At 43.5% G+C, this 102,371-nt stretch overlaps 2 protein-coding genes and 1 long non-coding RNA gene across 11 annotated transcripts; 1 reads left to right on the top strand and 2 right to left on the bottom strand.

The window, feature by feature from the left end:
• Nucleotides 1-33,741: 33,741 nt before the first annotated feature.
• On the bottom strand, nt 33,742-37,615 carry LOC140913929 (uncharacterized). The gene is made up of 3 exons (XR_012159698.1): nt 37,383-37,615; nt 34,914-36,605; nt 33,742-34,198 (listed from the first exon to the last, which is right to left on the bottom strand). It is a non-coding gene; the product is annotated as an uncharacterized lncRNA (long non-coding RNA).
• Nucleotides 37,616-38,017: 402 nt separating this feature from the next.
• On the top strand, nt 38,018-73,558 carry DHRS7 (dehydrogenase/reductase 7). Of its 2 annotated transcripts, none has more exons than XM_073349950.1 (7): nt 38,018-38,322; nt 54,803-54,955; nt 60,757-60,863; nt 62,020-62,259; nt 69,562-69,684; nt 72,452-72,667; nt 73,327-73,558. In XM_073349950.1, exons 1-7 carry the CDS (start codon nt 38,184-38,186, stop codon nt 73,363-73,365), a joined length of 1,017 nt encoding a protein of 338 aa, XP_073206051.1. In that variant the 5' UTR covers nt 38,018-38,183; the 3' UTR covers nt 73,366-73,558. The 2 variants fall into 2 exon arrangements, with proteins under 2 accessions (XP_073206051.1, XP_073206052.1); XM_073349951.1 differs by lacking the exon at nt 38,018-38,322 and adding an exon at nt 52,246-52,745.
• On the bottom strand, nt 73,516-91,832 carry PCNX4 (pecanex 4). Of its 8 annotated transcripts, none has more exons than XM_073349942.1 (12): nt 91,725-91,832; nt 90,578-90,697; nt 84,730-85,456; nt 83,847-84,026; nt 83,234-83,751; nt 82,263-82,363; nt 81,994-82,116; nt 81,382-81,745; nt 78,009-78,112; nt 76,346-77,397; nt 75,821-76,007; nt 73,516-75,280 (listed from the first exon to the last, which is right to left on the bottom strand). In XM_073349942.1, the coding sequence occupies exons 3-12, from the start codon at nt 85,416-85,418 to the stop codon at nt 75,029-75,031; spliced, it is 3,570 nt and encodes a 1,189-aa protein (XP_073206043.1). In that variant the 5' UTR covers nt 85,419-85,456; nt 90,578-90,697; nt 91,725-91,832; the 3' UTR covers nt 73,516-75,028. The 8 variants fall into 8 exon arrangements, with proteins under 8 accessions (XP_073206043.1, XP_073206047.1, XP_073206042.1 ...); XM_073349946.1 differs by lacking the exon at nt 91,725-91,832 and adding an exon at nt 91,344-91,640 and having other exon boundaries at nt 83,633-83,751; XM_073349941.1 differs by lacking the exon at nt 91,725-91,832 and adding an exon at nt 91,344-91,640.
• Nucleotides 91,833-102,371: the final 10,539 nt, after the last annotated feature.

Here is a 102,371-nt window from a genome sequence, read left to right on the forward strand (position 1 = left end):
GAGGAACAAACTCCTAGAACAGATAATGTTGTACAGTATATACTAAAGCTCCAGGAGAGGCTCAAGACCCTAGGGACCTTCACCAAAAAAACCCCTCCTTGGTGCTCAGCAGTCTCAGGAGTGAGCCAATATCAAAGCTACTCTCTAAATGGCAAGGACCATATGAAGTAGTCCATCACATAGGGCTAGTTAATTATGAGATCTGATAACCTGACAAGAGGATCTACCATATTAACCTCCTGAAACCCTGGAAGGAGCAGGAGAGCTCATTTATCACTCCTTATTCCTCTGAGCCAGAGCAGTGGCCCCAAGCATCCGCCTCCCCAAACCCTGACCCCATGCAGTTGGGGAGAGAACCTAGACCTGGAGCCAAGGGCCTAAGTGAGACACCTATTGAATGGCTTCACAATGATGTGTTCATCACAGCCAAGATAGATTCATCATGTTCAACACCATGTCCAGATGAAGCCAGGGTAAAATATCAGGGAGAACCCTTAGCCACTCTCCAAAAAAATGCAGGATGCAGTGAAACAGGAGCTCTGTGCCATTGGAACTAGGGTCATCGAAGAATCCCAAACCAACTGGCGAAACCCAGTGGTACTGATCCCTAAACTGGGTGGTGCTATGTAGTTCTGCATAGATTGGAGAAAAATCATTGCTATCTCCAAATCTGATTCCTAGCCCATGCCCCAAGTGGATAAATTACTAGCCTGGCTGGGTGCGGCCCAGTATATTATAATATTAGAGCTTCCAAGGGATACTGGCAGATTCTACTCACACTGGAATCACATAAGAACTGTTTTTGCTCCTCTGTTTGGCATATATCACTTTAGGACTATGCTCTTTGGCTTCCATGGCATCGTAGTGATGTTCCAACAGCTCATAGACTAAGTCCTCCAACCACATGGTTCGTATGCTGGAGCTTATTTAGATGTTGTGGTTATCTATAGTCGAGACAGGGAGGCCCACCTAGAGCAGGCTGCCACTGTCCTTTGATCCCTGTGGGAGGCTGGCCTAACTGCAAACCTACCAAAGTGTAAAATCAGGAAGGAAAAAACCCCTCACCTGGGGTATATTTTGGGGAAGGGCCTGATTCAGCCCCTACTGGACTAAGTACAGGCCATGAAAGCATGCCCAGCCCTAAGAACAAAGAAACAGCTCCAAAGGGCTTGGGTGGCTCACAGGTTATGACCACTGATTCATGGCAGGGTTTTCTATGATAGCAACCCCTCCCATGGACCTGAAAGTGCAAAGCTGGCAATTCAGCTGTGGATCGCCAGCAACAAGTATGGGTTGGACTATCCTGTGGCTTTTGAATCCTTTGAAAAATTGATCATTGTCAAAGGGAAGCCGAACAGGTTCAATAGAGCACAAGGAGCACTTTCCTCCAACTCTGTAGCTGACATCCTTATGGAGCCAGCAGGAACCCCCCAGTGCTTTCTCTACAAATATTCATTCCCAGTCTCCACCAATACTCCCATCATCCCCCCACACTAGTCTAAAATGGATCACCAGATGCAAGCAGCACTTTGTCAATCCTCCTGTAGATCATCAAACTGGTACCTGTAGCTAGGAAGCTACAGCTGGACTGGCATTGCATTGTCAGGGCTGAAACCTGGGGTTTTAACTTAGTAGGGTTTTAACTTAGTAGGGGTGGGCAGGGGACTTTTCAAGGAGGCTGTCATGGGAATGGGGCATGGCTAGAGGGTTACTGGGGAGTGGTGTGGGGGTAGCGTGTGTAGTTTTCTCTGTGCCCCCAGCTGGAGCACAGGCTGAGGACTTTCAGGACTGGGGTGGGTCTAGAAGGGGAGCATTTCTCGGGGGAGAATAAGAGGGATAATGGAGCTGGGACTGTGGCTGGAGGGTTGGAGCAGGAGAGATACTGTGGAGGGCTGAGAAGTATAGGATGGGGACTCAGCTGGAGGACTAAGGAGGTTCTCTGGTTGAGGCAGCTGTCATCTTTGAGAGCCATCAGAGATGGTGCTCATGACAGCCACACACATCTTAAATCAGATTAAGGTTGCCCTAATGTGAAAGCTGGGAAAGCCTTAAATTGAATGCAGATGACTAGTGTGGACACACTCAATTCATGAGGCTTCAGCCTGTGCATACCATAACCTGAAACCCCACTGACTGACTGCTCTAATGTAAATAAGGCCTATCATAAAACATAGAGCAAAATAATTCTGCCCTTTTCAATTCCCAGAGATAGGTAGAGCTATTGTAACACATACAGCAAAATCTCATCCCCATAGAGCTTTTTTGCACTAGAAAAGTTTACTGTGTTTAAATGCAATTGCAAAGAATTGAGTTAGCTGGCATTGCGGACCATGACTGATGAGTGCGTGTAGACCAGACCAAATTGTGTTCAGCATTGCATCAGCTAATTGTTACTACTAACATGATACTGAACACAATTTGCCCTCATTTACGTAGACCAGTAAGTCATGTCAATGAGCAATGTGTCAGCTAACTCAGCTCTTCACAATCATGTTCATATACAATAAAATTTTCTAGTGAAGCCAAACCAATAGAGGAGGTATAGCACACATTCGTCTGAAAATCTATCCGCAGGCAGAGTCTTCGCTGTACCCCACAACGAATGAGACTTTGACAGGTCAGCACCTAACTCACCATGTCCCCATCTATGAGACATGAGGTCTTCTGCAGTACCCAGACAATTTATAAACATTTTTGAATCAGCTCAAGCTTTAGAAAGTGTATTTAATTTTCTAAAGGTTCTTGAATAAAAGGAATGATCCTCTATGCCCATGTTTTCAAAAGGGAGAGCTTATGCATATCTGTAGAAACGTTGGCCCTGAAACTACACACACATTTCTCCAAATGAAGGCTCCAAATCAACACACAGAAAATTCTTTGGCCTCGATTCCTCTCATGAACACACACAATACTTTGCTGAATCTGTTTTAATTCCTTGAATTATATATCATCATGATGAATGTTTAGATTTGAATTAGTATTATTTACTGCTTTTGGTTGTATTTTTTTTAAATGCGACGGCAAATGTTAAGAAGCTGAACAAAAGTATGGTTTAGCTTTTTCAGTGCTGCCCTAGGTTTAAGCTGCAGGAATGCATGGGTACAGAGTTTTGCTGTTGTCATTTTCTATTTATATGTTTTTATCTGCAAATGGGATAGAGTCAAATAACCAAAGTACATTCTTAAAGGGTAACTTTGACTTTGTCAGACCTAGTTTATTGGCATTGGCAACAGTTTACCAGAAACTCAAGGACCACAAATAATTTGAATAAAATAGAGCTATGTAGCTACGTTCTTCTTTACTACATATTTGTAGCCTGAAGAGACTACAACTCCCAGCACACAATTCTCTATGTAGGCCCAGAGCAAGATAAGGTATTGACTGGGGGGACCTATAGACTTTGGAGGCAGAACCTCCACATTAAGGAGGACAGCCCAGGCCTCAGTGTAGAACTTCCACAGTACTATGTGTCATATGACAAAAGTGAATTCAGAGAGTCCTGTTCCATGGCACTGAATAAGGAAAAAGGAAAACATCCCTAAAGCTGCTATATGTGTCTGTCTCTCCGCTTCATTGTAGAATTTCTCCTTAGAGCCTTTTCTAGTCCTACTCCTGTCTAGCTTCCTACTAAAGTTTTAAAGGAACTATCTTCTATATATGATATTTAACAAGAATATTTAATAAGTTAAAGTTCAAGACAAGTTGTCAGCTTCACCATCATTCCACAATGAATTATCTATTAGCAATGAGGTGGGTTTTGTCCAGTTGATTCATTTGGATTGTCAGATTGCAAAGGTGGAAAAACATGTTCATTAGGTTTAGGATTTTTCTCAACAAGACTATCTCCCTTCACGAAGAGTGTGTTTGAATACCATTGATACTAGGATCATGTAGCAATTCAGCTGGGTTTTTGGAACCAGCAGGAGATTCCACTTCTTTCCTTTGTAATGACTATTTTGATCAGTGTTAACCAGGTAGAATCTGTGTGTGTTGGTGGTTTCCAGTATTTTTTCTCATCCAGTCTTAGCTAGACTTGGTGTCCTGGTCAAAGTATGGGTAAATTTTAGGCTGCATTCCAATTGTTAAGAAGAAAGCCTTAAATTTGGTTTCATGTTACTTAAGGAGGGCCAAATTTACCTATAACATTGGCATCATTCTGATATATTGATCCAAAAGTAGCTAAACTGGATTTACTCCAGTGACTACAGGTCAGCAAATCAAATAAACAGTCTTTTTGTTGTAGATTTCTCCTAGTAATCTGAATTGGTATCTCCTCCAATCTGTCAGTAGTGGATGATGGGAACTGGAAGTAATATGCTTGAAATTACACCATATCCCAAAACCTTAAAATTAAAAGATGACAAACTCTGGCCTATAGTCAGTGACTATTAGTTCTGGGTGCCAGAATGAGACAAGATATATTTTAACTTCCCTGTGAGCTGTTGGTTCTAGTGAGAACTAGAATATATATTTTTATAAGAAAAATAGTTAATGGCTAGTAATTAAGTATATTCCTTTCTTTAGACAGACCTAGTGCTCTTCTTTTCCAAGGGTAATGCTTTGGGCATGAGAGGTTTTTAGAATGTGTCTTTCTGGTCATTCTGCCACACTGCAATTTGGATTCTTGACACTTGGTGAGGCCACAGTGTCCCTTATGTATCCTTTTCAATGTCATCTTTGTGGGACTACAGTGTAATCTATATATGGCAATCAGTCCTCCAGTTTTGGAGAGTTGCCCTGTCATTGCATGGAAGTCACAGACTAGATGTGAGACTTACTGCTAAGTAATTGTGCTATGTTATAAATTGAGATGCATTTTGCAGTTGTGTACCATCACTGGTGATCATTTTAACCAGTTCTGATTTTCAGGATGAGGCTGGAAGGCCACTAAAAATGGCACCCATGTGTGCTTCTAGATCATCTCAAGCTTCTAGAAAACATGAATGATTAACAGGGTTCTTGGTAAGATGTCAACCACCACTAAAAATTTCCCAGATGCATACTCTGCTGTAAGTATAAATCTCATCAAACACATGAGTAATCGCTTGGCACTTCAGGGATAACATGTCTAAAACTTTTTACTAATGACACCCAGGGCTTGCGATCTCATGATCTTGACATTGCTAAGACCCTACAAATATCTTGTGAAGCCGTCATACCCTTAAGATTGCAAAATATTCTCTATAGGGGAATACCTAGTCTTGGAATCTAAAAGCCATCTGGAACAAAATACTACATGCTTCCAATCATCTCAGTGTAAATTCAGTAACACCCGGGCAAGTTTATATCTGCAGGCATCTGCTGAAACAGCTGTACACTTGGAAACTTCATAAAATGCCAGTAGTGAAGAAGTAGTCATTAGATGGTTTAGATTGCATGCCTGTGCTTTATCCACACCCAAACTGATTCTCCTTTAAGCATTTCATAAAGAGCTTGGCCTTTTGAGAAAAGGTTGGGTATACATTTTCTTCGTTCTTGAAATGTACCAGCTCCATTACAATTTGTCTTCCTGATACAGTTTTATAAGAAACACTACACACAACCTCACACTCTGGCCACTCTGGGTCAAGCTTTGTGTTTTACTAGTATTTTTTAAAAACAAATACCTTGTTGTGCAGAGTGGTAGTGACTTTTTTTATGAATAGCAGTCACTAACCTAAGACTCTTTAAGTCTGACTAATTAGGCACAAATTCAGTAGGAGGTTCACAAAGCAATTTTCCTATTTCATCTTTAGTTGTGAATGAGAGAAAGTAATTATCGAAGTATGAATTTCTCTAGTGAAAATTTTCTGCTGGAAGTAAGCAACAGTTCAGAAAAATCAAGAAAATTAAAATGTAATAAGCACCTACATTTCGAAAGGATGGAAAACCCTTTACTTTGAAGACTTGTACCAGCAGAGGGTTTATGCTAGAATGGTGATGATGGTGAGGGGGGTTGTTTGGTTTGGTTTTATTCCTTACAATATTTATATTTTATATGTAGGTTTTTCAGTTGTTAATAACCATTACTTACCATGTTTATCACTCACATTCATATATCTAAATGAGAAGCAGTAACGTATAGTAAGAACATCTTGGATGTTCTCCATGCATCCAATACTGCCTTTGATAGGGGATCTTTGTTTAAAGCTACAGGGAATCAGAATTCAGGTTTGGTATGTGCTAACTCTAGACCCCATTTTCCAAACTCACAATTGTTATTAGCCAGTATTTGGCAACTGCTCAGGAATATCAGATTCAAAAGTGAGGTAGTGATAGCAAAACTAGAACATCATTTTCCTTTTTTGAAAATTAAGCTGATACTTGGTAAAGATGCTGGATTGATAGCTCTGGAAATGGAAGTCCTACAAAAGGTACAGGAGGGGCAAACTTCCCCACACTGCTCTGCCAATGAGCTTTTACTATATTCTGGAGGGTCCACTTTTAGAGTATGTTTTCACTGCAGTGTTAGCTTGGGCTAGCCTAGCATGAGTGGAGCATCCCCACTGCAAAGCCCTACCTGTGCCAGATCCATGGGATTGTGTCCACAATGGTGCAGAACTTGCTGGGCTGGATTTCTAGCAGAATGACTCACAGTTCTTAGTAGTACATTTAATTGGGCCACTCTATGTATTCATTCGCAGTGTGTCATGGGACAACTTGTCTGTCCTTCTTGGGGTCCTGCGGAAGTGCTCTTGTGGGTCTTATTGATGTCACGCCACAGCTTTACCACATGGTTGGTGTCAGCTTCTGGCCAACTGACAGCACAGGAGAGGGATTTATTGAATGGCATCTCTGTAAATGCTGTGGAAGTGCAACAGAAATGGCGCAGGCAAATTTAGGTTTAAAACATAGTGCAGAATAAGGGAGGAGTTAGACAAGAAATACAGCCCAGGTGGAATTGTGGGATAGGACAGGAGGACTAACAGCACCCCAGCTTGATTAGCCTGCGTCCACACAACAAAGTTGGTGGTTTGCCTGCTCAGGCTGAAGCGAAACCCAAGTTTGAGCCTATACCCTCAGCCATGCCTGCTAGCCCAGGCTTAAAGCACTCTCAAGCTCAGGGTAGAAGTTTTTTTGTGTGGCTGGGAAGGGGTTAAAGTGAAACACATGGGCTAGAGCTTGGGCAAACCCAACACTGAAGCCTCACCCTTTGTGGGCGAGGTGGCAGCTAGTTCAGTCTGTGGAGCTTTTGAATTATTTTCTAACAATAAAGGAGCCCTTGCCGTGGGATTTTTTTTGGTGTGATTGGGTCTTGTGTAGGAAAAGGACGGAGAGTTATAATTTATTTCAGAGAGGCCACACTAAATAGCTGTCAAATGACTTCTGGTCACTATTATTAGCCTGCACCAGGTGATCTAGAGGGGAAAAAGTGCTGTCTTCTTCCCATTCAGTTTTCCAGGTAAGAATTCTAAAGCTGAACCCAAGAGGCACAGATAATATGGCTCAAATTCAGACAGTGCAGGGTGAATACCATTTGACAACAGCGTTTTGACAGCTCACCAACATCTGCAAAACACCGTCTATTCAGAGGGTTCCTTTTGATAGTAATAAAAGGTTACTGAAGAGTTGAATGTCCAGAAATATTTGTTTCTTTCCCCTAAATATAAAGGAATATCAAAAATAGCACCAATAACATTTCCAAAAATCAAACATTTCTCAAATCTTTTTTTTCCATGAGATATGTGGCATATACAAAATACACAATAACAATGGTTTTTACTGTTTTTAATTGGATCTCATATGAGAATTCTGCATGACATGTTCCACCAATGGGGTGGAGCATGGCAGCTATCTAACATCTTAAAGCAACACTATTCAACAGTTTAGGTGGATTTAGAAGTACAGTTCCATAAAGGCTGGGATAAACTCAGTGCACGATACTACTTTTTTGACCTGCTGTCTTTCTGATTCTCGTTCAGATACAAAAGGATGTATACTATTTTCCAGAATTGTCAAAATGCTGAACTCTCATTGATGAGCATTTGTAATGCCTGGATGCACAATTGCTGGAAGTTTTATTCTGGTCAGAAGATTTTTCCACTTCCCAGGAAGAGTTATGCAGCACGGAACAACTCACATGTTTTACCAGTTAGAGCTTTAGTCTTTACTTAATTTATCTGATAGTGTCTCTGTCATCAAAATGAGGGTTTATATAAGTCACTGATTTTGCTTACTGTCTGCTATCAGCAGTCTGTGCATGGGGGCCTGGATCCTACACTCAGTAAAAAAGTGTCCATTGCTTTCAATGGTGCAGTATCAACCCCATAGTCACTAAGATGTTTGAGGGTGTAAAATGTCTGTAGTCCCAACCAGTTTTATAACCCGTCATAGGATTGTCTCAAGGGATTTTATTTAGCCTAAAATAACTCAGATTCTAGTTCAATCATAGCTGTATAAACCTGCTGGCCCATGAAGATACCTCAGATTGAGTCATTGAGAGCCTTGCAACCTTCTCAGGTTTTTTGGAGATAAGATAATATTAAAGCAAGAAACTTCAAAATTTTATAAAGATAAGAATTCCCAAAAGTACAGCAGATTAGTTCAGACTAGAGGGTGAGATTTCTGCTTACTAAAGTTAAGCCTCTTGTATGACTAGTTTTCTCCTTTAAGTACCTGAATCTGGTTCGCATCTTTGTACATTCAAACACTTATTTTTTTGCCACATTCATTAATGTAAATCTAATCAATCACTGCTCTCGTTTAGCAAGCCTCTTAGCTACAACACAACTAATAAGACCTTTTTGCATAAATTAACAGTTACAACTAGAGATGGGCTGGAATCAAAATGTTGGATTCAAACACTCAATATATGGAGATATTTGAAATCTGAACCTTGATCAATATTTTGCAAACAGCCCCTGTGTTTACAAGGGACTGTACCAAAACTCCTTAATAGTCTTGAATTGGGGGGTGTTCATAATATTCCACTGGATTTTTGCCATCTAAGTCCTTCTCTAGTGACAACACTGCTGAGGTTAAATTTAGTCTAATTATTTTTGTGCTGGTGTGGTGTGACTGCTGCCAAAAATAAAAACATTGTTAATGCCTGCTGGGCAGAAGAGGACTGTGGACAGAAAATGGCTTTGGGATCAAATTGACTCCTTAGAGAAGAACTGCAGTTGCCAGGAATTTGGGTTCTTAGCATTTTTATGCTTCTCTCTGTTTTTCTAAGTAATAAATATGCTATGTAACCCACATCAGTATGTGTTTCTTTGGGGATGGAGTGAAACAAAACATTAGTCAAGCACTAAGGGCTGTTATTAAGAGAAAGTGCTTAAGGCAGCTGTATAAACTCAGTATACCAGGAGCAGGTGACCTATCAGAAGAGGAAACACTCATATCCCAAGACATGCTATTCTTGTACGTGAGTCAAAACATTTCACGTTTCACAAAAACAGACAAATTATAATGCAGTGCAGCTCTGTAAAAAAACCAAAAACCACAGACCCTGTTTGTTTGTAGCCAAGAGAGCTATCCTCACCCTTAGAAATAATCTGATTCTCCGTACAGAACTGATAGTGGCTGGCGCTCCTCAGGAAAATAAAAATGTCCGTTAGTCCCATACACATAGAGACCAAAAAACCCAGAGAGGCTTGGGACTATGGCTTCTCTAAGGATTTAAAAATGTATTTTCTTTGTCTCCTTTTATTAAAGTTTATTATTTACCAGTCATATGTTTATTAAATAAGGTTTATCAATCCTTACTTCCATTATATACATACCATGTTTATTTCTCTTTTGCATACCTCTACCTTTTTTACCTTTGCATGGTACCTCAATGTAACTTTGTTTGCTGATACCCGACACTTGTCATGATGTATTCTAACTGCCCCTTTGTAATGTTTTATTCTGTGTTCAAAACCTAGAACATAATCTTTTTTTAAAAGAAACAAATTAGAAAAAAAATAGTTCTGCCCTATAATATGTGGGGAAAACAAACAAACAATTACGTTAGAAAAGTGAGGTGGTAAAGTGGACATCCATCCATGATAACTGGACTGAAACCATTATTAAATCATTTCATGGAGGTCATAAAACTGTCATTGGATGATACAATTTTTGCTTACTACAGACAATGTCTGGACTTGAAATTGATCTGGGTTGGACCCAGTCTCGAGATGAAAGGCTCCTTACTGATAACGGATAGAAAATAATGGACATTTTAATAGATGCGCACTCATAACAGCAAATTAATTCATATCCTTGAAACATGAAGCAGAATCTTACACCATTATGTCAGCTACTGTTTAGTTAAAGTTTGTGAAAATTTAGTTTTTGTGGATACAGACTAACACGGCTACCCCCTGATACTTGACACCATGAAAATTTAGAGGTATTGTTAATGGAGACTTCCATTTTGTCTTCTGACTGCAAAAGTAACCTGAGAATTACACGAGGAAAAAAACCTAATACATTTTAATAATGCAGGCTAGAAAAAGAAGATTTCATTTTCTCATTTGAAAGCCATTCTTAAACGGCATGATCCACATCTGCTGGAATCAAAGACTTCTGTTGACTTCACTGGAGTTGGATCAGGCCTATATTTCATATTAGCGCAGGGAAAACAGCAGCAGTGACAAGGTGACTTTCATCACTATAGCCTGAGTCACTTGTAGGATGATCATGTAGATAATTAGCAAGTGATAACAGGATGCTGACTAAATTAAGTTTTTATTTAAACACTTGGGACTAGTATGATTAAACTCTTATTTTTTTGTGAAATGAATAAACTGCTTTTTCACATCATTAAAAAACGCTAACAGATCTTCTGCTCAAGTCATACAAAGCAAAACCTTATTCTTTTGTGCAACTTTACTGAACCCATAGAGGTTATGACACAGGCAGTTGTAGACACAAAGTTGATAGTAATGAAGTAGATCACTGGGCTGCTTGTAATGGTTCCAATAACAATAATCCATCCCAACACTAAGTACTCCATAAAGTCAACTGGAGTTGTACAGGTGGAATACTTGCAGGATTGGGCTCACAATTTGGGACTCTGTCACTTCAGGTGATGGGTCAAAACCTCAGATCCACCTAATCTGTGCTTAGCATACCTGAGAAGAAGGGCATACCTGACTCTGCCATCTTTCTCTCCATTGATCCTCAGGAAATAGGGAGTCAGTTGTGGCTCCTGGTTCAAGTTATAGCCTCAGGGTTGCTTTAACTTGGGAGCCATTCCCACTGACACGACAGGCCATGCTACCCGCAAGAATGCTGGTATGCCAGGTACTCCAGCCACACCCTCCCATCCTCACACATTCCATACTTCAGAGCGGCCAAGAGCACATGTTGTACCACTGTCTATGCCTGTTCTATGCCACTCAGGGATTTCCCCAGCTGGCTATTTAAGCCAACTTTCTGCTTTTTTGTGGAGCTGGAATGGTGCTAATATCTGTCCATCATATCAGAGTTTCCTTTCTTGTCTACCACCTTCAAAGTACTTACTGGGATTTATATTGGTCTACCCATCCTACAAATACTACTGTTTTTAGTTGGGATATACAGAGAAAAACAGCAATCTTTGATAACCTGAAAAAGAATCCCTACAATATATGCTTCTGGAGTTTCATTCATGACCTCTTCATTAAAATGACAGTTCTAGAACTCTGTTAAGAGTCCATTCAGCTTTTCTCAGCTTTTCAGACTATATCCATTCTTTGATGTCTTGTCTCAAACGTCAACAAGCTCACTTGTAGGACCAAACAATTATTTTCTGAGTTCATTACACCATTAAGTATTATTTTTTAAAAGGCCAGTTCAGACCTCAAATTTGATCTTCCTTATAATTCATAATCTGGTGATGAAACTCTTATAGATTCAAAATATGGATTTTTCTGTTAAAATCCAATCACATTATTGTCACTATATATGAAGGATCTATGATGCTTTGTGCTCTGTGATGGAAGAGCCAGCAGAGGGTGCACAAGTTAACTAACAAACCATATACCCAGATTTATGCTGGCATTCTTGACGATACTGGTTCACAAAAAAGGAAGTACACAGGAAAGCCACTTTAATTTAGTGTTCCAGTAGAAACAAAAGGGAATATATAATTGAAAACTAAAGGAAAAAAATTGGGCACGAGAGACATTTTTTAATAGGCTTTCAGAAGGGCATTGCTAACAATGAAGATTAAAATATATAATACATAAAAGTATAATACATGTTAGGGATGAAAAAGACATTTTGAGTCATCTAATTCCAGCCATGCCTCCCCTACCCAGTACAGGATTGGTCCCCTAAAGTATCATTTCATGCGATTTAGTTTTAAATGTCTCAAGAGGAGGCTTCAACTTGAGAAATTTCCCTTGAGAAATTATTGACAATCTTGGCACTATCAGATATTGTGCCTTTAACCATATGTATACTCAGAATCAAATTGCATAACAGTATCCTCCCCAATACTTATGAAATGGGCAAGATTAGGAGAGCTGGTGAGAACTCCAGTCAGTGTGCCTTCTGAATGTTATGATTAACTTTGAGCTGCGTTAATCATTGTTATATTCATTTTGTGGATAGGAAAATTGATGCACAAGAAAGACTTTCCACTGACTTCACTGGGCTTTGGATCAAGCCCATAACAATTTGCCCAGAGTCACATAGCGTTTCCTCATCAGTCCTGGGAATCAAATATACAAATCTTAATTCCCAGTTTTTGATTATTATTATTTATTTATATAACACAACTCTCCCAGACCTAGAAAACAAGAACGTTTTATGAGAGGAGGGCAAATATTGTTTTCTCCCATCATTCCAGATATGGTCTAGACTAATTTCTTTTAGTTATACCTGTGAGAAAAAAAGGGACAATTCTCATATTAAGAAAAAGTCCATCACGCTTTTGTATCTTGACCTATTTAAATATTTCATTGACGGAGTCATAAACAATTCTATTGCCATATTGTGACACAAGCAAAATGCTATCAGAATCAGGTGAAGTTTTATACAATAAACTGAATATGTTCTGTATTTTTAGCATTTATATAAACACAGATGGTTTAGTCAGAGCCTTACGTAAACTGATGACAGTATGTTATGACAAGCAAATGCATGATATAACTTTAGAACTCCTGGTTTCCATCACTCTTATGTATCCTAAACAAAACTGATCTTTACATAAATTACCCATCCCTTGTAAAAATGCTTGGACTTTTCCTAGGCATTGTTATTTTTTTCATAACCAAGGGCAAGAGTTTATGGAATGTCAATAAACTAGGAACAAAGTGGAAGGCACTGGAGTCTGGAGAAATGAGCATAGGCTAGTGAGTCAAAAGAGCCTGAGCTTTAAACTTCACCTTGAGGTGAAATTCACTCTGGTGCAGAGGGCCTGCACAAAGCATACCCGTGCACTACATGAGTCCCACTTAACCCCTCAAAATAGGGTTTAAGGCAGACTGGAGCAGTATATAAGCCTTGTTTGGTCCCTCTGCATGGGAGTGAATTTCACTCTTCAATGAGCAACAGATGAGCTTATTGTATAATAGAAATAATAATTGTAGAGTATTAGTTATATAGCACCAAAAGCATGCCAGGCACTCTACACACACAAGAATAAAGACAAGGTCCCTGCCCCAAGCAGCTTACAAGCTAATGATACAACATACAGGCAAAAAATGGGAGAAGGAATGCAACAAAAAGCAAGCGAATAAGCAGCAGGTGTTTCTCTGTACGTGTCCATAGGCATTTATAAAGCATTTATCATTATAGTATCCATGGCTGCCTATTTAGCACATATATCATTATTTGTATATTTTATATTGATTTTTTGTATGCTTGTTTTATATCTTGTTGATTGTCAAGGTCTTTTTATTTTCCTTTTTCTATTTAACATTTATCTCCAGGATAAAACATAAAAGGCCTGGTCTACATACAAAGTTGTACCAGTTTAATTAAAGGTGGGATTAATTAAATCTGTGCAAACCTCTGTGCGGACACACTTATTTTGGGATAAGAGTCTATTTATTTATTTATTTATTTATTGGTGTAGCTTAACTTGACTGGGAACAGGTTTAAGCTAAACTGAAATAAGAGTGTCTACAGAGGGTGTGCACTAGGTAATGCTTCTCTCCTGACTGTTGGTGAGTTACACAGTTACAGAGGTTTACAATGCAAACACTTAAGATAACCTTATAACCTGGGATACATATATTAGAAGTGAAATTAATACATGCAGCAATTTACGAGCATTTCACAAAGCCTAAACACTAAACACATTTTTATAACTCTAGTACTATTTTACCAATAATAACACACAGGTGAGCCAGACTGGTTTCCAGCTATGTATTTGTCAGTGTTCAGATGAGGGCTAGGGGCGTTGGCATCTGGTCTGCCAGCATCACACTTACTTCGGCTGAAGCACTCTAAATCCCCTCAGGATCTCCCAGGGCAGTAAAGCTTGCTGGCACTTAAGGTCATTCCTGATTGAACAAAGGAGCAAACATATGTGAAGGAATGTCCTAGTCCTGGAAAACAATTCAGGGTTACAAGGGTTCCAGAGGAAACCTGAAAATAATTAGCAAAGGCCAAGACACAAGAAGGCAGGGAGATACTTACCTACCTTGCATTGGTGTTGTGAGGTTTAATTAACTTAATTAATTAACATTTGTCAGGTGCTTTGAGATCTTCAGATGGAAAGTGTTATTTAAGAGCAAAATATTTCATAAACCAACAAAAGTAAGGACATTCTGCCCTGCTCGTCTGTCAGAAGGTCTTGGGGCAACATCCTTCGTAAGTCTGGAATTGTAATAATCTGTTGTACAAAGGAAGTGATCCAGTTACAGTGAAACAATAACGGTGCCTTCAATGAAATGGTGATTGACATATTATAATAATCAGAGTAGAACAGAATATGGATGGCTCCGCTCCTCTGAAAATCAGATCACTTTAACTTAGGTGCCTAAATGTGCATTAAGTAGCCTTACTCCAGGTATCCAGGTGTGAAGACTCTGGCCTTTTTGTTTACTAAGCAAGGCATTACCCAAAAGGAATCACTACCGTTACAATAGCAAGCCAGGATTGCTTGAGGCATTCAAAGATGCCATGGTCTGAAGATATTAAAATGTCTAGAGACAGCCTTGGGAAAGTGTGAAAAAGTTAACAGTGGATCAAGAAAAGAGGTATAAAAACTAACTTAGTCAATCATAGGAAAGCCATCGAAAGTTATTTCTTTACATTCCAAAACTATAATCAACTTATAATTATGGCTTAATATTATGACTATAGAACTCTGCTAAAGTCACCTGGTACTTGAGAACCATGTACAACTTATTACTAGCAAAACTAAGTCTTAATTTTAAAAAGTTTCCCCAGAATTACAGTTATAGGCTCTTATTCAGTAAAGCATTTAAGCATATGCTTCACAGTAAGTACATGTTCATGTCCCATTGAAGCCAGTGGGACTTAACCACATGCTAATAGTTAAGTGTACCCTTATGTGCATGGCCCTATCAAATTCATGGTCCATTGTTGTAAATTTCATAGTCATAGCAATTTAAAATCTTGAATTTCACAGTTTCAGATATTTAAACCTTAAATTTCACAGTGTTGTAACAAAGCATGACTATGTATTTAAAGAGAAAAGGAGTACTTGTGGCACCTTGGAGACTAACAAATTTATTTGAGCATAAGCTTTCGTGAGCTACAGCTCACTTCATCGGATGCATCCAATGTAGCTCATGAAAGCTTATGCTCGAATAAATTGGTTAGTCTCTAAGGTGCCACAAGTACTTCTTTTCTTTTCGCGGATACAGACTAACACGGCTGCTACTCTGAAACCTATGTATTTAAAGAGAGCGAAAATATAATCATGTAAAGCCCTTAAGTTAACAAAAGCAGGCGAGGAAAAAAGAAGTTCTGGTTTCAAACGTCATTAGTTGAATGTGAGCATGGAGCATCCTGCAACTGTGTCTTTCTTCCTTCCCTGTCTCTGTGCTGAAAACACCTGTCCATGTTTAGACACAGCTCTCTCCGCACCCGTGGAATACGTTGGAATGGTCAGACAGCGCTGCACTAGCCTTGCAAGGTGAGGGATTCTGCCTTCCACTGAGATCCAAAACTGTAGCACAGGCAAAGTTCAGTCTGCTGCTTTCGTGATATTTTTGTAAGCACCCTAAAATTTTTGTCAAAGCCAGGAATTGCATTAAGTGAGGTTAAATCCCTCATGACCAGGTGCATTTATGCAGGGTCAAAAATATGCACAGCTTTTAGGAACCCTACTGCAGGTTGTTGAAACTTTTGAGCCATTTTTGCTACATCACTTGACTCTTCCCCATAGCAGTAGTATTGTCCATGCAAGAAAACACTTGCTGAGGACTGGCATTTAACTCAGCGTTGTCAGAGTGATTTTCATTTGACTGAGCGTCAGTCCAGAACAGTACATCCATTGCTTGGTTGTAAGCTTCATGGATTATGACATGTTGAGATTCGAACCAAGTGATTAAGTCCATCGGTCCTGTGGCATTCTTGGCAATGAACTGAACTTCCTCATTCAGCTGAGCATTGTTTAGAAGGGTTGAAAGTTCTGTTAAAACCTGTGTTTTCAGTGTGAGCTCTTCTGAGATGAACTCTCAGCAGTACTTCAGGTGAGCTGCTTAGTATTGTACAGCTCAAAACCAAGAATTCTAATGAGTAATTACTGGCTCTGTGGGAAGTGTTTTTTTGTTCTCCAGTTTCAGTTGCATTTGCAATGTACTGCCTGTATTGAAGTTTGCGGCTTGGGCAGTGTTTAAAGATCCTTTTAATATAGTGACCAATTTATCAACTTCACCAAACTTGCATCTCCATACCTCACTGACAAGAGAAATTATATGTGCCATACATGTAATATTGAGAGCATTTGGCATTAGACCTTGGAGAACCGATTTGAAAGATTTCATCACGTAAGTTGCATCGTTGCTTGTGAAAGCAGATACTTTGTCAAAGTCTGCACCGTATTTTGAAACAGTTTTAATTATCACTTGAGAAACTGTAGTGGAGTTAACAGCATCCAGGTAAATACAGTTGATGAGCACTGTTGTTATCTTTCCTGTTTGTACATCTTTGGCCTGGTCAGAAATAAAATCAAACAGAACATGTACTACATAGTTGTCTTGCTCCTCAGTGGACTCAGCAGAAATAATTGCAAAAAAGTTAGAGACCTCGTCTCCTCAAAATGTATTGCAAAACCTTTGGAAGATAGTCCTGTCGTAGCATATTCACACTTGGTTAGCAACCAGCATATTGTACATTCTGCTGAATGAATTCATGTAGCTTTGGGTGATCAAGTTTTTCCAGTAGTATATTAGCTCTTGCAAATGCGTCCAAAAGTTCCATTCTAGCTAAATAAAGGGTCTCAGAACTCTCTCTCATCTTCTCAGAAAGAGAAGAAATTGGTTTTTGTTTTTTTACCTTTTTGTTTCCCAGCAATGCACTATGCTGTAGAGCCCCCTTTCTGCTTCGATGGTTTTCTGAGTTTAAGTGGCGCTGAACAATTGCCCAGCATGCATGATCCAACGAAACACTACCGCTTGTACAAAACAGTTTGTCACCTGGCATGTAGAATTCGACTTCCAAATTCTTTCACACGATCTGCTACAGCAATGATTGTAGAGGTTTTTTATTTATTTTGGACACTCATTTTAAAATAATTTCACTTGTTTCACTCCGACAATAGAGAGAGTGGGAACTGACCTGGCGAAAGAGCTAAGTCACAAGAGCAGGCAGCCACTGCCCTGAGAGAGACCACAATCTGCTATGCCAAGCGTGGCCATGAGGAGGCGCTGATCTGATCCCCTTCACACCTCCTTGCCATAGGCTGTGAAATTTGGACAATAGTGGGGTGGTAGGAAGTGGCCTAAGGAGGGCAGCCTTTAGGCACCCCTGGTGTCAGACCTTTGATAGCCCTTATAGGGCCATTGAACGGAGCCTAGTGGAGTGGGTGGGCCTGGGCTCCCCTAACAACCCCCTACCCTGCATGTTGAAAGGCCTAAACCCTGACCACTAGGAAACACACACCATGAGAGCAAACCATCACAAGAGCTCCTAATTTAGATTTTTGCCTTTTTTTACTCTGTTAGAGTCTCAACAATAAACAGATTTTCCTTTCCCATTAAAAAATATGAATAACATTAAAAATGAATTATTCAAAAGAGAAATGCATGGACAGACAGATTGCATTATGCCTAAGGCTATGATTTTGGTACAGAAATTTTAATGAATGTTATGGCAGAGGTGTGGGGAAAATAGTCACGGAAATGTCACCAATAATGTATCTTTCACTATATCAACATACTCAAGAACATAGCGGGGATGCTGAAAGGTGAGGCCCAGAGAGAGGGTTGGAGAGCAAGCCCATCCTGCACTCACCTGCAGCTGTGACTCCTGTCCAGCAGGGCTGGACCTGGCTCCCTGCTCCCAGCATTGTGACCTGGTGCATGGGTAGGGCCCTGCCAAATTCACGGCCATGAAAAAACACATCACAGACCATGAAATCTGGTCTCCCCCAGTGAAATCTGGTCTTTTGTGTGTTTTTACCCTATACGATACAGATTTCATGGGGGAAGACGAGTGTTTCTCAAATTGGGGGTCGCAAGGTTATTCTAAGGGAGGTCGCGGTATTGCCATCCTTACTTCTGCGCTGCCTTCAGAGCCGGGTGGCCAGAGAGCGCCGGCTGTTGGCCAGGTGTCCAGGTGTGAAGGCAGCACCTTGCCTGCAGCAGCGCAGAAATAAGGGTGGTAATATGATACCATGCACCCTTACTTCTGCGTTGCTGCTGGTGGTGGCTTTGCCGTCAGAGCTGGACTCCCAGCCAGCAGCCACCACGCTCCAGCTGCCGAGCTCTGAAGGCAGCACTACTGCCAGCAGCCATGCAGAAGTAAGGGTAGCAGTACTACAAAACCCCTGCAATAACCTTGTGAACACCCCACAACTCCTTTTTGGGTCAGGACCCCTACAGTTACAAGACCGTGACATTTCAAATTTAAATAGCTGAAATCATGAAATTTACAATTTTTAAAATCCTATGACTGTGAAATTAACCAAAATGGACCATGAATTTGGTAGGGCCCTACACGTGGGGCTGCAGTGCCTTTCACGTTTGGCTCATCTGCCCCTCTGTAGATGGAGACAGAGGGGCAGACAGGTCAAATCTGAGTGTCACTGTAACCCCACGCACCAGGTTGTAACGCCAGTCAGTTTGGGGCTGTCAAAGGTGCTTTCACAGCCATTTCTGAGATTTTATGTATGTTATTCAAATTAATGATTGCTGTGACCTCTGTGACAAAATCGTAGCCTTAATGAAACCCAATATCCCTTCTGGATACTGTACAATAGTTTGATAATAAAATAAACATATGGAAACAACAATCTAATGAAAACCACCACGCATTTATTTCTCTTATTTTGGTTGGAACAGAAGCCAACTTAGCTCTGTTTATTTATAGTCTTTTTCTGCATTAGTATCATTAGTGAAACTCCAGGAGTAATATGTGTTATCTTGTTAGATTATTCCTAGAGCTTCATTAATTTGTTTTCTGCTGTTAGAGACAGCAGGGGGAGCTCACCAGACTTCACAGTGAATAGTGGACAAGAGTTGGGACTGCACATATACAGTATTGGTAGCTATTTGTCATTTTGTTTTCACAGCCTTGTAATTCATCCTCCCTTGGCTCCCATTGCTCTTGACAACCACACCTTTGTGTTCTTTGTGTAGTCATCAAAAATGTGCTTACTAGATCACTGCTCTCCAAAGCGCTGTCTGTATCACTCACTGCACTGAGGGCACCAGAACTGTCACTTTACTGATGTTCAGCCTGATTTAGTTTGCCTTCCGGCTTTAATTCTTTTACTATTTTTTTCAGCATTATGAGTCATCGTTCCTTCAGGAAGTGAAAGTTAGTTTCATAAGGGTGAAATAAGGCAAGGCACCATGAGGGGGAAAATATGGAAAAAATCTTTTAAAATCATTTTTAACCCTCAAATTATTAATATGTATTCCCAATCTCTAACACCATCTTCATTCATCTTAGCTGGGATTTAAATATATGTAAGGGGACTGTTGGCACCTTACTAAAACTTAGTGGGGGTCGTTGGTTGGCCAGCTCCCAGTACCAAAAGAAAGGGGAAGGGTTGATGGGAAATCAGGACCCTGGGACAGACAGTCCCTCATGGGCAATGGGGAGAGGCCAACGTTCCAGGTCAGCCTGATGGACAGGGTGGGCAGGTTAATGAGGGAGTCAGGAGGCCAAGGCATGGGAAGGGGGTTTCCCATCCTCTGTGTGAGCTGGTGCTCCCTAGGCCTGAGTGGGGCTGAGCTAAGGAGAGGCCAACAGGAGCCTGGGCTGAGATGGGGAGCAGAGCATTGTCAGCCAGAGCCAGAAAGAACCAGAGAAGCAGCCCAGGGAGCAGAACTGTGCTAGGAGGAGAGCTGCAGCAGCAGAGCAGGAGCAGGGGCAGTCCGGAGCCAAGTGTTATTAGCAGCTGGGAAGAGCGAGGGGGACCCTGGGCAGAGGGCCCAGCGCAGGGAGATGCCACTAGACTTGGTGGGAGGATCATAACCATGACAGGGCTGATGCTGGGAAGAAGGGTCCTGCCACCTAGAGGAGCCTGAGGGCGTGTGTCCACCGCCAGAGAAAGTCCGACCCGCTGCATCCATTCAGCACAGCCAGGTCCTGTGGATGAGGCTGGGGACACGTGAGGGACAGACTGTGAACTTCCCTTACATTCCAGAGATTAGTTACATGTTTTCCTTTAACCTTTTCAATTTTTTTCCTTATTTTTTTTAATTGGTTGCTGTTTAATAAATTGTATTTGCTTTGAACTGTATGTAATGATCAGTGGGTCAGGGAAGCATCCAAAGCAGAGAGAGCACTCCGGAGTGGGGACACCTGAGCCCCAGCCCTAAATGACCACAACAAGGTTGGGGGTCGAGACCCCCAGGAATCCTGGGCCCAGCCTTGTCAGGGTTATGAGGACTCTGCCGCCCAGGAGAGTGGAAGGAGAGTGGTCAGGCAGGCTTCTGGGTAAAGGGAGTGGGAGTGAGTGAGTGGGAGTGGGGATTCAGATCTCTTTGCTAGCCCATTTCACCAGGATAGTGTATAAGCCGGGAAAGTTCCCCACAATAGCAGGACCATTTTCCCTCTTACATATAAGTCAAATTTGGGGCCTTTATTGCTTCCTATTTAAGGTGTTTCATCTTGCTTTGGTACTCTGTTAAACAACTCTTCCATTAGCAGCTGGAGCTTCTTAAACTGTAAAGTATGTGGCCCTTGTCTCCATCTAAAGGCAGATCCACATACAGGGTTTAGGAGCCCCTTAAGGAATTTAGCTTTAGCTCAAGTCACGCTTTTTAGCTCTGAAGGTTCTGTCTTCAGACCCCACTGATATAACCCAAGCAGGGTTTCTGTATCTTGATAAAAATGTCACCCTTTATTGTAATGTCACCTTACCTTGCAATGTATACCAATGACTGGCATTAATTAAAGAAAAATATTTTGGTAAAATTATTCTCCATATTTGATCTAGGTTTTTATTTGGGGCAGAACATATCCAAATCTGTTACCTTTCATCACCTTTATTTCCTGACCTAGCTTAGATCTATCACATTTTTTTTTATTTCTCACACAATTCAGCATCTGACTATACTTGCCACAAAAAATTATTTTCAGATTTGAACTTCAAATTTCAGCTACATGTTTAAAATTAGTTATAAAAATATTCTTTTCCCACTATTAGTGCTGCAAACAATAGATTGTGCTTTCTTCACTTCTTGTAAAAAAAATCAAGACAGATTTTGAGTGGCTTTAATATTGTGATCAGTTTGTGTATCTCAATCAGGAAGAGTAAAAAAAATCCTTTTGCATGAACAGAAACATTGGGTCTGAACAGTAAGAGAAACATCTTGAATACTTCTACAGTCAAAAGAATTTGTATCTCAAGAAGGTAAAAGGTTTGAATGGTGAATTTGCTCATTGAGGAAATCATAGAATCGTAAGACCGGAAGGGTCCTCGAGAGATCATCTACTCAAGTCCCCTGCATTCATGGCAGAACTACATGACCTCTCGATGAAGGAAGGTCCCTTCCAGTCCTATGATTTCCTCAAAGAGCACAAATGCGGACACAAGCCAAAGTGTCAGGAGGTTCTATTCCCATGAAATGAATCCTGCTCAGTGGGAAAAGATGAGGGACGCATTAGCTGTCAGATTCACAGAAGGACTAGGGAGATCAAGAAGGAGGGGGGGATGACCTCTGTCTGCATGCAAAAGACAAGCTAGCCACTAAAAGGGCAACTGAGGAAGGCCCACCTGTCCAAAGTGAAGGAGAGCAGTGGCTGACTTAGCAGGAGACCCAGACTCATAACCAAAATTATCTATGAAATCAGTGGTCTGGACACCTTCGTGATAATAATGAGCAGCCAGAAATAATGTAAATGAACAAACAATATGTAGAATCATACGACTGAAAGGGACCATCTAGTCCAGTCCCCTGCACTCATGGCAGGACTCAGTATTATCTAGACCACGTTTCTCAAATTGGAGTCCGTGAGGGTACTCCAGGGGGGTCTGCCGGCCCACTGATCAACTCCTCCCCCTCCCTCCCTCAATTTCTTCTCCTCTCTTCCAGTGCTTCCTGCATGCCAGGGAACAACTGTTCAGCGGCGTGCAGGAGGCGCTGGGAGGGAGTGGGAGGAGTTGAGGGAGAGATGGGGAGGAGTCGATCAGCAGGGCCGGCAGACCCCCTGGAGTATCCTCGGTTCCCCGGTGTGCAGGAGGCACTGGGAGGGAGGGGAAGGAGCTGGGATGGGGTGCCCTCGGGGGGAGGGGGCAGACAGAGTCAGGGAAGAGGAGGGGCAAGGGTGGCGTGGAAAGAGGTGGGGTGGGGCCTTGGGGGAAGGGGTGGAGTGGGGATGTGGCCTGGGGCTGAGTGGGAGGCTTAGGGGTCTGCAAAAAATTTTAAATCAAAATGGGGGTCCTCGGGTTGCTAAAGTTTGACAACCGCTGATCTACACAATCCCTGACAAGTGTTTGTCTAACCTGCTCTTAAAAATCTCCAATGATGGAGATTCCACAACCTCCCTAGGCAATTTATTCCAGTGCTTAACCACCCTGACAGGAAGTTTTTCCTAATGTCCAACCTAAACCTCCCTTGCTGCAATTTAAGCCCATTGCTTCTTGTCCTGTCCTCAGAGGTTAAGAAGAAAAATTCTTCTCCCTCCTCCTTGAAACAACCTTTTATGCACTTGAAAACTGTTATCATGTCCCCTCTCAGTCTTCTCTTTTTCAGACTAAACAACCCCCCCCTTTTTTTTTTTTTGCCAATTGGCCTTCATTTGAAAGCCCTCAGTGACCAAAAACCTCAAATTGGTGATTTTTTGGGATACAAATCACTTTCTTGTTGTGAAATATGGGTGATTTTACTTAGAGCTCTGTTGCTCTCCAGTCCCTGTCTCTTTGCTGCCACCTGGTAGCCTTTAAAATGAGCAACCACCAAGTACATGTGTAGTGGGAACAAATCCACCCCCTCTAGCCAGCAGATGCGCACTGCCACTGGGAACAGAGCCTCACTGGCTGCAGCAAAGCAGGGATTCCTATTGGCCCCGGGATGTATTCAGTTGGGTAAGGACACAGCCAACAGGGAGGTGGGGTATAAACCGGCAGCAGCCTAGGGCAAGTGACTGACAGCTGCTTATAAGGTTGGTGTAGCCAACCTCTCTGATTTCTTTTGAAATGGCAGAATCAGAATTTTTGAATTGAAATGTCATTCTGTGATTTTTGGACTACTTTTTGCATGTTATTGGTGAAAACGCAAGCTTTGTGGTTGGTAGCACTGGAGCAGAGTCAGTCTGGAAAGACCCACCTGAAAGCAAGATGGAGTGAATTGTGCCTCATTGTCTGAAGGAGCAGCCTGTTTTGTCTCTCTCTGGTTTTGGATTCTTCTCTGTTATCCTTCTGAATTCTAAGAAATAGATTAGTATTATATTGCAACCTTTCAGCAGGAGTATTTATGTTTTTATTCAATTTCTCTGTGTACATACTGTGGACATAACAGAAGGTACCTCAGTTGCTGCTCTGTTAGAACAGTAATGGGTATTCCAGTACTCATGAAGAGCTGATGAAAGACCCCTCCGTCTTCATCTCTTGGCTTGCATCTTCCTGAACCATGTTTAATTTGCATGAACTGCAAGCAATTCTGAAATAGGCTAAGACATTTGCCCATACCTGTCCTTCAGCCTGCAGAAGATCTGTGCATACCCACTCACATGCTGACAATCTCATGCATGCCTAAAATTCATAACATCAAGTTCTCTAGTTAATGAAAATAGAAACCAGTACTTAGCTGTCTAGCCAAATTGTAGTCCTACACAGAATTATGCAACATAAATAATGGCTGTCATAATCTGTGGGCAGGCTGTCACTGTGGAGAGCCTTTTCCAGTCCCTTGAGTGAACCCCTTTCAGTGGCAGGCCAGTCCCTCTACTTCTTTGAGGTGGGATCCTGCAACCCAAACACTATCTGACTGGGTCTCCGGGTTACTCCAGTTTGCCAACTGCATTTTTTCAGGTTTCAGAGTGTTTGGCACCGGCAATTTTCCTGCAGGAGCCTCTGACAGCACCGGTTTGCAGTGAGACAGAAACAGCTTCTTCAAAACAAAGCATAATTTATTTTGCTCCAAAGGCACACAGCACTTAGAGAAGTGGATTTTAACATAACAAAGATTTCTACAGAGAAAAAGTGAGTGTGCCAATATCTTTCATTGGACCAAGTTCTGTTGGAGAGAGAGACAAGCTATCGAGCTTATAAGAGCTCTTCTTCAAGTCAGCTCTTCTTCAGCTCTGTGTAGCTCAAAAGCTTCTCTCTCATCAACAGAAGTTGGTCTTGTAAGACATTACCTCACCCACCTTGTCTCTCTAATATCCTGGGACCAACAAACACTGCATACAAAGATTGCTACATGCATATTCCCTTACTGAAGCTTAACACCACTCAAGCAGGTCTGGCTTATTTCCTGTTTCTGACTTGAGAGAAAACAGTCTACACTGCTTTTAATCTCCTCCCTCCATCTCTCCGTGCCTCAATCAGACTGTCAGCTTTTTTTTTTTTTTTTTGAGACCTGAAGAAGAGCTCTGTGTAGCTCAAAAGCTTGTCTCTTTCACCAAGAGAAGTTGGTCCAATAAAAGTTATTACCTCACCAGCCTTCTCACACCCTGGCCAGCCTCTCTAATCACTTCCCTCTCCCTTTCTGCTGCAGGCACTTTTCTAACTGATCAGCATCTTTCAATTCTTTAGTATCCCAGCCATAGCAAAACAAAACTTATTACCTTTGCCAGTACCTGCAAGTAGAATCTCCACATAATAGCCTGTGACAAGATGCTATTAGTAGCACCCTGACCACTGATATTGATGCAACAGAAAGAAAGCTACAGGCTCAGCTATGAGCAATTAAATACTTTCTACTGGGGGTTTATGAGCACGTGGGTGGTAATCACTGGGCTAACAATGTACTTGGGAGGATATAAATGGAAGGAACAGGAAGCTAGGGGAAGCTTAGAGGGAATAAAGAAGCTGCCTCTTGGTGTAAGCCTGCACTATACAGTAATACTTCATAAGGAAAGACTAAATACACACTTGGTGAAAGGGTCACAGCCTGCTGTGTGTTTGTGACTATGAGATCAGGTGAACGGGACAAATAGTGAAGTACCCTGAGTAGCAACAGAGGCACCTTGTGACATGCCCCATTGTTTTCTTAGCTGCTTTGAAGATATGTACTGAAGCTACCTTATCTTATTGGTTAGTCTCTAAGGTGCCACAAGTACTCCTTTTCTTTTTGCGAATACAGACTAACATGGCTGTTACTCTGAAACCTACCTTATCTCTGTCATTTACCTTTCCTGCTGGGTTCTTTAAGAACTCCTTTACAAAAAAGAACAGCTTCCTTTGACTTAACTCTGTGCATTCAGGCAGACAACAATACTAAATCCAACAAAGAAACCAAATCTCATACAATATTCATAGGAAACAATACAGACATGTTCCCAATTCATCAAATGGCACACTACAAGAAGATGAACTGCACATATGCTTAACTGTGGCACTTGGCAGGGCTGGCCTTAGCAATTTTTTGTCCAGCCTGCAAAATGTTTCACCATCAGCAACCTACTCTCTACCCCCTCTCCGAACACTATGGATTCCTATCTTACCCTTTCCTCAACCCCACCTCCAAAGTATTCTTACTTGCCCACAGTGATGCACCTCAGGAACTACTCCCAGGCCTGTCTGAAAATAAGGTCACTGTACCCTCTAGTCTACACACCTTTGCCCAGCCCTGCCCTCTACCCCCATATAAATCCATTCAGAGTCTAAGACACAGAACCCAGTTGTATGTAGCACTCCTGGGGAATTCATGTCCCCTGAAGATTTTTTTTCTCTACAGAATATGGATTCTGCTGGAGAGGCAGTGCAGTTACACCTTTTGCCCACCAGGGGATGCTGTGTGACCAGAAGAGAGGGCAGCCAGCTGACCAAGAGGCTTCCTTCCTCACAGTAGGACCATGTGAGGAGGCACAGAATGGACAGAGTGGGGCATATGGGGATGCTGGAGGGGACAGAGACTGGGGTTCAGAAGGGCTAGTGTGGGAATGGGACAGACTGGGGTGTGGGCTCAGGGGCTAGTGGGGTGACAGCATTGAGTCAGGGGCTGAATCAGAGGGAGGGTGCAGGGCCCCATAGGAATAGAGGAGTGGGGGTGCAGGACCACATGGAGATCAGAGGGGCTGCAGGGGGACATGGGGCCAGGGGCAGATGTGCCTGATTGAATGGGAGAGGCTAGGGTTCTGCCAGGGTCTGTATGGGGGAGGCACCCTAACAATCCCTCCACCCCGCGCCAACCCCCCCCAACCTATTCCATGTGTCTCACACCCACACCCAACAGCCCTCCAGGTTCAATCCCAGGCTCCTTCCCAGAAATTATGTCCTTTTCTCTCAACTCCTCCATTACCCCTGACTCCCCCAAGCCTTTGCACTGCTTCTGAGGAAACATGTTTCTGTATTGTAGTTTAAATGAATTATTACTCAAAGTTCTATATTAATATGCCTAGTAAGGAATCTATTTGTCAAAAAAACATTTCCCGAATCTTTTTTTGTCTCCATTGTTGTAGATGTAACTGTTTTCTTCCCTTAGGATGCCACCTGATGTACTCAGATACCACTGAGCCTGCCTGTTATGCCAGCCTGGGCACCCTTTTTACCTATCTTGCTGAGGAAGGTTATTAAGCCTCCTACAGCACACACACAGGCAGGGCCACACGCAACTGCAGAACAAAACAGACACTGAGATCTGTTCTGGGAAGGCTCAGCTTCAGGGATTTGCCCCAGCACTCAGGTGTCCACCTCCCTTCGAGTGCAGACCCAAAGGTATATTATTAAGTCCACCTCCTCCCTCAACACGGAGGAAGGTATATATAGCCTCTTACCCCCCCCCACCCATTTTAAATTGTACAAATGGGGTTATATTATAAACAAGAAATAAGTTTATTAACTACAAAAGGTGAATTTTAAGTGAATATAAGAGATAACAGACAGAACAAAGTAGATTACTGAGCAAATAAAACAAAATACGCAAGCTAAGCTCAATATAATTAAGAAACGGGTTACAAAATGTAATTTCTTACCCTAAATGTTATTTTAGGCAGGTTGCAAAGTTTGTGTGGTTCAGAGTTCCAGTTATATTTCTTTTCAGACTGGACCCCTGTCTCAGTCTGGACTCCCCCCTTGCCTTCCCTTCATGTGTCTTTAGTAGCCTTTCTTCTTGGGCAGACAGCCCATGGAGAGGAGTCCTGTTTGCCTTCCTCCCCATGCTTAAATAAGATTTACATAAGGCAGGAATCCTTTGTTTCCCAAACTTGACCCCCCCCCCTTCCCTTTTAGTGGAAAGTTAAAAGTTCCAGATAATGTTTAGTATCAAGTGACAAGACCACCTCACCTAGTAGTGTCACAGTTATGTCCCCAGATGCCTCCCAGGAGGGGAAGAGATTAGTATCTTCATGGTCTTGTTGTTCCTTCCTAATAGCCTATCAAATCTGATGGCCTGTCATCTGGTGGGTGTCTTCTAATGCACACCCAGTTGTAATTGTTACATAGTCCATATTCCTAACTTTAGATACAGAAATGATACATGCATACAAATCAGATAATCACATTCAGTAAATTATAACCTCTCCAATGATATCTTATAAGACCTATCTTGAATAAAGTACCTCTGTTATGTCATATCCACAACATAAGCATATTTCCATAAAGAATATGGTGTGTAATGTCACAATAGACATTTGCTGATAGGTATTTTGAAATTAAAATTGCCAAAATAATTGAAACTGAACATAAGAATGGCCATATTGAGTCAGACCAGAGGTCCATCTAGCCTAACATCATGTCTTCTGACAGTGGTCAATGCCACGTGCTCCAGAGGGAATGAAGAGAACAGGTAATCGTCAAATGATCCTTCCCCCCTCGTTCATTCCCAGCCTCTGGTAAACTGAGGCTAGGGACACCATCCCTGCCCATCCTGGCTAATAGTCACTGATGGACCTATCCTCCAGGAATTTATCAAGTTCCTTCTTCAACCCTATTATTTAGTCTTGGCCTTCACAACATACTCTGGCAAAGAGTTCCACAGACTGACTGTGTGTTGTGTGAAGAAATACTTCCTTTTGTTTGTTTTAAACCTGCTGCCTATTAATTTCATTTGGTGACTCCTAGTTCTTGTGTTATAAGAAGGAGTAAATAACACTTCCTTCTTTACTTTCTCCATACCAGTCGTCTTTTTTCCAAGCTGAAAAGTCCCAGTCTTATTAATCTCTCCTCATATCGCACCCATTCCATACCCCTAATAATTTTTGTTGCTCTTTTCTGAACCTTTTCCAATTCCAATATATCTTTTTTTGAGATGGGGCAACCACATCTGCACGCAGTAGTCAAGATGTGGGTGTACCATGGATTTATATAGAGGCAATATGATATTTTCTGTCTTATTATCTATTCCTTTCTTAATAATTCCCAACATTGTTTGCTTTTTTGACTGCCACTGCACACTGAGTGTATGTTTTCAGAGAACTAGCCACAATGACTCCAAGATCTCTTTTTTGAGTCGTAACAACTAATTTAGACCTCATCATTTTATATGTATAGTTTGGATTATGTTTTCCAATGTGCATTACTTTCCATTTATCAACACTGAATTTCATCTGCCATTTTGTTGCCCAGTCACCCAGTTCTGAGAGATACTTTTGTAACTCTTTGCAGTCCGCCTGGGACTTAACTATTTTGAGTAGTTTTGTATCATCTGCAAATTTTGCCACCTCACTGTTTACCCCCTTTTCCAGATCATTTATGAATATACTGAATAGGACTGGGCCCAGTACAGACCCCTGATAGACACCACTATTCACCTCTCTCCATTCTGAGAACTGACCATTTATTCCTACCGTGTTTCCTATCTTTTAACCAGTTACTGATCCATGAGAATACCACCCCTCTTATCCCATGACCACTTACTTTGCTTAAAAGCCTTTACTGAGGGAATCTGTCAAAGGCTTTCTGAAAATCTAAATTCACTATATCCACTGGATCCCTTTGTCCACATGTTTGTTGACCCCCTCAAAGAATTCTAATAGATTAGTGAGGCATGATTTCCCTTTACAAAAACCGTGTTGACTCTTCCCCAACAAATTTATGTTCATCTACGTGTCTGACAATTTTGTTCTTTACTATAGTTTCAACCAGTTTGACTGGTACCGAAGTGAGGCTTACCGGCCTGTAACTGCCAGGATCACCTCTGGAGCCCTTTTTAAAAATTAGCGTCACATTAGCTATCCTCCAGTCATTTGGTACAGAAGCTGATTAAAATTATAGGTTACAGACTACAGTTAGTAGTTCTGCAATTTCACATTTGAGTTCCTTCAGAACTCTTGGGTGAATATCATCTGGTCCTGGTGACTTTTATTACTGTTTAGTTTATCAATTTGTTCCAAAACCTCTAATGACACCTCAATCTGGTACAGTTCCTCAGATTTGTCACCTAAAAAGAATGGCTCAGGTTTGGGAATCTCCCCCACATCCTCAGGGGTGAAGACAAATGCAAAAAATTCATTTTGTTTCTCAGAAATAGTCTTATCGTCCTTGAGTGCTCCTTTAGCATCTCGATCATCCAGTTGTTACCCAGGGTTCTTTTAACCCAAAGCTCTTGGTAACGTTTACTCTGTGTGAGGCGGTGTCAGGAAATAAATCAGGGGAGACACGGCCGTCTGACCGATAGATGGCTGGCACAGATACGACAACACAAGAGCACTTTCACTTAAAGCTAAACTTTACTTAGTCTCAAGCACTTACACACGTCTGCAGCAGGTTAGTAAAACACCTTCAACCCTCAATAATTACTGAAGCTGAGCGTGGCTTTCGGGTGGCACCATAACAGGCTTCTACAGGCCAGGTTTCCATCTGTCGGTGGGGACCAAGATGCATCCAGAGGGAGCGTCTCTGAAGAGCCTCTCCTGAGAAGTCCAATTACCTCAAACTTTTCCCCCTTATCTATACATTAGTAATACAATGACATATCCCTTAAAGAAAACTTGCTAAGCAAGCAGGGTTAAAAGGTCAAACATCTTATGATCGTCAATTAGCCAGAGATTTTTTTTTTTTCAGAGTGTCCATGCCTTTGGGTCCTGACAAACATTCCTGGGGGTACGTATAAACAGACTTCTTGTTTTTCTAAAATACATGCATCAGCAATTTCAACACTCTTAGCAGAAAGGGAGCGGGGTCAAGCTGTCCTGTCTGTGGCACCCAAGACCCCCTCCCCCCCGTCTTGGTTACGCTGAGGCCTCTGCATGACCAATTTACGACCTGCTGACTTGGCTACTTTTAGCAATAAGCAAGAATGGTTCAGTATGGCCTGCTAACTTGACTACTGTTAGCAACAAGTGATAGTGGTTTAGGCACTTTACTGGTTTGCCAAAATCTCCCCAAAAACAGTGGCCCCACTGGTTGTTTACCAGGCTTACTGCTTCTGATATTCTTAAACAATTTTGCTGTTACTTTTTGGCTAGCTGTTCTTCAAATTATTTTTTGGCCTTCCTAATTATATTTTTACACTTCAGTTGCCAGAGTTTATGCGCCTTTCTATTTTCCTCACTAGGATTTAACTTCCACTTTTTAAAGGATGCCTTTTTGCCTCTCACTTCTTCTTTTACTTTGTTGTTTAGCCACGGTGGTACTTGTTTGGTTCTCTTACTAGGTTTTTTCAATTTGGGGTATACATTTAAGTTGAGCCTCCATTATGGTGTATTTTAAAAGTTTCCATGCAGCTTGCACGGGTTTCACTTTTGGCACTGTAATTTCTGTTTAATTGCCTCATTTTTGTGTAGTCCCCCTTCTGAAAATAAATGCTACAGTGTTGGGTGGCTGTGGTGTTTTTCCCGCAACAGGGGAATTATATTATGGTGTGATTATATTGTTTTGACAAATAAAATATGCAGAATTTTAAAATATTGTGTGGATAATTTTTTATATTTTGGCACAGAATTCCCCCAGGAGTAATGTAGCGAACCTGCAGACAGTTCAACTGAACTGCAGGCTACTGAATGGGAGCCAGTATTTTCTCCTCAAAGCCCATGTGCCACAGATGTTTTCTTTGTTTCATTACTACCCCGAACACCTTGACAAATTCTGGTGCAAGGGTCAGTCTGTTTCTCCCAAACTGTCTGCTTTTTTCCCATTTCATCTCTTATGCAAGCTACCATAAAACCACCTTTTCTCTTACTATTTTTTTAATTTGTATTCTGATAGTAACTAGGAGGCCTGATGAGGGCCCCACTGTGCTAGACATTATATACAGAACAAAGAGAAAGTGCCTAACCTGGTGAGTTTACACTCTAAGGCCATGTCTGCACCATCAAGTTTTGTTGACAAAAGTGAATCTGACACCCAAAAGTCAACATAATAAAAATCGGAATCATATGTTCACACTTGCTCCCTCTGTCGACAGAGTGCATCCATAGTGGGGGCACTATCATTGACAGTGTGAGCAATGCACTGTGGGTACCTATCCCACAATCCAGCTCGACACCTTCTGTTGCTAGGTGTTGTGAGAAAGTGGAGTGGATTGCGGCACATCCTGGGACTGGGCTCAATGTCCCATGATGCATTGCTTGCTGTTCCAGCACTCCATGGGTTTCCAGCTTTCTTTTGCAGCATTTTTGCAATGGACCTTCGTTGCTGTGCAACCCGGCATCTTTGTGAGAAGGGATGGATCCCGCATTACTCTCCTATGTTCTATTAACTGTCATGAAGATATCGCGGATGGCAGTGCAGTTAATCGTGAAGTTCCTTATTGAAGACGACTTGCAGGTGCCCGACATTCTGTGTGATATGGATAAGAGCAACTTTAGATTACTTTTGGCATTAACAGAACAGGTGTGTAGGGTAGACCATTGCTTTTGGGCTTGGGAAACAAGCACTGAATGGTGGGATTGTATCGTCATGCAGGTGTGGGATGAAGAGCAGTGGCTACAGAACTTTCGGATGCAGAAAGCCACCTTCCTGGAACTGTTGTGTGCAGAGCTCACTGCCCCAGCACTAAGGGCAGCTCTCATTCTGGTGTCCTTGTGCTGATTGGTAGAGAAGCATGTGGCAATCGCTGTGTGAAAGCTGGCGACTCCAGATTGCTACCGGTTGATTGCTAATCAATTTGGAGTTGGGAAGTAGACTGTTGGGGCTGCGTTAATCCAAGTGTGCAGGGCAATTAATCACATCCTGCTACGAAGGACTGTGAGTCTGGGAAATATGCATGAAATAGTGGACGGCTTTGCAGAAATGGGTTTCCCGAAATGTGGAGGGGTGATAGATGGCACACACATTCCAATTTTGGCACCAGACCATCTTGCGATAGAGTACATCAATAGGAAGGGGTACTTCTCCATGGTGTTGCAGGTACTTGTGGATCACCGTGGGCGTTTCACTGACATCAATGCGGGATGGTCCAGGAGGATGCATGACGCATACATCTTCAGCAACACTGGACTGTATAGAAAGCTACAACCAAGGACTTTCTTTCCAAACCAGAAGCTTACAGTGGGGATGTTGAAATGCCCATAGTGATCCTGGGAGACCCGGTGTACTCCTTACAGTCGTGGCTCATGAAACCTTACATGGGAAACCTGGACAGCAATAAGGAGTGGTTCAACAACAGGCTGAGAAGGTGCTGGATGACAGTGGAATGTGCCTTTGGCAGATTAAAGGCGTGTTGGCGATGCCTTTATGGCAGTTTAGACCTTAATGAGGATAATATTCCCATGGTCATAGCCGCATGCTGTATGTTGCATAAGCTCTGTGAAGCTAAGGATGAAAGGTTCGCTCAGGGCTGGTGTGCTGAGGCAGACCAGTTGGCGGATCAAAATCAGCAGCCAGATACCAGAGCTATCAGAGGTGCCCCGAGGGGGGCAATTTGAATCAGGGAGGCTTTGAGGCAACACTTTGAAAATGAGAACAAATAATGTATATGTCTGCGATTGGTGCTTCAATGTTACATTACATGTAATTTTCCTAGGAAGCAATGGGGACATTTGGGGCCTTATATTCCAGTAAGCAAATGATTAAAATGCCTGTGCATGTATTGGTAGTGCTTGCAATCTCAATTTGTAGAGAACAAATACAGATCAGTTACCATTTGAAAACTTTGCTTTTATTGCACAGTAAATAGCACACACAAACAGACAAAGACAGTTGGTGGGAAAGGAGGAACCAAGGAAGGACAGACATTCACAGATATGTGTAGATCCATCTATCATTGTGTAAGTTGTCTGAGGGGGTAGAGTGAATGGGAAACCGAGAAGTCCCGGTGCAAAAGGAATGTGCGGACAGAATTGGTGGGGGGGCATGGGAAAGAGTTCTGAATGTGCTGCAGGGGAGGGCGAGCACGGATCTGCTCAGTCTGCAGCATTCTTAAGGACTTTAGCATCTGTGTTTCCTCCTCCATTACTTTAATCATCCGCTCAGTTGCATCCTTAAACTCCTGATTCTCTTTTATGTCCTGCCATTTGGCCACCCAGCACTCCTTGCGTTCCCTTTTTTCTGCATTGGAGCACTGCAGTACCTCCCAGAACATGTCTTCTTTGCTGCATTGTGGGTACTTTCTTATCTGGCTCAGATGCTCAGCTGGGGTGCCTGGGGTGTTCCTGAAGGCCACATCTGGTGAAGCACATGGGACAATGCACAGAAGCAGGATTGTTTAAATTCACACACAGCACTGAAATTTCAATTAAATAAACGTTTTGCAACATTGCTATCACCCTCACTGACCCTAGCCAGGCAAACATCTCTGTGAACACCAAAAGCATGGTGAGTGTTTGGGGGCGGGGGGAAGAAGGGCATGCCTCATGGGGAAAAGAGCATACTCTCTTTGCAAGGGTTGTGGTGCAGCATGCTAGGAAAAAATTTCTAAAATTCTCCCACACTTTTCCACAGGCGGGGATCATTCTAGCAGATATCTCACTGCTATGGGTAAACAGGGAAACGAGGGTACGTCTACTCCATGCTTGTGGCTTCCACCCTGTTCCCTATGCTGCTCACATGTTGCAGCTTTGTTCCCTGCACAAGTGATTGCCGAATGGCACAGGAAAGTTTCCTACAATGGGGAAAGGAACAAAGCTGCTTTGCCATAGAACCTTTGGCAGAGGATTGCAGAGTACCACCAGGAAACTTTCCTGGAGATCTCTCTGGAGGATTCCCATGAGATCTTGGCTTGCATCAACACCCTGTTCTGCTGTACCGATTAGCTACACAGCGAAATGTGCAGCTCACAGAAACATAGCCAGCCTTCCACATTTCTATACCCTGAACCCAACTCTGCACTACACAAACCACAGCCACTTACCAGGCATCTCCTCTCCTGTTTCATGCTCACCTGAGACAACTGCTGAGACTGGCTAGACACCTCTGGAGTGGAGAACAGCTCCTGGCTGCCTGCCGCACCGGGTGACCCCACAGGGAGCTGCACATTGTCATCTAATGCCACCTCTTCCTCAATAACTTTGTCCTCCGGATTAGGTCCTCTTTCCACTACCTCCTGGTCCGCTGAAGTATCCACTGGGCTCTTGGCAGTGGAGGTGGGGTCGCCACTGAGGATAGTGTCCAACTCCTTATAGAACTGGCAGGTTTTAGGTGAAGCATCAGATTGACGGTTTGCTTCCCTCGCCTTATGGTACGCCTACCTCAGCTCCTTTATCTTCGCTCTGCACTGCAGCATGTCCCGATCATAGCCCTTTTCACACAAGCTTTGAGAAATGTGCCCATAGGTATCCCTATTCTTTTGGCTCAAATGCAGCTGTGACTACACAGCCTCTTCTCCCCATATACTGATCAGATCCAACAGCTCAACAATGGTCCAAGCGGGAGAGCACTTGGTGTGATAACCCGCCATGGTTACCTGGGAAGATGCGATAAGACCTCTCCATGCAGAGCCAGAAGGAAATGGAATTTCAAAAATTTCCAGGACTTCTAAGGGGGAGGGGTGGATGGTTGTTTACCTGGCTGCAGAACAGTGGAGTTCAAACTGCTGACTAGAGCGGTCAGCATGGGCCTTGTGGAACACGTACTGGAGGCCAATTAAAGTGATGAACTCAAGCATGGTGTCTACACTGGCACATTGTTGAGAAAAATTTAGAGGAAAAAGACGTATGTCTCTCGTTGGGGTGGTTGTATTTTGTCACCAAAACCGGACATTTTCCCCAACAAAAGTCACATTGCAGTGTGCACGCATTCACTGTTTGGTTGACGAAAGGCAGTTTTTGTTGACAAAGTTTGGTAGTGTAGACAAGGCATAAATATAAGATGAGAGAGAACAGGTGGCTACAACAAAAGTTGTGGGAAGGTAAGAATGAGATGATTATGATATGAAAAGTGTGGTAATCTTCCTTCAAATCCATTCCAAGACCCACTTATACTGTGATGTCCACAAGAAATTAGCCCACTAATAATGATTAGCTCAATGGCCAAGTGAGGATAGTGGCTATTTACACAAAGAGTAAAAAATATTGACGTATATTCCTCTGTTTTCCCCTTTTGACCCAAGTGGTTAGCCAATTTTTGGAGCCCAGTGGGTTGTTTTGATTAGGAGTAGAAACTGATGTTGGAATCAGATATTTCTTTGGCCAGGTGCAATCCTATTTATTTATGAAGAGTGTACAAAGTCCTGTTTCCCTGAGCACCACAGGAATCAAACAGGAAATAATTTATTTGCTCACAATTCTAAACTTCTTTCAACCAGTACTCAGTGCAAAAAGCTCTCTAACCTTATTCTCAGGGCCATGATCCCAGTGGATGTTCTGATTCCTTGGCTTTCTGCTCCTGGTCTTTCTACTTCTTTGGTGTTTTTCCTGATTCTTTCTTTCCCACAGACACAGGTACCTCCACCAAACAATATCCAGTGACACCCCTCCTCCCCTATGTGCCTTGCATGTACTTCTGTTTTGGGTGATGACCTGCATCTGTGTTTTGACAGGAGGCTGCTATTGTTTCAGCTTTCTGGTTCCACCCTGCAGTTTAATTTTGTCCTACATTTACTCCAAACGAAGGGTGGCTGTTACACTCACCAGATCTGGAAATGGAGGCACAGAAAGATTAAAGCTAGAATTTTCAAATTTGTGCATATAAGATAAGGCATCTAAATCCATATTCAGGCATCTATATAAAAGTGATTTGATTTCTAGAAGTTCTGGAGTCAATTGAATCTGTGGTGCTCAGCACTCCTGGACTTGGGAGCTTAACATTAGGCATCTGAGTCTGAAAATTTTGATCTATGTGACTTGTTGAAGGTAGGGACTCAGTGTCATTGATGAAATTAGTCCCTTGCTTAGTCCACACTGTCTCTCATTCTGTTGAGGTGCCCCTCATCATCATATGTCACAATGGCTGCTCAGCAGAAAAGCTGGCCCAGGGAGCTTGTGATGGCAGTGCTGTTATCAGTGGTAGTCCAGAAGGAACTGCTCCTTATCGCTGCCAACCAAGCTGGGTTCTTCCCCAGCATCAAGGGACACATGGTTGTGTTTTTCCTAGATCCTTTAAAGGCCAGCCTCAGGTGTCTGTAATAGGACTGTGAATAACCTGTGATCTTCAGGAAAACATATTGCCAACTTGCTAACCCTAGTGATCAGTGTGCAGTTGCAAGGCTATTTTACTTTTTAAAAGACAAAAAAATGGAAGCTGGTATGCTCCTTTACACTTCCAGGTGTAAAACAGAAGCAGGGGCAAGGAGGAGAGGGAAGGCAGCCCCATGCTTTGTGGGCTTACAAAGGCTGTTTCTGTTTATGGAACAAGTAAACAATATCAATCAATTCCCCCTTCTCCCACAATAGAAATGACCCATTCCACTTACCACTATGGCAAGCCTTCAAGGCAGAGGAAAGTTAACACCAGGGACAGGGCTAGCGTTTACTGATCCTAGTTCTAATCCTGTAGCATGCGACTGACCTCTCACCCACTATTTATCAGCCGGCTCAGCCTCCAGGTGGTTGGCAGGACAACTTGCTGGCCAGAAGCTGAGCCCGGCAGCAGCGTGTGAGAATTCCGAGGCTGGGGTTACTGTGGAAAGGCCTCAGAGGAGAGTTACGGGGGGGGGGGGGGGGGTGCAGATACTGAAATTAAAATAAGGTGAGGGACTAGGTCGTGAGCAAGGGAAGGGAGGAGGGGAGAGGAGGAGTCAAGGGGGAGGTGGGGAAGCTTCGGAGTGGGGGAGGGGAGTCAGTGGGGAGCAGGGGTCGGGGGGGGGCAGAGGGGAGCTGCCCCCCTCCCTACAGACTCCCCCCACGGCAGCTCCCGCGGGGCGGGGAGAGGGGGTCAGTGGGGAGCTCCCGCGGGGGGCGGGGAGAGTGGAGGACACAACCAGGGCTCCGGGTCTCTGGGACGCTTCAGAGGCGCTGCCCCAGCTCCCCGCCTCTTGAGGCTGGGGTGGGGCCTACCCCGCCGCGACGTGCGCGGGCAGCGGGCCCCGTCCCAGCGCCTGTCCCCGGCTGCCCCCGCAGGCCAGCAGCGGCCACTCCCCGGCGGGGGGCGGGCTCTGCGCCGCGGCGGGCCTGGAGCAGGGCGGGGAGAATGGGGGCGCTCGCCCAGGCTGCGGCTGCCCTTGGCCCTTCATAAATCCCCAGGGCTGAGCGGGCCCCGCCAGTGCGCTCCGGCCATGGAGTGGGCCGCGCTCCTCCTCCTCCTGCTGCCGCCAGTGGCGCTCTGCGCGCTGCTCTGCGCGCTGGGCCGCTGGCTGCTGGGCCTGGACGGCGACCTCACCCTGCTGTGGGCGGAGTGGCGGGGCAAGAGGCCAGGTAACCCCCCGGTAGCGCCGTGCCCCGGGCCGCGCCAGGGGGCCGAGCCCTGGCCCATCCAGAGCTGGGCGCAAGAGCCTGGCGGGGGTAGCGCCAGCCTGTGCCTCAGTGGGGCTTTTGTGCCCCGGGGACGCTCATTTTAATCCGATTTAGCTAAAAAGGGGTGGATTCATTAAACGACGTTAAACCCCCTTGGTGGACCCCAGTATTCACCATTCACGTGGCTGGATTCAACGAAACGGAGTCGCTGCCTCTTTGATGGTGAAGAGAGTGTTCACACCGGAGTTTAATGCAGTTTAACTAATCCACGTTGGATACACACGTTATAGTTAATTTGGCTTGTTTTCCTAAGTGCCCCAGTGTAGACAAGCTCTGGGGTAGACTCAAGGGAGTGTGGGGGGATGGGGGGTAAGGCTATGGGAAGAATGCTGGGATCGTTGCAGGGCTGTGGTCATGGTGTAGAAGCCAGAGGAGGAGGAGGGGGTCCTGGTGTAATGGTGGTGAGGAAAAGCTGTGGAGTAAGAGTGGGATAGTCACAGGAAAGTGTAGGTAGGGGTGGGATATTTAGGAGTCTCTCCCACATCCCTATTTATACTACCTTTTGAAAGAAACTGAAGGCTGGCGATAACCTGCCTCTGACCAGATAATGCTGATGTTTGTGCCCTGCACAGCTGTGGAAAAAACGGGGAAGAGGTCTTTTGAAAACATTTCTATATTCCTTATTAGTGCCGACCAACTGCTAGATGCTTCACAAATGTGCAGGGAATTAAAAAAGTCACACTCCTACCTTTTGAAAAAGGCCAGCTATTTAAACATTTTGACATTAGGGCAGAAAAGTTAATCAGCAAGACTTGTCCATCTCCCTAGTGTCTGAGTTCTCATCGGTGGACACGTGAAGATCTAATGGAGATAGTTATGGAAACTTCTGTAAGAGGTTTCAGTCTAGTTTTCAGTCTGTTTTAAATACATGCCCACCAATACAGGGCTAATAATTCTCTTTCTAGATTTATTCTAGTATGATGTCTAATTTGTTCATGTTGTTACTTTTATAGCATCACAAGCTTGCTAGGTATTCTACAGAACAAATAAGAGACTGCACTATTTAGAAAGAACAGAATGAATAAGGGTAACAAATAAAATGAGGGGATGGGGGTGAGATAGGACAAGGATTGCAACAGTTTACAAGAAAGTGTTACTGTTCCTCTGTCTCCTCCTGCTCCTGAATTTGCAAGCTGCTTAGGCCTTCTGTAAGTTTTCTTCTCTGTGTATCAGGCTAGCTTCCCCTCTTCAAATCCCTCTTCAGAGCTGACTGTCTTACTTTATCAATTAAATTCAGCCCAGGCGCTCAGTTTCCACTCTCATAAAAACTGTTAATTAAAAAGCCAATAAGGAAATTAAGCACACAACATGAACAGATTGTGTGTTTTCAAGCTCTCTGTATAATGTCCTCCCAAGAGTTTTCCCTTTCCCTTTCTTTATTGCCTTTCAGCACATCCTGATATCAGAAGGATTTCACAACCTGTGCCTTTTGATTTTAAGTTCAATAGGGTAGATAACAAGTATCTTACACTGTACAGATGCCATGTGCATCAATGTTAAAAAGTTCAATGTTAAATAACAGTTATAACTATTTGATGGATCTTTCTAACATAGTTCTCTTGGTTTTACATTTTGTTTTAGTGCTGTCAGGTTGTTTTATAGCTGTTCATCAGTCCCTCTCCCACTTATATATATTTTGGTCCTGTTTTGGTTCCCATATTTTATAGTAGCTACATGTAACCTGTTTTCAGGTGCAGATGCAGCCAACATATTCTCAGTTCTTTGATTGGACATAGGCCAGCAAAACTGGCCTTGTAGAAAGCAATGTTGAGTCTACAAAAATGGATGCCTTGTGGCTTGTTTATTATTGGTAAGGCTCACAAGATATTGGGCATTGTATAAACATAAAGGAGGCATGGTCCCTGACTCAAAGAGCTGACAACCTATGGCTTGATACTGCAGGCTGCTTTGTGTGGTCAAACCCTATGCCTATGGGCAGTGATGAGCTGCCAAAATCTTAACAACAGGTTCCCTCCTCACCCTATGAGGGGGTTGTTGCCCACCCCCACCCCCCGGGACTCCTGCCCCATGCAATCCCCCTGCATTCCTTGACGCCCCCCCCCAGGACCCCTGCGCCATCCACCCCCCTCCCCAGTCCCCTGACTGCCCCCAGAACCGGGCAGGAGGGTCTTGTGGGCCATTGTAGTGGGTGCCCACCCCACCCCTAAGAGCTAGAGGCACCTGCCGGGGGGTGAGGTGGGGAGTCCCGGTGGTGTTTACCTGGGGCAGCTCCCAGGAAGCATCTGGCAGGTCTCTCTGGCTCCTAGGGGCGGCGGAGCAGCCGCTCCCCTACTGATCACATCAAAAGTGGCGCCTCAGGCACCGACTCCCTGGGTGCTCGGGGGCTGGAGCACCCACGGGGAAAATTTGGTGGGTGCAGAGCACCCACCGGCAGCTCCCCGTCCCGCCCCAGCTCACCTCCGCTCCGCCCCCTCCCCTGAACCCACCACCCCGCTCTGCTTCTCCGTGCTGCCCCCCTGCCCACCCTCCCGGCTTCCCGCGAATCAGCTGTTAGGCGGGAAGCCTGGGAGGACTGAGAAGCAGGCCACAGCTTCCCACTCAGGCCGAGGGTGGCAGAGGTGAGCTGGGGCGGGGAGTGGTTCCCCTGCGCGCCCCTCCCCCCCCCCCCGGGTTACCTGCTGCGGCGTGGGCAGCCCTCCTCATGCACCCCCCCACCCCAGCTCACCTCCACCTCCCTGGGCCTGAGCGGGAAGCCGCTGCCTGCTTCTCAGCCTGCCCTGGCTTCCCACGCGAACAGCTGATTCGGGGTGGCGCGTTCAGGGGAGGAGGCGGAGGCAGAGCGGAGGTGAGCTGGGGGTGGGGCGGGGAGCTGCTGGTGGGTGCTCTGCACAGGGCTGGAGCACCCGTGGAGTCGGCGCCTAAGGTGCCACTTTTGGCTGGTTAAATTTAGGAGCCCTCTTAGAACCGGTTGTCCCTCGTGGAACAATCGGTTCTAAAAGGGCTTCTAAATTTAACAACTGGTTCTAGTGAACCGGTGAGAACCGGCTCCAGCTCACCACTGCCTATGGGGCTCCACATGGACAGAGGGTCCAGCTGCTCCAAGTGGTTTGTAGGATTGGGGCCAAAGAATAAGGGTACAAGATGCAAATAGAAAGGTCAAAATGATGATCTGGCCATAGACATACAGGCAGCTTTGTGGAATCTGCTCATGACTTCAGTTTCACTGAGACTACTATTAAAATCCTGCTTTGAGGCTAAAGGGAGGCTCTATTTAAGCACTGCCAAGAAATCTATTTATGACTTCTTGAGGTCCCTTCCTCCTATTCTACTCAGTGCAGCATTCTGAAAGTTGATTATAACATCTTAACTAGAACACTGGCCAAAAGATTAGCACCTGTAATATAAAGAGGAAGGTGGTCTTATGGTTAAGACCCTGGACTGGAAATTATAAGACCAGGGCATTTCTTCCCAGTTCTGCAACAGACTGAGTGATTACTTTGGGTGTTCTAGTAAGAATGAGTTCTTAACTGTGAGCCTTTGAAAATCAGGTTTTGCTCAAGTGCAGTATATTATGTGTAACTCTTTCACTAAGGCGATAATGGTTTTCAGCCTGGGGTCTGCAGACCCCTAGTGGTCCACAGACTATGCCTAAGATTGCCAAAGGGATCTGCATATCCATTTGAATTTTTTTTTTCTCATTTGCAAACCCCTAAAAAGGTTGAAAACCACTGGTGTATAGCTAAGGAAGGCTGATGAAGTGAGCTGTAGCTCACGAAAGCTCATGCTCAAATAAATTGGTTAGTCTCTAAGGTGCCACAAGTCCTCCTTTTCTTTGTGCTTAAGCTGTAGACTGAAACATTAAGGGTATGTTTACGCTGCATTTAAACATGCTGCAATAGTTTAAAAGAAAACAAAAACAGTGACATTGAATGTCAGAGCCTGGGTCAGCTGACTTAGGCTTGGGCTCTGGAGCTAAAAATAGCGGTGTAGACACTGGGGTGGAAGCCCAGATCCCACATTTGGGGAAGATCTCAGAGCCTGGGCTTCAGCCTAAGTGTCTACCCTTCAATTTTGTAGCCCTGCAGCTTCATTCCCTTGAGCCCAAGTCTTCTGCGGGCTAACTGTGGTTATGCTGCAGGTCTCTTGTTGCAGTTTAGACATACCTAGTATGTGCAGTTCGGCAGAGGCAAGATCTCCATAGGATTCCTTGGCTTGATTCCTTCGCTCAAACCTCTTGTGGTGCCAGAGGATTAAAGGAGGACTCCAGCATGCCTTTTAAGATGTGTGTGGGAGCCGTTCTCTGAAGCATGTTAGGAAGTGCATCGCTCCTTAAAAGTTTGAAAGGAGGCCTGCCTCCTGTGGAATTCCCTACTGTGTATAGGACAGGCTGTTCCAAAGGTGTTGAGCCAAATAGCTGCAAGTTGTGAAATGTAAACATGCTTTTGCTCAGCAATCAGAGCTTCAGATTGTCTCTCCCTGCATAGGTTTTTATGGTGATGGTTGGCTGATAGTCTCTGGATGCCTTGCAAAAAGGACCAAGGCAAGCCCGGGTCCAACCAGCTGACGTTCTTCCGCCTCCCTAAGTGGTTGCTAGGTAGTGTGTATGTGTGTGTACATATGCACACATGTGCCTCTCTTTACCCACTTCAGTCTCTTTAGTGGTTGGTTGCAGATATTGGGGGAAGGCTAGGCTAAAGAGATAAGTCTTGCACACCTTTTAGAAGACAGTGAGGTTTGTGGTCATTCATACCTCTTCCAGAAGTGTGTTCCATAGACTTGTGCCAGGTGATGGGAAAGTGTTATCCCTGCTTTCAGGAGTTTGACCCTTGAGAGTGACTGTTTCACTCCTGGGAAGTGTAACTCGGAGGATTGAGACACCTCCCTCAGTGAGAGATGGTCATTTGAGGTCCTTCAAGTTACCTACAATGATAATCTCTATTTTCAGAGTAGCAGCTGTGTTAGTCTGTATCCGTAACAAGAAAAGGAGGACTTGTGGCACCTTAGAGACTAACAAATTTATTAGAGCATAAGCTTTCGTGAGGCATGCATCCGATGAAGTGAGCTGTAGCTCACGAAAGCTTATGTTCTAATAAATTTGTTAGTCTTTATGGTGCCACAAGTACTCGTTTTCTTTTTGCGAATACAGACTAACACAGCTGCTACTCTGAAAGCTATTGACAGATCTTTTTCAAACATGAGAATAACAATGGTGTCTTTAGACCATAAATAAGATCAACGTTCCATGCTAAAGGTTTTCTGAACTGCTAAACTCTCACATTTCGGACAAATTATTTCCATTCCACTTGCATATTGCGGGTCAAATTGTCAGCTGTTGTTAATGAAGTAAACACTAGTTGAGTATTTGTCTCGGTGTTAGAAAAACAAAAGGAAAACTTTAGCATATGCTAGATTGATAGAGCCCAAAAATCTGTCAGTGAATGAAAGCAGAGTGATATAAAGTTGCACATTCTTATCTTTTTAATATTCAGTATATGAAGCTACAAATAGGTAGGACCCTACCAGATTCACAGTTGGTTATGGTCAATTTCACAGCTAGGGGATTTGAAAATTGGTAAATTTCATGTTTTCAGATGTTTAAATCTGAAACTTCAGGGTGTTGTAACTGTGGGGGTCCCACCGAATCCAAAAGGGGATTGTGTGTGTGTGGGGGGGGAAGAGGGGTTGAAAACTTGTTGGGGTTGGGGGGTGTGCGTTTATTGGAATTGCCACCCTCACTTCTGTGCTGTCTTCAGAGGTGGACTCCAAAGGCAGCAACTGTGGAGCTTCCTGCAGCCTCAGAAGGTTCATTGGGGGGGTCTGATCTCCCCTGTGCTGCTGGGAGTTCCCCAGCCCGGGTCCCCTAGCTGCTAGCCCTTGCCAGTTGGGGAGGGACAAGACTTGCTCCTCCTCTGCATGGCTGCTCTTGGGTACCTCTCCCAGCTGCGGATAGCTCCGCATGCCCCCCACCTCACTTCTTGAACTCATCGCTCTGCAGCCGCAGGGGAAGGGGTCACTGTACAGCGTGTGTCCCCCCCCCTTCCAGATGCAATCATTAACTTGTATCAATAAAATAAAGGTCATGTGAACTTGACAGGATTTATTGATTGACACTTTACAGCAGCATGTCACACCAAGACCTCAACTCATTGATTGTTAGATATGGTCATTGGGGAGGTTTTGTAGTGTAGTGATCTCAATTGATTGCCTACCCGAAGTCACCTGGATTACTGTAAAATGAGTGTCCAAAGTAAATCAAAAATAATTACTATAGCAGATCGTGTGAAAGAATTTGGAAGCCAAATTCTACATGCCGATGGTGACAAACTATTTTGTACAAGCTGCAATGTTTCATTGGATCACACGTTGGGCAACAGTTCAGCACCTCTTAAACTCGGAAACCCATAAAAGACTGCTGCAGATAGTGCACTGCTGGTAAACGAAAAGTTTAAAAAAAAAATCAAACAATTTCTTCTTTTTTAGAAGATGGCAGAGTGCTCTGATACCCGTCAAAAAGGCTCAAAAGTTTCAACAACCTGAAGCAGGGTTCCTAAAAGCAGTGCGTATTTCTGACCCTGCAAAAATGCACCTGTAGAAGGTGGATTTAACCTTGCTTACTGTAATTCTTGACTTTGATAAGAATTGTAGGCTGGAGATGCCTGCTTACAAAAATACTGCAAAAGAAGTGGACTGTAATTTGCCTGTGCTACAGTTTTGGAACTTAGTGGAAGGCTGAATCCCCCATCTTGGAAGGCTAGTTCAGCGCTGTCTGACAAATCCAACAAACTCTGTGGATGCAGAGACAGCCTTGTCTAACCACGGAAAGGTGTTTTCAGCACAGAGACAGGGAATGAGGGAAAGACAATTGCTGGATGCTCCATGTTGACATTCAATTAATGATGAGCTTTGAAACCAGAACAGCCTGTGGGCCCCTCCCCCCCCCCCCACAGTTGTTTTTGTTAACTTAAGACTGTGGTTCTGAAGTTTGAGGTTACCAATTGAGATCACTACCCTACAAAACCATTTCAGATGCCGTATCTACCAATCGGAGAGTTGAGCCCTGAGTGTGATTTGCTGCTGTAAAGTGTCAATCAAAAAATTCTGTGAAGTGACTCATCTATCTATCTGTCTTTTTTTTTTAAATAAGCTAATAATTGCATCTGGAATCAGGGGCAGTTCCCTGTACAATGTTCTCTCTCCAGGCAGCTGCAAAGGGAGGGGGACAGGAAGTGAGTGGGGAGGAGGGGTGTGGAGAGATACCTAAGAACAGCCCTGCAGGGAAAGAGCAAGTCCTGTTCTGCCTGGACTACCAGCACTCCCAGCAGCACAGGGAAGATCAGACCCAACTCCACAAGCCGCCTTCAGCTGCAAGAACCTCTGGGGCTGCTGCCCAGTCCCAGAGCATCCTACAGCAGAGGGAGGCACCCAGAGGTGGGACTCAGCAGCTGTGTGGGGTATGGACAAGTCCTGTCCCTCCCCAGTCCAACTGGAACTAGGAGCCCCCTGGCTGGGGCACTCCTAGCACCAGGGGAAGATGGGATTTCACAGGGAAGGGGTTATTTCACGGTCCGTGACACATTTTTCACTGCAGTGAAATTGGTAGGGCCATACAAATACAGGTGGAAGTCAGCTATAACAGGGTTTAAAAGAAAAGGAGGACTTGTGGCACCTTAGAGACTAACCAATTTAAAAGAACTGGATAAATTCATTGAGGCTAACTCCATTAATGGCTATTAGCCAGGATGGGTAAGGAATGGTGTCCCTAGCCTCTGTTTGTCAGAGGGTGGAGATGAATGACAGGAGAGAGATCACTGATCATTACCTGTTAGATTCACTCCCTTTGGGGCACCTGGCATTGGCCACTGTCAGTAGACAGGATACTGGGCTGGATGGACCTTTGGTCTGAACCAGTATGGCCGTTCTTATGTTCAGTTCCAAAGTGTCTTTCCATGTGTGTGTTCCATCTATGTGATGGAAGCATGCCTATCATCACCATCATAAACATCTGTTAGTTATCTGCTGCCTGTGTTACCCAGGATTTTCAGAACCCAAAGCAGTGGTAATTTAACTGTTTTACTTCAGGCGGTGTCAGGAATAAATCAGTGGAAACACAGTGCTTCTGGCTGATTGAAATATTGATACAAGTAAGTGTGCTCTTTACTCCTGAGGGTATTCTATGCCTAAAAATTCTGTGCACAATATATTAAAATTCTGCAAGTTTTATTTGTCAATAAATAAATGCAGAGGCTCCAGCATGACGGTGGGGAGCACAGGCCACTGGCTGCACAAAGGTGGGAGATCACTCTGCAGCCCTCCCAGCCCCGGGACACAGACTTAGCGGTGAGGCTGCATCTGATCCTGATGCAGCACAAGGCCTGGGCCTGCCCCAGAAACACCATGGAGCCCTGCCTCTCTGCGTCAGGCACACCAGGTTTGGGGCAGGCAGGCTCAACCAGGTAGGATCCAAGTGTGGAGGGGCTCAGTGTGGAGGGATTCAGGTGTGGGGTGAGAGGATTCTGTGTGGGACAATCTGGGTGCAGGCAGCTCAGTGGGGAGGTCTAGGTGTGGGGATCTGGATGCACAGAGGCTTGTTTTGTGGGGGGGGGTGTTCAAAGTGCAGGGGAAATTGGACTGTGCAGGTGCAATTGGACTATGCAGGGGCTTCCAGGTGAAGGTGGTTGGGGCTCTGCAGAGGGGTCTTGGTGGTGGGGAAGTGGGGTTTGGTGAGGTGGGGGGCTGGGTATAGCTGGTTGGGGGTGTGGATGTGGGGGCTCAGGGTGGTGGTCTGGGTGCAGGGGTGGGGGTCGGGAGGCAGGGGTTCTGGGTGCAGGGGGGCTCCAGATGCAGGGGTTGAGGTTCAGTGGAGTGGGGTTTGGGTATGGAGGGGTAGGGGGGTTCTGGATGTACTGGGTGAGGCTTGGCAGGGGTGTCTGGGTATGGGTGGTCCAGATGTACAGGGGTTGGGATGGGTGAGCAGATCCCTGTACAGTGACCCCTCCCCCCACAGCTGAGGAGCAATGTGGGGAGGAAGCAGGGGAGGATGTAGTGCTTCCTGCAGCTGGGGGAGGTTTCTGGGCGTGGGTCTGAGTCTGACACAGCCCCAGTCACTTCTTGCAGGGGAAGAGGAAGTCCCATCCTCTCCTGCCTCCAGCCCAGCTGGGACTAGCAGCTGATCCTGGCTCAGGGTAGGAGCCACAGGCTGGGGTGTCCCCAGCCCCACGGTGACACCCCAGCTGGCTGCTCCGGGTACCTGAAACAATGTACCTGCACAGCTAGGGAGTGGTGCATGACTGCTCTTGCAGCTTCCCTTTGCTTCCCTGTCAGTAATCTTTTTCTGTGGGAAAGCGAAGAAGTCTGCAGGGGACATGAATTTTGTACATGCACAGTGGTGCAAAATTCTCCCAGGAGTAGCCCTTATCTGAAACTACTATGTATTCGATTTAAGCACACACAGACAGAAACAATAGGTTTAGAACACCCCAAATTACATAGAATCTGTGAGATGTTATCGAATAATTAGCAGCAGGTCAGCGATAGCCGGTCACTTTCCTGCCACGGAGTATGGTGTCAAAAAGTCTCTCAGGATAGCTTCAGAGAACTACTCCAAAGCACACTCTATTATCTAGTCTTTTTATAACTAGCTTTTACAAAATACAGAGCTCATACTGGGTCATCACCACTCCTAACTCCACTAAACTACTTACCAACAAAACAGCCTAAGATTGTTAGGAGTATGTCTACACTGCACTTACATCCGTAAAACTTTTGTTGGTCAAGTGCATAAAAAACCCTCCTCCCTGACTGACAAAAGTTTTACTGATGAAGAGTGCTGGTGTGGATGGTGCTTTGTCAGTGGGAGACGCTCTCTTGCCGACAAAGCTACCGCCCCCTTGTTGGGGGTGGTTTTATTTTGTTGGCACAAAGAGCAGCTAAACTGTGGTCCTTACAACAGCTCTGCTGTAAGGGCACAGCTCTGCCACTGTAAGGAGTGCAGTGTAGACATAGCCTTAGTCATAAGCTGCTATATCAAAGGTGCCCAAACTCAAGATCTTCAACCACTTACTTTTTTTTGTCTCAATTTGTTGACTCTCTTCTCCGCTCCTCTCTTTCTGATTAGAAGAAACTGCAAGCCTGCAGCCAACATTTGACCTTGCCTCCAGAAGCCCTGCTTATTCAAATGAACCCTTACCTATATGGTGTTCTGTTTTATTAATTCATGGTGGCTGAATGCACACAGTATGATTGCAATTAGCTTGATCAAATTCTGGGGTAACTTTACCACCAATTACAGGGCAACACCTGTGTCATGCTGCCCTATCAGTTATGTTCTTACGGCAAGAAAATGAAATTGTTTAGATGTATTTGCTATTTGTAGAATGACCTTTTTCGGACACGTGTCTAAAAATACTGAACATCACGACTTTATCAATTAAGCAAACATTTATCAAGTTATGTTTAAAAACAAACAAACGCAACCAAAACCAAACCTGGACCAAAGATCAGAGGATACAAGTGATAGAAAAACACAAGATAAGCCTGCCAACTCAAACATGGTTAAAACTGTGCTCATAGATTTCCACCTCCTGTCCCAGGACAAAATGTATTGAACTTTGTCCATAACATGTGTGTGCTATACAACACAAATATAATGGAGATCATCTATGTAAGGGAGGAATAAGAAGAGGTCTCAGACTTTCTTAATATCTCTTTGAGTGTAGTCCTCAGTTTCACTAAAGCTTACTTAAAAGGATCTCCAATTTCTCAGAATTAGACCATACTTTAGCGGATATAGCAATATTCTGAGGATGCAATCGAAGCCAAGCAGTTAGGGTCAAACAACTTTCTGTGCTATAAATGTGACAAGGAGAGCAAGAGCAGTATATCCTTTGGGTGCGTCTCGTCTATTGAAACAAACTAGGAGAGTTTTCCCCAAACCTGAGGAAAAGATAATTATAACTGAGTAGAACTTCTTATAATGCATCAAAGGTATCCTCTTTGACTTAAGCAGAATGCAAATGTGGGAAAGGAGCATTGATGACTACTGCCTTAGCTAAGGATCTCTCAAAGTAAAGTGGAATCACTGAGCCTTGTTGTAAGTCTTCATGGGAATATTATCCCAGTGGATTAGAAACTGACAGCCTTCTAAGTGGAAGCTATGGTCAATTGTCTTAGCACAGCAGTTCGGTGCTTTTGTAGCAATAAGTGCTTTCTAAACTAAATTTTGATCACATTTGAAATCTATAACTGAAACTTATTTAAAATCACCTTCTGGTGGTCACTGTGCTTCTAAAAAGATATGACCGTGGCGTGTAGGGACTCTCAGAGGAATCACAAGTCCGTGTCAATTCTGCTTTATTACCAACTAAACAGACACTTTTTAAACAGCTCATGCTCTGTGGTGTTTTTGGGAGGAGGGATGTGTACTGTACGAAGGGGCTAACATCTGGGCTTAATGTAAAAAGGTCTCTAGATTCTGCCACCCATTCTCATGCTGAGTAATCGCTTCTCTCACTTAATAGCATGGATTGCAATAGTTGCAGATGAAGGTACTACTCAGTCTGGGTACATCTACATAGCCACTGGGAAGTATGATTTCCATCTTAAATAGATAGACGCATGCTAATTCTGCTTGAGCTAGTGCCTAAAAACGGCAGTTTGCCCACCGTTTCTCAGGCTAGCTGCCGAAGCAAAGTCCTGCCCGATCCCCTAGGTCTGCACTTGCTCAGTCTCAGCTGCAGCAGCATAGGCAACGGGTACAGTGCTATTTTTAGGCACTAGCTCCATCAGAACTAGGGCATATACTTCTACTTGAGCTGGGAATCCTGCTTCCCCACGGCTATGTAGATATACCCTCTGAGTAAGGGTTGCAGAATCTGGCCCAAGTGGTGCTGCTGCTTGTAATAAACACAGATTGCAATCTGAGGGGTATACACAACGCATGTAAGATTTAACTGGGAATTGGTTCTGCTTCGAGCAGGGGGTTGGACTAGATGACCTTCTGGGGTCCCTTCCAACCCTGATATTCTATGATTCTATGGGGAAGGCAGGTTAATAGCTGTAAAACAGTTAATATAAAGTTCCAGGGTATACATTACATCTGGAGTCAGGCTGTAAGTTCTATCATTAGCAGATGAGGGGAGTTTGTCTCAGACTGTAGACCAGGGATCGGCAACCTTTGGTACGCGGCCCATCAGAGAAATCCACTGATGGGCCGAGACGGTTTGTTTACCTGCAGCGTCTGCAGGTTTGGCTGATTGTGGCTCCCACTGGCTGCGGTTTGCCGTTCTCGGCCAATGGGAGCTGTGGGAAGCAGCGTGGGCCAAGGGATGTGCTGGCCACCACTTCCCACATCCCCCATTGGCCTGGAACAGCAAACCGCGGCCAGTGGGAGCTGCAATCAGCTGAACCTGTGGACGCTGCAGGTAAACAAACTGTCCCAGCCCACCAGCGGATTTCCCTGACAGTCCGTGTGCCAAAGGTTGCCAGTCCCTGTTGTAGGCATTTGTTTGTCACCCACGTATGTAGCTGAATGCTTGATAGCTCTGGTTCTAGAGCAGGGGTGGGCAAACTTTTTGGCCCGAGGGCCAAATCAGGGTGCGAAACTGTATGGAGGGCTGGGTAGGGAAGGCTTTGCCCCCCAAACAGCCTGGCCCCTGCCCCCATCCGACCCCTCCACTTCCTGCCCCCTCCCGGGACCCCTGCCCCTAACTGCCTCCCTCCCCCCCTCGCCCCAAACCTCTGCCCTATCCAACCGCCCCCTTACCATGCTGCTCAGAGCAGCATGTCTGGCAGCTGGGCCACCCGGCTGGAGCCAGACACACTGCTGCACTGCCCTGCATGAGCGCATAGCCCCGCCGCTCAGAGCACTGCCCGTGCGGCGTGGCTGCGGGGGAGGGGGAACAGCAGGGGAGGGGCCGGGGGCTAGCCTCCCAGGCCAGGAGCTCAGGGGCCAGGTAGGACAGTCCCGCGGGCCACCTCTGTTCTAGAGAATGAAAATGGATTGGGAAATGTGCTCTCCTCAGAGTGGATAGGTATAGCCAGTTTAAGGTGACTGTTGCACTTGGTCTAAATATGAAGAACAATTCCATCCGACTAACCTACCCTGGGAAGTGTGAACACTCTCTTAAACTATGGTGGTTCAGATCTCTAAATTTCTCCCATCTCCTCCTCTTCCACTGGTGAAATGAAATCGAGGCCTTGTGTTTATACAGGAGCTATGAAACTCCAGGAAAAAATCCAAACTGCACCAGAGGGATTTCTTAGCTGGCTGACACATACTGCTATGCTGCACAACCTCTCATGCATGTTGTGTATCAGAGCACAATAGTTAACCATTAACACAATTCTATTGTAATTCTTTATTGTAAAACACTCATTTAAAAATGAACCATTAAAAGTTCTTCTCAACAAAAACACTTACTGGAACAAATCAGTTCTATGACTGGTCTCCAACAGTATTCTATTCCAAGCTCTTCACAGAAGAGCAACACCCAAATTGATCCAAATGTACTTGCCAAGATGCAATACCATTGTGACGCTGAGCCAGTGAGGGATAAGCAGCCAGCAGGCTAAGTGATCCAAAATCAACCTTTAAGACATTAGAAAAGTATTGAAATGGTAACCAGGGCCATTCCTTGTAGATGGTTATCAAAGCCATGTTAAATAGATGGGAGTTCTGTATTGTTGGAGAACTAGAAGAGAATACTAATTGTATTTGTGTTTACCTAGATCTGTTAGAAGTATAACAATGTGATCTAATAAACTTTTAGATGCTAAACTTCTGTTTCTGTCTGTAATGTTTCATTATTATATTCTATTGATTCAGAGATCAAAAGGGAATATTGACAATTAGATGAAACTGGTGGTGCAATAATATCATTGTCTTTATTTCTCTTTGAAGTTTGTAGTAAGCTACCTATGAACCTTTCAAAAGTTAATTGCCTTATGCTAATCAATGCAACTGGTTATCAGTGTATGCCTAGGAAAGAGATTTACTTCAGAGCAACAATGTAATTACCTATTAATCATCCAAGGAATGCCTGCTGTGGTCACTTTCTGCCAAGAGGTTTGTCAGCTGAGCTTCAGCTATAAAAACTTTAGAGCCTCATCCTTTATCTCAGATCTGCTTAAACTTTGTCAGGGGAAACTCAAGCCACAAGACTGAGGTCTCCTTGTATGTCCTGGATTATCCCTGCAACTTTTCATGGAAGAATTTGAACAAACTGTGCACGTGGACTGCCTATTAGACTATAACCTATTGAACTGATTTTGGAAGGACTCTTACAGATCAGCAGTTCACCATCTCTGCTATGAAACTGACCTAAGAACTTTATTCATGTCTGTATATATAATAATTTTTAACCACGGTAACTTTTTCTTTTTAATAAATCTTGTTTTAGTTAATAAGAATTGGCCGTAAGCATGTATTTAGGTGAGATCTGAAATATTAGTTGACCTGGAGGATATGGTGTCTGATTTCTTGGGACTGGTAGAACTTGATGAATAAGGCTTTAAATAACCCTCATTATGTAGGCTTGACTGGGTGGGAGCCGAAGGCTGGATTGCTTAAAGGGAACTGTATTTTAGCTCCATAGTGACCAGTTAGGTATTACAGAAGCTGTTTTGTTACTGGCTTGGTGAATCTAATTATTAGAACAAACCACCAGTTTGGGTGATCATCTTCCCTGTTCTTCACAATTTGCCCCGATTGAGCATTCTCAGTGTGGCCCCTCCAAAGACCATGATCACTTTGGTGTAGTCTGGTTAGGATATACATTACCACAGGTCAGTTGGGTTTTGGGTCAGAAACACATACTTGTCAAAAGTTAATTGATATTGAGAGGTTAAAGATTAATTACGAGTGAACCATATTCATATGATGATCTTTCAAGAAAAACCCTTGAAGAGTTGTGCTCACAAAAGGGGCTGTCTTTTAAGGAAAATGTTCTCAGATCAAGACCTGAAAAATCTGTTTAAAAGACCGTGACCAGAAAGCAGGGTCTCCATCTGCATCTGTCCCAGATGCAGTGGCTGCAATAGAAGCAGTTAGAACACTAGCAGTGAAAAACAAATAGCAGTTAGAGCATGAAGCAAAACTGGCAGATCTTCGATTGCAGGAAAAGCAAAAGATTACAGAAGAAGCTGACAGGAGAGCCAAAAAAGCTTACTACCGACATCTAGCAGAGGCTGAAATTGAAAAAGCTGCTCAAAGGAGGCTGGAACAGGCACGTAGAAAGCAGGTAGAAGCTGCTACACTCCAGCTCTAAGTCCTGAGAGAGCAAAAGAATCTGCCACAGCCTGGAAATCGATGTCATCTCAATAGCAAAAATTTGGAGAGGATTTGTCCTATTCACAAAGTTACTGAGGATATAGAGGAATTTCTGTTTATCTGTGTGAAGTTCATCCTATTCCAGATGGGCAGAAGATGCCTGTCCTGGTGATTGAGATAATCTTCTGGCCAGTGTTCTGATTGGCAATGACATTATAACTAGGTTGCATCCAGTTTAATGTCATAACTAGGGACTGGGTGATTATGACACTTCCATCTTGTCTGTTGTTGGGTAAGGATATGACAACTTTGTTTCATCAGGCTGATATGACCAGAGCGCACAAGGAAAGCATGAAGGTGATTGGACTGTTACCCGCTACCCATGTAGAAAATTGTGACAAGGAGGGAATTGGAGCTAATTATTAGAATAAACCACCAGTTTGGGGGATCCTTTGCCCTATTCTTTGCTGTTTGCCCTGATTGAGCATTCTCAGTATGGCCTATTCAGTGACCATGGTCACAACCATAATATAGGTTATATTATATATATATATATATATATATATATATATATATATATATATGTATATATATATAATTTTTTTAACCTCAGCTGAACAGTGGCAGTGAATCAGTCCTAAATAGCTGGGGGATGGGAAATCTGACCAGTAGGAGAGAGGAGATTAATTTTCAACAGCAAAGGAAAGAGGGGACAAAAGTGTGTCTATGCTGAGAGGACACATGCAATATCTTTGGTGGTTCAACAAATATTATTTAATTATGTAGGTTTCTTTTTTTGGGATGGGTGGAGGAAGGGTGCGTGTGTGTGTGTCCTCAAGATGGCTAACAAAATCAGAGTTTGCGGTGTGTTGGGATAAGCTATAGGGAAAAATATGTATAAAAATAGTATGATTGTATAACTTAAAGACTGCAATGTAATGTGCAAAAGGGTGAAATTAAGGTTGCATGTGCCCTTAACTGTGGAACTTCTTGATCTTCTGAGCACTTATCCATGTAACCTTAATAGCTGGTTATACACTGACAAGTGACTTTATAATAATGCTATTGTGAGGTTCCATGTTTCTGTATAAACTGTGCAAATTTGAATCGCTGCCAACAGTGATTCATAAACTGCTTTCTTGGTCATTTCAACAGAAAATGAACTGCCTGACAAGGTCGTCTGGGTGACAGGGGCCTCAAGTGGAATTGGAGAAGAGTTAGCTTACCAGCTAGCAAAGATAGGGGCTCTAGTTGTGCTCTCTGCAAGAAGAGAGAATGAATTGGAAAGGGTGAAACAGAAGTGTCTTGGTAAGTAAAAAAGTAACTTCCATATTATTGATCTGACTTTTGCCATTATAGAAGTGTTGTAAAAAAAATTTAATCCATACAACAGGAATACATTCATAATTAAAGGCAGTTATGAACTTACATTTATTATAACCTAGATGCTTTGCTTTGAGTTTTGTGTATTTTTAGAAAGCTCCAGCTGAAGGATGCAATGTTACAGGAGCAGTAAATGAAAAATGTTTAGGTGCTAAAGTTGCAGATGCATGCGTAGGCACCTAGTGGGATTGTCAAAAGCACTTATCTGCAGTTTTAGGCAATTTAACAGTCTGGGCCTTTTTCTCTTGAAAATAAGAGGGTATTTTCAAAAGGAACACAAGGCACTGTGCCAACAGGGTGGGGTCATGTGGAAATTCTGGAAGGCTCTTAGTGTAAAAGTTAAGCAATAATTGAGCTGTCCAAGATATGCAGCTAAAATTGTCTTTGTGGCAGTTTGTAATCTTCAGTACCATCTTATAGCACAGAGGTGGGCAAACTACAGCCTGTGGGCCACATCCAGCCCACGGGACCATCCTGCCCAGCCCCTGAGCTCCTGGCCTGGGAGGCTGTCCCTCCCTCCCCCGGAGCCATGCCGCTGCGCGGCACAATGCTCTGGGTGGCAGGGCTGCAGAGCTCAGCCTGACCCGGTGCTCTGTGCTGCGCGGCACAGCTACCTGTCCTGGTGCAGCCGCGCTGCCAGCCACCGGCGTTCTAGGCAGCGCGGTAAGGGGGTAGGGAGCGGGTTGGGCAGGGGAGTTTGAGGGGTGGTTGGGGGCTTGGATAGGGGTCGGGGCAATCAGAGGGTGGGGAATGGGGGCAGGTGTCCTGGGTGGGGGCAGTCAGGAAGGAGAAGAGGGGTTGGATGGGGAGGGCTGGTGGGGCAGTTAGGGGTGAGGGGTCTGGGGGTGGTCAGGGGACCGAGAGCAGGTCCCCGGCGGGCCATCAGGAAACAGGAGGGCAGGAGTCCTGGAGGGGCCATCAGGGGCTGAGAAGCAGGAGGGTCAGACGGGGCAGGGGCAGGGCAATGCCTGGCTGTTTGGGGAGACACAGCCTCCCCTAACCGCCCCTCCATACAATTTCAGGAACCCGATGCGGCCCTCAGGCCAGAAAGTTTGCCTGCCCCTGTTTATAGCACCTAAACTTCTTGGTGGGTGTAAGTAGCTCAGACTCCCTGTTACAGATGGGTGTGAGACTATGCTGCTATAGTCCCTATTTCTGTAGACATGGCCTCACTAAACAACAGAAACATTCAGGGGTCCAGTCTGCCTTCAACATGTTTGAACAGGGTAACTACAAGGTTGCACAGGTGTCACTGAGGAAATCGTTTACCCTGCGGAATATTTTACTGGTATTGATGAATGACATGCCAACAGCAGTGACTTCAATCTCAACAAAATGAGGTTACTGCATCCTGGTGCACAAGCAGGGACTCCGTATTTGTGGCAAAGGTTAGGTCTAATGAAAAAACACTTGCTGGAGGCAGGAACAAGGTCCAACATAGTATTTGCCCAGCATTGTGGAAACGAGGTCAGTCTAGCCTGCATATGTTGGATTGCTATAAATGTAATCATTAACAAATCCTGCTGCAGCCCTCTACTTGCTCTCTAGTGTGCAGATGATGGAAGGAGAAAGAGATTAATGTAGTTATGGCCCAGAAACAATCGAAGATGAAAGAGAATTAGTTACCAGGTGGACTCTAATTAAAAACACGTAAAACACACAAAAATAGACATTAAGATGTGGGGGAAGGGAATAATTTTGTTGCCTTTGCTGTGTGAAGAAGACTCTCAAGCCACTATTTGGGAAGCAAGCTCAGTGCAACTGTGAGAAAGGTCAGTTGTTCAAAACAATAGAAAAGCTGATGCATTCAGCATGAAGACTTGGAATTGATGGCACTTGGCTTTGCTAACATATTCATCAGCCTGAAAGCATCCTAAAGAGCACGCAGTGTAATAAACAGACATAGATGATGCAATAGTGAAAATATCTTATGAGATGCATTTAAGCCTCCTCAAATCCTTCTTCATAACAAGAAGAAATTAACAAACGCAGGCGTTCTGCTTTACCATAAAAAAGTACTGTTAACAAAAGAAACGGCAGCTTGACAGTGTGGGACTGGGGATTGGTCCAGGAGGAGAGGTGGTGTCTATAGGGTCCATCCCCTGCCCTCTCCCGAAGAGTGTGGATTCTCTGGCTCAAGCTGATGAAACTGCTCAGAATGGCAGGGCGGGCTTAGAAGTTTTGGGATCTGTGACTGGCATGGAACAAACTCTGGCTAGCTTTACACTACAGTTTTCTGCTGCTGAAATAAAAGCAGAAAGTTGCCAGCACAGATTTTAAGCTATATAATCTGAGTGCACTTGCTGTGGAAACTGAGACAAACAAAACCACTTTTGAGGATGGAACCATGTCTTAATGTATAAGAGGGAAGCCAGTTTGTTACTGAACGTCTATGCCATTTGCTTAGTACTTGGTTTGCCAAATAAAACTCTTACAGAAATAGTTGAGGCTTTTGTGTTTACATGCTTCCTTTCTCTCCTTTTGAAAGGAAAAGAACCTGTCTTCAGAAAATATACTGTCTGAATGGCCTTCCCAGTAAGGCCTATGTGGTTCATTAGTGATAAAATTGTGATAGGATGTCTTGGAGCACTGCATGGCCTTCTGATGCTTTTCTTATTCTTGTGGGAAGTACTTAAGATCATTCACATGTTTCCCAGCCAGGGGGCATTAAAAATAGCCACTGAAGTCACACTAACCTTCCCTGACTCTCTGGTTCTTGTCAATTAACCTTACAAGTTTACTGGGATTTGATCTCAAGTGGCCTTAATGTTCGTTTTTGTGTATCTCTCTCTCTTTGTAAAACTTCGAAGTAACGCTTAATATCTGAGGGCTTGCCCACATGTCAAATTAATGTGTGGCAAGCCCAGGTGTGAATCTACTGTGTATCAGCTTGCAGTACACTAGCTTGCCATGTGAATGAGGCCTTACTCCCTATGAAACTCATGAGCACGCTCTAGTGGTTACGCTTGTGAATTTTCCACTGTGCCTTAATTTTTCATGACTATAAAACATTTTAAAAAAAAATTAATGTTCGGCTTAAAAAGACAGAACACTAAGGGTATGTCTACACTATGAAATTAGGTCGATTTTTATAGAAGTTGATTTTTTGGAAGCAGTTTTATACAGTCGATTGCGTGTGTCCCCAGTAAGCGCAGTAAGTTGGCGGAGTGCGTCCACTTTACTGTGGCTAATGTCGATTTTTGGAGCGGTACACTGAGGGTAGCTATCCCACAGTCTCCACCGCCCATTGGCATTCTGGGTTGAGCTCCCAATGCCTGATAGGGCAAAAACATTGTCGCGTGTGGTTTTGGGTACATGTCGTCAGTTGCCCCTCCCTCCCTCTGCCTGCCGTTGCTTTCACAGAGGATCGTTTCGCAGCTTTTTTCCTGGGTTAACCATGCAGCCGCCATAGCACTGCAAGCGGGAGCCCGCTCAGCTCACTGTCACCACTGCTGTTGCGGGCAAGATTACTGTGGGGGCTGCTGTGATCCAAGTAGCCAATGCAATCACTGACGTTCTGTTATCAAGGGTAGTGACTCTGGAAAATGTGCGAGCCTTTTTTGATTTTTAGGTGCATCGTATTCCTGTCCTTTGTCGCTGGTGAAGAAATCTTTCAGCCGTACATTCCACGTGTAACAGCTCCAGGGCTCCTGCTCTTTTGCCTTGGCCACATAGCAGCAGCTCCTGGGTGCCTTCGCATCAATGGTGAACGGCTCCACCACTTCCGCTGCAACTCTGCTATCCTGATCTGTTGCAACTCTGCAGCAGACAGTGCAGTAGGACTGCTAGCCGTCCTCATCAATGGTGTCTTGCTCGCGCCACCGCTTCCACTCAACTCTGCTATCCTGATCTCCTGTGAGCAGGAGGCTTCTGCCTCAGGCTGCTCTCCCAGCCAGCAGCACTGCGCAGTCGCGCCTACCCCTTGCTCCCATGGCTCAGAAGCCTGGACAGTAGTAAGGAGCAGTTCAACTATAGGCTGAGCAAGTGCCGAATGGTGGTAGAATGTGCCTTTGGATGTTTAAAAGCTCGCTGGCACTGTTGGTCAGACCTCAGTGTAACCAACATTCCCATTGTTATTGCTGCTTGCTGTGTGCTCCATAATACCTGTGAGAGTAAGGGGCAGACGTTTATGGCAGGGTGGGAGGTTGAGGCAAATCGCCTGGCGTCCGATTTTGAGCAGCCAGACACTGATTAGAAGAGCACAGCAAGGCGCGCTGCGCATCACAGAGACTTTGAAAACCAGTTTCATGACTGGCCAGGCTACAGCGTGACAGTTGTGTATTTCTCCTTGATGCAAACCCGCCCCCTTTGTTGATTTTAATTCCCTATCAGCCAACCACCCTCCCCGCTTTGAAATAAAGTAACTATTGTTTTGAAACCACGCATTCTTTCTTAATTAAAAAAAAAAATTGAGATAACGGACAAGGTAGCCATGGGTGGTTTTGGGTATGTCGTCAGTGACCCCTCCCTCCCTCCCTCCGTGAAAGCAACAACAGACAATCATTTCTCACCCTTTTTCCTGGATTACCCATGCATACGCCAGAGCACTGGAAGCGGGAGCCAGCTCCGATCACTGCTGCAGTTTTGAGCATTGTAAACACCTCGCATTTGCCCTTGGAGATTTTGGCATCTATATTGGCATTACATCTTTTGGAACGGAGTTCTGGTAGCACGGATTCGTGTCCCCATACAGCGATCAGATCCAGTTCCTCCTGTTCGGTCCATGCTGGAGCTCTTTTGCGATTCTGGGACTGCATGATTACCTGTGCTGATGAGCTCGCCATGCTGGCCAAACAGAAAATGAAATTCAAAAGCTCCCGGGGCTTTTCCTGTGTACCTGACTAGTGCATCTGAGTTGAAAGCGCTGTCCAGAGCGGTTACAATGGAGCACTCCGGGATAGCTCCCGGAGGCCAATACTGTAGAATTGCGTCCACACTACCCCAAATTCGACCCAGCAATGTCGATTTTTAGTGCTAATCCCCCTCGGAAGGAGTACAAAAAAGATTTTAAGAGCCCATTAAGTTGACAAAACTGGCTTTGTCATGTGGACGGGTTCAGGGTTAAATCGACTTAACGCTGCTAAATTTGACCTAAACTCATAGTGTCTTTCATTTGTTTTAACACCCAAATAATGTACCTACACATACAAATTTTATTTTAATCCTTTTTCTGCCTTTAGGAGCTGTTTCTGTAGTCCAATAGCATTAACCATATTCAAGGTTCTCCAGCTTCTGGCTCAGGTATTGTGTATGTAGGTTGGCCATTACCGCCCCCTGCCTGTCATGGAAAGGACAATACCCTGCATGTTCTCAGGAATGCACACAGCTGAACAGTTTAACCTACAGGCAAAATGTGAAGGATCCTGATACTCTGTGCTTCTGAAGGCCTTGGTTAAAATCCTAATTTAAAAAGCCATATTGCAGTGGTTATAAGGAATGTGTAAATGCCTTGTAGACTAGAGTGTGTTGGTATATTCAAGATACACAAACCCATTTCATTTAATAAGAGTACTTTGTGTTGGTACTGTTATGATAGCATTCCACTAGCTGATTCTGTGTTTGAGAAAACAAAATCTGTTCTTTTCCCACTTAATGGAATTTCCTTTTTGGAAGCTGTGTTGGTGGTGAGGCTGTTGGATTTACTTATTTTAAAATATCAGGAATTAAATGTGCCTTATTGGTGTTTTGGCTGGAATGCTCCTTTTAAATAGTTTCTTTTACTTTAGAGATCTCCAACTTGAGCAGTAAAGATATCCTTGTTTTGCCCCTTGATTTGACTGATAGAAGCTTCCATGAAACTGCAACTAAAACCGTTCTTCAGCATTTTGGCAGAGTGAGTTGAATTTTTGGGCTGTCCTTCTCTCTTCCCCCCCCCCCCCCCAGGTTACAACCACCCCCATCCCTCCACCTTTATTCTTTTCTGAATTATTGAAAATAAAAACCAAACCAAAGAGTTACCTACCCATTTTCTATGTTTATATGTGTATGCACACGTTTGTGTGGATATCAAGTCCTTGATCCTACAATTGTTTGCTTGTGGGCATGCCATTGACATCAGTGGGGGTTCTGCACAGGTGCAACAATGAGCAAATAACTTGAGTAAGGAGCTAAGAATCTAATTTGATTGATCCTGATCTGTGGTTGTATAACCTCATTTCTAGATCAATACTGAAAATGGAATAACCATAACTGTGTGTGTATTGGTCTGAAAGTTGAACACAAGAAAGCAAATTCGGAGAGCTTCATGTCGCAGTGTTAGTAATATCTGTTTGAGTTATGCACAACAGAAATGTACATAACTCAAAAGCTGACTGTTCATATCAAGAATATGGGGTGGGGGGGGAAATAAATAAAATATTTTCCTGTGCGTAGGTGTTCTGCTCCAGATGCCTGGCTCTGTGGTTGTCCCTTTAACTTCAAACATAGTCTGAAATCCAGGCAGTGTAATAAAGTGGGAAGTTTTAGATAGTGCCCATAGTCCCCTTGTCATTTTATGCTTTTACAGTCCTGTTTTTGTAGTTGTCTTTCTCTTCCCCCTCCCTCCCGCCCCCATTGCTATCTCCTCCAGTGGAACTCTGGGCAGACCTAAGAGTCAGCCCACATGGACCATCTTGCAGGACCAGGGCCTTAGATGTTACTAGCTACAAGATTATAGGCTTCTTTCATATTAAACTATCCTGCTATGTGGTTTCCATCTACCAGTGTTCCTCTAATGGACCTGGTCTACTGCTCAGCATAGTTACATTGAGCTATTTTTGTCAGGTTTTTTGCTAACCCAGCACCAAAATTAGCCAAACCTCAACTTAGACTTAATTGTTGTGGGTTTCTGCCACTAGAGTGACTAAAACCTCTCCTGCAGCAGCTAATAGTGACCCAATGCTACAAAAGCTAGATGATATTAGGGAGAGAAAAGCTGGGCAAGACTCGTGCTCCCTCAGAGAAAAAATGTTAGTGGTTAAGATTTGTATTAATTTGTTTCTTTTCTGAAGATTGACGTTTTGGTGAACAATGGTGGACGTTCCCAGCGCTCCCTGTTTGTGGATACGAAGGTGGATGTCTATGCTGCCATAATGGAACTTAATTACCTGGGTACAGTCTCCTTAACTAAACATGTCCTGAATCACATGGTCCAAAGGGAGAAAGGGAAGATTGTAACTGTGAGCAGTGTAATGGGCATCATGGGAGCCCCCCTCGCCACGGGATATTGTGCCAGCAAGCATGCCCTCCAGGTAAGCTAAATTCCATCTGGCTCGCTAAACTAGCAGTCTTGGAACATAGTGACCTTGTATCTCCAGGAAGCTTTATTGCTGGAGCAGCTAGTCCTTGCTGAAGCTTTTATTCCAACCAACATCCAGCAAGGAGAGAGACTTGGCTGAAGAAGTGTATGCTTATTGTGGGGCCCCTGCCTAAATATTTTAAAGCTCCTAAGAATTAACAGAAGGGGCTGGCTGTAGACAACACTCCCCTCCCAAACCTGGGCACAACTGGTGACCAGGAAAAGTGTCTCCTTTCCATCCGTCCTTTCCTCTTTGGATAGCCAACAACTCGCTGGTGGGGACTGCAGGGACCTCAGGTAGGGCTAATAGATTTACAACTGAAATAAGATCACAATTTTTTCCCTGTCTGTCTTCCCAGGGTTTTTAGGTAAAATAGTATGGTAGTATTGGGATCCAAAACCCATGAGTTAGGCCCCCAAAATCATAGGCACCGACTCTGTAGGTGCCCTGGGGTTCAAGCACTCATGGAGGATGGGGGTGGGGAGAGAATAAGGGGTGCTCAGCACCCATGAGCCAGAGCTTAAGTGTGGAATGTGTTGAGTTCCATGCTGCTAACAACTTCTGCTCTTGGGACAGGGAGCCTTTTTGTAAACAGAGGCAGGGTGATTAAGATAATTTAATGACAAGCCTTTTGTTAAGGATCATAAGATGATCCTGAAAGCAGTGCCAGGCACTCTAGTTAAGGAAATAAAGGGTAGGAATAAATAGTCTATTTTCAGAATGAAGAGAAGTAAATAGTGGTGATCCCCAAGGGCATGGACTGGGACCAGTGCTGTTCAACCCATTCATAAATGATCTCTAAAAGGGTGTGACAGGGCAAGGCCAGATGGCTATAGAAAAGTAGTGGGAGATAAAGATATTAGCTCCAGGCTAAACAAATCCCTGGTACCAGGATAAGTGAAATGGCAGGTGCTCCAGGTCAATTAAGAAACCTAGGGCCAATTAAGAATTCTCCAGAAGGCAGGGAGAAGACTCGGTTGATTGGGACACCTGGAGCCAATCAGGGGCTGGCTGAAACTAGTTGAAAGCCTCCCAGTCAGTCAGGTGGGTGTGCATGTCAGGAGCTGTGGGAGGAAGTTGTGCTGTTGGAGAGACTGAGTAGTACACACCATATCAGGTAAAAGGAAGGAGGCCCTGAGGGAAGAGTGAAGTGGGCTTGAGGAAGTGGAGCTTGAGGAAGTGGGGGAAGTAGCCCAGGGAATTGTACATGTCATGTTTCTAAAAGGTCAGCTACCATAGCTGATACTATTAGGGTCCCTGGGCTGGAGCCCGGAGTAGAAGGTGGGCCCGGGCTCTCCCACCCCCCCCTTGCTCCCTGATTAGTCACTGAGACTGGGAGACAACAGAGACTGCAAGGCAGGATAACTTCTCCTCACCTCCCTCACTGGCTTATGATGAAAATGGCTCAGTAGACTGTGACCCTTGTCTCTAGAGAGAGAAGGGTTACATGGAGGGCACAGTGAGCCTCTGAGGCTAGCGAAATCTGCCAGGAAATGCAGGACCCACGGAGGCAAGGACAGAGCTTTGTCACAAGGGGTAAACAGTGAGGTGGCAAAATTTGCAGATAGTTAAGTCCAAAGCAGACTGAAGAGTTACAAAGTGATCGCACAAAACTGGGTGCCTTGGCAACAAAATGGCAGATGAAATTACATGTTAAATGCAAAGTAATGCACAGGGCAAAATATAATTCCACTATACATATAAAATGACGGGGGGCCTAAATTAGCTGTTGCCCTTCAAGAAAGAGATCTTGGAGTCATAAATCTGCAGTACTCTGGAAGCCTGTGCCTCTATGATCCTGAACTGTGGAACACTCATTCTCCAGCTTCAAATGACTTAAAAATTATCTCCAGTCATCAATGGGACAGATGCAACTGAATAATGTAGCTGTCCTTAACGTGCATCAAGACCATATCAGGGAACTAGATATCAAATAAGATTGCTGACCGTTTCATCCAGAAAGCTACAGTGAGACATAATGTCTTTAAACTGCAACGTTAGTGAAGACCGCTTGTAGGTGATTGCAATTATTTTAATATACTGTAATTCATGATGTAATTATGTAGTTCATAACTTAATTATTAAAATAGTAAAGATACCAACAATACACATTCAATAACTAGAATATAAAAGAAGTGTTTAAAATAGGCTGAAAATAGCCTCTCTCCTGCCCGCAAACTGGCAGAGCACTTCCTCCCTCCCCCAACACACACACCCCTTCAGAAACCGTCACTAGCAAAAACAAAAGTCCACACCTATGCCTAAAACCATAAGTGGTCAAAACATCACAAGAACTTGCGGGGAGGGGTGTATGTGTGTGTGTTTGTTTGTTTTTTTAAATTCTTTGCCTTCTGGCTTTGGAGCCTTTAGGGTGCCCCCTTTCAAGCTGTTTCTGGCCCTTATGGTTTTAGAGAACTATTTATTTCTAATAATTGCTTGACTCCAGCAGCTGGGGCTTTAAGGAAGACTCCAAAAACCCCAAGACTTAATAAAATCCTAGGATTTGGCAATGCTGTATGTCAAGGGGCACAGTGAAATCCTCAAAAAAAAAAAAAAAAATACCCCAGAAACTGTTGCTATAGGACATACTATATTACAGCCCTGTTTCCTTGCAAGGCTTTTTTTTATATTGGTGTGAATATAAAAGGGTTATGAACAACCTCAATTCCGAAGGTGTTTGTAATTCTGAGGGTCTACTGTACACTCTGTTCACTTTGATATGGGGGTTTCCTTATTTATATTTTGAAATAGAAATAATCGCCATCTGAGACCTACAGCCTTACTGGCTGAATTACATATATCCAAAGGAGAAAGCCATGAGTGGCAATGGGAACTCCTTGTGAAGAAGGGAATTGACATTCATGTTTATGGGCTAGAATAACTGAGGGAATTGTGAGCCCAGTCCTTTGAATTTTGAGCACTTTCATGACTTTCAAAGAGAATCTGTGGCTCATGGCACCTCATGAAGTACCTGGTATCTTTCAGCATCCTGCCCTTTATTCTCACCATTTCTTGCAACAAATTGGGGATGTGTATGTTTATCTTCACCAGTGTAGAAGGCTCTCAGAGCAATAGACCAAGAAACAATGTCTGTAAGGGTTGCATCTGAATTTGTATAACTTTATGGGGGTTAGATATGATCTGCCTTCCACACTATTCTATGAACTGCTGCTAAAGTGTGATTTGTTTTCAACTTAAACTGCAGTGACTGTTCTAGTCAGTGACTTTGTAAAATGGCACCACCTTACTCAACACCTGACTTGAAGGTGCACATAGCAGATATTTGTTTAGTGTATGAAATACTGTAAAGCAAAGGGCTGGCATAATAAGCCCGTCAATAAGCTATGAAAGAATGAGGCCAATTCTGTTGAGGAGGCACAAGACAGTTGTCAGGTGTTACTGAAAACTCTTACCACTGAAATCCTAGGTGGAGGTTCGAGCTCTCGATTAAAAAGTCAGCTTTTGACTTCTACACTGCGGAGAGCTGATCTGGAAGTCCATTGAGAGAAAAAGCATATAAACGTGAACACCCTCCCCCAGGATCATTTCTGTAGTCGTTTCTGACTGTAAACTCAATTCTGAATGCTTTTTTGTCTAAACACAATTTACCCATTGTATATCACTGTGCACACAAGGCTTCTAAATTCCTAGAATCATAAAATATTAGGGTTGGAAGAGACCTCAGGAGGTCATCTAGTCCCTAGATGTAGAGCACTTTGCAAGTGGTGGTAAGGTTGGGCTATTTATTTAAAAAAAAAAAAAAAAAAAAAAAAAAAAAGCGCCCCAGGACACTGAAAGTTAACCTTAGCTTAATCTAACATTTGAAAGTATGGAAATGACCAATTAAAGCACTCCAACAGCCTTAATCTATAGCAAAACAAGCCTCAAGTCGCCTTTCCTGTTTCTTTCACAGCTAGAGCCTGGTTCTACAAACTGCTATTCATATAGCTTCCCACAGGGTTGCAAACCAGAGGGCTTTATCCTACAAGATGTAGTATTTATTTATTTTAATTTTTACCAAAGGCTTTTAAGAAATTCAGGATAGGTTAGTGGATATCTTCTTGTAAGAGTCAATGTATTGATTCATTGACCACCCTACTACCATCCTCCTTTTGTCACATCACAGACATTTTAAGACGTTTGTATTCTTTAAAAGCACAAACCTTCAACTTGAAGACACTGTATTTGTAAAGACTTGTATGTATAATGCTAGTTAACGTGATGGCAGAGGAGCACCCTTACCTTAGGTTTTTGAAGTGGCTTTAATGCCATGATCTGGGTCTAGGAAGTTTGTCTACATGTAATTGTTTTGTATTTGTTGATTCTTAATTGGTGGCACATGGAGTCTTAATAAAGAATGCAGAATGATGGACTTCAGTATGCTCTTCATACAAATTCCTAATTTGATAATTGGTAGCACATGGTGCCTCAATGGCGCAATGACAGCCTTCGCTATTCACCCTAATTAGGCATTTGTATAATTGGTGGCACATGGAGTTGCACTAAAGAATGATTTGTGATGTCTTCGCATGCTGCCTAATCAAAAACTTCTAAAATAGGTGCCTTTGCTAGACATAAAGGCTGCTAGTTCTTGCACAATAGCACTGCAATTAGGAGCAGAACAACTTAATGTTTGTGGTCATTGAGTTGAAAGTGCGTATGGATGGATAACACTTTCTGTTCTAACACCATCCTTCCACTCCGCAAATGCACTCCAGTGAGGGTGTCACCAGGGGCCAGTGTTAGGGTTGCTGGGTGCTTAACTGTGTATTTCTATACTTTCAAATGTTGGGCTTTCTTTGAAACCTATCTTAATATCTAGGTTTCTTTTTGACAGTGCTTGTCTTTTAATAGCAATAATATTATAAAATCACTAATCTGTACTCTCAGCCACTGCAAACCCCCAGTAAAAACCACAGCAGCGAGTCTCAGAGCCCAGGTCAGTGGACTCAGGATCTGAGATTCTGTCTACACTGCGCTTCGGAGGTGTGATTGCAGCAAGCATAGACATACCCAAGCTAGTTTTGATCAAAGCTAGATCAGGTAGCCATAGCAGTGAAGTCTTGACAGCACAGGCTACCCTCATCCACTCAGGACCTTGGGTAGGTGCTTTGAATGGCTACCACCCATGCTGCCACGTTTCACTGCTGCTGTTCAAAGCTAGCTTGAGTAACCAGCTAGATCTTGCTACACATGCTGCCATCACACCACCTGATTACAATGTAGACCTACATCTCGTGTTTGTAATTAAAGCGCAGCTTCGCTCTTGCATTTGTCTGCAGTGTGTTCAAGTCGGAGCCCAGTCCAGCTCCAAGTGAAGCCAAGGGCAAAATTCTCTATTGAATTCAGTGGTGCAGAATTGGACACTTAGAGCACTTGGTCTAAGGTCTTGTTGAACAATGTTTCCCTCTGTGACGTTACACCCCATATTCTTCATAGAAATATCTTAATTGTGCCATATTCATATTATATGTCTTATGCAAGATGGGGCATGTGAGGTGTCCTAGAAAAGGTCCATTTACTGAATGTATTTATCCAATTTGTATGCATGTGTCTTTTCTGTATCTAAAGTTAGTTGTAATTGTTACCCACACAGAAATATTGTCTATGTATGTGCTTGGGAAACTCCCACCAGCATCAGCCTTAATGGGCTATTAGGAAAAGCCAATGAGTGTTCAAAGTTGTGGACCCCCCCATCTTCCCAAGAATTCCTTCCTATGGACCTTGCAATTAAACATTGTCTCATGGTTGCCCTGACACTGCAAGGTCATGTGATAATGTCACCTGGTACAAAATACCACCTTGGGCACTCCTGGTACTTTTCCACTAGAAACAAAGGCTTCCCACCTTATGTAAATTCTATTTAAGGCTGGGAAGCAAGGCAATCTGGACTGTCCTCTGTTGCCTTCCCAGGAAGGAAGACTGATAAAAACACCTCAAAGGAAAGGCAGAGTTAAGTCCATGCTGAGACAGGGTCTAGTCTGTAAAGGGAAATAACCGGAACTCAAAGTTCCGGAAACTCTGCAACTCTCCTAAAATAACATTTAAGGTGAGAAATTACACTTTGTAACCTGTTTCTTGAGTGTATTAAGCTTAGTTTGTGTGTTTTGTTTTATTTTCTCAGTAATCTGCTTTGTTCTGTTTGGTATCCCTTATAATGACTTAAAATTTACCTTTTGTAGTTAATAAACTTATTTCTTGTTCATAACATAACCCAGTTTGTGCAATTCATAGCTGGGGAGAGGGGCAAGAAGCTGTGCATCTCTCTTTCCACATTGAGGGAGAGGGTGATTTTTATGAGCTTGCGCTGTGCAGATTTTTCTGTACAGCACAAGACAATATTATTTTGGGTTTACTCCCCAAAGGGCATGTGCACATGAGTACTGGGTGAATCCCAAAGCTGATTCCTCCCACACAGAGTTGATCTCCATGTCTGTGCCCATTTGCAGATGGGTGTCCCTATCTGTGTGTGCTGGAGAAAGCTTGAGGGCTGGGCACAGCTAGGACAGGGTGGGGAAACCCAGGCCGGTGGAATGGATGGAACCAGTAGGACCCTAGCACATTAGGTGGCATCCTGGATGGGGGGGTCCAACCTGTCACACCCTCCTCCCTGTGACACAAAATCCTTGTCCTTTACTTAAAACATGATAGAAACTATTCTTTACTCTCTGCATAGGCGTTGGGAGAAGCAATAGGCATTTGTTTGCAGTAGTCTACTCCTTTCTGTGATTCTGCAGTTCTTAGTCCTGCACAGCTCCCTTTGACAAAACATCAGGAGCCTTGATTCTCTGAGGCGCTGAGCACTATGTGCTGCCATTAACTTCGCTTGGTGCTAGAGATGCTCAGTACCTCTAAAATTCAGGCCCCATAATACTTTGTTGGTGGGCATTGTGCAGACCTGAGAGCTGCAAGAGTGGGGAAAGCTTCTGGTATAGAGACCCTTGTGCTTCTGAGAGCTGACAGAAAGAGGCATCAGTGACTGCAGACAACCTCTGACTATCCAAGCCCTTTAGCTGTAGACTGAACTAGGAGTAAATATTCAAAGTGGTCACTGAACATGAAAGATTGAAGACTGGTGGTGGTGATTGCATTTAGTACAATACCTGGAACTTCTACAGCAGAGTTAGAGCTTAATGCTCATTAAAATAAGTGAAACCTCACAATACCACAGTGAACTACATAAACATTATCCTCATTCTATTAATGGGGAAACTGAGGCATGGGGCAATAACAACATAACTTCCTTTCTTCTAGGGTTTCTTTAATTCGCTTCGGCCTGAACTTGGTGAATACCCAGAGATAATTATTACCACCATCTGTCCAGGACCTGTCCAATCCAAAATTATACACAACGTCTTTACTGAAGACCTCTCAAAGGTAAGGAGCAGATATTTCCCTGCTGAAACTCTGCTACAGTAGAAGCTGATTCTGTTAGCGCCCAGTAAAACTATCATTTTTCAATGTAGAACTGACCTCCTTCCTGCTGGCAAACACTAAGCTTCCAGTAGTAAAGAGATGAATAACCTACAGTGTAATAAAGGAACATTATATAGGCCCAGATTTTTAAAGGTATTTAGGCACTGTGGTGCTCAGCGTTGCAATGCCTAACAGATTTAGGAGTCTAAAATATTTTTATAAGTGATTTAGGCACTTAGGAGCCTAAAATCCCATTGTCAATGGGATTTTAGGCTTCTAAATCAGTTAGTCATTGCAACGCTGAACACCACCATGTCTAAATACCTTTAAAAATCTGGGCCTTCGTCCCTAACTTCATATAGAATCACATCCTTACTCACCTTTGCAAATGGTGAACCTTCCCTTTCCTACATGCGCAGGTGTGTTAATTCCTTTGTAGGTGATTGATTTGGTGTACACTCTCCCATTCTGGGCAACCTGGTACCTGCCACTATGCAGCCATCCAGTGGTTGCAAACTCCCTGTACAGTCACCTTTTACTCACAGAATCACCCTGTTCTCTTGCATACAAACCCTTTTGCAGCTGCTAGGGAAGGGTCTGGATTAGTCCCACAGAACTTTGAAATGCAGAATACATTAGCTGCCATCTAGGCAACTTCTGTCTGCTCAACACACAAAGTTCCCTATTCTGTTGACTCTATGATGCAATCATTGGCAAAGCTCCTTCTGTCATCAACTTCAAGGCATTCATTCTTATTTCCTATGGAAAGCTAAGGAAAATCTCTCAAGTTTCAAAACTGTTTCAGCTAAACAATCCAGCAAAAAAAACCCTAGTAACTGAAATTGGTAAACATTTTTTTGTTGTTGTCTACAAACTACCCAGCAAACATAATACCTAGGGTAATTCCATGCCATGTGGGGAACAGTCCACCTCTCCTGTACATTCGAGCCAGGTTCTGGCAGGTGTTTGTGTAACTGTATTTTCACAAAAAATAAAACATTGTGTCTAAAGCTATTTATTCTATTAAAACTCCACTGAGAGCAAAACCTTCATTTGAGTCTTAAAAATAAAAAATTTCTCAGATGCCTGGGGAAAAGAAGTCTGGTCCTGCCTCCCTCCACAACCAATCAATCAGGGAGTGTTTTCCTTAGCAGCCTGCCCTAGGGTCCTTTTCACTCCTGGAATTGGAAAGCAGACTATTACCAACAGCTTCTGCTGCAGCGAAGCCTGGTGCCGTGGACCACCTAATGGCGCAGTGTACTTAATTTCTCAGTTGCAGTACAGTAAACTTAAATATCCACTCTAAAATGCAGTGTGTGCTTTTATATTATACCAAATTATAAACCATGTTTAAGTATGTCAGATTTTGGACCTAATTGGGTTTTAAAGAATGGTTCAAAGGCTGGTAAAATTTAAATACTTATCATAGCATTAGCATGTAAGATTGCAAAGCATTCTGGTTGGGCTTTTTGACAGGGCAGTGTCCTTGATGTGAACATGGGGCTCAGTGGTGTGGGGTTCCTTTTTGGGAAGGTAGGCCTAGGGCTAAGAGGGTCTCATAAAGGACACTCAAAACAAGTGTGCATATAACACACATCTTTCACCTTCATCACAGCCAGATTCTACACATCTTAAATGAACTAGAACAGCTATAATATCCTGGTCAAGAGCATCTCCTGCTTTCTATTTGCTGAAACTATGTAAGGCAAGGCTCCTGCCAGCAGTGGAAGCCTCCACTGGCATATCAACACAATTCACAGTAGCTTCTTTAGAATTCTAGTCCTCAAGCCTGCAGTGTGGTGGGACTGCTGACCTCTGACTTCAATACCAGTAAATCCAATTTTATTCAGCCCTGCAATATCAAGTTGTCTAACACCTGAACTGACTTCTTCTCAGTGATTGGAGGCTTAATTTATGAGCACAATGTCTCAGCTTAAAAGCCACCATAAAGGGAGATGGCATAAAAAAAGATTAGTGTGCTTTACTTATTCATGACTCTTAAATGAAGCTGTTCCCACTCAGAAATCAATACAAGATTAATATTCTAGAACGAGGGGGCTGGAGCAGACCCCCCCCCCGAAGAATCCATGTGGTTCTGCTGTGTGGAAGAGAGGCTGAAATGTCTGAATGTGCAGCAAATGCATACACTCTGCATGGAGCCCAGTTCAATCGTTCCCTTTTCAGACAGTAGCAGGTATAGGCCCAAGGTTGCTATGCACATCTTTCAGCCCACTGCCATGCATTAGGATGACACAGGGCCAGGTAGCTGTTGGGATAAAGTAGCCTGGTAGAGCAGCTGTAGCCTTTGGAGGAAAATTACTTCTCCTTAGCACACACATCTAGCTGCTTGGGTGGGGCTTTGGGCCGAGGGGCATTATATAGGCTTCATTTACCCAAAGTCCTACACTATTCATCTAAAATAAATAGAGACTGGTCCTCTGGCCAGCCTACTTTGCCAGAAGCCACAAGAGACTTTATTATCCTTAGGGATACATATGCAGTGAGCTGTGATCCATTTAAAACCAAAGTATAACTCCCCTTTAAGGATGCAGCATAAATGAGGGAAGAAGGGAGAACAGCACTGAGGTAGAAATTTAGTTTTAAATTATGTATATAGTGCCTAAATGCTCTGATGATGGGTACACAGGAAATCCAAAGATGGGGGAACGAAGTAATTTTCTTGATGCAAAAGTTCTGTAGCATTTCATCCTTCCTCTTTTCTTCCCAGTCACTAGAAAACACCGGTGATCAGTCCCACAAAATGCCAACTGATCGCTGCGTTCGGCTTACATTGGTCAGCATGGTAAATGATCTGAAAGAAGCCTGGATCAGCGATCACCCATATCTAGCAGTCTGCTACCTTTGGCAATATGCACCCACCTGGGCATGGTGGCTTATGAACAAGATGGGCAAAATAAGAATACAAAACTTCAAGCGTGGAGTGGTAAGCCATTCCTAAGGGGGTGTTTTTGTATATCGTTTCCGCTCTCTGTAGAGAGACTTTAGCCATCAATGTAGGCTGCAATCTGAGTCTGCTGTTCATCTTCCTCCCTGCTTGGTACCACATTTGGACACTACATGAGAATATACAGCCCCATGGGTTATTGCTGTTCAAGCAGCAGAACAGTGAAGTTAGTATGCTTATGACAAAACATTTCACCTCAAATGTATCTAGTCTGCACTGCAGAAATGTAGGTTCAGAGCTGTATACTGAGCAGCTGCTATAGACCTGGCCTGCACTATTCTCTGTCACTACTATAATATTTAAAGTGACTTGAGCAATATATTTGAAATTCAGACAGGCTGACAATCTCTCACTTCCTTGCAAGTAGGACTTGTGTCACATACTTTAAGCTGTGTCTGAGACAAAAGCCTCATTTTAGGCAGAAAAACCTGTATTAAGCACTCTAAAGCCAAGCAGCAAAAGTTTCATGTGCACACTTAAAGCTGTCCTCCTGCACAACTGTATTGTCAGTATCTGATCACATACTAATACAAGTAGAATGAGATTTTTTTAACTCTGTCTTGTGTGAAGGATTTCCAAATGAAATAGAAAATGGAGGAAAACATTGGTTAAAAGGTGTTGTGTTCTCATTATTACAGGATGCTGATGTCTCCTACTCTCAAAAGAAGAAAGCTTGAGGAGAAACCTGCACAAAACCCCACTAAACCAAACTAGTAACTGTAGCTGGGGGAGTGTTCTGTCCTCTATTCATCTTTGCAAGTTAAGGCCTTTTTTAATTATTCCTTATTTTTTTTTTGCTATCATGTAACCTGACAACTGCAACCTAATGTGATTGTAAGAACATTTATTGAATAAAAGCAAATCTCTAAACATATCTGCTTTACTTTTGCAGGGCCTTCTATAAAGTCATTCTTTAGGTTTATAAAAACTATGGTAGGAGGACAGGAACCCTATTGTGATATTTCTGCTGCCATGAATTTACCCAGTAAGCTACTTGATCTTGTTTCCACCATTCTCACACCTTACAGACCCCACCCACCAGCCCAGATTCTTCCCTTCCCGGAGCCTAAAGGTCCCTAGCCATTCAGGACCAATATCAACCAATGCATGAAGGGGAAGAGTGTCTGTTGCTTGTAGGGGCTGCTCTGGAAGGGCAGCTCTGGGGCTGGATAACTTGTGCACATATCTGATCAGTCTGGATAGGAGGGGATGCAGCAGGCTTGTAGCTTTCCCCATAGCCCTGCATTGTTTAGGGGAAGGCACTTCCCCTCTCTACATCAGGGAGAAGTAATTGTCAGCTGAGCCCTCTCTCCTTTTAGTAGTCTACGCAGGTAGTTAAGGTGAATAGTTCTAAATGTCTCAGCTGTATTGGACACCAAGTCAGCATCTCCTGCTAGGAGATCTCCTTCCTGTTAGTACATAGGAAAGTGGAGGAGTCTGACTGCCCTGCTGAAGGGCTTGAGCAGTCAAAGAGATTCAAGTGAAATAGCTTTACACATCTATTGTCCAGCAAAGTAGCAGTTCTCAACCAGGAATCTAGAGGCCACAGGGCCTTGGGGCTGAAGTCCAGTGCCCTATTGCCCTCTATGGGGCTAAAGCTGGGGGCGGAGTTGGGAGGGAGCTGCAGGGGGAGAGACACAGGGACTGCAAGGGGGAGCCTTCCTGGCACACAGCCCCTAGTTACCCTTCTTCCTGCATTCTGAACTACTTCCCTGCCTGCATACAGCCCCTATAATGGTTTGTTTACACTGGGGGAGGGGAAAGCCTGGAGTAGCTAGTGTGCCTTTCTATGGAAACACTCCAAGGCTTCCTTTGTGAAAGGGCAGCAGGTAATACACATTAAAAAAATGATATGAAATTATACATTATAACAAGTTCTAAAATATCAAAATACATCAATATATAAAATGAGAATAAAAATTTCATATAAATATTCATACGTACACTTTGGTTACCAACTCTACAGTTCACTATACTACAATGAGCTGTAACCTGCCTACAAATGCAAGTCACCTGTCAAGCTATTTAAAAAAAAAAAAAGCACCAACAACAGTTAGTGGCCAGAGCTAAGCGTCTGTTCTCTGAAGTGGAGATCAAGACATGTGGCAGCCACGCAGGGAATGGGGTTTAGGTAGTTCCAGCACTGCAAAAACAGATTCTAAAGTTCTTGCCTCCAGCTAGCACCTTTTCCGTGCAAATTAGGGTTCTCTGGTTTGGCAACTGCCATCCAATGCCACTCAATGAGATCTTCATATTTCTAGTTGTACAAATGCAGCATTAGTGTTTGGTTTCCTCCTTACAGATAGGAAATACAAAAAACACACCTTACAAATCAACAGCCTACAACAAAGGCACATGGAGAGATGCAGATGAATAAACAGGGTAGCCAAGCGGTGGGTCTGCTGCTTGCACAGTAAGGTTTCTCAGAAGGATTGGGTGAGCTTGTATACTGTAGCGTTCTTCATCATCATTGGTAGCATACAGCAGCTCCCATGAAAGATTTGCCCATTGACCTCGGACAGCTTCGTCGTTGAGCTTCCCAACCTGCACTAACAATTCCTGAAGGGTGAGCACTCTCCCAGTGTAAACTCCCTTTGAAAGAAAAAACATTTAATTTTCAGTACACTAATAGAATTCAGACAAATAAAAATGTTTCAGTTACAGAGCATAAAGGGAATAGTTAGCAACATTTTGGGTACTGTCTTTTTAAAACTGCCTCTTCCATAATTTCAACAACAGGTTGAGACTGCAATTTAGTAAGTGAGACTTTCAACACTGCAGTGCCTTGAACCAAATAATGTCACATGCCCTGGTCCCCTCACAATATTTAGTGTAAGATGAAAGGCGTATAGGCCTCTAGATTATGCTGTTGCATATAATTAACTAGAACTGTTGAATCTTTAATGGCCGAATGCTTGAATATCCCCATGTCATAGTTAACAAATGCTGCTGCGTTTGCAGAACAGCTGTCTAGCAATTTCCAGCAGTACTAATGCCAAATTTTGTCAAGCATTCATTTGTTCTTTGGATGTAAAGTTCTCTGTAAAGTCTTGGAAGTAAGACACACATTAAAATAATAAGCAGTGGAAAAAACACATTAATGTTGCTTGCTAGCATTCCCCCCCCCCTTACCATGTTAGGATCATGTCCTAAAGAAAAAAGGTATGGCTTTTCCTGCAAAACTGCTTGTTGCCACTCAATATCTGATACTAAACCAATGTACCAGTCACTTTCATATTCTTCCAGATAGTTAATCAGCTCTTCGAAGTTCTCTACTGGACCCAGGCTTGCTTTGTCAACCATGAGCTTAAACGTATATCTGAAAGATGTATAACAGAATGCCTAGAGTAAGTATACACTTCAGAGAGAGGGACAAAGCAGTTATCAAAAGCAATGTAGCTATGATAACCCACTTACAGGTTGTTATAGTTGTTTCAATTAGCTCAAACATTGGCACTATTGATTGATCATGGAAAATGCAAAATACTTAATTTCAGAACTAATTTGCTATACTATTTGGCAATGAATATGGTGACTTACTGTCACTTAGCTAGCATCTCTCTCTTCACTACATATAGTTTAAAGCCAACTCTGAAAGCATAAATGCTCTCTTCCGACAGAGTTATGCTATGTTTTATAATGCGCATGGCTTTTTACCTGAATGCTTTCAGTGCTAGTTGGAACAGCTCTGGTTTTCCAGTTAGCCAATCCAAACCAACACACCAGGGGATGCCACCAGTGTATGCTCTAAATACATGACTAGGAGCAGGAACTGTATTGTCTAGTCCAAACAAACCAAAACAACAAGACAATACACCATGGATGTACAACTCTTTCAAAGCTTTGTCTTTAGTTATGTCATCAAGTAAATTGGAAGGTTCTTCTTTCAAATGAAAAAAATCCAGTTGACTCAAAACAAAATGGTACCAGTCTTCTGGAAACCTCTGCCTCATCTCATTGAGTTTGGAAGTAGGTATGGGAGCAGTTGTCCACTCTTCAGGTATGCTTAGCAACTCAGAGTAGGAGCAGCTAAATGCAACTAAAGGCAAGTTTACAACTTCCTGCTTCTTTCCTTTGTCTACAGCAGGGAGGCCAAGCACAACAGCTTTGTAGAGTTTATCTTCAGGGGCTGTCTCCTGCAGAGCACCAACTGCGCTCTCCATTTCTACTGACCCTGGAACAGACAAAAGTGTTCTTGGTGCAGCTTCCAATGGCTCGGTTTCTTTTCTCTCTCTTGTTCTGCTGGGCTCAAGATCAAAAAGATCACTATCATCGGTCCAATCCGCAATTGTATCTACACTAAAGCTATCTTCATCCCTTATGGGCCTGGGCTTTTCTACTGCACTGTCAAATGCATTGGGCTGGGTTAATGGAAATGACCCTTCTTTGTTCTTGGTTGTTTTGTCCAGCTTCTCGCACATTTTTGATTTTTTATAGCAGTACCGGACAAGTATCCATACAAGCACTTTAAGGAAATCATCTTTCAGTTGCTTTAAGTTCTCATGTGAATCAATTATCCCAGACAAGACATTCCTGGCATCAGAATACAGTCTTACAGGTAGAGTGGTACAAGGGGTTAAAATGTTTCCAAAATGATGATTGAGAGAGAAAGTCTCTGCATGCTCCTGGTGTTCAAAGGCCATTTCAAAAACTTCATCCACTCTGTGTGCTTCAGCAGTGTGGCAGGAAGTTTCCTGCAATTCTAGCCCCTATAGCACAAATGGGAACAAGTCATCTTTGCTCTTTGGCTGTACAAGCAATGCTAATGAATACTATTTTCTTATTATTAAAAATTATTCCCAGCAATTGAAGAGACACTTCCATTTCTAATATTTCTGGCACCACTGAAGCGAAGATTTTTTTTATAGCACCCATCATTGTATCTAAGATTGACTACAGATGTTAAATACAGACATGATAAATCTGAACTTTCTTTAGAACCTTGCATTTTATTTGCCATGTTACCTTTGCCCCTTACAGATCAACTGTATATGGTTGTTTTTTTAAAAAAAGTCTGTAGCCACAGGACGAGTGATATGGTACTTCCATACTTGCTAATATAGTAGGTTCTCCCCCCACCCCCAACTTCTTCTATGTCATAACTTGCTTATGTGCTTCAGATTGTTTCAAATGTATTATTACAGACTTAATGGTGCAACACAAAAGACCCTATCAGTTGTAAAACTAAATTAGTTACGCACCCAAAATATGTTAACCTTATGTAACGTAAGTTGTGTTACTTGTGCTATTACAGGAAGTTATACAGAAACAAATGTGTGTTTCCAAAACATGACTAGGTAAGTTTTCAGTAAATATTCACCTTAATATTAACACAGCAGTATGTGAAGCCTCTTTCTAGTACTAATATCCACATCAGTCTGTCCTGAAAACGGCACAAGAAGTGTGATCCAGGTAAAGAGAGACCTAAAAAAGATGCACAAAAAGTTAACTTTTACTGTTGGATTCTGTTGATTAAGGATTCTTCTGTACATTGAGGAAACCATTGCAAAGACACTCTTGTATGAAAGTTTGTGGCGTGTGATGCGCTAGGCTGTTGCAAGGACATTTACACAGCAACACTGATCCTGCCAGAACCAGTTTGGGTTGGCTAAGCACAGCACAGGTGTTGCTTCAGTGGCTTCCTGATGTACATATCCCAGAGTGCCCGCAACCGTTACTAGCTGGAGCTTTGGGGCAACTTGCCAATATGAGGCATTGCCTTGTGGAATGGGGTTAGAACTAGGGCAGTTGCAATGCTTGTGGTTTCCTCTTGCAATATGAAGAAACTACTGTAGACTACACTGGTTGAGCTGGAGACCTATTCCTGGATATTACCATCAGCTGGAACAACCAGAACTTGTAAAACATCTTGAAATACTTAGTGAATTTGTGTACACAGAGAGCTTTCCAAGCACTGCTTTTTGCCATACTTTCTTCAGTATAGATTGAGCCTTTGTGCATTAGTGTCTACAACTTTAGTTAGATTATGGACTGCTGCTTATATTACACTACTTTGTGTCAGGTCAAGAGTAGAAACCAAAGCAAGTAAGGTGCAAAGCTGGATCCAAATACTGTGTCCAGAACAACGACTATAGTACATTCTGAAACACTTAGGTAGTGTAAATAGAAATGATGAGGCAAGCTGGGAAAAGTTAGTGGAAACCAAGTTAATTTTATTGCCTACACGATTACGTATATACATAAGCTGTAGAATACTACTACAATGCATGTCTATAGAATCTTTCAGCAGAGCATCTCAAAGTGCTTTCCAAACATTAATTCAGCTTCATGACAACCTTGAGATGTTAACCTTTTTACAACAGGAAAATGAAGTAAGTGGCTTGGTCCAACATCACACAGTTGTGTCTGGGGCAGAGCAAGGAACAGAACTGTGGGGCATGAAGACAGAGGGAGCCACAGATAAAATAAGTGAGAAACGTCAAAGGAGTGCAAGGTACTTAAAATACTCCAAAAGGAAGGTGGGAATGAGATGAGAGAGAAATATAGGAAAGGGGGCAGACTTCTTAAAATGTAGGATCATGTTTCTTCTGTTACTCCCCATATCAGCAAGGGCTGATGATCCTGAAGATTAGACAGAGGAAGGCATGCCTTGCAACTTTTTTCATTAATTCACAATGTTTTTTTGCAGCAGCAATGAGCTCTTGAAGGAGTCATATCCAGCATTCCTCAGCCAGTAGAAAGGTCCTATGTTTTCTTGCTTTTGTGAAAAATCAATGTGTATACAAAAGGGAATTCTGAGACTCCCCCAGCAGCACAAGATCGGCCTGGGGGAAGGTGGAGGAATGCTTCTATGGCATTTTTATTTAAGGATCTCAAAATGCTTTATAAATATCAATTAAACCTCAATCCACCTGTGAGGTATTATCATGCCTTCTTTACAGACACTTAAGCAGATGTTAAGGCCTAAATTTTGCAAGTGTATCCATTTTTGGATGTCCCACATGAAAATCTAATGGACTAATTTTCAGAGGTACTAAGCACCCACAGATCCAATGGAATTTGCTGTTCCTCAGCACCGCTAGGTAGAAAAATCAGGCCCTAGATATCAAAAAAACCCGAGGCAACCAAAATTAGTAGGCATTTGAAAATTAAGGCATAAATGACTTGCACATGTCAAGTTAATGGCAATGCTAGCACTTAGAGTCCTGAAATCAAGCTCATTGCTTTAGTCAGTAGATTGCCCTCCCTCCCACAGAAACATCACATTTCTTTCCTCTATTCTCTTTCTGTTTAGATGTAAGAGGGTGATGGTAAACTTGCCGTCTAACTGATTTTCTTAATTCAGACCTTAGATTACAGTCAGCTGTCACTTCTCCAGCACATCTGTGATATTCCAAAACAGGACAGTGCATGTTTGCTGCCAGCACATTGCATCCTCACTCATGTTCAAATCATCTTTGACTTGTACAGTGAATTTTAGTTTCAGAATGTTGTAAAATACAATCAGTAAAACCAGCCAGGTTTTAATATAGTTAAAATTAAAAATAACCTTATATTCCACTGTGCTAATGAAGTGCACTTTCTTGCTACCATTTTTGCAAAGTTTTTTTTAAATTTGGGCTGTCAAAGCTACTACAAATCCTCTCTGTAGATTATTTTTTTTATTTTTAAATTAAAATAGTGGCACATTAAGAGCATTATCGTTTCATCTTTAAATGATCTAAGATCCTAACAGGATCTCTTGCTTGGAGATGTCCATTCAAAGATTATCCCTTTAAAAAGCAAGTAATTTTTTCTATTTTTAAAAAAAATATTGAATCTGAGGCATGAGTGCCACAACACCTGACTTTCATATTAGCAATAAGAAAGATGTTCTCTTATTTACTGGTAGAGTGAACTGTGAGTGGGGTTTCTCCTTTTGTGGGGAAGCTTCCTACAATTACTTCAAGTCTCTTCAGCCCTTGTACCAAATCCATTGCATAGGTCTGCTGACAAAAGTTTCTGCATTTCTCTCTTCCTCCGAAAAAGAGTGACTGAAGTTAGATTCAATTACCATTGAATACTAAGATGCCTCCCTTACTAGCCATCAGTGTAAGACAGCAAAAGTAAATACTCATAACTTATCAGTGGGGCAACCTGCTCTTGATTATTCTGCTTGTGTGCCCCAAGTGTTTCTCAAAAGAATTTCTTGCAATTTCAGCAATTATGTTTTCTTTGGCGAAGAAAAAAAAATCTTGGTTTTTGTTTTCTTTTAGTATCATTAAAAAAAATAAATACATGTCACAATCTTCTGTAAAATTGTAAGGCCAGAAGGGACCATTATGATCCTCTAGCCTCATCTCCTACATAACACAGGCCACAGAATTTGACCAAGTGGTTCATGTATTAAGCCCATAGATTTTAGTTAAGCCTAGGTAGATCTTTTAGAAAGACATCTTCTCTTGTTCAGTATAAGGAATGCCAAGTGCAACACAGTTTTGCCACCGCTGTCTAATTGTATTAAATCACAGCAGTCTCTATTAAGAGAATGCAGCAAGGTCTGAAACCACCCATTTTTTACTTAGCTGAATAAACCCTGGAACACTGCACTGTTTAAGTTTTAATCTAGGTAGTGAGCACATCTATTTAACATAGAGGTTGCAAATCACAATGTTCTCCAGTAGAGGCTACACAGATTAAAGCATTTAACTATATTATCTGCAAATTATTTTATACAGCTACAGTTTACCTACCTAGACTACCTGATGCCAGTGCAGACTGCAGTGCAGTGGCCAGACTTGGAACCACCTGCTGATAGTACATGGTATCTGAACAAACACATGCTGTTGCACCCACAGGTCCAGGCCAGCTTCGGATAGGTCTAGGAAACCCAATCAAAAATATTGGTAGAGTGAAGAGCGGCAGCATGGGGGAAGAAAGTAGTGCAGAGACAGCTATGAAGGCCAATACAATTGGAAAGAAAACAATGTTGAGTGTTATTAAGGTTGCAGTAGATTTCCGACGTTGCTTTTTCTCTGTCCATGATGTCAAGAGAACAGCTACAGCAAACTGCAATTTTGAGATCAACTGAAGTAATCGATCCCGAATGACACCAGCCTGTTGAGATACATACAATAATCAAATATTTTTCTTAGGTATCTGGTCACATTCAGCATTGCTAGAGCTCTTTCAGGTTTATATACTGTTAAGTGCACTAAATAAAACTAATTATTAAACCAAGAGAAAATCCATGCCTACAGAGTTTCAGTCTCCATACCCATAAGCCCTGAGCCCTAATTTTGGAAGAAGTGGGGAAGAAAAGATGCAATAGCTAGCTGCTTAATCAAAATTAAAATTAGGTTTACCAGTAAGAGTCTGATTCCTGTATCAAGGCTTCTGTTCCACCACACATCAGTATTAAATAGCAACATCTGCACTATCGATACAATCACCATCTCCAACAGGGCATTCTCTGAATTTTGCCAAACCTAAAACAGAGACTGATTATTTGTTGTACCAAGCATCTGCCCTTTCTCCCTCTTCTTGACCTGGAGTATTTCTTCCAAGTCACTTCTTATTTCTTTTGGAAAAAGTTTCTTCTACAAGGTAACAAATTAGAAAAATTTAAAATTACCATTCTAAAGGTTCTGGTGAATCCAATGCAAACAGATACAGAATGAAGACCTTGTAGGGAACTGTCTAATGAAAGAAATGCTATCATAGCAAATGGAGACACTGCAATTAAAAAAAAACAAAAAACCATGAGAGAAACATCAATGTTTTTTCTTTGCAATGTCTACCAAAGTCCATAAATTGGCTCCAGATCCTGCAATGAGCTCACTGCAGAATGGAAATCTTAGTTTGTGAATGGGAATTGCCACCACTAAGCCAGTAATTTTTTTTGTGAACTTCCCTCTCCCCCTCAAAAAAAAGTTAAAATTAGGTGGCATTTTCACACAAAGGGCCCATTCCTGCAAGTGCTTATGCCCATGCTTAACTTGTGATTAGTCTCTCTGAAGTTAATGGGAATACTCAAATGAGTGAAACATGTGAATAAGCACTCCAAGATTATGTCCCAAAACTAGTAGATCTACACAAACTCAATTTGGGCCAAATTTTGGTTCAATTGAAGAGAGTGGAAAATATGCCATTGACTTCAATGGAAGTAGGATTAGGCCTTTTATTAGGAAGTTGCAAGAAACAAATATTTTGATGGACTTCCAGAGTCAATTCAGTTTTCTTTTAGAACTATTTTATTAAAGTTACAGCAAAGATTTTCAAAAGTGGCCAGTTCCAATTTTTGGATTCCAAACCTACACTCCTTAAAGGGCGGTGGTTTTCAGAAAGCACTAAGCACCCACACTCTGAAAGTCAGTCCCTCAAATTGAGCACCCTAAAATTCATGCACCCCAGATCACTAGTCACTTCTGAAAATCTGAACCCATTAATTGTGCATACAAGGCTAAAAGTAAAACTTGAATGAAAACTAAGCCATTTAAATCTTCTTAGCACATACATTTTAACTCACATAGAGAAATGTTATTGCCATGTTTTAATCTTCCTTTAATCTTCATCTTACATATAGTACATAGAAGATATTCCTACCTAGTGTTAGTAAAATCCTTCTGACAACACCAACTTTCATAAGCCTTCTTTGCATCTCCATGAACACAGTCACAGTCCTGACATCCTTTGGATAAAAAGGGTTTCGGAAGATTCCAAACAAGTACACTCCCTGAATCTCTCTAAGAATCCACATAACTATAAGTAATATGATCAGAATGTAACTCACTATAGCCTGGGGACTGGCTTTGGAAAATGCTGAAAAACCAGCAAAGTGATGCAGCAAACTGGCTTCTATAAGAGCCAATGTCAAGACAGTCAAATAGAAAAAGAATTCCCTCCATCCAAAGTGTATCCTAGGACCACTGGACTTAGAGCACTTAGACTTGTTGGAAGCTAAATGGCTGATCATGGTGTGCTTGAAGGCTAGACCAATCTCACTTAGGTTAAGACTGAGTATGAATCCAAATCCAGTCATGAAGAGGACCACACCAACAGTGCTGGGAATGAAATATGATGCTATAGCTGTTCCAGCAGAAATGAGAAACATTACTAACAACCTGCGAAGGAGAGAAAAAACAAAAAGATTTGATTGAAAAGAAAAAAGGTTACAAACTACAATGTTATATTTGATCATTATGTCAATAAAATTTACCTTGTATTACTTGACATGGGTGAACCTCCTAGGCCAAACTCCAACACTTGTTCCATTCCCCATAGAAAAAGTGCATCAAGTGGGGGCAGAATCCCCAATGCCCATAAAAATGGCAAAAATAGAAATATGATGTGCAAAATCTGGTTTGTCTGTTCTAAAACTGGCATGTTAAGAGTAAACCTGGATGAAAAAGGAAATGTACTTGACTCCTATGAAAGGAAGATACCGTATGTATAGATTTACTTCAAGTTTAACACACACGATAAATCCAGAAGTATAAAAGTTATGTATCCCATATTCAAATGTCAGAATAGTCCGACTCTTTTAAAAAAAAACAACACACACACAAAAATAAATATACTTAAATTAATGCCTGAACATTATCAGACTGACAACAACTAGCAGCTCAAATTTCGAATTGGTATCTAAATTTTTCTGAAGTTCACAGTGTTTGGATCTATAATTCCAAATCAGGCCTATCTCAAATTTAAAAGTACTATATTTGGTACAAACTATTTTAAGACATTTAAAAGCAGTACAAATATATTTCTTGATAACTAATCCTTAAAAGGACAGTGAGGCAAACAGCTACTTCCAATAGTACTGAATTTAAGACTGAGGGTGACCATTTTAACTATGCTAACCTTATAACTTCTTAGTCTCCCGCCTAACTTTTCTTGAAAGCTATCAAGTTCTTAATTTTCTATAAAAGCAAAAGAAAAGCATTAAGTTCTATTGTATAATTTTCTAGGCTTCTTCTGGATTTTTCAAATTGACTGACATCTCTAATACAAATCTTTCAGGAGAGTTATTTCATAGCATCTACCAACAAACTGCATACATAAGCCAACATTAAAGTTATATAAACATTATAGACGTTTACCTGTGTGCAAGATCCACTGCAATAAAGACAAAAATATAGAAAGGTCTCATGAGAGCAGTAATTTCATAAGTATCCAGTGCTTGAAAAGTAGCTGTCTCTGTAGCTGTGTTTATGATTAAAGAATATTCTCCTATACAAATAGTTACCCATCCAAACACAAAGATCACAACAGTTCCTCCAATGTTACTATACAGCAAGGTTATTCTGTTTGGCAGCAAATACCAAGTTCCCAACCCACACATTACCCCAGCAAGAAACGAATGAAATACAGTGTTGACTATATATTTCTTGCCTGAAATAATAAATTTAACTGTCTCTGAACCCACACAGCTGGAAAATTCATACTCATCTTCATCCCTTAGGGTATTCTGAATTTGCATTCTTTCTACTGTCACTGTTTTCTGTCTTGCATTCAGATTTGTCATCTGGAGAATAAGTGCTGTAACAAGCATTAGTCCTCCTGAAAGTGCTGCAGTGTAATAGTCTTTCATAATGTCTAACTGGTACAAAAGTGTTCCTATTCCTCCCAAAACCCATGGCGTCAGGAAAAGAATGATCTGATTCACATATATGTAAGGAGGCGCACAATAGCCTAATTTAAACCGGGGACCTCCCAAAACAGTCTGTGGAAAGCGCTTCAAGAAGAACTCCTGTTTGTAATCATTCAGGAGAGGTACATCCGGACCCATTCTTATTACTCAGGAATCTTGGATGAGTCCCATCTTTCCTGTAGCACAACAGCAGCAGATAAAGAAAAATAAGATAGCGTTACTAAATGCCACATTCAAAACTTCACAAGTAGGCAATAAAGATAATTGTTTTGTCCTGTTTTCATTTGTAAAATCATAGTGAATTTGCAAGTTAATAATTTCAGTAGACATCTTCTATCCTATTTGCAGGATACGCTGAACTTTAAGGACTATAAGTAAACTATTAAAACGGGAAAAAACTTTACAACATATTTTTAAAGACAGAATATACTGACCATTGCAGAACTTATGTGAAGAATTATGGGACTAATTTAACATGGCCTCTACTCTTTGGAGTTAATAAAATGAATTGTTTACTCTCACAACAGAGTACTTGTCGAGAATTGAAATTTACATCTAGCCCTATTCCAACTTATGATTTAAGCCTCTGTCCTCCAAGGACTTCCAAATGGGAAGCCACCCATGTCCAGGAGGAACCCCTTCAATCTCAATAAGGACCCATGGGGGTGCAGGGGTTCCACATTGAGTTCCTTGTAAAATTAGGGCTGTCTAGATCAAACATATAACATCTTAACTGTAAAAATAAATAAATAAATAGTGGCATCAAAGCCCTTTTCAGTTACCCTGATGCTTAGGAGACCTACTCACTGATCAGGACCCAGTTGTGCTTGGCACTTCATAAACACAGAACAAAAAGATGGCCCTTGCCCAAAGAGCTTACGATCAAAGTATAAGATAAGAGATAGATGGGGAAGTACAAGTAAACAATGCGACAACACTGGTCAGCATGATGGGCAGTAGCCTCAGCACACCACTAGCCTAATTGTTGTCAATGTTTTAGTAGGCATGGCAAACAATAGTTTTAAAGAGTACAATGAGGTCGCTTTGTGGATGTTTATGGGGAGCTCCATGCAACAGCAAGGGACAGCATGGGAGAAAGCACAAGGTGCTTGTTTGAAAATTTAATAAGTAGACAATGAATGCCGTTGGCTGACATACCCTCTTTCCCATCTGCAATGTGAAAGAAAAAAAACTGAAGACATAATTGTAACAGGCACAACATGTATTCAGCATATGCTTGTTAATTATACGAATGAGCAAGGCCAGCAAACCATTTACAGGGTTCAGAGTAGCAGCCGTGTTAGTCTGTATTCGCAAAAAGAAAAGGAGTACTTGTGGCACCTTAGTCTCTAAGGTGCCACAAGTACTCCTTTTCTATTTACAGGGTTGTTGCTTCCATTTGGATTTTTTCTGGGCCAACTGTGAATTTAGGTAGACATCCAAAAGGAATTATTACTCAAAGGGTAGGGAAACTTTCAAAAGGAGAGTATCTTTGTACTCTGCAAACGTAATGAGAGAGCAAAACACATATTTATCTTACTAAAAGAAAAGGAGGACTTGTGGCACCTTCGAGACTAACAAATTTATTTGAGCATAAGCTTTCGTGAGCTACAGCTCACTTCATCAGATGCATTCCGTGGAAAATACAGTGGGAAGATTTATATACACAGAGAACATGAAACAATGGCTGTTACCATACACCCTGTAATGAGAGTGATCAGGTAAGGTGAGCTATTACCAGCAGGAGAGCGGGGGGTAGTGTGGCTGATGTGATTAGGTCCTATGATGGTGTCCCCTGAATAGATATGTGGACACAGCTGGGAACGGGTTTTGTTCACATCAGCCACACTATCAGAGGCTCGTTCACCTACACATCTACCAATGTGATATATGCCATCATGTGCCAGCAATGCCTCTCTGCCCTGTACATTGGTCAAACTGGACAGTCTCTACGTAAAAGAATAAATGGACACAAATCAGATGTCAAGAATTATAATGTTCAAAAACCAGTCGGAGACCACTTCAAATCTCTTTGGTCACTCGATTACAGACCTAAATGTGGCAATTCTTCAACAAAAAAACCTTCAAAAACAGACTCCAACGAGAGACTGCTGAATAGGAATTAATTTGCAAACTGGATACAATTAACTTAAGCTTGAATAAAGACTGGGAGTGGATGGGTCATTACACAAAGTAAAACTATTTCCCCATGTTTATTCCCCCGACCCTCCCACTGTTCCTCAGACGTTCTTATCAACTGCTGCAAATGGCCCACTTTGATTCACTACAAAAGGTGTCGTCCCCCCCGCACCCCCCCGCCCGCTGGTAATAGCTCACCTTACCTGATCACTCTCCTTACAGTGTGTATGGTAACACCCACTGTTTCATGTTCTCTGTGTATATAAATCTCCCCACTGTATTTTCCACTGAATGCATCTGATGACGTGAGCTGTAGCTCAAGAAAGCTTATGCTGAAATAAATTTGTTAGTCTCGAAGGTGCCACAAGTCCTCCTTTTCTTAATGTGGATACAGACTAACACGGCTGCTACTCTGAAACCATTTATCTTACTGATCACAGAAGCAAGGATCTTGAGGCAACAGACAGGAGTACTCAGTCTGAGGGCCTGGATAGAAAACAGGACTCAGAAAAAACTACTGTGGAGCGACTCACTATTTTTGTTTTAAAAAGATACCTGTGAGTGTAGCTAGAAGATTTAATGCAGGAAGTGTTTTATACTAGCTGCCTTCTATCTGACAAGTAAACTGCACCCCATTTTTAACAGCACTACAGGTGTAGTAAAAACAAATGTGCTAATGCCACTGACATGTATCCTCTCACTACCGTATTTAATACTTGTTAGTGCTTTCGTGCACAATGTATAGTTTACATTCACCAAGGAAACAGTCACATGGTCTGCAAGCATACACTGGGCATCACAACATTCCGTCAGAAATAATGGAAATGAGAGGCACCCAGATACTCTAAATTAGTGTTACTGGCCAATAATTTGCATTTTCTCTAAAAGATGTTAGGTTAAATCAACACATAATACTCAGTAATAAAATGTAGAGCCATGAGGTACTGTTGATCTGCTGCCCTTATAACACAGAGCACTCTCTACATTGTACTGTACGTTTCTTTCTTCTATTGTAACTTTGCATGTTATTGTGTTACTTGCATTCTCATACAACTGAGGTGAAAACAGGAATCATATCTGACAGCAACTAAAATGTAATGTGGAAATACTGCCAATCATATAGATATTGGATAGGGCATTCATTACAATCAGTTCTACAGTTTGTAAATGCAATACGGACACACCATAGTAAAAATGTTCTAAAAGTACACTAAAAAAAAGTACATTCTAAGCTTGCTCACAAGTCACTGAAACTTTATAAATAGAATGTTTTAAAGTGCTGTGTCTGCAATGGTGCCAGGTTAAAGAGAGTTTGATAGGTAAAAAATTGTGGGGGCATGTAAAGGAGAGAAATTCAGTTTTAAAAGGAAACATAAACCAAGGTAAAGTTTTACTTTTTTTATTTTTTAAATAAAATTTCCCTGGCAGCTGTGATTTTACTGTTTCCCCACAGTGTTATTTGTTTCAAGTTTAGTCTGTGTTGTTTCTAAGTATATATTTGCTAAATCATAAACAAAGTATTAACCAATAAAACATATTTAACAATGTTTTATTTGTTAAATAAACATATTTAAACTGCAAGTTTTGCATAAATAATAGACAGGTTTCAGAGTAACAGCCGTGTTAGTCTGTATTCGCAAAAAGAAAAGGAGTACTTGTGGCACCTTAGAGACTAACCAATTTATTTGAGCATGAGCTCACGAAAGCTCATGCTCAAATAAATTGATAAATAATAGACATACTTGCATAAAATTTAAAATCTATGTGTATAAATGAGACAGTTCTCCTACCTGAGTGCAATGCAAAACAGAAGCATTGTAAGGCACAATAAAAAAAAGCAACAAACATATTTATAAGAGAAATCAGAGACTAAGCCCAACAAATATGGGAAACCATGTAATCTTAAATACCTCTATCTGACCTGAGTTGATAAATATGTTGGTGCCAGATTTTCAAACAGGAACTTACATATGTATAGTTACCTCTGCATGAGTCCCAGCAAAATTAATTGTTTGCAGGATCTGCCCTTAGTTTGCATTTCTGAAGTAAGTGGACAGTTCTAGATTGACCACATTGCTTGATTACCCCGCTGGCCTGGGTGACAACAGTCACATCAAACATAAGCTACCTTTCTCCACTTTCAAATCCCTTCATGGCCTAACTCCAGCCTACCTATTTTCTCTCTTTCATTACTGAAGCATCAACTCCCACCTCTGATCAGCCCATGATGTCATTTGTTTAACTGTCATGTTTTCTCCCAGGCTGTCCCTCATCTGGGAGAAGTATCCCACAAAATATCTGCAAGCTACCTCATTAGCCTCTTCTGCTATAATGCCTACAAAAAAAAAAAAAAAAAAAAAAAGACAATAGGTAGGCCACTGGGGTGCTAACACCACTGCCTATCATACTGATCAATATTGTCTCATTGTTTCCTTGTACTCCCCCAATCTGTATCCATCAATTGTCCCTTGTCTTATACTTTGATTGCAAGATCTTTGAGGGGTTGCAGCTTTTTGTTCCGTTTGTACTAGCACAGTGGGCTCCTAGGTACTACTAGGATACAAACAACAACAATTGGGCATAACCGGGGTAGTTCTACACCTATATTTCTCAGTTGCTTAGATCATCCCCATTATCTGAACACCATTAAATCTTTTAAGGTGTTTATCCTCACAATATCCCTCTGAGGTAGAGGTGTGTTATCCTTATTTTACAGATGGAGAACAGAGGCACAGAGACTTGACCAAGGTCACATAGGAAGTTATTGGTGGAGTCAGGACATGAACCCTAATCTCCCAAGTCCCAAGCTAGTGCCCTATGTATGAGGTCATCCTTCCTTTACAGGGCTTAGACCGTTAAGTGCAGCTTTAAATTTCTTTGAGAGGCTGAAAGGGTGAGGTGAATGAATGCCTACTTCTAATATTTCACAGCAAAACATGAAAATTATACAAATATAACCCTATTTTTTAAATTACGTCATATAAGGCTTGGGGTTATTTTAAAAAGTTATCTTCACAGTTAGTTACAATTTTAATTTATTATCTGCTTAGTACAAGCCAGGCCACAATAGTCAACACCTCTCATCACAAGAAACTATCAGTCAATAAGATCAACCAACCATAAACAAACAAATAAAGAAAAAATAAACACACCCTTACCCCCAAGCAGAGTTTTAAGCCTGAGAGACTTCAAGAAGTCCACTAATGACTTAATTACTGCTATGAAATTTTCATAGAAGGTGCTCAGATACCATGAGGAGGAGGCAGCAATATAAAATCCTAAAAACAGAAGTAGATTTTGTGCTTTGATTAGCAACTGATCCTGACAATTTTGGAAGATTGTCAGCTAACACTACAGCTCCATAGCTGCATACACACAAACCTCTTGTCACATCAAGGGTCACCTACAAGGGTTGAACAGCCTTTGTACTAAAAACTAGAAAAGATAAGGTCAAGTTTGTTTAAGTTGAAGTGCCAGGCCCTGGGGTACAGCAAAGCCTTAGTCCTGTGGCCAGCATTCACACCCCACTCTCAGCTCCGGCAGCAGCATCCCAAATGTCCTTGGGGGAAGGCACTGTCTCTTTGTTGGGTGTTTGTACAGCGCCTAGCACAACAGGTTCCTCATCCAGGCCTGGGTGCCCTACCACTGTCTGCAGCGGCCACCCAGCGCGGGGACACAGCCCCTACAAACCCACACAAACCCTGGCACTTTCAGGCTCTCGAACCAGCCCCCGGGCTCGGCCCCAGAGGAGACTGAGGCCGGCCATCCCAGCTCGGGGGGCTGGCGAGCCTGACTCCCCACGGCGCTCAGAGTCTCCCCCCACAGCTCCTTTGAGGGTGCCCGGGCGCGGGCAGCGCTGAGCCCCGAGGGCAGCAGGCTTGGGGGCAGCACAGGCCGGCCAGCGCCTCTGGGGAAGCCGCGTACCTGGGGCCAGCGCGGGCTGCCGGGCGGGGCTAGCCCCCGGCTGAGCGGCGGCGGAGCCCCAGCAGCGGCTCGCGGGCCGGAACCCCTCGTTGGTTTCCACAGGGAGCCGAACCGAGGCGGGCGCCGCCGGGCGCGAGATCCCCCCCACTCCGCCGAGGCCGCTGCAGCGAAGAGGGGTCGCGGGGCGCAGACGCGGCGGCAGGGGCCGCTCTCGCTCTGTCGGCGGCGGCGCTGGCTCCCGGGCGCCCGGCCCTGCGCGCTGACGGGGGGGAGCTGCGTCCCCTTCCCGCCACTCACAGCCGCCGCCGCCGCCATTTTCCCGCCGGAGGCAGCCCCCTGTCCGCGGAAACGGCCCCGAGCCGCCTGCTGCACGTGCCGCACCTTCGTGGCCGGGGCGGGTCTGTACAAACAGCAGCTCCCGCGCGCGGGCGGTTTTCGTGGGGCCTCCGCACCCTGGGTGGGTTGTAGCCCTCGTGCTGTTTTTGCGGGGCCGACCCCTTTGCTGCTCCGCCTGCCGAGGTTGGTCACCAGCGGGCACAGGGGGCAGTGGCCTGAGGCTGGGTTCGCCCCATGCAGGGGGATGGTTCTCCCCACAGACACCTGTGCGCTGGGGGCGGGAGGGGGGTTAATGGGGGTGGTGGGCGCTGCCTGCTGCCCTGCCAGTCCCGCTCCTCACCTTAATTATGTCATAATGTCCCCTGAGGCTCACTGCAGATGAAGAGCACTCCTCCTAACCAAGCCCTGGTGACTCTTAACACTTAGTTGAACTATACCTTTGTTCCCACTCCACCCTCACAGGTAAGGCCCTGTATAGACCCACTGGTAGCATCTTGGGGCTCTGCTCATGAGTGAGAATCACATTGTGCTAGGCGCTAGAGCAGGGGTTCTCAAACTTCATTGCACTGCGTCCCCCTTCTGACAACAGAAATGACCACATGATCCCAGGAAAAGGGACCAAAGCCTGAGGTCGCCCGAGCCCTGCTACTCTGGGGGTGGGAGGACGCCTGAGTCCCACCACCTCTGGTCAGGGGGGAGCAAAGCTGAAGCCCAAGGGCTGTAACCTGAGCCCCGAAGCCCTTGGGCTTTGGCCCCAGTGGTGGGGCTTGGGCTTCGGCCCTAGACTCCAGCAGGTCTAAGCCAGCCCTGGTAACCCCATTAAAATGGGGTCGCAACCCACTTCAGGGTCCTGACCCACAGTTTGAGAGCCACTGCACCAGAGCATTGCAACCTGACTATAGAGATTGGGTCAGCGCTGAAAACAACCCGACCATCTCAGGCTTAGGTTGGCTTTGATCTCTTCCTGCCCAGGAGGTTAGTGTGGTGGCAATTGCATGCCCTGCTCTTGCTGGCCACCGCCATCTCACTGCACTGTGTGCGTTGTGGAGTTACCTTGCCAGTGAGTCACAACGTCTCTCATTCCACAGTGAGGTGACAGCAATGGCCAGTGGGGGGAGGGAAGGGCCATGCAGGCGCTGTCATGCCAGCCTTATGGGCAGGCGGTGGCCAGAGACGTATCATGAGCATGGGGAGCAGGTTTGGGGGGAAGTGTCAGGGTCAGGTCAGATCTGAAAATAACTTGCTACTCTTGGGTGGAATTTGGGTTAGCTGTGCTCGGGTTTGTTCTGGGTCTGGGTCAGGCTTTAAAATTAGGCCTGAGCAGACCTGTACTAAGGACTGTACAAACTACATAACAAAAGATGGTCACTGCCACAATGTGCATACAATAAGACAAGACAACAGTTGGATACAAACAGATTGGAAGGCCAGTGAGACACCTTGCTGATCTACATACTTCTGCTTTCTCCTTACCCCATCCACTTATTTATATTTTTAAAAAATCACTGTTGCTATTTTCAGATACATTAGTTACTACTACAAACACCAGAGGCATTCCCAAAGAAAACATTAGTTAGCTAACAGTTAAGTTGTGACTTATAAGTTCAAATATTATTCATCGCTGCAAATATTAAACTCTGGAATTCATTAGCTAAGGTTAATTATATAGCTCTTGCCCAACTGTAACACACTGTTGATTAATACACATCTATACACTGGGCATTTTTGACTATGCAACACCAGAACAACCGTAACTCTGCTGCAGCAGTAATTAAGTGGGAGATGGAAAGGAGAGGGGTCTTTGAAACAACTTTATCCATCCATAATGAACAAGTTCTTTTGACCTGTCAGTGCTTTTCTTTCAGCTCCAAAGTGGATGTGCCGACTCTACTGTTCTTTATGCCTATCCACCATCCGCATGATAGATATTATATAAAATCCTTAGTAGACAAGCAGCATACTATGGACCATCATTCTCCATTCGTCATTAAGACTCCATGTGTTCATCTCTTCATAGGTTTTTGTAAGGCTCTTATCAGTGTAGTATCTAACCACAAATCTAATTGATGTGACATCCACAATTCAAGTATCTCTACATACAGAGCTAATATATCTATGTATGCAAACCTCCTAGGCCCACATCATGAAATTATAACATTGACATAAAAAGAATCAGTTTTAGCCATTTGACAAATCATATACTTGTAACTGGCTTCATACATCAGTATCTACTGGTACAGTTTTTTCTTAAAATTTAAGAATTCTGCAAATGTATGCTGCAGACTTCTTAAGCCAGTTATGAAATTAAATGATGAAGAGAAGATGGCTAGTGGCTACTCTAAATTTACCCTGTTATTGGCCTCTCTAAATGTAAGATGTCGACAGCCATAGTCTGCACTTCTGAAGCTATTGATTCCTGCCTGTCTTTCATCGCATGAATAAGGTTAGGTGGATCAGGCCTTAGGTATGAAAGAAACGAAGATGAGAGGTTGATGTCACTGCAAGGGGAGTGTTGATTGTTTTGCTGTTGATGAGACAAAAATGTTCAATATATGGGTGTGTTAAAGGGTGTTCAGACATATACAGGAATATAATTATTGTCAGCCTTACATACTATACTACACATTTAAAGTTGTCCTTAGTAGGTGATTTTCATTTGTAAATGTTAGTCCATCTTTTTATTAAAATATTTTAAAAATGTATTTTTAAACAAAGTAAATTAACCAATTAAACAAGAAAAACAAAAACTACTTTAATGTTACTAATTAATTCCAGACAGACCTAAGCATAATAATATCAAATATATTGTTAATTATTATATGAGGAACATTTTAACATTATAATTCTACAGCATCATCAGGTAAAATGGGTTATCAGCAACATCTATCTACAAGTAGTCCTAGAAGAGAGATCTACATTCAAAGGGTCCTTTTTGTGAAAGGGGAGAATGTCTGAGTTGCCAGTTATTGTAGTATTATGTAATGGGAAGGAGTTTGTATCTAAGTGCCTCTATTCTGTTGTCTAGGTTCTTGTACTGTGCTCATGACCCTAGGACGAGTGCTTCCCAGTAGAGCATTAAGCAATGTGACTAATAGCTGTCATGTGTTTGTTCTCTCATCCTGTTTCCCAGGAGGAGAAATGTGTGCAGTGTGGATTTAAAAAAAATAATATGTACACCTGCTGCTATATGTTTATGTTAGTGTTTATGCTGCTCACAAACCGGGAAGAATTAGTAGGGGAAGCAAAAGTGGATGGGAACCTGGGAGGCAGTGACCATGAAATGGTCGAGTTCAGGATCCTTACACAAGGAAGAAAGGAGAGCAGCAGAATACAGACCCTGGATTTCAGAAAAGCAGACATTGACTCCCTGAGGGAACTGATGGGCAAGATCCCCTGGGAGAATAACATGAGGGGGAAAGGAGTCCAGGAAAGCTGGCTGTATTTTAAAGAATCCTTATTGAGGTTACAGGGACAAACCATCCCGATGTGTAGAAAGAATAGTAAATATGGCAGGCAACCAGCTTGGCTTAACAGTGAAATCCTTGCTGCTCTTAAATACAAAAAAGAAGCTTACAAGAAGTGGAAGATTGGACAAATAACCAGGGATGAGTATAAAAATATTGCTCGGGCTTGCAGGAGTGAAATCAGGAAGGCCAAATCACACCTGGAGTTGCAGCTAGCAAGAGATGTTAAGAGTAACAAGAAGGGTTTCTTCAGGTATTTTAGCAACAAGAAGAAAGTCAAGGAAAGTGTGGGCCCCTTACTGAATGAGGGAGGCAACCTAGTGACAGAGGATGTGGAAAAAGCTAATGTACTCAATGCTTTTTTTGCCTCTGTCTTCACGAACAAGGTCAGCTCCCAGACTACTGCACTGGGCAGCACAGCATGGGGAGAAGGTGATCAGCCCTCTGTGGAGAAAGAAGTGGTTCGGAACTATTTAGAAAAGCTGGACGAGCACAAGTCCATGGGGCCGGATGCGTTTCATCCGAGAGTGCTAAAGGAGTTGGCAGATGTAATTGCAGAGCCATTGGCCATTATCTTTGAAAACTCATGGTGATCGGGGGAGGTCCCAGATGACTGGAAAAATGCTAATGTAGTGCCCATCTTTAAAAAAGGGAAGAAGGAGGATCCTGGGAACTACAGGCCAGTCAGCCTCACCTCAGTCCCTGGAAAAATCACGGAGCAGGTCCTCAAGGAATCAATTCTGAAGCACTTAGAGGAGAGGAAAGTGATCAGGAACAGTCAGCATGGATTCACCAAGGGCAAGTCATGCCTGACTAATTGCGTTCTATGACGAGATAACTGGCTCTGTGGATGAAGGGAAAGCAGTGGACGTGTTGTTCCTTGACTTTAGCAAAGCTTTTGGCATGGTCTCCCACAGTATTCTTGCCAGCAAGTTAAAGAAGTATGGTATGGATGAATGGACTATAAGGTGGATAGAAAACTGGCTAGATTGTCGGGCTCAACAGGGTAGTGATCAATGGCTCCATGTCTAGTTGGCAGCCAGTATCAAGTGGAGTGCCCCAGCGGTCAGTCCTGGGGCCGGTTTTGTTCAATATCTTCATAAATGATCTGGAGGATGGTGTGGATTGTATCCTCAGACACTAAACTGGGAGGAGTGGTAGATACACTGGAGGGTAGGGATAGGATACAGAGGGACCTAGACAAATTGGAGGATTGGGCCAAAAGAAATCTGGTGAGGTTCAACAAGGACAAGTGCAGAGTCCTGCACTTAGGACGGAAGAATCCAATGCACCGCTACAGACTAGGGACCGAATGGCTCGGCAGCAGTTCTGCAGAAAAGGACCTAGGGGTGACAGTGGATGAGAAGTTGGATATGAGTCAACAGTGTGCCCTTGTTGCCAAGAAGGCCAATGGCATTTTGGGATGTATAAGTAGGGGCATTGCTAGCAGATCGAGGGACGTGATCGTTCCCCTCTATTCGACATTGGTGAGGCCTCATCTGGAGTACTGTGTCCAGTTTTGGGCCCCACACTACAAGAAGGATGTGGATAAATTGGAGAGAGTCCAGCGAAGGGCAACAAAAATGATTAGGGGACTGGAACACATGACTTATGAGGAGAGGCTGAGTGAACTGGGGCTGTTTAGTCTGCAGAAGAGAAGAATGAGGGGGGATTTGATAGCTGCTTTCAACTACCTGAAAGGGGGTTCCAAAGGGATGGCTCTAGACTGGTCTCAGTGGTAGCAGATGACAGAACAAGGAGTAATGGTCTGAAGTTGCAGTGGGGGAGATTTAGATTGGATATTAGGAAAAACTTTTTCACTATGTTTCCAGTGAAACACTGGAATGCGTTACCTGGGGAGGTGGTGGAATCTCCTTCCCTAGAAGTTTTTAAGGTCAGGCTTGACAAAGCCTTGGCTGGGATGATTTAGTCAGGGATCGGTCCTGCTTTGAGCAGGGTTTGGACTAGATGACCTCCTGAGGTCCCTTCCAATCCTGATATTCTATGATTCTATGAAGGCAAGGTCAAAGAAATACACTTTGCACTTGGAACAAAAGGTGGGGAGGTTTGTGATGCTCCTTATTTCCTGTGGGAGTTTATTCCACAGTCTTGGGCCAGCCCCCGAGAAAGCTCTGTCTCCTCTCCTAGCCTGCTCTCAGACACCCTTCACGCAGAAAGTGGAGTCCAAACCCATCCCCTTCCTGGAGTCTGGTTTTATTTACCCAGAAATTACAATAATGTAACATAATCAGCTCTTTCTAGGCCCCCATAACGTAATAGCTGGTCACCTTATAAAGAAATGATAAATACATAAATAATAATTTATTATTTGTATTATCATGATGCATAGGAGCCCTAGTCAAGGACCACACAGAACCTGATTGTGGTAGGCACTGTACAAACACAGAATAAAAAGATGGTTTCTGCCTCAGAGAGCTTACAGTTTATCCTCACAACTTTGCTGTGAAGCAAGGAAGCATGCATTTTCTATTTTACAGGTGAGGAGCTGAGGCATGGGGACATTCAGCACTTGATCCAAAGCTCAATTAAGTCAATGGAAAAACTCCTATTAATTTTTCTGCGCTTTAGATCAGGCCCAAAGTGACTTGCCCAAGGCTTCACAGAGAGTCTGTGGTAAAACTGGAAACTGAATGCAGATATCCTGAGTTTCAGTTTAGTGCCTTAACCACAGAACAGAACAGAACAGGACAGAGCGAGTCCCAAGTTGGGCCACTCTCCCTCCCTGGCACCACGGCAAACACCGGTAGTGGTGACAGCACTGCAGACACCACATGTCCAACCAGCTGCCCGGCTCCAGGCAGACCAGGTTGTGGTACCATTGACCTTGGAGGCCTATGCGGCAGCGAAGGACTTACTAACTTTATTGGTACTAAGCCTGGCTGGGAGGCAGGACACAGCACCACTGGTGCTACCCAGTGGCACTGAGGCATCAACCAGCTTCAGACTGGTCTCAAGGCCAGTCTCCGGGGGCAAGCCCCCTTTCATTACCTCACCAGAGATGTCCCCCACGACACTCATCACTGGCACCAGGAGGATCGGCATCGCTGTGGTCACCGTGGTTGTCCTCCTCGTCGTCCTCTTCCAGTTTGGACTTGGGATCTGACTTTTCAAGATGCTGGCACTGGCGGGAGGGTCCATGTCAATCTCCGCACTTAGCAATATCTTTGGGGGCGCCGGGAACAGTGATGCCACCAAATACCTGGCCTATGCGTTCGTGGTGTCCAGCATCGCTACAGTGGCCCTTTTGGAACCCGTGAGAGTTTCCCCAGGGCCAGGGCACCACTTCATGTCGTTCCTACTTGGTACACTCGGAGACCACAGCAGCACCAGGGGCACACAGGGAGACTCCGGTACCAACCTCCAGTGCTGACACCGGCGTAGGTCCCAGTACTGAACCCGGCATCGATCCAGGTCTACTCCCCGGTACCGATATTGATCAACAAGAACAAGCTCCTCGGCAGGAGGTCACATTGGATGCTATGGCAACGCATGGCTACTCCTCATCTTCCCAGAGGATGAGCTGATGTCCAAAGGGTCATTTCCACCTCAGGACAACGGTAGAGCTTACCAGGATTTACTAAAGCGGGTGTCCTCCAATTTAGGGTTGCAGGCGGAGGTTGTTAAGGAACCAGCAAATGGGTTCCTGGATATTTTGTAGGCCGCAGCTCCTGCAAGGGTTGCCCTTCGTGGCACAACACCATTATGGGACCAATCAAGGCCCCTCTTACAGAGTCCTACTTCTTTTCCTCCCATGGCCAACAGAACAGAAAGAAAATACTTTGTGTCTGCTAAAGGTTGCGAGTTTTTGTTCTCGCATCCTCCACCAGACTCCCTCGTAGTGGCTGCCAACGAGAAGGACCGCCAAGGTCAGATGGGGTCTAAGGAGCCCAGGAAAATGGACCTTCAGGGGAGGAAGGCATACTCAATGGGAGGGCTTCAGCTAAGGATAGCGAACCAGCAGGTGTTGCTGGGTCGTTATGACTTGTAGGAGTCTATGAGAAAATTTAAGGATATGATAGTCAACGCACATTCTTGACCCTTGCAGACAAGGGCAAGACAGTGGCTAGAGCCTCCTTGCAGGCGGCCCTTGACGCTGCAGACTCAGCAGCCAGATCTATGGCCACAGGTGTGACTATGTGTAGGAGCTTGTGGCTGCAGGCAGCAGGGTTCCCTCGGGAAGTACAACAATTGGTGCAAGACCTGCCTTTTGAGGGACCCTCGCTTTTTTCGGAGCAAACAGATGCCAGGCTCCATGGGTTCAAAAATACCAAGGCAATACTGAAGTCCCTGGGTCTGCAATCACAGTCACAGCTTAGGAGGCAATATAGGATGCAGCAATATGAAAATTTCTACTCCCACCAGAACCGCTACGACCACAAGAGTCGGAGGAACAAGAGCACAGGATGTAGACCTCCCCCACCTTCCTCCTCGTCTGCAAACCCGTCTCAATTGGCCCCACGTCACTCGACAGCTCGAAACACCCATTTTGATGGGGTTGTCATACCGATTTCTCACAATCTGGATTCAGTTACCCCTATTTTTTCTGACTGTCTTTCCCGCTTCCTAGAGGCCTGGAAACAGGTCACCTCCGACCACTGGGTTCTAAACATGGTGGAATTTGGTTATACCCTCCAATTTATTTCAACCCCACCTTCCCACCCGCCTTCCCCGTCCCTCTTCAGGGACTCCTCTCACAAGCTTCTGGTAGAGCAAGAAGTTCAATCCCTTCTTAGCATGGAAGCAGTGGAGGAGGTTCCACTACATCTAAGGGGAAAAGGGTTTTACTCCCATTACGTTTTGATACCCAAGGCCAAGGGAGGTCTCAGACCCATTTTAGACCTGTGTTGACTCAACCGTTATCTCAAGAGGTTGAAGTTTTGCATGGTCTCCTTGGAGTCGATCATTCCGTCACTGGATCCAGGGGATTGGTATGCTGCCCTCAACTTAAAAGATGCAAACTTTCACATATTGATCTTCCAAGGATACAGAAGATTCCTGAGGTTCATGGCAAACTAAAGACATTACCTGTTTGTGGCCTTGCTGTTTGACCTCTCAATGGCCCTGAGAGTCTTCACCAAATGCATGGCAGTGATAGCGGCCTTCCTCAGGAGAAGATGACTGGCTCATCAAGGGCAGATCTCAGGTGCAAGTGCAGTTGGTCATTGCCCTCATCCGGTCAACCTTCCAGGCATTGGGCCTTTCCCTAAACATTCAGAAATCAACCCTGATACCCATTCAGAGAATAGAATTTATCAGGGTGGTTCTTGACTCCGAACTGGCGAGGGCTCTCTGTTATACCAATAAATTAAAAACCAGCAGGATCTTATTAAAGGGGAAAAGGCAAAATACCACATTTATTGTGAATACAGAAAGAATCATAGTAAGCAGTTAGTTATAGCTATAACATTCCATTCAATCTCATATTTATTCACACATTCATTCATACATACACACACACACACAGGTTCTGCAAGGTTGTTATCATAGTTACCAGCCTTAGAGTTGCTCATGCCAAGCCACTGGCCAGGTGGCCTGGGCATGAGGAGGGAGCAGGGCCTCATCAGATGCACATCTGTTGCTCCTGGAAGTTGGTTTGCAGAATCAGACCCGAAAGTTCTCACTTTCCAGAGTCCATTTTTTATAGGAATTTCTTCCTATGTCAGTCTATGGGAATTGCTTCATCATGCTGTTGCTGAATCAATCAGCAGATGGCACATTCCTGACGGCTCCGTGCTGCCAGATGTTATCTTGTTCTTTGGTTCTCCCATTCTTGAGGCTGTTGGGTGGATTCCAGTCTGCCCTCTGGGGGTCCTCTGGTTATTTCCACTTGACGCCTTCTTCAGCTGATGGACACTGGATTCTTAGGCTGGCACCTCCTTGATCATTCAGTTATTATCCACACCAAGCATCCATCCACATACATCCTCTGTCTCTATTTTAATCACCATTAACAAAGCGAGATGAATACAACAAAAGGGCGGGGAGTCTCTGGGTGCTGTTTCTGTTGTTACAGAGTATTGCTTTGAGTCTCTCTCTCTATGTGAGTAGTTATTGTTACAAAGAATTGCTTTGAGAACAGACTCTGTCTTAGAATGTACTAACACAATTAACAGCTTGCAAGTTTCACACATAGAGGGAGAGAAACAGTACCAAAAACCAAGAGACCTCTTAATTAGTAATACCCTGGAATTTAAACTATGGGGAATCAAACTCATTTGTGATTTTAATACAGAACTTCTTTAATATGATCCAACATCTCCTCCCAGTGAGTTGTTTCCAAGCGATCACAGAGTCAATACGTCACATGCAGTCTCAACCAATCACCACGGTTAAGCTTTGTTTGAACCTTCTCGGTCATATGGCTTTGTGCACATAGGTTGTTCATCACATGAGGCTAAGACTCAGACCTCTCCAATCCTGGTTCAGTATGGTCTACTCACCTTGAAGACATCGCCTGGACAAGGCAGACATGGTGTCACCTCATATCCTCTGCTCTCTGTCATGGAGGCTGGATCCTCAAGTGATCTGTGAAGGGATTTCCTTCACAAAACCTCAGCCATTGGCACACCTGGTCTCCGACGCCTCAGGGATGGGCTGGGGAGCTCATCCAGGGATGCTCAAGACCCACGGTCGATGGTCTGTGGAGGACCTATTGCTTCATATCAATGTTAGGAAGCTCAGGGCAGCCTGATTGGCATGCCAGGGATTCTTACCCCATATTGCGAACACAGCAGTCTCAGCCCTCACATACCATACATCAGCCATGTACTACATCAACAGACAGGGAGGGGCTCATTCTTTCCTCTGTGTTGGGAAGCTGCATGTCTATGGAATTCTGCATTGAACACTCAATCAAGATCAAGGCCTTGTACCTGCCAGGGGTACAGAACCAGCTTACAGACTGGCTCAGCAGGTCCTTCTTGACACATCACGAGTGGTCCCTATGCCCGGATGTCGCGATGAGCATCTTCCATAGATGGGGCTTTCCTCACGTAGACCTGTTCGCCACACAGTCCAACAGGAAGTGCCAGCATTTCTGCTCCTTGAGTGGTCACAGCCCTGGCTGCATGACATATGACTTCTTGATGAAGTGGTCTCATCACCTGTTCTACGCCTTTCTGCCCATCCTGCTAATCCACAAGGTACATGCAAAGATCAAGCAGGATCAGGTTCGGATCATGCTGATAGCTCCATCATGGCCCAGGCA

Source organism: Lepidochelys kempii, chromosome 6 (genome assembly GCF_965140265.1).
Source record: "Lepidochelys kempii isolate rLepKem1 chromosome 6, rLepKem1.hap2, whole genome shotgun sequence".
NCBI classification, from domain to species: domain Eukaryota; kingdom Metazoa; phylum Chordata; order Testudines; family Cheloniidae; genus Lepidochelys; species Lepidochelys kempii.

Bases quoted from the DNA above. Each gene is read 5' to 3' on its own strand.
- DHRS7 (XM_073349950.1), top strand. From the start codon at position 38,184: ATGGAGTGGGCCGCGCTCCTCCTCCTCCTGCTGCCGCCAGTGGCGCTC. The intron at 54,956-60,756 runs GTAAGTAAAAAA...CTTTTACTTTAG, and splicing joins GGTGAAACAGAAGTGTCTTG to AGATCTCCAACTTGAGCAGT. The intron at 69,685-72,451 runs GTAAGGAGCAGA...TTTTCTTCCCAG, and splicing joins TTACTGAAGACCTCTCAAAG to TCACTAGAAAACACCGGTGA.
- PCNX4 (XM_073349942.1), bottom strand. From the start codon at position 85,418: ATGGGTCCGGATGTACCTCTCCTGAATGATTACAAACAGGAGTTCTTC. The intron at 84,027-84,729 runs GTAAACGTCTAT...TTTTTCATCCAG, and splicing joins GCAGTGGATCTTGCACACAG to GTTTACTCTTAACATGCCAG. The intron at 77,398-78,008 runs GTGAATATTTAC...TTTGTGCTATAG, and splicing joins ACTGCTGTGTTAATATTAAG to GGGCTAGAATTGCAGGAAAC.